Below are 144,179 nucleotides of genomic sequence, written 5' to 3'. Positions count from 1 at the left end.
GTGACCTGGAGAAGGAGAGGGTTATGACCTGGGACAGGGACCTGGGTTGCAGGATCTGGGAGGGGTGTGTGGTTGCAGAGGGTTTGGGTTATGTGTGGTAAAGGGAAGGATATGAGGGGCAGAGCTTTGCAGGAGGGAGGGGCTGGGGTGTCAGAGGTAGGCTGTAGCTGGGAGACACTTACCTGGGTGATTCTCAGCCAGCAGCCCGGCAAGTTCCTTGACCCAGTAGGCAGCTTAATGAGGCCATTCATATCTGTGAACAGCTGTGGGCCCAAGGGAATATGGAAGTGTCCTTCGCGTGCTGCTTGTCCCTCATAAAGGCAGCTCCCATTGGCTGGAAACCAGCCAATGGGAACTGCAAGATGCTGGTGGTAGGGGCAACACACAAAGCCTCTCCCTTTCCTCCCAACTGCCCAGGGCTTACAGCTGTTCAGACAAACATGGCCACACAGACTGCTTTTCTGAGTTGTGTGCAGGGGCAGGGCACTCAGGGAGCCTAACTGAGGCTCCCGCTGTGCCTGCAGGTCGAATCCATTTGCTAGGTGCTCTTGAACCAGCCAATGGTCTGTATTTTGCCTGGCCCTCATTTAAGGGAACCCTACCATTGGTGCTACTAGTGACTGGACACCAAGAGTACAGCTTCACTCTGTTGGGCTTGTTCCCGTTGTATTTGGTCCAGACAGGCTATTTTTACAATTCATCTCCTATGATTCCTATCTCTTGTGGAGAAATGATTCAAATTTAAGAAACTCCTGAAACAAACTTAGCTTTAAGGCAATTCGTTTGCTTTTTCATAACTGACATTTCGATTATGGGTTTTTTTTTAAGTGGCTTTGAATTTGAAACTCTTTTCACCAAGCTTTGTATCCCAGAGAGTTTCATTTCTCCCTAATTTACCACAAGAGTATTGGAAACTCTCTCTGGTTCACAGACTATTGGTGAGTGCTCCCCATCTCTTTCTGAAGAGAATATTCTCCCCTGCCTGGGGTTATTTCCAAACACTCAAACTAATGTCAATGTGGGAGCACGAGCACCTGGTGGCCGGGCCTCACTCGCAAGGCAGAATAACCATACACTCCATCTTGGAACACTATCATACAACGGCGGGCAGGTCTGAAGCCAGGCCAGGAGAAAGAACTCAGAAAGTTGACGAGTAGTTGGAGAGTCCCCAAAGAGAACATCCTGACAAGTAGATAGTAAGTCCCTAAAGAGAACAGCTGGGGCAAGTAGATGGAAGCCCCCCAAAGAGAACATCTTGGTTGTACAATATCAGAGGGTCCTGGGGGGAGGTTCGGAAAATGACCGAGGACAGAGGAAATCTTGTAACATGTTCTGACAGGCCGGGAGGATAGAAAGCCCAAATTAGGTAACAAACGCTTTAATTGGCCAGGTATTGAATCCCCAAGTAAGAAACAGTATAAAAGGTGATTTAGAGGGATAAGGGGGTGGGCTCCTGGACACAAGGCGGAGGCTAGCAACTTCCAGTCCAGACAGCAGACCCCGGCCTGATCACCCGGACGTCACCACCACGAAAGGTCCCAACCAAGCCATATCTCTGACTTGAAGGGCTGCTGTAATATAGTTGTTGGTGAGATGTGGGAGCATTGGATGTTATTGGTAAGTCACATCTAATTATATACAGCTATATGTAACCTAGTGTTTAGCCTATGCCAAATAAATAAATATATATCTATATATATATATATATAAGACAAGTGTTAAGTAATTGTAGTTATGAATAAATAAATCAATCACTATTGGTGAATACCACTAGCTGGACTAGCTGGGGCTGTATAGAGAATTTTTGGGACTGAGAACAGCCACAGGGCATTGTGGTGTTCACAATCAGAGTGTTATTGTTCCTGGTACTCATAATACTGTGGAAACCTAGGTTTTAAAGTAGATACACTGAATCACATATTGCTGCTACACTATATAAGGCTGCTATAAAGGTAGGGTGGTTGGTCCCGGGCCACCCAACTCCCCCTGCTGTATCAAACCCCACGTGCACCCACAGGACCAGGAGTAGGTCGGAACATCATCAGTCAAGTGAAAGATATATATGAATAACTGTGAAATTGTGTGAAATACATGAGCCATCTTTCACCTGCTCAAGACTTTCTTTCAGAATCAGTACACTGTGTCCACAATAAGGGATGTCATAATCACCTCAGCACCCTGTCCACACCTTCTGCCATATAAAGAATAATTGGCATCACCTCCCCATTTACTTTTCTACCTGAGCTTTAAACTTCCTTCCTGGTGACAATAGCTGTGTCTACACGTGCACGCTACTTCGAAGTAGCGGCACTAACTTCGAAATAGCACCCGTCGCGGCTACACGCGTCGGGCACTATTTCGAAGTTAACTTCGACGTTAGGTGGCGAGACGTCGAAGTCGCTAACCTCATGAGGGGATCGGAATAGCGCCCTACTTCGACGTTCAACGTCGAAGTAGGGACCGTGTAGACGATCCGCGTCCTGCAACGTCGAAATTGCCGGGTCCTCCATGGCGGCCATCAGCTGCGGGGTTGAGAGATGCTCTCTCTCCAGCCCCTGCGGGGCTCTATGGTCACCGTGGGCAGCAGCCCTTAGCCCAGGGCTTCTGGCTGCTGCTGCGGCAGCTGGGGATCCATGCTGCAGGCACAGGGTCTGCAGCCAGTTGTCGGCTCTGTGTATCTTGTGTTGTTTAGTGCAACTGTGTCTGGGAGGGGCCCTTTAAGGGAGCGGCTTGCTGTTGAGTCCGCCCTGTGATCCTGTCTGCAGCTGTGCCTGGCACCCTTATTTCGATGTGTGCTACTTTGGCGTGTAGACGTACCCTCGCAGCACCTATTTCGATGTGGTGCCACGCAACGTCGAAGTTGAACATCGACGTTGCCAGCCCTGGAGGACGTGTAGACGTTATTCCGTTGCTACGTCGAAATAAGCTATTTCGATGTAGGCTTCACGTGTAGACGTAGCCAATATGTCTCATTAGTACCAAGATGAGTTTAGGCTTCAAAAAAAGGAAGAGAAGACTACATAGTAAAAGATTAACTTCAAATGATTGTCAGGGTAGTTTCCTATGTGGCATTTTATTTTTTCCTCTAACATCCCCGCAGACTGTTACTTTACCTTGAGAGAACGCTTATGAAAGGAACCTTATGAAAGGAAACAGAAAATGTGACCATTCACTGTAGTTAATTTAATTCATTTATGTCTCAGTCCTAGGAATTGCTAAGTGTCCTCTATTTGAATAAGAATCCTTGGGCATTGATAACACAACATCTGACAGGATCTGGTTGCATAGGGCTAAGTCAAAAAATGTTCATGTTTTTTTCTAGCTCAGCTAGCTCGTTGACTTTTGTATTTTGACTGATTCCTGTGTTTGAGCTCTGGTATTGACCTTCAGAGTATTTTTTTTTAACTTAGGCTTTTCCCCTTTTCATTAACTTTGATTAAGTTCATCTGAGGCTTGAAAGCACAATCTGCTTTAAAAGTGTCACTGTCTCTGAAGGCCACTCTTTCAAATGGAAATAAGCTTGGCGTGAGTCACGCTTGAGCAGCTCAGCCCACCTGTTATAACTTTATGACGTTAGCTCAGGTATCACTTGTTTCGTTTTCCAAAGAATACTCAGAAATGGCCTATACATATGTTTCTACCTCAGGAGAATCTTCCACTCAGAAAGGTTTGAGTGACCTCATGCCCCTTCGGTTAAGTTTGTAGAACATGCCAGATGTCTTTGGCAAAAGATGTGTTCAACATAATATTCTCTGGAATGTGCCTATTAAACCTCACATCCCCCCCCAGTGCCTCTCAAAAATCTTGCAAACTGGCAAAGGCTATTTGCAATGAGGAATCGATATACTGAAATAATCATGGAAAGGAAATGAGTTGCCTTTTTTCGGTGCTAGGCCAAAAAACGTTCTGCACTAACTGAATTCTGAGACAAGCCTTCAGCTGATGTTAATCTCAGACAGCAGTTGAGGAAGTGGGCTGAAGTCTATTGGCTCATGTGCTGTGTGATGCCATGCATAAACCCCACACTGGTAAAGAATTAAAGAGATAAAGTGTTAACAAGTGCTTCAGGCCTGAAAGTCTTGGACTAAGGTGACCTTGGGGGTGGAGGGGTCAGAGGAAATGGCCCAAAGAGAGCAGACTTGGTTGCCAGATTACTGGCAGCCCAAAGGGCCCTGTATTAGAACTCAGTGGAGAGGGAGCGGGAGCGGGAGCGGGAGCGGGAGCGGGAGCGGGAGCATCCAGACATAGAAAAGGGCAAGCCATACAGTAAAATCAAGCTACAGACACATGATTTTGTTCCCTTTGCCCTTCTGAAGTCTAGGATCTCTAATAAACCCTCTTTCTGAGGAGGATATTAATCTCCCATCTTACTACAGAGCAGTAGTCTAATATATAGTCCAAAGTTATTTCTCATGATCATTATCTTAAAAAATCCTTCTCCTGAAACTGTAAACTATAGGGGGTACACATTTTGCTGCTACACAAGCCATTCAGACTTCATAACCTTATAGCTCCGATTGGGCCTGTGACCTAAAGAAAAAAAAATACATTTCCTTTATCTTTTATTTTTCTCCCCAAAACTCCTGTCTGTATCAAAAAGTAAAGCTCAGTAACCATGATTGTGCCACAACTTTCTTTAGCAACTTTACCCGTTCCAGTGATATGAAAGACTCTGAAAACTTGGTGATGGGCAGGTAGACAATACATCAACTCACATTTTATTTCTAAAACTGTTCAACAAAACAGTATATCCTTTTTGCTGTCCTACGTTGGCTTTTCCTTTAATTCCTTTATGCTGATAAGCTTTTTGGTTTTACTCTGTTTACCTTACCAGATATTTTTAGCACTTTCTTTTATCTACAAATGGAAGAATTTTCCTTAATCATCTTTGAAATAATTTAAACATATAGTTTGGCTTTAAAGTACATCTTACAAGTGTGAACACTTGGTTACCCCATGGTGCAAAAGCCTCATGTTTCTGCTCATGCCATTTCTCCATTACATTAACGTTTTCAGAAATGGTTTTCAATGTGCTCTCTGGTGTGTTGGTGCTCACTGTATTCATAGCCTTTTGTTTTTGTTTGAAAGGCCAGGAGAGCTCACTGGGTCATCTAATCTGACTACCATATAACACAGGCCATAGAATTTCATCCATTTACTTCTGTACTAAGGACAGCTATTGGTGGGGCTCCTGTACTGAGCCCATTTCTGACTTCCACCTGAGGGAACAGAGAGATAGCTGTGCTAATCTATATACTATCAAAACAAAAAAGCAGTCCAGTGGCACTACAAAGACTACAGAATAATTTATTAGATGATGAGCTTTCGTGGGACAGGCCCACTTCTTCAGATCATAGCCATGATATATATATCATGGCTATATATATATATCTCTCTCTATATATATATATCATGGCTATGGTCTGAAGAAGTGGGTCTATCCCGCGAAAGCTCATCATCTAATAAATTATTTTGTTAGTCTTTAAAGTGCTACTGGACTGGTTTTTTGTTCTGAGGGAACAGTGTGACCTGTTTCTTGGACAGAAAGTGGCTAATGTTTTGTGCATCTGGTGGAAGTACAGCATACAAACCAGGATCATCCTGCTTTTCAGTTTCTGTCTCGGGGCAGTGCTCATTTTCAAAATCCTTTCCTCAGACAGCAAATTCTGGGAGGCATATTGTTCCATCACGGAAGGAGGCAGTGCTTTTTTTTCCAAGATAAAAGGGCTAGAACTGAAGTCTGATGGTTTCTCAAAAGAGTTAGGGTGTTCAATTTTAATGCCCCAGTCCCTGCGCTGCTTTGGGACCAGCAGAGGTTCCTGTTCCAGTCCTTGCACTGCTGCGGGACCGATAGTGAAAATTTTTTTGCCTTCTAATGGAAAAAAAGGTGCCAGAACTCCATTCCAGAGCATTCTGCCAGAAAAATAAAAAGCCCTGGAAGGAGGGTTAAAATGACTTGTAGAGTATCACTTTGCACGGGAGCATCCGTCTTTTCAAGATGAGCAGCAGCCCACCCACGTGGGTCCATTAAGAAAAGAATTTCCGTATAAGGAGGAAGCAATCTTTAGCAAGTGTTTGGAAGCATGGCATGCAAATACATGCATTAACCTGTGAATCAACATGTAGGACACGTCTATTACTAAACATCATCTCAATCCAGTCTGACAGAGACCTGGTTTGCTAAACACAGTGGATAGTACAAGATTCTAGTGGTTTCACTGAACATTTGTGGTACTTAGGAACTACTATATTTGCCTTAATGGTAATATTGTAGTCTAACATTGCTAGCTATGCTTGGAAATCAATAGCCTGATTATATTAAGAAATAGACCTAAGGGTCGAGGTTCTCATCTGGTGGACTTGAGTCCACTGGAATCAATAGAAACATGGTAATACATGCTTAGGACCTGTCCCACTGATTCTACTGGTTCAATTGGCACATGTAAGGTGTGTCTACACGTGCACAGTATTTTGAAAAGACCGGCCCTCTTTCGAAAGGATGAAGGGAGCATCTACACGTACCATGCACTCTTTTGATTTGAAATCGAAGGAACGCAGCCCAGACATCGAAAGCTGGACCCTGATCCCTCATGGGAAAAGTGCCACCCATTGAAAAACAACGTGGAAAGAAGGCACGTGTAGACGCGCCACGGCCCGCTCTTTCGAAAGAGGAGTCCTCCACGACAGCGACCAGCCCGAGAGCGGAAACGCCCTGCCCCACCAAGCGGAGCTCTATGACCCGGGCATTCAGCCACTCTTAAAGCCACACGGGCCCAGAAACCCTGTGGCAGGAAGCTGAGAGCGGGCAAGCTGGGAAAGCACGAGCTCCAGGCAGCACGCCCTCTCAGCCACACCCGACAACAGCAACAGGCACATGGGCAGCGCCCGGCAGTCCCCTGAGCCCCGGGGTCCCCCCTCAGAGCCCCCACTGGGCTCCCAGGGGTCTGTCCCCGAAAAAAAGAAATGGGCCCCCTCCTGGATGGACCATGAACTGAGAAACCTCCTGGGCCTCTGGAGGGAAGAGGAGGTCCTCTGGGAGATGGGGGTAAAGCAGAGGAATGCTTCTGCCTTTGCCGGCCTTGCCTGGGGACTGAGCAACGAAGGCCACCCGGAGCAGACCCTGGAGCAAAGTTAAAGAGCTCCAGCAGGGCTATGCCTGGGTCCGGGATGAGGCCGGTCACTCAGAGGCAGGCCCCTCCACCTGCCCCTATGATAGGGAGCTCCATAGCATCCTGGGGCCCTGGGACAGCTCCCCACTAAAAGCGGTCCTGGACAGCTTGGCAGACCAGCCCGAGCCGGAGGAGCTGCAGGAGCCAGGACCAGCCAGCCTGAGCCAGGGGGTGGACACCACCAGGGACTGGTCCAGCGAGGAGGGCGACCTTGTCATTGATGTCCCCTTGCAGTCGTCCAGCCGGGCCACAGGGAGCCAGGCATCCCCGGAGATCCTCGAGGTCCCCCCCAGTAAGTGCACAGCAGGGCCAGCACCCTTGTGGGCAGGGCAGGGGTGGCACCCCTGACAGTGGCCTGGGCACAGGCCTGGAGGCCCAGGGCCACACACCCCGTCTGGCCACAGCCTGGAACACGCCCTCCGCACCTGCCAGCGCCACTCAGCACCTGGACCCATGGACAGTTCCAGGCACCCAGTTGCCCAGTGCGATGCCCGCGAGCCAGCCCACACCTGGGGATGGTTCCACTCGGGGGGAAGCCTGTGTGCACTTGACGCCACAGGGGTGCCATGTCCACCATGGCCAGGCCCTGGGAGGATCAGGGGAGGCGGGGCCCCAGGGGGACAGGGTCCCGGGGGGAACAGGGACGAGGTCCTGCTTGGAGACTGACATGCTATCCATCACCTCTTGCAGGTACAGCAAGTGAAGGCCCACACATTCCATCAGCATCGGTGGTCCTCAAGAGCCCCCCAGAGGCATTGGACAGAGGCTGGGCACCCCCAGCAGCATCGTTACACTGGGTGTGCAGCTGGAGGTCACAGTGTCAGCTGGTGGATGACCCCGCCAACCTCCGCCAGGCAGAGCTTATGGAGCACCGGCTCTGGCTGGAGGAGTCTGACCTGGCGTGGTGGAGGGAGGCCTGGTACAGGCTCATGTCCCGCCTGGACGCCATCCATGGCACTTTGCAGGAGCAAGTGGGCAATGTGTCCCAGCTCCTGGCCCTCTGCACCCACCTGCAGCTGCCCAATCCCCTGAGTCCCCCACAGGGTCCCCCCCAGAAAGGTCCTACCCAGGGTCCCCTGGCCACCCCCAAACCCCACAGAGTCCTCCACCCCACCCCACACAGATGCCCCCCCCCGCCATCCCACCACGCCCGTACCTTCCGGTGCTCCCCGCCCCGTCCCGACCCCACCATGGCACCCACTCCCCGGGCGGGGGGAAGGGGATCTTGGGGCTGGCGTAGCTCTCGGCCCACAACCCCCTTGCCCGAGTGACTTCCCAGTTCTAGCCCCCTCCCCAACCCCCTCCGTGTTCTGGCCCCCTGCCTGCTGTCCCAGTTCTAGCCCCTGCCCTATACCCCGCCACACACATTGTACATAGTTGAACTTTTACACCACAGTTTTTTACAGTTTATTATTGATAAAGGTTTATATTGTGCACCACTACCCGTGTCCCGTGGTCCCATGGGGGGGGAGGCATGGCACAGTGGTGGTGGCGGTGCATGTGGTGGGGGGTGGATGTATGGGGGGAGCGGGAGGGGGAGGTGTAGGCATCGAGGTGCTCAGTGTGGCCCGGGGGCAAGACTTGCATGAAGGGCCTCCTGGATCTGGACACCATTATGGTTCGCCTGGCGGCTGGTGACAGCAACCGGCTGCTCAAACCCCATGGTGGCCTCAGCTGCCCACACCTGGATTTAGGCATCCCCCTTGGCCTCCACAATGTTGTGGAGGATGCAGCAGGCGCCCACCACTTGTGGGACATTGTGCATCCCCACCTCAAGGCAGGCAAGAAGGCACTGCCACCACCCCTTGAGGCGCCCAGAGGCCCAATCGACCACATGCTGGGCCTGGTTGAGGTGGGCGTTGAAGGCCTCCCTGCTGGGGTTCAGGTGGCCAGTATAGGGCCGCATCAACCATGGCAGTAGGGGGTATGCTGCATCTTCAACTATGCATAGCGGCATGGTGGTGTCCCCAGCTGGCATTTCCCGCTGTGGGATGAAGGTGCCAGCCTCCATACGCTGGCACAGGCCAGAATTGTGGAAGACCCTGGTGTTGTGGGTTTGCCCCGACCAGCCCACGTAGATGTCCACGAACCAGCCTTTGTGGTCCACCAGGGCCTGGAGGACCACTGAGTGGTAGCCTTTCGGTTGATATAGCGGCCAGTGCTGTGTGGTGGGGTGCGGATATGGATATGTGTCCCGTCCAGGGCACCAAAGCAGTTCAGGAACACCAACGAAGAGAAACCCTCAATGATGGAGTTCAGATCCCCGATGCAGATGACCTGGTGCAGAAGCATGGTGTTCAGGGCACGGACAACCTGCAGGGAGGGAGGCCGCGCACTCTCGTGAGGTTGTGGCAGGGTGTTCCCAGCTGGTGACCTCTCCTGCTCCCCCCAGCCAGCGACCCCCCTCCCACCACCCCTACTTCTAGACAGAATAGCTGATTATATTTGTGGGATGAGATGATAGGATCTTTACTGAATATTAAATATTAAATACTCTTGTGTGCTAACTAACAGTAACAGAAGTGTGTTATAAATCTGTTGTAGTCATGTCGCCTGCCAATTCTGGACTGGTGTTCTCATTTATGTATGTTACTAGACCCAGTGTGTCTAGCATAAATGCAAAGGAACAGAGACAACTTGCATATCCATCTAGCCATTTCAGATGGATCCATTGAACAGGGTTCAGTCAGTTCCCCCCACTCCTGCTACACAAAACAGTGCCAATGAGCTCCACTTAGTGGAGCATAAATTCATGATGACATCAATAACTCAAAAATCATGTCAGCATGTTGCTAAAATTTATATTGTCCCCCCACCCTTTGAGAACTGACCACAGAACACTGTCAATATAGATCGCAGTCTCATGTCCAACAGCAGCTCCGACCTGCCTGTGGCTGCTTTAAGTGGCATGCGGTTTGTTCCTAGTTTCTGCAATGTTCTTGGAAGGGAACATACCATTATTAGCGTGCCATCCTTCTGACCGGAAGGCCCCTCCCGCTGTGCTCGTAAGAGGCAGGCAAACTGCACATCACGTATTTCTCCTGCCTATTATAACAGAAATATGGTAACATTTATTTCACTATCTTATGCTTTACTGGGGAGGATTGAGTGTAACCTGCTCCCAGGTGTCCAAGTACACTTATTTTTTCTGTTCTGTGGAAATATTACAGCAGTGGGTAATATACCTTTTCCTGCAGATTATTAGTGCCCTGGCTAGGTGCAATTATGGTAGCTTTTACAGAGTAGATATGTAACTTCTCTGACACACGATAGCCCCGTCTACACGTGCCGGCTACTTTGAAGTAGCAGCGCCAACTTCAAAATAGTGCCCGCCACGTCTACATGTGGCAAGAGCTATTTCGAAGTTGACATCGACGTAAGGCGGCGAGACGTCAAAGTCGCTATCCTCATGAGCAGATGGGAATAACGCCCTACTTCGACGTTGAACGTCAAAGTAGGGCACGTGTAGCTGATCCGCGTCCCGCAACATCGAAATAGTGGGGTCTGCCATGGCGGCCATCAGCTGAGGGGTTGAGAGACGCTCTCTCCAGCCCCTGAGCTCTATGGTCGCCGCGTGCAGCGGCCCCTTAAAGCTCCCCGCCCCCTGTCTTCCTATGCAGGAAGCTGAGAGAGCGTGCAAGCGGCAGCACAGCCACGCGGCCAGCCTGCACGCCTCCCTGCAGCCCAGAGACACCCCCCCGCTGCAATGGCCACCCGCCAGCCCCCCAAGCACCCCCAGGGCACCCCCCCAAGGGAAGCCAGGGCTCCCAGGCTGGCAGCCAGCTGGGGAAGAGGCAGCGGGGCCCCTCCTGGACAGAGGCCGAGATCCGGGACCTGCTGGGGCTCTGGGGCGAGGAGGAGGTGCTCCAGGTAATGGTGAGCAAAAGGTGGAACGCAGATGTGTTCGCTCGGCTGGCCGAGGGCCTGGCCACCCGGGGTCACCCTGCCCGCACTCCTGACCATGTCAGAAGTAAGGTCAAGGAGCTGCGGCAGGGTTACGCCCGGGCCCGGGATGCGGCCAGCCAATCTGGGGCTGCCCCCGCCACTTGCCCCTTTTACAGGGAGCTCAGGGAAATCCTGGGCCCCCGGCACACCTCCTCCCCGCCGGCCACTCTTGACACCTCGGCCGACGAGCCCCAGCAGGCCCCGGAGGTGGAGTCCGCCCTGGAGGCAAGCTCCACATCCCAGGGGCCCCCCCAGGAGCCCACCCCTGGGATGCCGGAGGAGGAGGAGGAAGGGGAATCCTCCTCCAGCGACAGGGGGCTCCACATCGCACTGCCGTCCCAGAGCTCCAGCAGGGCATCCACCCACAGGGTGTCCCCCGACCGTGGGAGCGGACCATCAGGTATGTACCCCCCCCCCAGTGCACACCCCTGGGGTTGAGGGGTGGGGACAACAGACATGACCAGGGCCCTCCACATGCCCAGATGACCATGGCCCCAAGGACAGCAGTGGCACGTCCCTCAGAAGAGTGCATCAGCCCTTGCCCCTGCAGCAGGACAGTGCCATGCCCCATCCCTGGGGATGGGGGAAGCGGAACCTAGGGTCCCCCGAGGGGGGGGATTGGACACCCATCATCATCATCAGCATCTCCGGGAGACGGGGATGGGGAACCAGCAGCAGAGGGGTGGGGGGACAAGGGCCACAGGTCAGGGCCCAGACTAACGGCTGTCTCCACTCTTCTTCCCCCCTCTGTTCCGCAGCTGCACCATCGGAGGGCCCGGAGAGCACCGGCAAGGTGTCAGTGGTCCCGGAGAGCTCACCGGGGCCGTCACTGCAGGCCAGCCCCTCGGCGGAGCACCGACCAGCCCCAGGGCGGGGCCAACAGCAGACCCAGCACCACCACCGGACGGCGACGGACTCCCAGCTGCTGGCGACCCTCCGGCAGCAGCTAGAGGTCTTGGAGCAGCGCCTGCAGGTGGATGAGCGGTGCCTCCACCTGCAGGAGCGGGCACTGGCCTGGCGCCAGGAGGCATGGGGGGCCTTTATGTGTACTTTTGAGCGCATCGCAGGCTACCTGGCCCCCCCATGCCGCGCTGGCCGCAGCTCTGCCCGCCCTGCCTGCTCCACCCGCCATCCCACCGCCGGCCGCCACCGAGGGGTCTTCTGCCAAGGGGGACCTGGGGCCGGCTGACACCCGCCGGCCGTATCTGCCGGTTCGCCCGGCCCCCAGCCAGCCTCGGGCAGGGCTGAGGCCGAGGCAAGGGTCGCGCCCGCCAACCCCAAGCGCTGGACAGTAGGGGGTGCGGGGCCCAGGACATGCCCCCCCCCCTTTGTACATATCCCCATTATGTTGTATATAGTTTGTATTAGACCCCTGTTATTTTATGATACCTGCCCCCCCATGTAAATAGTTCTCCCCTTCCTTGTGTTCTACTGTTTGTTTATCATAGAATACATAATATATTTGTAGTAATAATATAATAAGAGAATTCACCGTTTTGCGGTTTCAAGAACAACAGGTCTATGTTTATTTGCAAGAAAAGTGGGGGGGCGTGTGCTCTTGGGTGCTCTGTGGTGTGCGCGTAGGGTCAGGGAGTGTTGTGGAGGATGGGGGGCGTGCAGTGGGGGGCCTGCCAGTGTTCACCCCATGGCCTGGTCGAAATGGGCCTGGAGGGCCTCCCGGACCTGGGTCCCCTCGGGGTCCACCTGGCGACTGGGGGCAGCGGGTGGCTGCACGTCAGCCCTGCCAGCCTCCACAGCCCAGCCCTGAAAGAATGCCTCCCCCTTGCTCTCCACCAGGTTGTGGAGTGCGCTGCACACGCCCACAATCCGGGGGATGTTGGTGGGGCCTGCATCAAGTCGGGTGAGGAGACACCTCCAGCGCCCTTTAAGGTGGCCAAATGTGCGCTCCACCACCTGGCGCGCATGGTTCAGGTGCGTGTTGAAGCGCTCCTGGCTGGCTGTGAGATGGCCTGTGTAAGGGTGCATGAGCCAGGGCCGGAGGGGGTACGCCGCGTCTGCGAGGACGCAGAGGGGCATGGTGGTGTCCCCCACAAAGATCTCCCGCTGGGGGATGTAGGTCCCTGCCTCCAGCTGGCGGCACAGGCCCGAATTCCTGAATACCCGGGTGTCGTGGGTGCTGCCAGGCCAGCCAACATAAATGTCCAGGAATCGGCCCCGGCTGTCCACCAAGGCCTGGAGAATCACTGAATGGTAGCCCTTCCTGTTCAGGAAGCGTCGTCCGCTGTGCTCCAGAGCTCAGATGGTGATATGGGTCCCATCCAGAGCCCCAAAGCAATTTGGGAAGCCCAGGGTGGCAACCCCACGATGGTGGCATCCGGGTCCCCAAGCCACACGAGCCTGTGGAGGAGCAGGGAGTTGATGGTGTGGACGACCTGCAGGGGAAGGACATGGGAGAGCACCAGTGAGGGGTGTGCAGGGTGTGTCTGGCCCTCCACCCCCAGGGCTCCCCTCCACCCCCAGGGCTGCCTCCCCCTCCCCCGGGTCCTCTTACCTCCATGAGGACAGCCCCGATGGTGGCCTTGCCGACGCCAAACTGCTGCCCCACGGATCGGTAGCTGTCTGGAGTGGCCAGCTTCCAGACAGCGATACCAACCCATTTCTCCACGCTGAAGGCACGCCGCATGGCGGTGTCCTGGTGCCTCAGTGGGGGGGTGAGCCACTGGCAGAGCTCCAGGAATGTCTGCCGGCTCATACGAAAGTTCTGGAGCCAGCGGTCGTCGTCCCACTCACCGAGCACCAGCCGCTCCCACCAGTCGGTGCTCATGGGGTAGCTCCACAGCCGGCGGCATGTGCGGCAGGGGGGTGGGGGCGGAGGACAGCAGGGTCTGGGGTTGCTTCCTCCTCCCCTGGGGGCAGCTCCTCTTCTGTGACTAAAAGGTGATCAGCTGCCTCCTGCATGGCATTAAGCAGGGCGAGCACTGCTCCTGCAGGGGCAGCTGGGTGGACCTCTAGCTGCTGCTGCTGCTGCTGCTGGGGGTCCATAACTGCTTCGCCAAGGTGTGCATGCCTATGGCTCTGCAGACCGCGTGCTGTGCAGGCTGAATGTGTCTGGGAGGGGCCCTTTAAGGGAGCGGCTAGCTGTTGCCTTGGAAATGCTAGTCCGCCCTGTGACCCTGTCTGCAGCTGTTCCTGGCACCCTTATTTCGATGTGTGCTACTTTGGCGTGTAGACGCTCCCCTGCAGCGCCTACTTCGATGTGGTGCTGCCCAACGTCGACGTTGAACGTCAACGGCACCAGCCCTGGAGGAGGTGTAGACGTTATTCATCGAAATAGCTTATTTTGATGTTGCTACATCAAAATAAGTTATTTCGATGTAGCATTCACATGTAGACGTAGCTGATAAGTAACAATAGGCAGGATATGCAACTTCATCTAATGGCTTCCCTTCCTCACTGTAAATATATACTGCTGCTTTTAGTTGCTTATCACAAAAGGATGGATTTTCTCCCATTATGTAGACTTTTAACAGATAGTGTAGATGTAGTTTCACTGTTTGAAACGTTGAGTAATTTGAGTAAGGCCTGATAAAGCAAAACACATGGGCTTATACGAGGGGAAAAAAACCCTATAAAGAATGGGGTGTCTTGCTTCAGTCTTTGGGTTCTGTTCTGCTACAACATGGAGCACCAGTCCTGACAGAAAGCACTTGGCTCAACCCCATATTCCTGACCTATCTGGCCAGTAGATCAGGGTGGGCAACAGACTGGTAACTATAACATCAGCAGGATGTGTGAGTATGTGTGAGTGTGTGTGTGTCTGAAAGCGTATGCTACTTTGCTTGTATTGTTTAAGAATCGTGGCATGGTGCCTTATCCCCCTGAAAAAGATCCCATGTGTTTCTTTTAAGCACAAATAGTTACTCCTCCAGATTGAATTTCTTTCACAAATTACAATGAGGAATTGGAATCTTTTATCACATCTTCACACTCCTGGAAGCTGATGAAGTTGAAGACAAAGGATTCTGACTGACTGTCTACAAGAACATACACTTGTTTTACAAAGGAAGAGTAGATGCTGCCATACTTTCATAGCAGAGATGAGGGATAGCTTATGCTCTGCTGTTGACATACACATACTAAGACAATCCCTACCCCAAAGAGCTCACTGACCAAATAAAATAACACTTCCTTCCTCCCACTCCTCATTTTGTCAATCTCACTTTGTCATATGGGGTGCGTCTACACTAGCCAGCTACTTCGAAGTAGCCAGCACAATGTCGAAATAGCATGCGTCACGTCTACATGCACCACGTGCTATTTCAACGTTGAAATCGATGTTAGGTGGTGAGACGTCGAAATCGCTGTTCGGGAATAGCGCCATACTTCGACATTCAACGTTGAAGTAGGGTGTGTGTAGATGATCTGCATTCTGCTACCTCAAAATAGCAGGGTCCTCCATTGCTGCCATCAGCTGAGGGGTTGAGAGACACTCTGTCCAGCCCCTGTGGTGCTCTATGGTCCCCATGCGCAGCAGCCCTTAAAGCACCATGGACCCAGATTTCCTGTGGCAGGAAGCTGAGAGTGTGCAGGCAGCAGCACAAGCACGTGCTAGCCCTGCACGCTTTCCAGAGGCCCCAGTCTGCACTGCCACCAGCTATGGCATTGAGCCAGCCCCCAGAGTGCCCCCAGGGCTCCACTCCTGGGGTACTCAGGCACCCCTGGCAGCCAAGTGGGGGGGGGGGGGGCGGCGAAAAAGTGGTGGAACGTGGAAGTGTTCACCCAACTGGCTGAGGGCCTGGCCACCTGGGGTCACCCTGCCTGCACTCTGGATCATGTCTGGAGCAAGGTGAAGGAGTTGCGGCAGGGTTACGCCTGGGCCTTGGCCAGCCGGTCTGGGGCTGCCCCCTGCCACTCACCCCTATTACAGGGAGCTCAGGGCCACCCTGGGCCCTCGGGACACCTCCTTCCCCCCGGCCACCCTTGACACCATGGCCGATGAGCCCCAGAAGGCCTTAGAGCTGAAGTCCAGCTTGGAAGACAGCCCCGCACCCTGGGGCCCACCCAAGGACCCCCCTCTTGGGACAGTGGAGGAGGGGTCCAGCAGCAAGGAGGGGGGGCTCCTCATAGACCTCCCCTTCTGGAGCACCAGCTGGATGTCCGCCCACCGGGGTTCCACTGACTGCAGCAGTGGATGGTCAGGTACGTACCCCACTGGCCACACACTCCCGGCCCATGGGGCGGGGGCACCAGACATGATTGGGAGACTCATACATCCCCAGCGGACCCCGACGCAGAGCCACCCAGCCACAGCACAGTCCCAGGATGGTGGCATGGCCATCAGCGCCCATCAGCACCCACACCCATGGACAGCACTGTGCCCTAACCCCAGGGGCGGAGGGACCATGCAATGGGGACAGCCAACGGATATCACACCCACCTACAGGGACAGAGACCCAGCACCCAAGGGGGGCGGGGAGAATGGGCCAAGGGCCAGGGCACTGTACTAACAGCCTTCCCCTCCCTCTCTCCCTCTCTGCAGCTGCACCATCCAATGCCCCAGACAGCCAGGCACCCTTCATTGTCCTCGACAGCCCACCGGAGGTCAGCCACCACCACCGCCCGGAGACACCCCCTAGGCCAGTGGGATGGTCCCGCCACCACCGGACCCCGGAGATGGCCCCTGTGGACCCCCAGCTCCTGGTGGCAGACGGAGGTGGCCGAGGAGACATTCCAGTTTGACCAGGAGGAGTCCACCCGGCGCTGGGTGGTGTGGGAGGATTTCATGGGGGTCCTCCGGGACATAGCCGGGTCGATCCAGGAGGCCATCACCCGGCTCCTGACCCCAGGGCCGCCCTCCGTGCTGCTCCACCTGATGCCCCCCTGCTGCACCGCCTGCCGCCCCACCTGCCTCACCGCCTGCCAGCCCCCCCAGGACTGGATCCCACTGGGGCTGAAGACCGGCTGGTGGAGGCATCCTGGCTGTACTGGCTGGTCCTCCCAGCCCCCAGCTGGCTGCGCCGGGGACCGTGGATGGGGGGGTTCGTGAACTGTACCTGCCAGGGGTCGCGCTCCTTTACCCCCACCCCAGACTGATGGGCCGACGGCTGAGCCATCTGCCTGTCCCCCATTTGTATATAGTTGTCCCCCTTTGTATATTGGTTGTAGTTTTTATTGTGAACATAAGACAGTTAGCAGTTTTCCAAAAATCAGTTTTATTTTCCAAAGAACTGGAGATGTGTGCTTTTTGGGGGATGGCGTGCAGCTGTTGGGGGCGGTGTGCGGGCAGTGTGGGCGGTGTGTGTGGGGGTCCTCCGGAGAAGGCCAGGGAGGAGCTCAGGGGTCTGCCTGATTGAAATGGGCCCAGAGAGCCTTGTGGACCCTTACCGCCTCATGGTGGGCCTGGCGGCTGGGTGTAGCAGCTGGCTGGGGGAAGCCCATGCTGGCGTTGACCGCCCACCCCTGGATGAAGGCCTCCCCCTTGCTCTCCACAATGTTGTGGAGTGTGCAGCATGCGCCCACAGCCTGGGGGATGTTCTGGAGGCTGAAGTCCAGGTGGGCAAAGAGGCACTGCCAATGGCCCTTCAGGCAGCTGAAGGTCCTCTCCACCACCTGGCGGGCATGGTTCAGGTGGGTGTTGAACTGCTCCTGGCTGGCATTGAGGTGGCTGGTGTATGGGCGCATGAGCCAAGGCTGAAGGGGGTAGGCTGCATCCACCACGAGGCAGAGGGGCACGGTGGTGTCCCCCAGAAGGCACTCTCTCTGCGGGACGTAGATCCCTGCCTCCAGTCAGCGGCACAGGCCCATGTTCCTAAAAACATGGGCGTTGTGTGTGCAGCCGGGCCAGCCAATGTATGCATCCTGGAAGCGGCCTTGGCTGTCCACCATGGCCTGCAGGATCACGGAGTGGTATCTTCCTCCACTGTGGTCTGGGGTGCAGATGGGGATGTGGGTCCCGTCCAGGGCCCCGAAGCTGTTCGGGAACCCCATGGCGGCGAATCTGGAGACGGCTGCCTCCAGGTCCCCGAGTCGGATGACCCTCTGGAGAGGCATGGCATTGAGCGCATGGACCACCTGTGGGGATGGAACACAGGTGCCCATGAGGGTATGCAGTGTGCCGCAGGGCCCTCCCCCCACACCCCCCTCCTGGGCACCTCCCCGGGTATCCCCCCACCCAGCCCCTCCTTCCCCAGCACCCCTCCCTCCCCAGCCCCACACCCAGTCCCTCCATCCCCAGCCCCACACCTAGCTCCTCTGCCCCCCCAGTGGGTGCATGCCAGGCCTCCTTACCTCCATGACGATGGCCCCGATCGTGGCCTTTCCCACTTCAAACTGGTGTCCCACGGAGCGGTAGCTGTCTGGAGTGGCCAGCTTCCAGATGGCTATTGCGACCCTCTTCTCAAAGGGGAGGGTGCGCCGCATCCAGGTGTCCTGGTGCCTCAGTGCGGGGGTGAGCCACTGGCAGAGCTCCAGGAAGGTCTCCCGGTGCATGCGGAAGTTCCGCAGCCACTGGTCATCATCCCACTCCCGCATGACCAGCTGCTCCCACAACTCAGAGCTGGTGGGGTAGCTCCAGAGGCGGGGAAGCAGCTGGCAGGGGAGGAAGAGGGGAGCCTTGTGGTCAGGGGTGTCCCCATCTGCCCCCTGGGAGGGCTCTTCTGGCAGGAACCATTGAGCGGCCTCCCGGCCAGCACCTACCAGGGCACTTGCCCCCTGGATGACTACCTGGAGGACCTCCTCCTCCTGCTGCTGCTGCTGCTGCTGCTGCTGCTGCTGCTGCTGCTGCTGCTGCTGCTGGGGGTCCAGAGCTGCTGTGCCTTGGTCTGTGAGAGTGTGGAGAGTACTCTGCGGACCTCGTGCTGTGGAGGCCGGGTGTGTCTGGGAGGGGCCCTTTAAAGGAGTGACTTGCTGTTGACCCGGAAGGGCTAGTCCAGCCTGTGACCCGGTCCGCAGGCTTTCCTGGCCCCTTATTTCGACCGAGAGCACTTGTGTGTGTGGACACTCTGCATTTCCTTCCAGGGCGTCTCCTTTCGACATTCCCCGTCGCTACTTCGACACTGAATGTTGATAGCACCAGCCCTGGAGGACGTGTAGACGATATGCTTTGAAGTAGCCTATTTCGATGTTCTTACTTCGAAATAGGCTACTTCGACGTAGTGTGTTAGTGTAGATGTAGCTATGGAGAACTAAGTTGCTGACTTACCCAAGATCAGAAAGGAAGGCTGTGTCAGAGCCAGGAACTCGACAGATCCTTCCTGAATTCCAGTCTGCTGCTTAACCACAAAGCCATTTTCCCTCTTTCCCCTTTCCGCTGGAGAGTCCACCCACTCCAGTGAGAGCCCCTGCTCAAAGTACAGATGCTAGCTGTCAACTCAGTCAAATCTCTCATAATGACACAACCCTTTAAGTGCAACCACTATACGATGGAGGAGGGGAGCCAAAGCATCTCCATCTCCCCCTGCAGCATAGACATGTCGTGCTTAAAACATCTTTGTGGACATAATCGCCCCCACGAGTCAGGGCCAGCATGCTTTTGGCGGGAAAGATCTCTGTGAGGAAAAATCTCCTCAGACACATGGAGTTTCAAATTGTCACAGACTGCCAGCTGGCAGTGTTCCGACGGTCACTTTTTGACCGTTAGCTTCCCCGGCAACTTGAAATCATACATATTCATGAATCATGATTTGCATGCGGTGCCCTGATTGGCTGGCTCTGGAGTCTTTCCAGAACCTTCTACGAAAGAGAGGACCTAACAGAGAACTGTGCCTGTATGCTAATTCCCTCATAAATATGCATGAGAACATTCTATATAAGCGGGGCTCACAGCTCACTCCGCGGCCCTTGATGGGGAGGCGTGGCTCGGACGAGCGTCCACCAGTCCCCCAGGCTAGCCTGAAACGGCAAAGAACATCTGAAGCGCAAGATTGCCCATTGTTCGCGCTCCTGGCAAGCGGCAAGTGGGGTCTCTGGAGATAAGCTGCCAGCTGTCGAACTGGCCTGCCTTTGGCAGGTACTGCGCGGTTGGCAGTGACTCCCAGAGCCCGCCATCTTACCAGACGTGACCAGCTCATCGGACGTGACCTTTTCAACCGGACGTGACACACTTACCAGGACAAGTATCTCCATTCACAGGCCTGTTCTTGCCACAGAGCCACACCTATCACACCTCACGCCAGTCAGTGGCATCGGGACCCTCCGTGAGGGAGCGAGGCTGATCCCCTCGCTGTGTCCCTGCTTGGTAGGGTAGGGGCGGTACCTGGGGGCCTGACCCCAAGGCCGGGCCTTACAGGCCTCTGGCTGGACCTTGATCCAGAAACAGGACATTTATAAGCTTGTCTAATTTGCAGTTGTCATTGTTATTCTATTTAGTTGTTAGTTATAGAGACATTTAGGAGATATTCTTAAACAGGGCATTTTAATGTCATTTAATTAGTTAACTCATTAGAAATGTTAGTATTATTAGAATTGCTATTGTTAGTTGTTAATGATATTTGCCTACAAAGGGATTAGTAGCCATTTACCAGCCACATATATCTATATGCACTAAGGTGAAGGCGTGGCCTCCCTTTTCCTTGTTATACTTTTGGGCCTGATAGAGAGGAAAATCCTCCGTCAGGACCATAACCAATATATGGACCAGGCTAGCAACCTGATCCCGGCAAGGGTGGGAGGGATAGCATCCTCCCCCCTCCTCAAGAGTACACACATATTTATATTTACATATTTAATATTTATCTACTTGTTATATTTCTTCAACTTCCTTCAACTATCACGCCACTTTAGTGTCACCATGAATACTGTGGCTGCCATCCAAGTAAGTGGGTACTGTTGTTGAGTAAACCCGTGCAATACTCTTCTATTCGTCTTTTAACAACCAATAAATTTATTGTGAGTGTTTTCACAGAAAAAGTCTGCTCATCTGTGTCTTTGTTCCTCCTAACTCCCGCTTGTCCAGGGGGGGTTCGGTGGGGCAGTGTCAACCGAGTGTGCACCCTGTCATAGGTCTGCGGAGGTGGGTCTTGGGACCTTCGGTGAGGAAGGCCTAGCACTGCAGTAACAGTTGCGGTCTTGCTAGTGTACCTCCCTCTGAACTGTCAAGACAGACTGCAAATTATGCTCTTGCTTCATGACATTTAAGTATTTTGTGCCCTGTTGAGTGGGAGTTATCACCTGGGATGCTGAACTACTCATTAAACATAAACATTGGAAGGGCAATTCATTTCAGCAGCAACATAAAACTAAAATTCCAAATCACAAAGCTATTTATGGGCTAACGGAGAGGCTTTCTCAAATTAACATTGGTTTGGACACGGAGAGAGAGAGAGAGAGAGATCGGAAAATGGGCGTACTAATTGCAGCTGTTTGCCCCTCACCCATGGGCCACACCCTAGCCTCTTTTAGGGACTACTGAAACCACTTAACTTGTAAGTTTCATAAACCAGCTTTGCTTGTTCCTTAACAGACCCTTGGGCTTAATTTAAAGCACTTGGGCTGGAGACCTATGGCTCTCACCTGCACAGGGAGTTCTGAACAGAGCTCTCACACAGCTGAGGATTATGGTCCCTAGATACAAGACAAAAAGGTCATTTCTATCTCTTCAAGTGAAAGTAAATGAAGTGGTATCTCGCTCTTCCTCCAACTCTCAGGGCTTTCTTGGTTTGGGGTAACTGGGCATTAGAAGAAAGAAATTATATCAAGAGACTGGACTCTGTTCGCGCCAGCCTCCAGGGCAGTCTCACTTAAGAAAATAAGGTTTGTCACATTATTCTGTGAGACAGTCTGATCTTTGCTGTTCACAACAGAAAAGAGAAAAGGTTATCTGAAGCTGTTTTCCATTTGGGAAGTCATAACTGTGATAATTTCCATTCTGGTTGAGCCACATAATAAAACAGTATCAAATAATATCTGTGAAACAGAGCATACAGAATCATTAAAGAAAATATTTCTTGATAACATGTCAGATTTACATGACCTTATTCTATTATTGACATGGGCATATATAGACACCTGTCAAGCTCACGTATTTTATCCAGGAGGCATATAACACAATGGCTACGTCTACAGTGGGACGCTACATCGACATAGCTTATTTCGACATAGCAAAATCGAAATAAACTATTTCAACACGTAGGGTCCACACATCCTCCACGGCTGGCGCCATCAACATTCAACATTGACGTAGGACAGGACTAAATTGAAATAGGCCCCGCAGGGGAGCGTCTTCACACAAAAGAAACCCCATTCAGAATAAGGGGGCTAGGAAAGCCTGCAGACAGGGTCACAGGGTGGATTAGCCCTTCCAGGGCAACAGCAAGCTGCTCCCTTAAAGGGTCCTCCCAGGCAGACTGCACAGCACAGGTCTAGAGAGCCCACAACCCTTTGCACCCCGTGCATGCAGCATGGACCCCCAGCAGCAGCAGCAGCAGCAGCCAGAAGCCCACACAGCCGCCCCCAGAGCAGTGGCCGCCTTGCTCGGTGCCATAGAGGAGGCTGCCCAGCATCTCCCAGAAGAAGATGAGCTGTCCTCCTCGGGGGATGAAGAAGCTGCCCCAGACCATGTAGCCCTCCCGGCCTCCCCCCGCTGGATGCGCTGCTGGCTATGGAGGTACCCCACCAGCACAGACTGGTGGGAGTGGCTGGTGCTTGGGGAGTGGGACAATGACCGCTGGCTCTGGGATTTCCGGATGAGCAGGCAGATGTTCCTCGAGCTCTGCCAGTGGCTCACCCCTGCCCTGCAGCACCAGGACACCCCCATGTGATGTGCTCTCACCGTCGAGAAACGGGTCAGCATTGCTGTCTGGAAGCTGGCCACTCCAGACAGCTACTGATCCACAGGACAGCAGTTTGGTGTGGGCAAGGCTACCTTCAGGGCTGTCGTCATGGAGTAAGGGGACCCCAGGAGGAGGGGTAGAGACCAGAGGGAGGAGGGAGCCGGGGGGGGGAACTTGGGGGGGAGCCTGGTGGGAGCCGGGGGGAGGGGAGAGCTGGGGGGAGCTTGGGGGAAGCCAGGGGGAGGGGAGAGCTGGGGGGAGCCTGGGGGAAGCCAGGGGGAGAGCCAGGCACACGCTGCACACCCCTCACAGGTGCTCATATCCTTCCCCTGCAGATGGTACACACACTGAATGCCCTGCTGCTCCACAGGCTCATGCAGCTTGGGGACCTGGATGTGTCCATCGCACGGTTTGCGAGCATGGGGTTCCCTAATTGCTTAGGGGCACTGGAAGGGACCCACATCCCCATCCGTGCCCTGGAGCACAGAGGAGGACGCTTCCTGAATAGGAAGGGCTACCATTCGGTGGTCCTCCAGGCCTTGGTGGACAGCTGGAGCCGCTTCTTGGACATATATGTTGGCTGGCCTGGCAGCACCCATGATGCCTGGGTGTTTAGGAACTCGGGCCTGTGCCACTGGCTGGAGGCGGGGACCTACATCCCCCAGAGGGAGATCCCTCTGGGGGACACCACCGTGCCCCTCTGCCTTGTCGCAGATGCGGCGTACCTCCTCCGGCCCTGGCTCATGAGCCCCTACACGGGCCACCTCAGTGCCAGCCAGGAGCAGTTCACCACCCACCTAAATCATGCACGCCAGCTGGTTGAGAGGACTTTCGGCCGCCTCAAAGGCTGCTGGAGGTGCCTCCTCACCTGCCTGGATGCAGGACTCCCCAACATCCCCCAGGTTGTGGGCGCATGCTGCGCACTCCACAACCTGGTGGAGAGCAAGGGGGAGGCATTTGGGCAGGGCTGGGCTGTGTAGGCTGGCATGGCCTACACCCAGCCACCCACCGCCCCCAGTCGCCAAGCCGACCATGAGGGGATCCGGGTCTGGGGGGCCCTGAGGGCCTATTTTGACCAGGCTGTGGTGTGAACACTGGCAGGGCCAGCTGGTGAGCCACCCACCCCCACTGCCCACAACACTACCTGCCCCCACGCCACACCACTGCGCACCAGAGAGCACACACCACCACGTTTGTTTTGTTTTAAATAAACGAAACCTTCTTGAAACAAAACGATGAACTTTTACATTAATGGGGAACTATGTACATTGGGGGGGAGACAGCTACTAAAGAGGGGTGGGACAAGGCAACTATGTACAATTAATGGGGGGGAATAAGTACAAAGGGGGGCATGGGGGGGCTCAGTCCTTGGCCCCCTTTGCCCCTATTGTCCAGCACCCGGCTTGGAGGGGCGTGACCCAAGTCTGGGCTGGAAGCCCCATTGAGGCTGGGTGGGGTTGGGAAAACTGACAGGTATGGCTGGGCTGGCTCCTGAGCCCTGCGGTCCCCCTCCTCGGCAGGCTCCAGGACAGGTGGAGGGTGGCTGAGAGGGACAGCGGCTGGAACAGTGGGGGGGTTCCATATGCTTGGCGATCCACTCAAAAGTCCTCATGAAGGACCCCCAAGCCCCCTGGTGCCAGGCCAGCGCTCTCTCCTGCAAGTGGAGCCGGCGCTCCTCCACTTGCAGTGGTGCTCTAAAACCTCCACCTGACTCCGGAGGGTGGTGAGGAGCTGGGGGACAGAGGTCGCCCATGGCTGGCTCTGGCGGTGGCGGGCTCATCCTGGGGCCGGTCCCTGCTCTGGCGCTGGGCTGCCCCGATGTGATGGCTCTGGTGGGCTGTCCGGCACAACAGATGCAGAGCCCGTGCTGTCAAGGCCTTCAGATAGTGCGGCTGTGGAATGGAGGGAGGAAGAGCGGAGACAGCCGTTAGTCTGGGCCCTGACCCAAGGCCCACATCCCCCCACCCCTCCACTGCTGGTTCCCCATCCCCCGTTCCCCAAACATGATGATGATGGGTGTGGTATTCCCCCCCCAGGGGGGGACCCCCTTCTGGGGTTCTGCTCCCCCCATCCCCAGGGATGGGGCATGGTGCTGTCCTGGGGGGGCAGGTGCTGACGGGCTCTGAGGGACGTGCCACTGCTGTCCTCGGGGCCGTGGTCTGGCTGGGCCATGGTGACCCATGGTCAGCTGGGTGTGTGGAGGGCCCTGGTTGTGTCCCTTGTCCCCACCCCTTAACCCGGGAGTGTGCACCTGGGGTACATACCTGACGGTCCGCTGCCACCGTCAGGGGACACCCATTGGGCGGACGCCCTGCTGGAGCTGTGGGAGGGGAGGTCAATGGGGAGCCCCCCATCACTGGAGCCCTCCTCCTCTGCTGTCCCAGGGGTGGGCTCCTCTGAGGGCCCCTGGGGTGCAGGGCTGGCCTCTGGGCTGCACTCTAGCTCTGGGGCCTGCCGGGGCTTGTCAGCCAAGGTGTCAAGGGTGGCCAGGGGGGAGGTGGTGTACTGGGGGCCCAGGATCTCTCTGAGCTCCCTGTAAAAGGGGCAAGCGGCAGGGGTGGCCCCAAACCATCTGGCCGTGTCCCGGGCGTAACCCTGCCGCAGCTCCTTGACCTTACTCCTGACACGGTCAGGAGTGCAGACAGGGTGACCCCAGGCAGCCAGGCCCTCGGCCAGCCGGGTGAACGCATCTGCATTCTGCAGCTTGCTCCCCATTACCTGGAGCACCTCCTCCTCACCCCTAAGCCCCAACAGGTCCCAGATCTCGGTGTCTGACCAGAAGGGGCCCCGCTGCCTCTTCCCCCCCTGGATGGATGGCTGGGATCCCTGGGTCCCCTTGGGGGGGTGCCCTGTGGGTGCTTGGGGGGCTGGCTGGCTGCCATGTGTGCTGGGTGGTGGATCGGGGCGTCTGGAGGGTGTGCAGGCTGTGCACATGTCTGTGCTGCTGCCTGCATGCTCTCAGCTTCCTGCCACAGGAAAGAAGGGGTGGGGAGCTTTAAGGGGCTGCTGTATGTGGCAACCATAGAGCTGAGGGGCTGGACAGAGTGTCTCTCAACCCCTCAGCTGATGGCCGCCATGGAAGACCCTGCTATTTCAACGTAGTGGGATGTGGATCGTCTACACATGCCCTACTTTGATGTTGGACTTCAAAGTAGGGTGCTATTTCCATCTTCTGATGGGGATAGCGATTTTGATGTCTTGCCGCCTTATGTCAATTTCAACTTTGAAATAGCGCTCGGCACGTGTAGATGCGGAGGGTGCTATTTTGAAGTCGGCCTGGCTATTTCAAAATAGCTGGCTAGCGTAGATGCGGTTAATTTGTCCAAACTGGCTGCTGAGTGAGATTATAATGCTCAGATATCTGAAAAGCATGAATATTCCAAAAAAATTTGACATGTTCCTCTGTTCCCTGTGGGCTATCTTGGTTTTGATTTTTCACTTCAGAGGATCTGTTTCCTCTCTACTTTATGCTGGTAACGCCATGCACTTAGTGTGAATTATGCTTGATTTGCCCCAGTGTAGGCCTCTGAGCTTTAGAAGAGCTCTTTATTACTTTTAAATATGGGGAAACTGTTAGTTCAAGATCTGATGGGTGATAACAAAAAGCCATCAGCATGTAATGAATGTTGCTATTTATCGTCCCTTTTGATCATAGGGGCTGGATTTAGGGGTGCTGCTGCACCCCCTGGTTTGATGTGGTTTCTTGCAATGTATCTAGTTTAGAGCTTGGTTTGATGGCTCTCAGTAACCCCACTACACAAATTGTTCCAGTGCCACAGGTATAGATTGCTTCTATCCAAGGATGTTTCCATATTTTTCTGCAAGCAACTCTAGAGCTAATATAAATGGAGGAAAATGGTCCTGTGCTCAACATGAACTGGATCTGTGGCTTGGCTGTTTCCAAAGGAAAATGTTTCTTTTGCGGTCACTGGGTGTCGGAAAAAATGGCTAATGTCTTGCATACTTCTGTTATTCTAGAAATTCTTTTGTTTTATTTGGTATATTGAGGGAGGGGAGTATATTATTATCTCCACATAGATTGTTGGTAGGTATTGCAGTATACGAACAACCATACTGTGTCAGCCCAAAGGTCCATCTAGCCCAGTATCCTATCTTCTGACAGTGGCCAATGCCAAGTGCTGCAGAGGGAATGAACAGGGCAGGAAATCAAGTGATCCTTTCCCCTGTCACCCATTCCCAGCCTCGGGCAAACAGATGCTATGGATGCCATCCCTGCCCACCTAGCTAATAGCCATTGATGGCTCTATCCTCTAAGAATTAATCTAGATTTTTTTTTTGAACCTAGTTATAACTTTTGGCCTTCACAACAGCCCCGACAATATTGTGTGAATAAATACTGCATTTTGTTTCCTTAAACCTTGTGCATGTTACTTTTATTTGGTGACTCCCTAGTTCTTGTGGTGTTAGAAGGAGCAAACGAGATGTCCTTATTTATCTTCTCCACAAGAGTCATTATTTTAGAGAACTCTGTCAGATCCCCACTTAGTTGTCTCCTTTCTAAGTTGGAAAGTCCCAGTCTTAAAATGTTCCTCATTAGAAGCTGTTCTTTACCTCTAATAATTTTCGTTGCCCTTTCCAGTACACGGGTGCCCCTTCAGATTTTGGTTGGGGCTTGGCAACTTTAACTCTGACTCCAAGGGCTACTTAGGCATTTGAAAAATCTCAGGTTTTGGTAGCTAATTTAGCAGTTAGCTGACAGGTTTAGAATTTTAATATATATTCTTACTTTTATTACTAGCTCCATGGAGAGAAAGAGACTCCATCAGACATCCTGGGAATTATCTCAGCTCTAGGAGATGAGTGGGGTCTAGTGGGTTACAGCAGGGAGGACACATCTGGGTTCTACGTAAGAACATCAAAATGGCTATAATGGGTCAGACCAAAAGTCCATCTAGCTCAGTATCCTGTCTTCTGAGAGTGGTCAATGCCTGGTGCCCCAGAAGGAAGGAACAGAACAGTCAGTAATCGAGTGAGTCATCTTATCACCCATTCCCAGCTTGTGCAAAATAGACGTGAGGGATATGAAGAACTTGCTGTTGGATTTCTGCCCTTGATGACTAATAGCTATTGAGGGACCTATTCTCCATGAACTTTTCTCAGTTATAGTCTTGACCTTCACAACATTCTCTGGCAAGAAGCTCCACAGGTTGACTGTGAAAAAATACTGTCTTTCATTTGTTTTTAAGTCTGTTGCATATTAATTTAATTAAGTAGTTCTTCAATCTTGTGCTATTAGAAGTAAATTACATTTCCTTATTCAATTTTTCCACATCATTCATGATTCTGTAGACCTCTGTTATAGCTGCTCCTTAATTACTGTATCTCTTTTCCAAAATGTTAAGTCACAGTCTTTTAATGTCTGCTCACATGGGATGTGTTCATTACTCCCAATACTTCTGTTGACTTTCTTTGTATCTTTTCCAAATTCAGTATATATTATAGATGGGGTGACCACATTTGCACACAGTCTTCAATATGTGGGCATACCCTGGATTTATATAGAAACAAATATGATGTTTTGTCTTATTATCTATCCCTTTCCAATTTTCAGACAACTGTCCACTGTGAATCCAAAAGCTCTTTACTGATAGATTGAATTAACTTAGACCCCATCAGTTTGTATGCATATTTGGGATTGTGATTTCCCCACATTCATTACTTTGCATTTATCAATAGCAAATTTAATCTGCCGTTGTGTTGCCCAGTCACCCATTTGATTGAAATCCCTTTGGCTCTGTCTACACTTGCATTCCTATTTTAAAAGAGGCATGCAAATGAGGGTAAATGAAAATGCAAATGAGGTGCATATTTAGCTATGTGATGGCTCATTTGCATAGTCTTTTGACAGAGCTTCTTTCGAAAGAAGAAAAGCAGTGTAGGCATGGCTCTTTCTAAAGTAAACCCCATCTTCGAAAGAACCCTTCTTCATTTCTGTTGATTGGAAGAAGGGTTCTTTCGAAGATGGGGTTTACTTTCAAAGAAGCTGCATCTACATTGCTTTTCTTCTTTTGAAAGATGATCTTTTGAAAGAATATGCAAATGAGGCACCAGATATGTTAACCTGCATCACATTTGCATTTGATTTCCCTCATTTGCATGCCTCTTTTGAAAGAGGAATGCAAGTGTAGATGCAGCCTTTGTAAGTCTTGCAGTCTGTTTTGGACTTAGAAACTTTATTAAAGATATTTTTTGGCAATTTTTGCCAACTCATTGTTTACCCTTTTTTCTAGATCATTTATGAATGCATTGAACAACACTGGTCCAAGTGCAGACCCGCTGGGGAACACCACTATTTACTTCTGTCCATTTTCACCATTTACTCTGACCTGTTGGTTTCCTTTATTTTATGGTGCCTGACAGTGCTTTATGGTGCCTAATGGTCCTGAATTTACTTTAGTGACAAGCCTTTTGTTGTCTCAGCCACCCTGCCCCTGTTTATAAATTAACTCCCTTCCACAAAGGCTGTGTTGCTACCAACTTCTGAATTCATCATGGCATGCTCAGATTGTGTTGCAGTTAGGGGTTCTGCCTTGGGCTGCAGTGAGAAGACCTCTGGTACAAAATTCATACGGGGGCTACACTGCCCCAAACTCCCTTATATCGTATCCCTGTTTCTGTACCTTTCTCCATTCCAATATGTGTCCTTAATCACCCTCCCTGGGGGTGTACCATGAATTTACATAGGGGAAATATGATATTTTCTGTCTTATTTTCTATCCATTTCCTAATGATTCCTAACATTGTGTTTGCTTTTTTTAATTCAACTGCACATTGAGTGGATATTTTGAGTGAACTATCCACAAGTACCCCAACATCTCTTTCTTGAGTGCTAATTTAGACCCCATCTTTTCATATGTATAGTTGGGATTATGTTTTCTGATATGCATTACTTTGTACCAATATTAACGAGCTAATTAGCTAGCTAATTTTTAAAAACACTTCAGCTGTGCCTACACATGCCCCCTCCATTCAGAAGGGGCATGTTGATGAGGCAGTCTGGAAGATGCTAATGAGGCGCTGACATGAATATGTAGCACCTCATTAGCATAATGGTGGCTGCACACAATTTCTAAAGGGCTGCTTTTGGAATGTACACCACCCGTGTAGATGGTGACCTTTTGAAAGGACCCCCTCCGACTTTGAAAGCCCCTGCTTCCTACTTGGTTTATGGAGGAAGGGGCTTTTGAAGACGGGTGGGGGTCCTTTCGAAAGGCCCCCGGCTACATGGGTGGTGTACGTTCTGGAAGTGGCACTTTCAAAGCACATGCAGCTGCAACTATGCTAATAAGGCACTGCATATTCATGTCAGTGTCTCATTAGAATCTTCTGAACTGCCTCATTAACATGCCCCTTCCAAAAGGAGGGAGCATGTGTGGGCACAGCCAAAGCGTTTTTAAAAATTAGCTATCTTCCAGTCATGTGGTTCAGAAGACGATTTCCGTGTTAGGTTGCATACCAGAGTTAGAGGTTCTGAACTTTCACATTTGCCTTTCTTCAGAACTCTTGGGTAAATACCATCAGATTCTGCTGATTTATTTTTCTTTCATTTATCAGTTTATTCCAAAACCTTCTCTACTGACACCTCAATCTGGGCCAGTTACTCTTATATGTCACCTGAAAAGAATGGCTCAGCTGGGGAATCTTGTGCTCACCCTCGGCTGTGAAGACCAATAAAAAGAATCTATTTAGTATCTTGCCAGTGGTCTGATTGTCCTTGTGTGCTCCTTTAGCATTTCAATCACCCAGTGGCCCCAGTGGGTGTTTAGTAGGCTTCCTTTTTCTGACATACTTAAAAAAAACGTTTTTACTGTTTTTGTGCCTTTGCTTAGCTGTTCCTCAAATTTTTTTGACCTTCCTAACTATGCTTTTATACTTCACTTCAGAGTGTTCTTATACTTCACTTGCCCCTTTCTATTTTCCCAGTAAAATTTACTTCTATCTTTAAAGTCAGCCTTTTTGCCTCTTTTACTCTGAGTCACATTGACACTTTTTAGTCCTCTTACAATTTTTTTAAAATTTGACGTACACATTGATTTTGAGCCCCTGTTATGGCATATGTAAAAAGTTGTCATGCAGCTTGCAGTGCTTTCCCTTTTGGCACAGCACCTTTTCATTTCTGTTGAGCTAGTTCCTCACTTATGTGCAATTCCTCTTTCTGAACCTAAACGCTACCATGGTGAGCTTCTTTGGTGTCTATCCCACCATAGGGATTTAAAATTTTATGTTATCACTAGACCAAGTATTTCAGTGGTATTCACCTGTTGGACCAGATTCTGTGCTCCACTAAGAACTAAAGCGAGAACTGCCTCTCCTCTTGTGGATTTCAGAATGAGTTATCTCAAGAAGCAGTCATTTAAAGGGTCACAAAACTTTTTGCATCCCATTCTGAAGTGACATGTACACAGTCAATATGGGGACGGGATAGGTGATGAATAACCTGTTATGCATCAGAAGATAAAAGTCAAGATCAGGGAAGTTGGCAAATTTATAAAACACTCAAAAGATGGTTGACATTAACCTGCATAGGAGCTATAAGAAGGTGATGTATGTCTCTTGGGTGCGGGATGCTACTTCAGTTTTGAAACCTGCATAGAAAATACTTCCCCTTTTCCTTGGAGCCAAAAGCTCTGTTCAGTTTCTAATTCTGCTGTACTGGTCACTTCTTAGTTACATGGCTACCATAGGACCAAAGATACAATGGGCTGGGACCTTCTGGATGCTCATTATCAGCCATATAGCAGTTGATTAAAGTCTTGATTGCTAATAAAGGAGAGAATTACTGCTAGAGTGTGACCAGATACTTCTTACTGCTGACTGGCAGAGGAAACGGGGGTCTAAAAGAGTTATAGGAGTCGCCACTGTAGTATTTACACATTAGTTCACCAAAAAGTTTCAGATAAAACGTTACACTGGTCATAGGCATTGCGAAATGCATGCACAGATAATATGCAAAGTACGAAGCGCATAACATCAGATCTGTGACCTGGGGCTAATGGCTAAAAAGGGGAGAAGCACACGTTTGTCCATCTGTCTACTGTAGCTGTGCCTCTGATGCTCCTGGGCCCCCGGCTCCTGTTCTGTCCACAAACTCAGTAGGGACCACCCCAGTTCCAGGCACCTGTGTTCTCATAAAGTGTGAAAGTCCCATAACCGCCTATGTACAGTGATCACAGCAATCTCTCCAGTCACTTAGCTACTGAAAAGCAGAGACTTCCACACCCTGGCTCCGCCCATTCCTGTCTCTGTCTCTTCCCTTTCCTGCACTTCCAGATGCCATATATAACCCTCTGCTCCAGGACTCACAGCTATTTGCTCAGCTGGCTCTTATAACCAGCCCTCTTAGAGTGGGCTGCTGTGACAGACCTCTGGGTCAGGCTATCTGACCAGTAGTCTGTCATATTACATGTAAATTGGTATTGTATGGGTCTAAATGGGTGCCCATTTACAATGTGAGTGGAATGCCGACAATGGGATTGTGATATCTGCCAGACAGGGAATTTACAGGAAGAAATAAACCAGCAGGAGAGACTCCTCTTCATAAGTGAAAATATGGGCTCTTTGGAGCAACCCAGAGGCGCACAGATCTACACTGAAGCCTTGAGATGGGACAAGTTGTGAGTGTGGCTTGTTTCTTGAAGAAAAAAAAAATCACACCCTAACCGGCTGACAAATGTTGTGAGCAATACCAGCCTGTAGAACAAGTGTTTTGAATTTGTACATAAGCCTTTGTTTCCAATGCTTCCATCTATTTGCTGCTCTATTAGTTTAAACTTGTCTAACTAGACTGTTGCTTCTGAGCCGGTCTGTATTTTCCGTAGTTTCTTTTGAGACGGAAATTGCAGGGAACTCCAAATATTGTAAATTTACTATCTTATATTTATGCAGTGGGGTGAGCAAGCAATGGTATAGAGGCTTTTTTCTCCTGTGAGAGTAGATGAGCTGAATATAATCATATTACATGAAAGAGGAAAATAATCCTATTAAAGAATAAAGAGATTTGGCTTGCTTTAAAGAGAATGAAATACTAGTGCACAGTTCTTCAGGAAATACTCTCCTCCTAATCACAAATGAAAGGACTGGTTGGCCTGTTCTTCTCTACTTTGCAGCCACAGTCATGAATGAGTGCCCATACTACTACATGAAAGCTTACGATACATTGAGCTAGGATATGACAGACGATAATTGGTTAGTGGAGAGCTTTAGCCCGGATCATTTGCCTAGTAATTCAGTTTTGTGTGTCCATGTCTGGGTCTGACTGCGGATACCTGTATTCCTCAATATCGCAAGGAGTCAGGGAGGTCCACAGGAGAGTTTCTCCCATTGACCTCCCTCTGTGAGGTTGGCCAGGTAAGTTGATTGTAGATAAGCTGACTCTAGATGTGCAATTCCTATAACTAGAAGTGTGTATCAATAATTGACTTTAATGTCTAGTATAGACCTGGCCTAAAAGTCATCAAATTAGCAAGGGAGCCACCTAAATTAGCAATAGGAGGTGCTGATGAGACTAGAGATGTCCTAGACCTGCCCTTCTTGTGGAGATAGCCAACTAAGTCTGGGCTGCAGAGAGGAACCTATTTTTGCTAGCAATTCACAGTTAGAAACTCCTGCCCCAGAATGAGACCATTTAGATGCCTCGGTCATGTCTTATGGTGACGAGTTAGGGTTCTGAGTTACATAACGCAAAATGGCCTGAGGCTGTGGTATGGCCAGGTAAATCAATTGTAGATAAGTCGATTCTAGCTACACAACACATTACAGCCCTATGGTTAAAGCATTCGCTTGGGCCTTGGGAGAGCCCTGGCTGATCTTCTACCCCACCCTCCATCTGATGATGTAAGAGCTATGGGATAATATGAAGTGGGGCTCCCTCAGTGTCCCCTGCTATAGCTGTTCCTCTGTGTATACATAGGTCATTGAAGCAGGAAATGGGATCTTGGGTCTCCCACTTGCCAGGTGAGTGTTTTGGTTATAGTCATTGTTAACCCACAGTCGAACAGCTTCAAGAGGGCCTGAGAGACCCTCCATATCAGAGTATCTGCTGGCCCAGTGGTTAGAGCACTCGCCTGAGAGGTGGGAGATGGGGTATAAACAACAATCTTCCCCCATCAAATAAGTGTGGAAGTGAGCCCAGATCTCCCTCATTCTGGGTGAATCCACTAATGCTATGGTTCAGAAGCCAAATTAGCTATCAACATTACCTCAAAGAGCCACAGTAATGAACAGTCATTGTTTCATTTGCTATAATGCTGTATTTATATTTAGTTTTTTTTATATATAAAATTATTCTTACAGCAAAAGGACTAAGAGTTACTACTTTTGTCACCTATAGCTGGGTGATAACATTGTAAAAACATCCTGACTGGTTAACCAGTTAATCATTGACTCACAGCATTTTTTTAAAGACCAGCAGGACAAACATAAGAGCCACCTCCTGAGCCCCAGTCTGAGTGTCTCTGTTCTAACTGCTGAACTCTGTGTTATAAAGTGAGTGGTAGCAGCACCACCTCCCTCCTACCCCCAGCTCTGGGTAGAATCTGCTGCCACAGGTGCCCTAGAAGCATACCTACCTGATCGGGCTTCTGCTCATCTTCCTTTGGTTCATGGATTGCCCTGGGGCTGAGGCAAGAAACCATTGCCAGGTGACCTAGAGTGAGTCAGCAGTGCACATACCCAGGGGCAGAAACTTAGGTGTCTAGGGAATGCCAAGATCAGAAATGTAGGTGCCAAGTGAGTTAAGCACTTATCAGATTACGTGGCAGCTGAGCAGGAGTGCATTTGTCTCTAGGCACCTTTGGCTGGAATTTGAGTATCTAAGTGGGTCAAGGACCTCCTCTCCATGGTGGGTGAAATGCTAAGGTCTGTTTTTTTTTAAATCTACTTTGCCTTGTTAACTACCCTTAATGGCTACGCCTATATAGGCATCTTCTGTTGACAGCGGTCGCTGTCAACAGAGAAACCCTGGCAAAACCTCTGTCTCCAGATAGGCTGTGTCTACACTACAGAGTTTTGTTGACAAAACTCATGGCGCGTCCACACTACAAATGCGTTCTGTCAAGAAATTGTCAACATAATGCAGCAATTTTCTTGGAAGAGTTAAGTCACTCCTATGCAAGGCATAATGCCTCTGTCAACAGATTCTGTTGACAAAAAAATAGTGTAATAATTCTTGTCTTGTTCCAAAGAGCCTGTCAATATAAGCATGTTTTCCTCTAGCCAACCTCATGCAGACTCATTCATCCCCACTCTGCAACTTTCTCATTCCTTCCTTTCTAGTCTGAATGACAGAATACTTATTTCCTTCCTGCGCTATTCTCATCTCATTTCCCCTCACAACAATCAATTATAAGTGCTACACTGTGTTCCTGTCGTGTTTCAAATTGTATCTGCCACATGCTCAAATCTCTGTGCTGGCTCTGTATTCTTCTTTTTCTTTTTTTTTTTCCCATAAAATTCATGCTTCGCTGTCCAAGTGCTCCATCCTCCTGCTTTCATCTTCGCCGACATCCTTCTCCTTTTACAGCACTTTGCTATCCAAGCATCTCCACGTCCAAGTGGCCAATCTCTGGGTATTTTTTTACCCACTTCCGGCCCTTTTGCAGCTGCTCCTTATTTTAGGAAAAGCTTTCTAGTGGGAGAGCACAACTCTCCATTCTCTGCATCTAGCAGAAGGATGTGGAGAGCTCCTCTCTTCTTGTTTACCCTGGGAAGTACTATTTCTTCTCCACAGCCCACCCCCTTCCATGGCTGCTGGTTGTGTGAGAGCTCTCTCTCCTGTGAAGTGGTGGTTGTTGTTTTTGTTCTATTTTTAGCCACGGGAAAACGCCTGTTTCTATTACACAGAGGCCATGTCTACACTAGCCCCAAACTTCGAAATGGCCACGTAAATGGCCATTTTGAAGTTTACTAATGAAGCGCTGAAATACATAGTCAGCGCCTCATTAGCATGCAGGCAGCTGCGGCACTTCGAAATTGACACGGCTCGCCGCCGAGCGGCTCATCCCGACGGGGCTCCTTTTTGAAAGGACCCCACCTACTTCAAAGTCCCCTTATTCCTATGAGCAGATGGGAATAAGGGGACTTCGAAGTAGGCGGGGGTCTGTTCAAAAAGGAACCCCGTCGGGACAAGCCACACGGTGGCGAGCCATGTCAATTTCAAAGTGCGGTGGCTGTCCGCATGCTAATAAGGCGCTGACTATGTATTTCAGTGCTTCATTAGTAAACTTCAAAATGGCCATTTACATGGCCATTTCAAAGTATGGGGCTATTGTAGACATGGCCAGAGATAACTATTATACTGTTATGAGCAGGGTGAAACTTGCTTAGGACCTGAAGCCCCCCGCAGACTGGTAGGGGTGAACCAGGAGCACTGGACCAGGGTTGGGGGTGCATGCCCCCTCACTGTTTACCGTTTTAGCTCACATTTTAGCTGTAAGGACAAGTGAAAGGTGGCAGAGAGGAGCAAGCAGGAATTGAGGTCTTTTAGGGGAGAAGCAACCTGGAGGTCAGGGTCACAGTTCTGGCACCTATGTACCCCCCACCACTCTCAGGGATGTTCTGCCGCTCCTGGTATGAATTCACTCTTAAGCTGACCTAAATATAAGTACAAGCCCAAGCTAAGACAAGAAGGGTGAGTGCATTGACCTTGGAGCTTTTGGGTGTGTGTGGTTTCGGGTGTGTGCAGGAAGAGGGCTCACACAGTGAGCCCAGATAAAACGAGCTTGGAGGAGCAACTGAAGCATAATGGATGAGATCAGAGGGAACCTGGGAAGAGAGTTTCAGGGTCAGGAGGGTGGGCTTAAAGAGTGTTCAAAAGGCTGTGAGCTAAAGAAGCTGGTTTGTGCCATTTGTAACCAGTCTAATGCCTCTGAATGCACAGTGACTAACTGAAGCTGGAGAATTGGTATTAATTATTGTATCTACACAAAGGCAAGTTTTAACACTGTGGAAGCAAACTATGTGTTTTCTTGATATGGCCTGAATGGGAGGGATGTCTGTGTGACTCCTAAGTCCTACAGGAACAGCTACAGCTCTCCCCCACCACGTGCTTACATTCCACTATCTCTAGATCTGAGGAAGTGGGTCTGCCCCATGAAAGCTCATCTCCTAATAAATCATTTTGTTAGACTTTAAAGTGCTACAGGACTGCTTTTTTCTTTTGTTAGGATACAAACTAACATGGCTGCCTCTCAGTTACTATTTCCTGTACTGTGTGGCATTATGCAAAGTCCTAACTGGCAGAGCATGGATGAGGTACAAATTACTATGTGTTGGATTTTAACACAACCTGGCAGGGCTCAGGGGACAGGAATGGGGTCATTTTCCTGAAGGGACTTAGCTTTCAAACACTGGGGAAAGACTGCCTCATTCAGATCTGATGATTGCTGCCACTGGAGTACAGAAGGAGTAAGATGCTGTCCAAGATAAGTTTTCCTTCAGGCTATAGTCTGGCATCTTTATTTTTACTGGACTGTACAGCAGAACCTCAGTCGCAAACATCTCGGGGATGGTGGTTGTTCATAATTCTGAATAAAATATTATGGTGGTGCTTTTTAAAAGTGCACATGGACTTGATGTAGCTTTGAAATTTTACTCTGCAGTAGAAAAATGCTGCTTTTAACCATCCTTAATTTAAATGAAACTATTACCAAAACAGCTTCCTAATCATTTCAAATATTTTCAGATCTTTCCTTTATATTGTTAGTACGGTGCTGTAGTTGCTTTTTCCCCCCTTTGTGTCTCTGCTGCCTGACTGCATACTTCTGCTTCCAAATGATGTGAGGGTGTGACTCGTCAGCAGTTCTTAATTCTGGTGTTCAGATCGCTGAGATTCTACTGTACCTATGGATGGTTCCCTGGCTGGCCTGGAAGGTGACTTGAGGGGCGAGCATGGGGCAACAGCAGAGGTTGCCCTGACCACCCACTGCAGTGGTAGGAGCTGTAGCAACCTAACAGACTGCTCCACTGCTCTCTCCCATGAGGCTGAGCTCAGCTTCACCACAACAGTGGGAATCTGAGTGCCATGACCTAGGGCATCTGCTTCCCACTGCCACAGAGCAGGGTTGGGTGGGGCTTGGAGAAAAGGATGGGATGGAGCCTTCAGTTGGGAGTGCCGCCTTGGGCCCTGGGCTCAGTATACTGAGGAGGTGGGTTGACTTGATCCCTACATCCTGTGTACCATTTATTCCAATGATACCACTGCTGAGTAAAGGACTACTGGACCAGCATAAAGATAGCAGAATCTAGTGCCTTTTGTATTCAATGCACTTTAGAGATCAGGTGCATAAGGCTGGTCTGTGCCTCAGCACTTACAGAAAAGGGGCTGAATTCTGGAGTGCTTTCTACCTTGTTGTACGTTTCTTTGGATTATCCCACTGAAGTGAATACAACTACTTCTGCAAGGAACCACTCCTCAGTGAGAGTGAAATGTAAATAAGCTGGCCCTTAAAAAAAACCCTAGGAGAAACAACCAATCTCACATTCTATACAAGTGGGCGTAAGAGATGGTGATGTGCCACCTGGGCTTTTAGACCTTGCTAGTAGTCCCCAGTCTCTTGCTATTTCACTTATGTGTGTTCTCAAACTCTTTTTTCCCCCTTTCTCTCTCATCTTCATTTTTCTCTTGCTTTATGGATGTCACCTGCCTATGCATTGTCAGGTTGGTGGAAAGGAACATTGTTGCTAAAATAATGTCAAACTTCACCTGGTGCTTCTCCCAGGGACTGGGGGCTGAAAGGCATGGATGGAATTATCACCCATGCAGCCCCTTTGACACACTGCCGACAGTGTTACTGCTGCATTGTGACCAGTCTCTCTCACCCAGTTGCTGTATGAGTCTATTCACACATCCACCTTCCATTTGAATCATTTCCATTTCCTTCCTGTTATTCCAAAAATCTTGTCTCTCTGGAATCTCTGCAGTGATGGAATTTTGTTTTTAACTACTTTATTCCTCTAACTCCTAATACATGTCACCTCACTTCTCAGCTAAATATTTTCTCCCTCTGGCTAGAGGACATTGGTTGTTTACTGCATTGCTCTCTGATCTGTAAACAATCCCCTTTATTTTTTGTATTGTTACCTGGTGCTTGCTTATCATGAGTGGTCATGTCACACCACTGCATGGGTCATGGGCCCTGCTAAATGATAGCAATTTCATATCTCATTTTTTACTAACTGCCTTACTTCAGTCTACGAAGCATGTTAGCTAGAGCTGGGCCTGAATCCAAGTCCTGAATCCAAAGGCTCTTCCACATTTCCAGTCACTGTGGATGCTTGAAATGGTGGACCATCACCTGAATTTTAGGCCTGTTCTAGAGCCCTAGAATGGGCCAGTCCAAACCTCTGGGTCCAGACACACTCCAACTTTGGGGTTTTTGAAATCTGGAGCAGAATCTTGCAACTCAGTGCTATGCTTCTCCACATCCTCTGGTCTTACTGCTCAACATGAGCTCAGGAAGATGCTGAAGTTTTCTCTTTCTCTCACACCATGGATGGCTAGATTTCCATTTCCTTACTCCATACTCCTTAGACTTATCTGCAGGGTAATATGGGCTTTGGTGTTCATTCCTCTGCTCTATTACAATTATGAGGTCAAATACAGTGAGGTGTTGAACAAGAGCCCAGATACGTACATCTTCAATTCTGGAGATATATAAAATCTCCTGACTGGTTAAAGCCCTGGCTCCATGAAGAAACAAATAATTAGCTGCTCCTTTCCTGCCACACACTGACACTCGGCGGTGTGGGGGGAGGGTGTTAGGAAATCAGTCATGATGGAGTACACTGGTGTGATGAGGTCAGTGTGGTGCTTGTTTGCTGACACCTTCTCTGAATTGCTGTTGGCTAATGAGAGCAAAATCTAAACACAGTAAGCAGAGTCTTAATGCTACTGGAATAAGGCTATTGAAAAGCCAACCCAAACTCCATTTTCCCCAAAGGAGAAGTGGGTAAACTCCATTTACCTTCAGCCATGCTACTACTACTCTGGTTTCATTGTAATGGGAATCATTCTCTCCTGTTTGTCTAAGTTCTTGGTTTCTACACAGATAATTTAGTTTCTTACAAGAAAAGCCTGTACTTTCTACTCCCTTCATCCGCTAGCTCCGAATGAGCTAGGTTAATTGATTGCTAACTGGGGCACGTGTTTATGATCTGGAAGATGCAAGAACTAGGGATTGGTGCATGTGAGAAGGACTTTCCCCTGACCTTAAATCCCTTTCTCAGTGGTCTGAGTTTCTCTGTACCAGACATACTCCATGGCATTCATGATAGGGGATTCATGCTATACCCAACTGCTGATAAGGTTGGTTTCACGAGTGTGGCTTTTGTAAGAAACTTCATTCTTTTCCTGTGGAAGAAGCCATACTGAAATGTCTATGTGAATATCATCTTGGATGGTGTCAGGACTGCATACCAAAGCCCTTGCATGAGTAAATTAATGGAACAGAGTACTCACAAGACTAGGAATTGTCACTCCATGTTTAAGAGCAAGGTGGCAAAAAAAAAACCCAGTATATTGAAAACAAAACAAAAATGAAATTTTATAGCACCTACCTACAGGAAATCTCAACCTTATAAAGGTTACTTAATTGAGTATCACAGCACTTATTTGCGGGAGAAATAGGTAATATTTCTTTATGGAAGAAACTCAAGCAATTGGAGTTAAGGACCAGAGTTGCCTGCCCTTGTGTACTCTAATAGTATCTTGCTCTTCAAATGGCCCTGCTAAAAATGGACTACTAGCCAAGGACCTGACCCAAAGCCGAATACAGTTAAAGAGAGGGGTTTTTTTTCATTGATTTAATGAACTTTAGCTCAGGGCCTATCAGTAGGGACCTACACAAAGTACATAAAGGTATTGGAATCTATCCTGAAGTGTCTGGCTTGAGGTCACATTGGAAATCCATGGCAGTGCTGGAAGTAGAATCTTGTTACCATGGGAAAACTAAGGGACTCAATCTGAGACTGAACAGAAATAGATGGATGGTAGCATTTTTTTCTCTTTTGCTAGTTTATGAAACCAGCTGGAAATCTAGGGTTGGAGTCAGATTATGCAGCAAAAGGGAATTACATATTAATATGTGAGTGTTTGATTCTGAAATAAGCCAAATTCTACTCTCAATTACATCAGTGTGAGGGCAATGCCACTGAAGCAGGTATTTACTCTGAATTTATTTTGTTATAAATGAGATGACATTTTAGTTCAAGTATGAAGAAGGGTGCAGAATATCCTCAGTTAGGGTGTGTCTACACAGCAAAATTATTTTGGAATAACTGTCGCTGTTCCGAAATAACTTTGTGAGCATCTACACAGCAAAACTGCTATTTGGAAATAATTTCAAAATAGTGGACAGCTTATTTTGAATTCTGTAAACCTCACTCTACAGCTACATCTACACTGGGATGCTACATCGACATAGCTTATTTCGATATAGCGACATCGAAATAAGCTATTTCGACGAATAGCATCTACACATCCTCCAGGGCTGGTGCCATTGACGTTCAACGTCGACGTTGGGCAGCACTACATTGAAGTAGGCGCTGCAGGGGAGCGCCTACACACCAAAGCAGCACACATCGACATAAGGGTGCCAGGAACAGCTACAGACAGGGTCACAGGGCAGACTAGCACTTCCGGGGCAACAGCTAGCCGCTCCCTTAAAGGGCCCCTCCCAGACACACTCAGCCTGCACAGCACGCAGTCTGCAGAGCCACAAACACGCACACCCTGTGTAAGCAGCATGGACCCCCAGCAGCAGCAGCAGCAGCCAGAGGCCCACACACTTGCCCCTGGAGGAGCAGTGGTTGCCCTGCTCAGTGTCATGCAGGAGGCAGCTGACCATCTTTTATTTCAGGAAGATGAGCTGTCCTCGGGGGATGAGGAAGCAGCCCCAGACCTTGCTGCCCTCTCAGTCCTCCCCCTCCCCTCACCGCACACGCCGCTGGCTGTGGAGATACCCCACGAGCATGGACTGGTGGGAGCGGCTGGTGCTCGGCGAGTGGGACAATGACCGCTGGCTCCGGAACCTCTGAATGAGCTGGCAGACATTCCTGGAGCTCTGCCAGTGGCTCACCCCTGCCTAACGGCACCAGGACACCCCCATGTGACGTGCCCTCACCATAGAGAAATGGCTCGGCATCGCTGTCTGGAAGCTGGCCACTCCAGACAGCTACCGATCCGTAGGCAGCAGTTCAGTGTGGGCAAGGCCACTGTCGGGGCTGTCCTCATGGAGGTAAGAGGACCCAGGGGAAGAGGGGGGAGCCCGGGAGGGAGCCTGGGGGAGAACCCGGGGGAGGATGGGGGGAGCCTGGGGGAGAGGGCCAGACACACCCTGCACACCCCTCACCGGTGCTCTCTCATGTCCTTCCCCTGCAGGTCGTCCGCGCAATCAATGCCCTGCTCCTCCACAGGCTCGTGCGGCTTGGGGACCCGGATGCTGCCATTGTGGGGTTTGCCAGCCTGGGCTTCCCAAATTGCTTTGGGGCTCTGGATGGGACCCATATCCCCATCCGTGCCCCGGAGCACAGTGGACGACGCTTCCTCAATAGGAAGGGATACCACTCCGTGGTCCTCCAGGCCATGGTGGACAGCCGGGGCCACCTCTTGGACATTTATGTTGGCTGGCCTGTCAGCACTCACTACACCCGGGTGTTCAGAAATTCGGGCCTGTGCCGCCGGCTGGAGGCGGGAACCTACATCCCCCAGAGGGAGGTCCCTGTGGGGGACACCACCATGCCCCTCTGCGTCGTCGCAGACGCGGCGTACCCCCTCCAGCCCTGGCTCATGCACCCTTACATGGGCCATCTCACAGCCAGCCAGGAGCGGTTCAACACGCGCTTGAACCATGCACGCCAGGTGGTCGAGTGCACTTTCAGCCGCCTCAAAGGGCGCTGGAGGTGTCTCCTCACCCGCCTGGATGCAGGCCTCACCAACATCCCCCAGGTTGTGGGCACGTGCAGCGTACTCCACAACCTGGTGGAGAGCAAGGGAGAGGCCTTCTCCCAGGGCTGGGCCGTGGAGGCTGGCAGGGCCGACGTCCAGCCACCCACTGCCCCCAGTCGCCAGGTCGACCCTGAGGTGATCTGGGTCTGGGAGGCCCTGCGGGCCCATTTTGACCAGGCTGGGGGGTGAATACTGGCAGGGCCAGCTGCGGGTGAGCCACCCACTGCACGCCCCCCATCCTCCACAACAGTCCCTGCCCACACGCCCACACCACAGAGAGCCCAAGAGCACCCCCCCCAACTTCTGTGCAATAAAATGGAATTTTTTTAAACAAAACCCTGCAACCTTTTTATAATTATTAACACAGAAGAAGAAGGGGGGAAACTATGTACATGGGGGGGCAGGTACAAAACAGGGGTAGAACAAAAACTATTTACACAAACATGGGGGGAATGAGTCCAAAGGAGGGGGCCTTGGGGGGCAACGTCCTCGGCCACGCACCCACTATTGTCCTGCGCCTGGTGTTGGGGGTGCGACCCACGTCTCGGCCGGAGGCCAAGTTGAGGCTGGGGGGGAGGCCGGGAGAACCGGCAGATAGGGCTGGGCAAAGGCCGGAGGCCCATGGTCCCCCTCGGTGGCAGGCCCCAGGATGGCTGATGGTGGAGGGATGGCAGGCGGAGCGGTGGGCGGAGAGGCAGGCAGAGCAGCAGGGGTGGCCAAGTGCCGCACGATGGCATCGAAGGTGCACATGAAGGCCGCCCAAGCCTCCTGGCGCCAGGCCAGCGCTTGCTCTTGGAGATGGAGCTGCAGCTCCTCCACCTGCAGGTCGCACTCAGACACCTCCAGCTGACGCTGGAGGGTGGCGAGCAGCTGGGGGTCCGTGGATGCCTGCAGATGGCTCCACTGCTGTCGGGCTCATCCTGGGGCTGGTCTGTGCTCCGCCAAGGGGTTGGCCTGGTGGGGTGGCCCCGGTGGGCTGTCCGGGACCACTGATGCCGCGCCGGTGCTCTCTGGGCCGTCCGATGGTGCAGCTGCGGAACAGAGGGGGGAAGAAGAGTGGAGACAGCCGTTAGTCTGGGCCCTGACCTGTGGCCCTTGTCCCCCCACCCCTCTGCTGCTGGTTCCCCATCCCCGTCCCCCGGAGATGCTGATGATGATGATGGGTGTCCAATCCCCCCCCTCGGGGGACCCTAGATTCTGCTCCCCCCCATCCCCGGGGATGGGGCATGGCACTGTCCTGCTGGGGGCAGGGGCTGATGGACTCTTCTGAGGGACATGCCACTGCTGTCCTCAGGTCCATGGTCATCTGGGTGTGTGGAGGGCCCTGGTCATGTCTCTTGTCCCTGCCCCTTAACCTCCGGGGTGTGCACCAGGGGGGTACACACCTGATGCTCTGCTCCCACGGTCGGGGGACACCCATCGGGCGGACGCCCTGCTGGAGCTGCAGGAGGGGAGGTCGATCTGGAGCCCCCTGTCTCTGGAGGCCCCCTCCTCCTCCTCCTCCTCTGGTGTCCCAGGGGTGGGCTCCTGGGGGGGCCCCTGGGGTGCACAGTTGGCCCCCCGGGCGGACTCTGTCTCTGGGGCCTGCTGAGGCTTGTCGGCTGATGTGTCAAGGCTGGCTGGGGGGGAGGAGGTGTGCCGGGGGCCCAGGATGGCCCTGAGCTCCCTGTAAAAGGGGCAAGCGGCGGGGGCGGCCCCAGATCGGCTGGCCGTGTCCCAGACCCGGGCGTAAACCTGCCGCAGCTCCTTTACCTTACTCCTGATGTGGTCGTTCTGTGTTCCGCCTCTTGCTCCCCATTACCTGGAGCACCTCCTCCTCACCCCAGAGCCCCAGCAGGTCCCGGATCTCGGCCTCCATCCAGGAGGGGCCCCGCTGCCTCTTCCCCGGGTGGCTGCCAGCCTGGGAGCCCTGGGTCCCCTTGGGGGGTGTCCTGTGGGCGCTTGGGGGGCTGGCTGGATGCCATGGGGTGCAGGGTGGTGGGTTGGGGCTGCCGAGGGACGTGCAGGCTGGGCACGTGGCTGTGCTGCTGCCTGCATGAGCTCTCAGCTTCCTGCACAGGAAATAAGGGGGTGGGGAGCTTTAAGGGGCTGCTGCACGTGGCAACCATAGAGCTCAGGGGCTGGAGAGAGCATCTCTCAAACCCTCAGCTGATGGCCGCCATGGAGGACCCCGCTATTTCGATGTTGCGGGATGCAGCTCGTCTACACGTGCCCTACTTCGACGTTCAACATCGAAGTAGGGTGCTATTCCCATCGCCTGATGAGGATAGCGACTTCGACGTCTCTCCGCTTTATGTCGATTTCAACTTTGAAATAGCGCTCGGCGCATGTAGACGCGGCGGGCGCTATTTCGAAGTTGGCACGGCTACTTCAAAACAGCCGGCTAGTGTAGACGCGGCTTATGAGGAATAAAACCTATTCCTAAATAGATATTTCAGAATAGGGTTTCTATAGACAGGAAATAGGAGCTATTTCAAAATAAAATATTCTGGAATAGCTTATTCTGAAATAATGCTGCTGTGTAGACATAGCCTATTTTGGATTAGAGTGCTTCCAGGAGCTCTAATCTGAAATAGGTTCTACTATGTGTGGACACCCTATTTTGGTTACTTTTGCTTACTTTGAGGCTTCTCTGTACTGTAGACATGTTATTCTGGAATAGTTTATTTTGGAATAATAACTCTGGAATAAACTATTCTGGAATAACTCTGTAGTGTAGACATACCCTTAAAACTGCTGTAACTCTGGAGTAACACCAGTGACTACAGTGACATTTAACCCGAAGTAACACCAATTTAAAATGAGAAACTCATCCTACAGTCTAAATTGGTCAATTTTAAATGTCCTTTGACTCACTGCTGATTTCGCCATCAGTCTTCACTTTCATTTCATGCACTAAATTTTTAACTATCCACATGTCAGTTATCAGTGCCGTCATTCCTCAGCCTTCGTACTATCGAAATGTAAAGCCCTCTCCAATATAGTCCAAGAAGGGGTGATTAAAATAAAACAAAGCCATGGAAAGAAACTGACTGGGCTGTGCTAAAGATTAGAAGCTAAGATACAGAGTGGACTAACTAGTGAGCTGGATTATAATATAAGGGTTTTATCTTTTTTTATAGGTAACCCTGACACCTGGAGTTAGAAACTCTGGATGTGGAGCAAGACTTAGCAAGGCTTTGGGACCACGGCATAAGCACTAGGTACATTCCTGGCTTCTGCTACTGAAGAGGAGTGTGTGGCTAGCTGTCATTCAAATTCTGTCAGGTACGGACAGTTTGGGGGAAGGAGTCCAGCTTGGATTAGAATCACTCAGTTGCACAGAAGCCTCATGCCTCTGGTAACCAGTAGTGGAGCAGTGAAGCTGTATTTTCTGCTCTGCTCTTCTGAGGAGAGCTTGGCTGTGTCTAACTCTCTGTTACAGCAGCAGCACCAACTTAACCAGAGCAAAACCTAGCAATGCAGGTTGGTTTCACAGAAGCCAGCAGCAGTTTAAATGGAAGCAGAGAGGGGCTGGATTTTACGCTTGTAACTTGCACAGAAATAATGACTTTCACTGAAGTGGTGAAGGAAGAGGAATGGGGATCCTTCTACTATTCCTTTAAGGTACAGATAACCTGTTTTCCTGTTCTCACCTGCTTGCAGCTCTCTGCATTCTCAGTGGCATGGCATTGGGGCATGTGGGGGAACTCAGATTATGTAATACTTCATACTATGAGTTTTTGCCTCAGATTTGTGATTGGCTTTGTAAGGACTATTTTCTGTCTCAGGCAGATAACGAGCAGCCTCTGAAAATCCAAACCCTAAATGATCTGTTGTAGTGTATGATCGCATGTTGCTGCATTCTTATGAATGTCATTGTCATTATGCAGATTTTTTTCATATTGGTAGTTTTATTATTTGAAGTCTCTTAGCTGTACTGCTTATTATAACCCTCAACTGACTATGCAGAGTTTGGTATCTGTCCCAGCTACATGTTGTACACAGATAAGAAAAGTTGTTGTTAATCATAAATGTGGTGCTGATTGGATTTTACGTTTTTGTGGGCTGTGACAGGTAGGGAAAGCTTGTTTTTAAGGCTGTGGCAAGCACGGCAGTGAAAGGGATATTGCGAATGAAGCTGATACGAATAAATACATTTTGTCAAGTGCAGATATAAAAACAAATACATTTTGGCAAGTTCAGATCTTTGGTGGGGGGGTGGGACAGGGGAATCCCAGTGCTGTACCATGTGAGTGTGGGGAACAGGCTGTGGGACATATGCGTGAGCTAATGAATGACATCCTTAACTGAGACAGCTTTGCTTGCTGTCATCTTTTCCATAGCACTCAAGTTCAGGCTGAATACATGCCGTGCATCTATTACTGTAGATATGTGGTACCATTTCAAGTTCTCATTATGAAATACGTGAGCAGAATTATATGCAGAGCTTGGGTGCCAGTGTACTTCTACCTTGTGAAAGAGACCTCATCGTGAATTCAAGCTAGTACATTGAGGTGTTTTTTAGACGATTATGATGAGTCAGATGTAGATGGATATGATCAGGGACCCAGTCTGATCGCTGACAGAACAGTGTAGAAATGATGTAACTCCAATGAAGTTGGTAGAATTATTCTAAATTTCCACTTGGCTACAAGAGATTGGACTGTGCCCCTTTATGTAAATACAGGGGGACTGCCCAGCAGCCCAGGCTCACAATCAAACTTAATGCTCCAAGATAGGCTGCTCCAAAATCAGGCTGGCAAGTGGGCAGGAAACCAGGCAGATTTCCACTGGAACTTCATCAAAACAAGCACATTTGCAGAAAAGCCCTTTGTTGGAAAACTTCAAAACCACCCCTAGTCATTTGATCTCTCATTTTACTTTGCTGGAAGTGGGAATATTAAATATTGATGTCAGGGGAATGGAGACATAGTTGTTTGGAAAGTTGAGATTGCTGGCCATACAGTGTTGTGAAAGGATTCAGGACATATTGTCTCATGGTTAGAGCAGTGGATGGAGAGTCAAGAGGCTGACATTCTAGTACTTATTGGTAACTGCCTGCTCCTGTCACCCATGCCAGGTCGTTCTGTACGTTAGCCTGCCCACTAAGTGAGACACAGAAGAAAGACCCTGGTTAAGTGCAAAGTATTCTTGCACACCTGTTCCTGCAGCTATTATATCCAGGGCCAATCTGTCATACTGTTGTCCAGAGTGCTGCATCCAGAAGTAGTAAAAGTAAGGACGCTGCTATCAGAACTATACAGAAGAGCCACTGAATACCTCGCTGCTCCCTTGATCAGCAGTATTTGAATTTCTTCTGCATGAGACAACTATATTTCAGACTTCATAGGGAAAAATCCCAGCCTCATTGAATTCAAGCTGCGTTTTGCCATTGATGTCAGTAGGACAAGGATCTCACCCTAATTCTCCTTCTTCATTTTCCCTGGTAGACAGACCATCTCTTCTACTCAAAGAAACAATCATCTTCCTTTATGGTCCTCAAGCCTGTAGCTACTTGGCCAGCCCTAGCAGTGAATATCAGGAGAGAATTTGCCTATTAAACTCCCTTTGTAGAATACAGATCATGGATACAGACATCATGACCCTTGTCTTTGTTTTTCTGAATGGTGTTGAACCCACCTGCTCATTCAACGTGGAAGATCAAACAGTGAAGTCTGTGAGTAATGTGGGTCACTACATCTCAAGGTACACGTGGAGGCCCACTCTCAGCATGGGCACATGACAGCTACACTTAAGTCTTGCAGTTGTACCCATAAAACTCCAATTTTGACATCTACTCAGGTTCTTTTCTTCTGTGTCAGCCTACTTCTTTCCCAGAGCCTGGCCATTCACTTTTTAGTGTGAATTTAATTAATAATTCAACAGTATCAAGCCCTGGTTAAACTTTAACACGCTGGTATGGTCAGTGCAGGGGAAGATGCAGGGACAGCATCCCCTGGCTCACGCCCCTTGTAGTCCCTTCTCTGCTTTATTCCCACTCTTTATATTTCAGGAAGTCTCAAGTTGAACTTAACATGCAATACAGAGATACATTTCTTGGACTCTACAGTACCAATCAAGGATGGCCTGATCAGTATCACACTGTACCAAAAACCCACTGATCACTATACTTACCTACACCCTTCTAGCTTCCATCCTGCACACATAACTAGATCCATTGTTTACAGTCAAGCTCTTAGATACAATCGCATTTGCTCTGATCCAACTGACAGAGACCAAAAACTACAAGATCTTTACCAAATATTCATAAACCTGAATTACCCACCAGGAGAAGTAAAAAAACAAATCGACAGGGCCAGACGCCTACCCAGAGACCAGCTACTCCAAGATTGGCCCAAAAAAGCCAAGAACAGAACACCACCTACAGCCCCCAACTCAAACCACTGCAACCAATTATTAAAGAACTTCAACCTATCCTTAATCAGGATGCCACACTCCAGAAGGCCCTGGGTGACATGTCTGTTCTCTCCTACAGAGAACCTCCCAACCTCATGAGGATCCTCACCAACAGCCACAGTCTATACCCCAGGAATACCAGTCCTGGAACCTTTCCTTGCAACAAAGCCCGCTGCCAGCTTTGTCCACATATTTTCTCTGGAAGTACCATCACTGGACCTAACCAGTTTATTCACAGAATCACGGGCACTTTCTCTGCTCCTCTACTAACATCATATAATGCCATCATGTGCCAACAATGCCCAGATGCTTTGTATATTGGACAGACTTCTAACTCCCTTAGACAAAGGGTTAATGGGCACAAAACAGACATCAAAACACTCGAGATCCACAAACCAGTTAGTCAACATTTTAACGGAGTGGACCATTCTGTTAATGACTTAAGAGTATGCGTTACTGAAAAAAAGTTTTCGCACCACTATTCAAAGGGAAGCAGCCGAGCTGTCTTTTATGTTCAAATTCGACACATTAACACGTGGTTTGAACTGGGATGGGAATTTTCTGAGTCACTGTAGGGGCTCATCTGCAGACTTGGCTTAATCTAATTCTTGACCTTCCCCCACCTCCACTCTCCGATTTGCTCACCTTGATCATTTTTTTCTGATTTGTCCTCCTTGCTTACTGTTTTTGGTTCTCTGTGCATTAAATATTGAGTCTGTTCTGGTCTGGCTGTGGTCTGAAGACGTGGGTCTGTCCCACGAAAGCTCACCTAATAAACTATTTTGCTAGTCTTTAAAGTGCTACTTGACTGCTTTTTGTTTTAACACACAAAGTTTGAAATGGCTGCTACATGTCAAACTATCTGGGTATTCCGTCTGGATATCACATAGAATTGTTGTGGGGCAGGGAACATGGAGCAGTGGGACTTGCCCTGGGCTATGTAAACCATCCTGACTTTTCTTCATCCAGGTTACCAATTACAGATGGTAAGCTGGGGACCACCCTGACTTTCCCCTGAACAAGCTACTAGAAGAGGACAGATCTTTAGTGGACAAACCACTCTCTTTCCAACATCTTTGAACCATTACAAGAGCATTTAGGCCTAGATCAAAGACATTTAACTGTCTATTTCCCATTGATTAAAATGGCTCTTGCTTAGGTACCTAAATAAATTATGAGAATATAGGCTTCACCTCTTGGCAGTTGGTCTAATATATTGGCCTTCTGTAACCATGCCTTCATGGGTCACAACTGAGAGCACCAAACTCAGTCACACTACTGAGAAATACAGCAAAATACACCCTAAAATGCTGCTGGCTATTCTCCCAGAAGATATACAAACCAGCCACGAAAGTACGTCTGTCTCACTACACTGGCTAACAAGAAGTTATAAAAGCAGGTTCCTGAGGCATTCCAGTCTTTGTATCACTCCCCGAAACACTAGTGTCGAAAGATGAGTGGTTCTTAAAACTGGGCTCATCAAATAATACGTTCTTCTGATTCCAAAGGACCAGCTGCACATCCAGGTCAATATGGAGCTTGGGTCTTATCCCAAAAACATGCTGTCATTTCTTTAATATCTAAAATCTAAGGTTTATTTAATAAAAGAACCAAAGATAGATGAGAGGTAGAATTGATTAAAGGAATCAAATACAGTCATACCCCGAGATACTCCCATTCGAGTTACGAGAATTCGACTTTATGAGGCGTTTCATTTAATACCCCTACTTCAGCTTACGAGGCATTTCTTCGCATTTACAAGGACCGATTTGGAGGCTGGTGGCTCTGGCAGGCAAGCACCGAGGGGATGGAGTCGGCTGCTTTGGTCTTGATGAAGAGGCCGTGTAGGGGAGCAGCAGCGCCCTGAGAGAGGGCGGCAGTCTCGTGCAGGGAGGTAGACTCGTCTGAGTCCTGGCAATAGATCACGCTGATCTGCGAGACGTGGATGCTGGCCACGCAGCCCATCCCAGCCCCGCTGCTGCCGCTCACCCCCTCGGCAGCTAGGGGGGCCACTGCCTCCCTCCCTGCGCAGCTGTGCCTCAGGCACCACTCACCATCTGCGGCGCTCCCTCCCATTTTGGGCCTGGCTCACCTGCCGCTGCTGCCTCGGCTGCCGCCAGTGGGGCCTCTCTGCTGTGCAGCTCTGCACGAGAGGAATCTCCCCTCACCAGCCAGGGGCCCCCTGAGCCTGCCTAGCTCTCCACGTGGCCAGCTCCTGGCAGTGCCTCCTCCTCGCTTAACCTAAGCTGCGCTCAGGCCGGGCTGCCTCCCCGTGCCCTACCCTGCCCTGCCCTGCCCACCCCCTTGTACCAGATTTAATGGGATTTGGTGTTGTTTTAGCATAAGTGGGTGTGAATTTTGGGGCTCAGGAACGCATAATTTTTTTTCCCATTGAAATTAATGGTAATTACATTTTCGACTTATGAGAATTTGCCCTAAGAGGGGTTTTTCAGGACCGAATTACTCTTGTAAGGCGGGGGGAAGACTGTATATACAATCAGTGCTTTTTTGTGTGCCAGTACTTGCCCACACTGAGTACAAATACCAGCCCCTAAGCAGCCGCAGCTGTGGGATTGGCTGTGGGAGGGGAAAGCAGCCGGCTGAGTACTGGCTCCTCTTTTTCTTTTTTAAACAAAAAAAGAAAAAACCCTGCATACAATAGTTGCAAAGTTCTTAGGTCAGGCTTGTAGCAATGATGGAATAAACTGCTGGCTTAAGTCAAGTCTCTGGTCACTTCCAAATCATTGGAAGCACCTCAGTCCCTTTCAAAAGTAATCCCCGTCTTCGAAAGACCATTTCTTCCTTAAAAAAAAATAGGAAGGGTTCTTTTGAAGGTGGAGATTACTTTTGAAAGAGCTGCGTCTACACGGCTTTTCTTCCTTCAAAAGTAGCTCTTTCGAAAGAATATGCAAATGAGGTGCCAGATATGTAAATCTGTGCCTCATTTGCATTTGATTCCCTTTATTTGCATGACTCTTTCAAAAGAGGAATGCAAGTGTAGACATAGCCATGGAGTTTTGCCTGAGTAGAAAATGCAGGACAAGGCCAACTGCAGTGTTTCTCTTGTCCGAATGTGTGGAAATGTATACAAAGGGCCTCTGCTGCCTCGTCGATGCTGATCTAAATATAGGCCCAGCAGAGTTAGACACAGACATGCTGGCACAACTTGAGCAAACATGGGCTAGGAACAAGCACTGATGAGTAAGCATGTGAAGGCAGTAAACAATTTCTTGAGAGACCATTTACTTAAGAACAGCCGTGGTGAGTCAGGCCAAAGGTCCATCTAGCCCAGTATAATGCCTTCTGATGATGACCAGTGCCAGCTGCCCCAGAGGGAATGAACAGAACAGGTAATCCTCCAGTGAGCCATTCCCAGCCTCTGGCCAACATAGGCCGGGGCCACCATCCCTGCTCATTCTGTCTAATAGCCATTCATGGACTTGCCTTCAGGAATTTACCAAGTTCTTTTTTGAACCCTGTTATATTCTTGGCCTTCACAACTTCTTCTGGCAAGGAGATGTACAGGTTGACTGGGCATTATGTGAAGAAATACTTCCTTTTGTTTGTCTCAAAGTGACTACCTATTAATTTCATATGGTGGCCCCTCGTTCTTGTGTTAAGAGAGTCTAAATAGCACTTCCTTCTCTGCTTTCTCTACACCAGTTACAGTTTTTATCAACTTCAATCATATCTCCACTTAGTTATCTCTTTTCCAAGCTGAAGCATCCCTGTCTTATGAGTCTCTCCTCATATGGAAGCCATTCCACACTCCTAATCGGTTTTGTTGCCCTCATCTGAACCTTCCAAATTCCAATATTTCTTTTTTGAGATGGAGCAACCATGTCTACATGCAGCATTCAAGATGCGCACATACCATGGATTTATTGGAGGTAATAAAATAGTTTCTGTCATAGCTATCCTTTCCTTAACCTTACTTAACATTCTGTTCACTTTTTGACTGCCACTGCACCTTAAGTGGATGTTTTCAGAGAACTATTCACAATGACTCCAAGATCATTCTTGAGTGGTAAAAGCTAACTTAGACCCTGTCATTTTATGTGTAGTGTTAGGGTGATATTTTTCCAATTTGCTTTACTTTGCATTTATCAACATTTGAGTTACTCGTGCCATTTTGTTGCAGTCACATAGCTTCGAGAGGTCCTTTTGCAGCTCTTGCAGTCTATTTGGGATTTACCTACCTTGAGTAATCATGAAAATTTACATCTGCAAATTTTGCCACCTCACTGTTTATCTTTCTTTCAGAGGTGAAAGTGGTCCAGTGCAGTGCTCTGGTAAGAACCAGCTGCCAGATGGCTCCCCACTCTTAGCGACCTGCTGAGGGGATCTGAGTGTGGAATGCTGCCAGACCCCAATGACAGGACTGCCCATGGGGGAGCAAAAAGGAGAGTTGCCTCAGGGCCATAGCCATCCCCGCCATTGGACAAGCTCATCTAACCATCCTGGATTCCGTGCTTTAGAGGGTCCCAGGAGGGCCAGAGCAGACCAGGGGACCTGGCCCCGGCAGTATGAGTTACACTTGCCCCTGCCCTCACTGGCAGCAATGGAAAGTGGAGTGACCTGGTCCCAGACTGCTTCTCTCTTCCGACTCCCAGCTGCGTTGCTTGGGGGAAGAGGTGAAACTGCTCTCCTCATTCACTGGCAGTGGCAGCAGAGCAATGTGACTGGGGAACTGGGGGAACAGAGCAGGATGGGGCCTATTTGCTTGGCCTCCCACTGCCACTGGTGAGTGAGGAGGCAGTCCCAACTCCGGCTGCCAGTGCCAGGCCCCCTGCTAATTGCCCAGGCCATGTCATTCAGGGCAGAATGTTTAGCAGGGAGGCAAGGAACAGCCCCTGCACTGACCAGTGGCAATGGCCAGAAGCAGAGAGACCTGTCTGCGATCCAGGGGGGCAGAGTGGTCTGAGAACAGGTTGCTACACTTACCTCTACTGCTGATGAATGCAGGGGCGGGCCTGAGCTGTGCTGTCAGTGCCAGTCTCCCAGGCTGCATCATGCAGGAAAGGGGACTTGGGGAAAGGGGAACAAAGGGGATTGGGTGGGGGTGGGAGAAGGTGGGAGCTGGGCATGGGGCAGACTGGGGAGTGTCCTGGATCCTACACCCTCATAGGGATGGCCCTACAGATGATTTAAAATGGTCTGGGACTCCTGGCTGCCAGCCATGAAGGACTGCCTGCTGGAGGGGCCTTGCCCGAGTCTCTGTCTCTTCTGGGTCTATAGTTTCATTCTCTTTGCATGGTACTGAGGTCAGGCTTACAAGACTGTAATTGCCAGGATTTCTTCTGAAGCCCTTTTCAAAAACCAGTGTCACATGCATTGTCTTCCAGTCATTTGGTAATGAAGCTGATTTAGACAAACTACTTTTAATAGTTCTGCAATTTGACCTTTGAGTTCCTTTAGAATGCTCAGGTGAATGCCATCTGGTCTTGGAGACTTATTACTGTTTAGTTTATCTATTTGTTCCAAACTTCTTCTAAAGACACCTCAGTCTCAGAAAGTTCCTCAGATTGGTCATCCAAAAAGAATGGCTCAGGTTGGGAATCTCCCTTACAACGTCTGCCAAGAAGACTGATGAAAAGCGTACATGTAGTTTCTCTGCAATGGCCTTGCTCTCCTTGAGCGCACCTTTATCATCTTGATTGTTCAGCGGCTCTGCTAGTTATTTATCAGGCATTTTTCTTCCCATGTACTTAAAAATAAATTACTACAGGTTGAACCTCTCTAGCTCAGTACCCTTTGTACCTGACCTGCGTTGAACAAGAGAATTTGCCAGACCACAGGGGGGTGCGTGTGTGTGTGTGTGAATATTGTCTAGCAGCATTACCAACACTTCCACTGCTTACTGGCTCTTAGAAGACATTTAGGGGTAAATTACAGCTAAACAACAGCACAGAACACAGAACCCAGACTGGTGGTTGTAAACAAGCTTCAAGGGACCCCAGGAAACTTGGCCACACCCATGATAAGCAGCTATCTGGCTAACTAAACTCATCCCAGATTGCAGCTGTTGCTGGATGGAGTGTGCCGGATAAGAAAGGTTCAACTTGTAGTACTTTTTGTGCCTTTCGGTAGCTGTTAAAATTCATTTTTGGCCTTCCTAATTATATTTTTACAGTTCCACAGTTGTCAGAATTTATGCTTCTATTTTCCTCACTGGGATTAAACTTCTGCTTTCTAAACAATGCAGTTTTTGCTTCTCGATTTTTTTTTACTTTGTTTACCCATAGTGACACTTTTTGGGTTCTCTTTTTATGTTTTTGAACATTATAAAACAGCATACTTCTCTCACCCACCCCTTTGTAACACCCACCAAGAGTTCTCTCTCATTGAGTAGAATTGGAGATAAGAACATACCTGATTTAAATTGAAGTGTATTACAGCTTTGCTGCAGCAATAAGACTGTTTTTGGGGGGATATCAGCTCCTGGAAAAAATGCCATTGTATTAATAGCCTATATACAGAATGGTCACATTATCCTGGGAAGTACTGTGGGTAAGTAGTAGCACAGATGGTAAAACACTTGCTCTGTTACTGTTATTTTGCTCCTGTTAGGAAGTACTGTGGTCTCTCACACATGTCTCTACTTCTTTGGGTACACAAGGCTAAATTATAATCTCCATAAAGGATCATTGGCATTAGTCCTGTGGCACCTTATAGACTAACAGATATTTTGGCGCATAAGTGGGTCTTTGCCCACAAAAACTTATGCTCCAAAATATCTGTTAGTCTATAAGGCGCCTCAGGACTTCTGGCTGTTTTTGAAGATAGACTAACTTGGCTACCCCTCTGACAATTGGTATTAGTATGGATGTACATATGTGAACAGTAGCATTTAGCTAATGACCTGATTAAATGTCACCTTGATACTTTCTCCCCCTTCCCCACAGCTTGCATGCCTTCTCCAACTTATTGGTCTGTGAGCTCATTGACACGAGTGCGTAAATTGGGAGTAACTCCATTACAGCCTACAGCCCTAAATGAGAGGGAGAACAGTATCACCCAATACTATTAGACAGGTCAAAGCACTTTGAACTTCATTAATGGTACTAAGCTAAAATCTTCCATTATCATAGAACATTATGCAAACAACAACCAAAAACCCTTAGAGGTGGTCTGTGAAGCAATTTTTGCCATTAATTAGGTACAGTCAAATGATGTTAAAATATAGCTACGGTCTAGAAAGACTTCAGTCTAGAGATGGTTTGTAAACTTGTTCTTAGTGGTATACTGACTTACAGGAAAAATCTTTTCCTCAAGCATTATTAGGGCCCTACTAAATTCACTGTCCATTTTAGTCAATTTCAGTTATTTTTTAAAAATAAATGTTATCCTTTCAGCTATTTAAATCTGAAATTTCACAGTGTTGTGATTGTCAGCTCCCTAACTCAGAAAGAAGTTGTGGGGGAAGTCGGAAGGGTATGAGGGATAGTAGTACCACAATGCCCCTGCTCCCCACCACTGCTCTGCTGCTGGTGGCAGCATTGTCTTTAGAGCTGGCAGCCAGAGAGTAGCAGCAGTGTGGTATCCCAGCTCTGAAGGCAAAGCCACCACTAGTAGCAGCACAGAAGTAAGGAAAGCAATGTATGGCATTGCCACCCGTACTTCTGTGCCGCTGGCTGCTGGGTTCAGCCCTCAGACAGCAGCTGCCGCTCTCCAGCCACCCAGCTCTGAAGGCAGCAGTGCAGAATTAAACGGGAAATGATATGGGGTTGGCACTCTTTCCTCTGTGATGCTGCACACGGGGCACTGTCTTCAGAGCTGGGTGCCTGGCCACCAGCCACCTCTCTCTGACCATCCAGTTCTGATGACAATACAGAAATAAGGGTGGCAAGGCCACAACCCCCTCCCCACATAACCTTATGAACCCCCCCCCCCACATCTCACTTTTGGGTCAGGACACCCAGATTGAGAAATGCTGTCCTTCTCTGTGAAATGCAGACAGCACAAGATAAATGCACCTAAAAGACCAGATTGCATGACCGAAGGCCAGAGTTCCCCATTTGATTTTTGTGGCGTTAAATGTGGTAGGGCCATAAATCTAATTTGTCTAGTTTTCATGGTTTCTTGTCACTACATCATCTGAATTCAGAAGTTCATCTTAGAGATAAAATATTTCACAAGTGAAGGAAAATCTACATGTTTTCAGACTTTTTTCTCCCCTACAGAAGATTTGTTTCAGATACCATTTTCTAACTTGCTTCATGGGCAACGGTTGTTCTTGATCAGGAAGTAAATGAGCACAATATTCATATCAACTTCAGTGATCTTGTGAAGTTGTAGTGGTTATAATAGATTAGAAATTGGTGTGAAAGCCTGACTTCTATGCTCAGCTCTGCCACTGATTGGGTTTGTGACCCTGCCCAAGTCACTTAAGCTGTAGTTCAGTGTACTCATCTGTAAGCAGTGGCTGATAATACTTGTGCAGATTAATTATAGCTGCCACCATTTACAAAGTCACCATTTGCTAAGAGCTGTGCTGTGGTGCAGGGAACAATATGCCCCCTCTGCCCCCCACCTTTTTTAAAAAAATTGGCATATGTTGGGAAATGATAACTTTTTGATTGAGACTATTTTAAGTGATGTGTTAATAACATAGCAGGAAGTTTCTGTGAAGGATATTTTTTGTTAAACAAGTAAATGGAATGAAATGAAAACTGCCATGTTAATACACCATTAGCATGGCAAAGACAGAGCTAGATGCTGCCCCTGGTCACACGGATGTCAATGCAATGCAGTTTTGAATGCAGGCTTAAAGAAACCTGTAAAGGCTATGATAATTAAAAATGGTCTTTGATGATCCTTAATTCATATCGCTGCATCTCTTCTGTTTTCTCTAAGTGGTGTATATCCTGCTGGACTGAAGAATAGAAGAATTATTTCTTGATTTGAGTCCTTTGCATAATCTTCCTGTCAGTCAAATATTCCCTTTTGCATTCACTTTTATTTATCTGAGTTCTTAGCTGTGTGCAGGTATTTCCATTATCCATTTCCTCAGAACACTGAATCACATACAGTCAGGTATAGCTCCTTAATTAGGCAGGGTAGGCGTTAATGTGGAATTTTATTCTTTTTAAAGTGAATGTGTTTTGTAGCCCTGATGAATGGTTCAGTCTACCGCTATCTTCAATCCATGTGCACTTCTTCCGGCAAAACCTCAGGAGGTGTCTGCAACAAAAGCCCAGGATAACTTCATGGATTTCTGAGGCAATGTTGCTGATTTGCCCACTACTGGAGGCGAGAAGGCAGACTGTCTCATTTGGAGTTCACATCCAGTCTCAGCAAGAGTCACTTAGTCCTTGTCTCAAGTTTCTGTCCCCAGTGACAGATGTGAGCTCATGTGCAAAGGTTGTTTTTCAGCAACTGTCACCATAGCGAGCTGTAAAGAAAACAAATTAGAACTAGGGAATACAAAAAGCAGGGGACTGGATGCAGGGGCACTGGAGCTTTGCCGAGGGAGACGGCAGGGAGCAGGGAGCTCCTGACAGTATCATAACCCCCAGCCAAGCTGAAATTGGGAGCAGGGCCGGGGAGCCCACCCCCACACCACTTGGTGTGGGGGGCTGAGAGCAGCCACTGGCCCATGTGCCCACACCTGGGCTCCCAGCTCCAGTGAAAGGTCCACGACTCTCCACAGCTCCCTGCAGCGTAGTTCTTACCATGGCCTGATTGCGACTCCAAGCACTCCCCCGCAACTGGAGCAGGGTCAGGGAGAGCCGTGTGCACAACTGTGGGCAGCCAGCAGAGAGGTGTGAACGCTTCTCTCCCCACTACTCCTGCATCACAACCACCTTCATCTGCCCTGAGCCAGCTGGAGAGCTTGAGGGTCACTAATATGAGCCAGGGACTGCATTCACCTGTGGGCAGGTGACGGGTCTGTTTGCCTGGCTCCCCTAATTGCCCAGACTTTCCTCCCTGGCTGGCCTCCATTCTGGCCTGAGGGGAAAGTAGAGCAGAAGGGAGCAGGGTCTGCCCTGTCAGAAAGCCCTGACCTTACTGATTCGGAGGCCACTGCCTGGATTAGAAGACTTACTAAGATCCCTTCCGGCCGTACGATTATTGCGTCCCATCTAGTGACTAGTGAACTAGGTCAGGCACGGAAGATGCAAGCCAACCACCACAATGTAAGTTGAGAAGGACCAAACCGTCCCTTCCAGAGGAGGTTGTTGTGTGGCCCTGCTCAGAGGAGTGCAGTGCTTGTACCTGGCCCTGCTCCTTTCTGAACTTCTCTCTCTCGACTTCCTTGACTATTTCCTGGCCATTGCCCTCACAGCTTGGCTTCCCACTTTGCTTCACCACAACCTTACTGAGCAGGGAGGAGCATGTCAGAGAGACACTTTCCCTCTGATCTGTGCTGCTCAAGGAGCATGTTCTTCTGCAGTCCACATCCTCACCAACAACTAAGGCAAGCCCCCAACACTAACAGCAGCCCTGAATATCCCCATCTCCACCCAGCAGCCCAGGCAAAGAGCAGACTTTCCCCTCTAGTGGCTCCAAAATGTCTCCAGAAGGGGGAGATGGCTACATGTGCAGCTCTCCATTCATTCACATTTCACCACCACTTTATCAGCTATCAGTGTATTTTACCAGTCACCTACTTTATGAGGTTTCAGCTTGTGAGTTGGAGACCTTCAATTTCTTTCCCTTGTCTTGATTAAACAGCAAATCTCAAGTTATCTTACCACCTTGGACCTTCCTGAATTTTCACATTATCTTGAGGAACGAGCTACAACTTTGAAACCATCGGAGTTTTGAGAGTAGACAACTGGGGAAGAGCTGATTACTGTATTTTGTTATTACCCCATTTTAATACCTTGGTTCATTAAGAGCCAGCAGTACATCCCTATAGGATATGTAATATAACATGCAAAGCTCACTCTCGTATAAAAGGGACTGCAGCTAATCGATGGCATTGAGCGAAGCAGTCAAAGAAGAATGCAGTCCTCCTTGGGAGTATAATCTGCTTGTTATGGGCAGTGTCATACCCAGCAAGGTTTTTGTGACCGAACTGTTTGTATAAATGCTTCCTCTGCTCTCCATTTTTATCTAACTGTACACCAGGTTCAGCATTTCTTAAAACTGAGAACTGAGCAGGATGGTCATTAAACAAAGAAAATGGTTTTGTGCTCCCTAATGGATGGAAGATGTTTTACTAAAAAAGTGCATGGGAGGGGGCAACAACAGTATAAATATCTGAGCATGAGCAAAAATCATATTACATACACTGGTGTCTCCCCTGCTTCCTTTATTTTAACTACTCAATCTTTGAGCTATTGAAAGACTTGAGTAACCTTTCCTTCAGTTCTATTATTTTCACACATACTACCCATAGGGGGCATTCTGCCATAATGTGCTTCTCTGAACAGCAACATTCCACCAGTACCACAGGGCGGTATTCATTTTAGGGTTAGAGTCATTCACTTATATAAGGAGTTGATTATTATAATGTACTTGCAGGACTTTCTTGGTTCAGAAACCAAAGCATTTTGAGTCCCTCCTTTTTCTGAAGGCACCCACCTGGAAGTTTCTTTTCTCCAGTGTGACAGACTTAATGGTTCACTAGCGCAACACAAGAAAACTGAAGGTTGTGTCAGTGATAGCTGATGGCAAGTTTTGGATGGCGTGGTGATGTTAGAGGATGAACCTCTCTTGTCCAGCACCCTCAGTACCTGACCCAGGCTGAATGAGAGAATTTGCTGGACCACAAGGGGCTAATATTGTTTAGCAGCATTACCAACGCTTCCACCACTTACTGGGCTTTTAGAAAATATTTAGGGATAAATTGCAGCTAAGTAACAGCACAGAACACAGAACCAGAACTGGTGGCTGTAAACACACTTTATGGGACCCCAGGAAACTTGGCCACACTTATGTTAAATTAAAGCTGTGCTACACCACCTCCCTACTTCTAAGGGACGATGGTAAATAGGATGTTGGGAGTTTATTAATGAAGTACTATGGTGCATGCATACGCAGCACTTCGTTAAGCAAATTCTTCCCTGTGGCAACTTCGAAGTGTTAAACTTCGAAGTGCCAGCTCGTGTCTGGCCACGGCTAACCTGCTGGTACTTCCAAATGCTTGGGTAACTTTGAAATCCCTTTACTTCAAAGCATCGGCAGGATAGCTCTGGCTAGACACGAGCCAGCACGTCGAAGTTTAACACTTCGAAGTTGCCACAGGGTGGAATTTGCTTAATGAAGTGCTGCATATACACCACAGCACTTCATTAATAAACTCCAACACCCTACTTACCATCCTCCCTTTGAAGTAGGGAGCTAGTGTAGACAAGCCTGTAACAAAAAACAGCAATCATGTAGCACTTTAAAGACTGAGAAAATAATTTATTAGTTGGTGAGCTTTCACGGGACAGACCTACTTGTTCAGATCTGAAAACAGTCATAATAAAAGAAATAATGCTAAGTGGTCATCCAGCTAACTAAAATCACATCGTATTACAGATGTTGCTGGATGATAGATTCAATCTCTGGATTACAGAGATTCAACCTGTATTACCACACCACACACATTTAGCCACTATCAAATTAAAACCAGGATTTCACTGTTCCATTTAAAAATAAAATCGCTGCTGCGTTTTAATTTTCTGATGAAACAGACTTTGTGGATTAAATTAAAAAGAAATTGTCAACTCAAATCTAAACCCCATTGTATTAATTCCCATTTTACTTGTCTTCATCACCTTCTTTAACCCACACCCCTTTCACCCACTGATCCATTTACTTTGTTTCTTTTTTTTTACTCCCATGCAGACAGAGCAGCTGGTTACGCTTTGGATTCTCTTTGTTGCCACAGTTGCTGGAAACTCCATGGTGCTGCTCTCTACCTGGAAAAGGAAGAAGAAATCCCGAATGACCTTTTTTGTAACACAGTTAGCCATTACAGGTACTGTCTGGGGAGGGGGATATGGAATGGGGTGAGATGTAGGATTGAAGCATGCAGTGTATATTATACTGATATGCAAATGCAAGATGAAAGGAAAAGAATTTGGTTTCCATTTAAAATAAAGATTTCTCTTGAGGGCAAATTCAGCCTTGGAATAAGCAGGTGCAACTGAATTCAATGCAACATCTGTTTGAACTCTACTTGCATTTGTTCCTTGATCTATAAATATACTCCACTAACTGTGATGGACACAGGTGCCAATGTGACAGCTTAATGGAAGCTTATCTGGGATTCTGAATTTGTGCCACTTTCCTGTTCCCAGCTGCCATCACCGACCAGTTTATAATAAACTGGATTAGAATGAGCCACAAGTATTCACCTGCTAAAACCTCTTTAAAGATTTTAATAAACTAATATGCCAAAATGTGTGCATGTGCAGCTGCAAGGAAAGTGCTTCCTATCTGCACAATCAGGGGGTCTAGTTTGTCACAAAAAGCTGATATGTAGAAGTGCATATGGGAGGCAGCACTGTTTTGTTTTTGTTTTTAATTCTAGTTCAGGAGAATAGAGGTTGCATCAAAATCTCAGTAGAAAAAGACTCCAATGACTGCAGTGGACTTTGCATCATGCCCTAAACATACAAAGAAAGTTGATAGGGAATCAATATTTGGTAAAGTAGAAATCATGCCATAAAGGAATGATAATCAGCCCCCACAATGTGAAGTGCTCACACGGTCTAAACCTGTGTCTAATCAGCACTCTTCTGTGGCCTTTGGGGTGACTAGCTTGCAGGTATTTAAAAAAAAAAATGATCCAGGGAGAACACAACCTATAATAAAGCCTTCCCCATAATCACTTCTGCAAAATGATACAAGTGTAACTATGTGCTATATATTTTATCACATGCAGCACATATTTCAGGAACAATAAAACATTCCCAAAAAGAACAGCCTCATGTGTTCAACTTTCCTAGTGACTTTGCACCCTTCATTAGTTAGGATTCTGAGAAGTTTTTGTTGAGGAAGCTATTTTCCAAGTTCAATCTCCAATCCCCACACTTTACAAGAAAAATGAATTCCTGCTAAATGGGGTAGTAGCAAGGGCTAGAGTCTTTCTAGTGCCAGAGCTCTTCTTGGGGCATAAGTGAGCACGAAATCAAAGGGCTTGTTATTGCTCCGTGATTCAGAGGGACAGCCCTTCTCGCATGGAACTTAGAGCAGCCCATCAGCAGCTCTAAAATGTATCACTTGTGCAACCTTCTCAATGGACTTTATGCCGTGAAGGACTACTGTAGCATAGCTCTGTTCCACCCTGCTATGCCTCCAACAAACAACCTTTCTTCCAGGAACCCTTCAGATTTGGAAACGTGAATATTTGTACCAGAAGGGAGTTCACTTTCTCTTGAGGGAGCAGTTAAAGGCACACTTGCAGGTAGATTACAAATAGCTGAGTGGCCGAAAGGGGCTAGCTTGTAATTCAGTAGACAATCTGAGTCAAGATTTTTACAAGCTAAGGAAACAAACATCTGTGGTAGTTGCTTTGCATAATACTGCCAGGTTGCTACTGGTGTTAGTTTCATAATGAGGCATTCATTATGAAAGGTTTTCCTTATCGCTTTTGTTAATGGTATGTGTCAGCAGCATTCTTCACTTAGAAACACTCTCCTTTCAGAGCAATAAAAACATGGGTGTTGTGGGATTCTTGCTCTAGGGGAGCAGGCACTGTAAGCGCCCTGGAAGTGGGTGATCTTGTCTCCTGTTCTGCCTCAGGCTCACCCCTGCTTCACTTCCTGCCCCTGAAGCCCCCTCCATCCCCTCTTCTAAAGGCCCACCTACCATTGGTTGTACCTCTACACCAGTGGTTCCCAACCTGTGCAGTAACACTTCAATGACACAAACAATTCCATGGCACGCCCACTGTTTTCAGCTGCGTCAGTTGCTCATCAATGTCCGTTTCTTACATTTACTCTGATGATGGTCTTACTTGAGAGGTTTGCAACACAGTAGTGCATACAAGCTCAATAAGGATTAAATGCCATTAATGTTTCAAATCCACCACAGAAAATGCTGTCTTAGGTCAAAAAAAGGCAGGTGAGTGAATGTGCGCCATGCTGGAGATGTTGAGTAATTGAGTAACCACTGCAAATTTCAGTGGTTACTTGATCACTCAGGGTGGTGGGGAAAGGGAGACGAAGTGGCTCCAGAAAGCAGGCTCCCCTATCTGTCAGTTCATTGCAGCCAGGATGAGGCAGTCAAATGATGTCCCAGCTCTAACAGGCTCCCAGCCTTTCTGTTTGCCACAGCTGGTGAGGAGGCACCAGCCCATTCAGGCACCTCCTGGCGCAAATGGTCTCTTGCGGGGTCAGGATTTCCCCTCTCAGAGGCTCTGCAAAGAGCCACCGGGGGCGGGGGGAAATTGACTGACCTTGCAGCAGCTGGGGCTCAGGCAGTCTTTCTGCTTGAGCCCCACGTGGCGTGGGGTCAGTAATCCCCCCACCCCCTCCTGTGGCTCTGCAAAGAGCCACAGTCAAGGGAAATTGATGAAATTTCATGGCACAGTTGGACATTTCTCGAAGCACACCAGTGTGCCACTGGCTGAAACCCAGTGTTGAAAACCAGTGCTCCATACCCGAGAGACCTCCTGCTGCTGCTGGGGAAGAGGATGAGTGGGGATGGGAAGAGTGGGAGTGGTGTCTTGTGGGAAAGAGGCAAGGCAGGCAGAGGAGCAGCAGCATAGTTGGGGAGACAGCCTCCCCTGGCATTTCACACTTGGCGTCCCAGATAAGAGGATACCATACTTATGATAGTGCAGAGTCAGTGCTACATTTGTAACGAAAGCAATGCTGGGACTACAAACTACCAAGCCCTGGCACAAACTGGGACATCCCAGCCTGTACGTAAACAAGGATGGAGACCTGTCATGCTAGGCATTGTGCTAACAAGCAAGAGTTCCTCCCCCACAGAGCTGACGCACAATCCATAGGACAGATTGGGGTGGCCGCCCCTTGCGGAGGGTTGTGGGGGGTGTGGTGGCCATCAACTGTGCTATGGGCTGGACCCTTGGGGCCAAGGGTGGCCTGGGAGATTATTTGGAGAAGACTGGTATGGCATTTAACTTTGAAGATGGTGTGTGGGTGGGGGTGTGTGTGTGTGGGTGGGTGGGTGTGTTTAAAAGAAGCTATAAAGTTGCCATCAGCGTGAGTGGACAAAGAAAGCCCGCTGAAGTCAGCATTCTTTCATACCAGGCAATTAATTTTACTCAGTGTATTACAAAAACAATGTCACACCTGTTGGATTTGCCAACAGATAGTATACATTCAAATCCTATAAAACAAAAACCAAATCACTAATCTAGCAGAAATTGTTTCTGCTTATTCAACCTTGTTACTTCACTTTGTTTCTAGATTCTTAAAATCAGTGTATTTTTGGTTTAAAAAAAAAAACTCTACCACTGATGAGGTAGAAAATGGATTTTACTGTAGTATTGTTGTTATTTCCAAAATGTATTTTTTTTTATCCTCAATTGTGGCTTGCTCTATGGTTGGAAGAATGTGACCTTTAATTAAACAAAAAGGAACACAGAAAACAGAACTCAGTTTCTTCAGAATGTCATCCTTCATACACGGCTAGAGAGAGAGCCCTGCTGTGTCTGTGAACAAGCTGCTATACCAGATATAAGATTAATTAAATCACTCCTCTGAATATCCCTAAAATATTTTAATCTAGGTGGCTTGAGGAACTTGCAAATTCACAGAGATGTGACTCAAACTCGACCTCTCCTTGGCCTCACTTCAGGATGTTCCTTCCTATCTTTAGGGATGTCTGAGTTCTTGTTGATTTAAAATGGAACTACAGTACTCAGATGAGTATTGACTCAGCAAAACACATACCTTTAAAAGCGTGCTTGAGCCCATTCCTATTAACCTTTAAACTCCTCCGAAGTTTTCTTAGAGTTAAGGCTGTATTTCAGTGCTGTGCTAAACGGAGGTATTAATCCTTAGGCAGCCACTGACTGAACAAGGAGAAGCTGTACTAAGCTTGTCTCACTCATGACTTACTCAATTGGACCTTGTTCATTATATATGCTGTAGAGCAAGGGTGAGCAAACAGGGGCTGGCCCCGTCAGGGGCAGAGGGGCATGAAATTTTGGAAGTGGGGCACAGCACGATTTGCTGCTGGGTCTCAGGCTCATCCATCTCACTAAAAATGTTGAAATAGGTGACTGGTTTTATGTATGTGTATTCACAGTTATAGACCAATTAATAAAGCTTTCACATTCTACAGATTTATTTTTTCACGTGCCAAAGTTTCTTTTTTCATATGACCATAACCAAAATTTCTGTCAGTTTGGATTATGGTAGACAGGTTGGGGTGGGAGGATCTGCTAAGTGCAGGGATGAAAAGTGGGGCCAGGTGTAAAAAATTTGCTCACCCCTGAAGTAGGGCATGATTCTGCCCTCACGCTCAAAACTCTGGAGTGCTGCCATTGACATCAACACATTTACATGAGGGTAAACGAATGAGAGGAGCGAGTGAAGGCTATAGCGTGATTACCTTATAAAATATATTACTGTTTTCCTCCCCCTGGAAGCTGACTGGCAATATATTGTACAGGTATCTTCAGACTAAGACTTGCATTCTAACAGAAAATCCAGAGTTCACCTAGCAAAGGCAAAGCTGTTTTTAAATATTAGCATTTTTCCGTAACTGGGCAGTAGCTGTTAGCTCTTAGGCAGTACAGCTGAAAATGTACTTTCAGTGGGGGTGCTATCGATTTGTATCTGAGCAGAAGACAAGAAGAAGCACTTGGTAAAGCAGTCTTGGGAGCTGTACTTCCACAAAACGTTAGAGCAGCAGTATAAGTGTGCATTTGTATTTGGGTCAGTAATGGAGCTGGACGATGATGCTATTGGTTAGCAAAATTATTCATCTAATTTCCCATTGTTTGATCAACTCCATGACTGGCTGAATTATATATGGTGACTAACAGAGCTGAGAAATAGTACATTTGTCTATCATTCAACCAGCTGTACAGACTAGTGATAATAGAACCTCTTAAAGGGTAAGTGTCTGCAGATTCAGAAGCACATAAAATCTGTGTATCGTTCAAAACTTACTCCTGGAAAGCTGAACTGGAACCATTGTGGACAATGGCTTTATCGCGATGCTTTTGTGAAGCCAGAAATGCCATCAGAGCAGCTTTAAGAACTTCTGTTATAAGCCACATTTCAGACAGGCACATCTGTACAAGGTTAACTTTGGGCATAGAACTTGTCTACACGACCTTTACTGGGTATGCCTGCAGCCTCATGTAGCCTTACTGGAGCAAGCTTTAATTTAGCTAGCTGTCGTACCCGTGCCAAACCACAGCAGCATGTGGTTCAGGGCAGGCTGTGCAAGCCCACCCAGAAGCCTGGGTAATTACTCTGGTGTCCAGCCTGCATTGAACTACACGCTCAGAGATGCCAGAAAATTTTTGAAGTGGTGGGGGAGGTACTGATGAAAGCCCAGCTCCTGTTCCTTCTCACCAAACTTTGTCTCCTTACTTGTGCCTGAGTAGCATTCCCCTCTCCCCAGAGCTGGCGCCAGGAGCAGAGCTGTGGCCAGGGGACAGAGGGAGGTAGATGGGGTAACAGGGCTGAGGCTGGGTCCTGGGTCCGGGACCAGCAGGGAATGCCAGTGTTACAAATGACATGGATTCATGCAGCAACTTACGAGCATTCCATAAAGTCTAAACACTAAGTAATGTTCTCATAGGACTCATACCTGTTTTGAGCAAAACTAGCATGCAAATAAACTGATCTCGTCTCTGGCTAGGAGTTTGTCAGTTCTTAGCTAATGCTCATAACCTGGGCAACAGCTGGCATCTAGCCTGTTGGCACCTCTCCCCCTTTACATTTGACAGGGGAGAATGGATGCATGAATAACACCTTGTTCCCCAAAACAATTATCCTGCTTTGAGTCTTGAGATATTGCTACTGAACATGACTAAAACTTTTGGACATACACTATGGCTGTGTCTACACTAGGAACTAACTTTGAAGTTAACTTCAAAGTTAGGCACTACATCGAAGTAGCCAGCAGAAAGTCTAGACATTTTCCCTTACTTGGAAGTTAACTTTGAAGTAGGAATCCCAACTTCGAAGTCCTTACTCCATTCCTGGGAATGAAGTAATGCCTTACTTCCAAGTATAACTTCAAAGTAAGGTGTGTAGACACTCAACTTCGAAGTTGCATACTTTGAAGTGCAACTTTGAAGTTATTTTTGTAGTGTAGGCACAGCCTGAGTCTTGGCGTTGGAGAGGTGTTAGCAATTTTCATTGTGCCTTGTCAGTCAATTTTATTTGACTTGTCAAATGCAAACTATGGGCCTCAAAGGCTGACTTTGAGGCTCACAGTGTGCAAAAGTCAGTCATCCAGTATTGAGGACTAACTGCACTGGGCATAGATTGTAACTGTCCTGAAAATCCTGCAAAAACCTCCATCAGACACAGGAATGATTACGATGAAAAGGGTAAGAGGGAAGGGGAGATTTTTATGCCTGCGACTATTGTTACATGTGAACATGTCCCTTTTCCAAGGGTTCACACAAAGCTTAGGAATCTAGTTACTAGCAAAACCGCACACACACACACACACACACACACACACACACACACACACACACAGTAAAAGCTCAAATCACGCTCCAGTTCTCTCAACGGTTCTGTGATTTGCCATCAGTGCCTCCCAATCACAAGTTTTGTGCAGTTGATCATACAGTACTTTGCCTCTCCTTTTGTTGCACCTGTTTTGTAGTACACAGACGTATGCTTGCACAGCAGGTCACATTGAAAGACTGCTAACAGACTGAAGGTGCAGTCAGCTGGCATAAAAGGTGCCACAAGGACTCTTGGGACTGGTGTCCCATCACTCCGCAGCAGACAGCAAGCCACCTGTTAGCTTCCTACACACAGCTGTATGAGTGTGTCCAAGTAACGGAAGATGGGGGGGGTTATATCAGGAAGAAATGCTTACAATACTAGCTTGGTTAATGTACAAGCCCCCATGCAGCCCCCAAACTAACTCAGTGGTTCTCAAAGTTCGTTGCACTGTGACCCTGTTCTGGCAAGAAGTCCCTATGTGAACCTAGAGGGACCAAAGCCTGACCCCTCCCCAAGTCCTGCCACCCCACGCTGGGAGGCCAAAGTCAAACTTTAGCCCCACAACCTTGGATGGGAGATCCAAAGTCCCAGGGGTTCAGCCGCAAGGAGTGGGGCTATATCCTGAGCCCTGTCATCCAGCACTGGGGAGGGCTTCAGCTTTGGCCCTGGGTGGTGAAGCTCAGGCTTCAGAGACAAACGTGGGTGGTGGGTCTTGGGTTCAGTACCAGACTCCATAAAGTCTAACACCAGCCCAGGCAACCATATGAAAGGGGTGCTGGCCTACTCTGGGGTCCCAACCCACAGCTTGCAAACTCCTGTGCTAAGTCATATGTTTGTCTTGTCCCTACACATTAAAACCCCTCCTTTATGGCAGCGAGACTTGGACCCTGTATGCCCGCCAGGAAAAGAGGCTGAATGTCTTCCACTTGCGCTGCCTCAGGCGCATCCTTGGAATATCATGGAAGGACAGAGTGACCAACACCGCCGTCCTCGAGCAAGCTGGAATCCCAACCATGCACACCCTCCTCAGGCAGCGTCGGCTCCGCTGGCTTGGCCACGTCCACAGGATGAATGATGGAAGGATTCCAAAAGACATCCTGTATGGTGAGCTAGCCTCTGGCAAAAGACCTCCCGGACACCCCCAGTTGCACTACAAAGATGTCTGCAAGAGAGACCTCAGAGAGGTAGACATTGAGCTGGACAACTGGGAAGAACTAGCAGACGACCACTGCAGATGGAGGCAGGGGTTACACAAGGGCCTTCAGAAGGGCGAGATGAGGATCACACAGCTAGCAGAGGAGAAGAAAGCGCACAGAAAGCACACTAAGGACTTGCCAGACATCCACCACATCTGCAAGAGATGCAGCAAGGACTGTCACTCTCGTGTGGGTCTTCATAGTCACAGTAGACGCTGTAAATGAAGCCCTCAGTTGAAACTATAAAGGGCGCGATCCATAGTCTATGCAGACTGAAGGATGCCTACTACACATTAAAAGTTAAGAGCTTACATTCAGTTATTGTACCCACACCCCACTCACTCAAGGTGTAACTTCTCTCTTTATACATTATACTTCCTTGGGCCAGATGTTAGGTAAATATTTCTCAGAACCATGAACTGACAAGTGCATATCACTAAGACTGACAGTTGCAACTTTCAGGGGTAGGGTGGCAGGAGGATGGAGTCTTAATAATAAGACAACCAAACAGAAGAAGAAAGTCTTCATTATTCCACCAGGATACACTTTCCATTGTCTTCCTGCCTCACTGATCATGGGAGGTGGTATTTGTAGCTTTGTAAGTTAATACAGACATAGCTATTCTACCCCCGTGAACAGGCTGTTTTGTTTAGCTCTCCTGCTACTATCTTTGCTTTCCAAATAGTAGAACAACAAAATTCAGTTGTTTATTAAAAAGCTGAACAGACACCTGGTGTGCTGTGACTGCTGCAATTACCCTTATCACTGCTATCTTGTGTGTACCTCACCTGTTCATTGCATCTACCTCTTACACTCAAATGGGAAGCTTTTTAGATTAGAAACAGCATCTTTTCTTATGTCAACACCTAGGACAGAGACCTGACCCAGTGCTACAATAGGGCAAACAAAACACAGCAAGGAAATGATCTTCCAGGTTTTATACTCTTCACTGGCCCATACAAATGGGAAAGCTGCTAAAAGTGACCAAGAAAGTAGTTTGTACCAATTAGGTTTCCTGAACAAGTTGGCAGTGTCAGTTACATCATTAAAAGGAAAAACATAGAAGTATGCTCCGACAAGATGGACACTTGCTCTGTTTTCCAGACCCAGGAGACCATTGTTCAGGAACAGACCAATCACATCAATACTTCTGAATACAGAGCAGGAGGCAGCAAAGTGCATGCCTATGGACAGGAAATTATGCTTCGGAAGCTAATGGAGAGATTCCCAATGCTTTTATTTCCCAAAGTAGCAAGAAAGACTCTGTATGAATGTCTGACAGCAGATCCTCCGAGAATACATGGAAGTAAAATATTACCAGTTTCTCTGGGGTTTCTTCTTTGTGCAAGACATTTTCCGTAGATGTTTCTGCAGATTGAGGTTGTAGATGGTGCTGCATTTGAAATCCTTGTAGTGTTTAGACACAGACTTGGAGGATCACTGGGCATCTGAACCACAGTGATTTCAAATGTGGGTGCTGGAAAGAGGCACCTAACTAACCGTCTGGTTTTTTACAGTGTGGTGAATGTCCACAGCTTGCTTTGATTTTAATAGGAAGTGTTCTACCAAACTGGATAGTTAGCATTTTCAGAAGGTATCTAAGTAACCACACAGGGGGCAGTAAAAAAAAACCCTTTTGAAATTCAGCAGCTCGAATGATTCTCCACTGCCTTGAAACTTAAAGAGTCATTTATACACATGCAGAATGAATGCAGAGCTCATCTGGTGGCGCTGTGCACCTTGTTTGTATGGCACAAGGAGCAAAGCAGGATAAATAGAGTTCCCTGCTTTCTCTGTGCTTATGTAAACAGAATGAGCTCTAACTAGACTAGACCCATTTTGCAATGTCTTTGCCTTGATTTTATGTAAACACATTTTAAGTTCTATGTTTTGTCTTTTTAAATAATGAATTTTGGGCACTATAATTTGTTGCCTCTAGCATGTCACATGGAGCTACACATCTCCCATAGAGCTGGAAAGGACCTCAGGAAGTCAAGTCCAGTCCCCCGCCCTCTTGGCAGGACCAAATAACCTCCTGCCCTGCTTTCCCCCCGCCTAAACAGCCTCCTCAAGCATTAAACTCACAACGCTGGATTTAGCAGGCCAATGCTCAAACCACTTGGCTACTTTTTCCCCTAATTCAGTCTGGTAGGGAAACTGGCTGACTAATTTCTACTCTGGTTGTTTAATGCTGACTTATTCTGTAATAAAAGCTGATTAAGTATTTAAAAATAGCCTGGGCATTCCTCAAAAACCAGCCTCTCATGTGCTAGGCTCTTATGAATACCCACAGAACTCATCTTTGTAGTAAAATGCAGGAGCGAGATGATGTTGGCTGCTTATTGCTGCACAAACACTCAATTTTCAAGCTATCATTCTCTGTGCCTTAGGTGAGAGCAAATCAATGAGGAAGGCAGGGGATTATGTTTGTATGTGACCAAAACATAAATCTTTGATTCCCCTATTGATGGCTGGATCCACGAATGACCTCCCTGAAATCAGAGGGCACTCACTTAAGTTCCTTTCTCTTCTGGATCTGGCAAAAGCCCTGTGGCCAAATCCTCATGAGGGCCTTCCCCAGTCCTGAGTTGGAAGCACTTTCACTTAAAGCAGGTATTTTTTGGGAGACTGGAGCTGGTGGAAAATCTGCCAGAGCAGTTAGAAATCGCTGACAAAGCAGCCACAGTGGATAGTGCTGGTTGGAAAGTAGGCATGACTAGAGCGGCTGTAATATGCACTAATTCAGAGTATTCCCTGAGTGACTTACACCGGGGGGTACTTTTGGAATCATAGCTAGATCTTTTAACCTTGCCTGTAGTTTCTTAAGAGAATGAGGATCAACCTCAGGGCAGACGGCTAGGAAACAGGGTACAAATCTCAAAGTACTAGGCAGTTATGGACTCAGAGTTCATCTACCAATTATGAAGTATAAACTCTTCAGGGTCTATAGCAGCCTTGACATCAGGTCACACGGTTTTCCTAGACTATGCCATTCTATCTCACCACCCATGTGAGAATACTTTTATAGTAGAGGTCTCTTTCACTGAGAATCACAGCAATATTTAGGTTATTCCCAGTCCCAAAGGGCTGCATACCCCTGGCTAACTGTACCTTGGATCTTGCTTCAAAGATAATACTTAAAACAAATCCTGCAATAAACTAAAATCTTTATGTAAATAGGAAAAACAAAACAAGGTAATTACTTACAAGGTTAAAGCATATAAATATACTCACGCAAATGAGTTACAATCTTAAGTTAATAACCACTGTCTATACCACAGGAATACCAATCCTGGAACTTCTCTTTGCAAAAAGGCCTGTTGCCAACTTTGTCCACAGATCTATTCTGGACATACCATCACTGGACGTAACCAGGTTATTCACAGAATCACGGGCTCATTCTCATGTTCCTCAATTAACATCATATATGCCATCATGTGCCAACAATGCCCAAATGCTATATATATATATATATATATATTGGACAGACTTCAAACTCTCTTAGACAAAGAATTAATGGGCATAAAAACAGACATAAAAACACTCCTGATTCACAGATCTGTCAGCCAGCACTTTAAGGGAGTGGACTGTTCTGTTAATGACATGAAAGTTTGTGTTTTACTGAAAAGGAACTTTCACAGCTGTTTGGAGAGAGAGGCTGCTGAACTCTCTTTTATATTCAAATTTGACACATTAACATGTGGTTCGAACCTGGATGACAATTTTCTAGATCATTATGTAAAAGAGTCCCTAGACTTTGCTTTATCTAATTCTGGACCTTCCACCCCCTTCTGCCCCTCTGCTCTCTGATTAGCTTTCCTTGATAATGATTTTTCTGATTGGTCAGCCTTGATTACCACTTTTGGTTCTCTGTGCCTTAAATAGTGCTGGTCTGGCTATGGTCTGAAGAAGTGGGTCTGTCCCATGAAAGCTCATCACCTAATAAATTATTTTGTTATTCTTTAAAGTGCTACTGGACTGTTTTTTTGTTTTGATAGTATATAGACCAGCACAGCTCCCTCTCTGTTACTATTAATCTTCTCTAGAGTTTGATTATATGTACTTTAGGGCTACCAAGGCTAAATGCGGCTGGAGACCCTTGATTATACCTAGAAAACACATTCCTCCCTGGCACAGTCCAAGCAACATAGAGAGAATCAGTTGCTACCTGTTAGAGATTTTTATCCTCCCTCCTGCCTTGTGCTCTGAGCTGAAAGCTCAACTGACAGGAGAAACCCACTTGCAGGGCTTCTCTTCATATGGCGGGGGAAGGGTGCAGAACAACAAACATCTTTTGTGTCCTTTAATATCCCACAGTATTCTGCGTAGTGTCAGTGGACCTTGCCTGATGGGAAGCAAACATCTTCTGCTGCAGATCAGCGCCTCACATGAAGTCATGCCTCTATCATATCTGGTGGTTTACATAGTCACAGAGACAAACAGTACAGCTGCTCCAGTGTTACCTTACAATAGGGAATACAGCCTAATACATGCAGTGCTCATAAGCATTCAAGAAAGTCTAAACACTAACATTTCATTCTTAGCCTTACTTTAATAGTACTTACACAGAGATGAGCCAGACTGATTCTAGTGATGTATTTGTCAGCGTTCCATTGAGACACGGGGACTTCGGCACCAGCTGGCCACAGATAGAACATGTACAGTGGACTTCCCCCGCTCTGCCTGAGTCACACAGTAAAGCAGTACCCATAGTAATGGAGCTCCTTATTAAGCATCGGGTACCCTATGAGCTATGCATGTGATAAAACGCCCTGTGTTTAAAGTTGCACAGCAAAGTGGTTGAGAGAGGGGAAAAAAACCCACTTAAAAATGACTCTCTCATTTGAGCCATACAAAGTTCAGGGGAATTTAGAACAGGGCTCTTGAAGCGCATCTCCTGTTCTAGAACTCTGTCTGACAAGTGTTAAGATATGACGATGCCAGTTTAAGAACCGTATTTCCACCGCACCTTGTGGGGAAAGGTACCTTTGCAGCTTGTATGCATGCTTGGATAGTTGCCTCTCTGACAGCTTTACATCTTATTTACTAGGTTTATCATGGTAAGTACCTAAGTAGTAGTTGAGAGCAGGAGCCCATGATGCCAGACAGTCGACAAGCCAGCTGATCAATGGGAGGTAGCCTATCATCATTTTGGTTCTACGCTTGCAGTTCAAACGCTGACTTAGGACTCACCTGAAATTTGGATGTAGATTTGCCTGAGGTTCTACAATGCCTGAAGCATGGAACACCCTGCTGTAGGCTCCTGGTAGAGAAGAATCTCCTATGGAAGGTGAAAAGGAGAAAGTCTGTCACAAGTTGGCAGGAAATCAACCCCAAATCCCACTCTGCTTGTGTGAGGCCAGTGTGGCCCTCAAACTGCATGGTGCTGACCAGAGAAGGGGTGTAGACAGACTGACTTGGGTAGGCACTGAATCCAGGGGGTCCAACAGAATTGCCAGGCATCTGGGCAAGATGGGGGCTGGCTTGTGCTCCCACAAAAGGCAGTCCTCTAGCAAAAGTGGCAAGGCCAGAACACCCAGCCCTCAGCAGTGCCGTTAATGAGAGGGGATACACTGATAATTTCCTTTGCCATCACCACACTGACTTTGTATACTATAGCCATTTGTCTGGAAAAAAAAAAATCCCAGTGTTTTGAACCCTGATATAGTACTACTATTGTTAGTTACAGTGAGAATACACTGTGTCAGGTTTCAGACAATCACCCATCACTGTAGCCATGGTGTTACCAACCCCAACACAGAGCTGAACTATGTGACAGTATCTACAGCATAAGGTTGCTCAGAATGAACTACATGTTCCAATATTAGCAGCCTGTAGTCTTGTTTGAAGTCCTTTCTTTCTCCACAGACTAGATTCAACATAGGCAGTGGAGGTGTAATTTGCCTGCCACTGTAACTAACTTCAATCTGGTCTAGAGAAAAAACTCGTAGTAATTAGCTGATAACCAGTGGCTACTGTTTCGCTGTCCTGCAAACTTTCCAAAACCTTTGTTTAAGCGAGGCTACATGTACAAACTTTGAACTCACCAGGCTCGACTAAGCAACCAGAGATATACATGTCACAGACCTAGCCAAACTTCACCCTCTGGACACTCCACAGGCTGCTGTGTACTGATTCAAATATTGTACACCTATGTGCTTCTTAGCTCATTAAGTTTTTGCAGCATCTAGGCACTGTCTATGTGCCCTGGGCTCGTGCCTGGGTTGTGGACATCCTGTCTAGCACCCGGGAACCAGCTCCTCAGTGCTGAAATCCACTGTCCCACCAAGTCATCCCAGAAGCTTAAATACACCCTTTCCACAGAGCTCCATCCTGAGAGCATTCCAGTTTACAGTCTAAGCCTTAGAGGACACATGACAGTTGAAGCAAGGAGGCTTTGCAAAGTAACTTCTAAAAATGCACATGCATTATTCCTAGAGGAAGCCTGGAGACTTACAATTCTGTCCATTAGAATCTGAATGCAGAACATGCATTCCAGTGCCCTCACCACCCCAAGAGACCTTTGGGTTTTGGTCAGTCCTAGCCAGGATCCCAAACCCTCCTCAACTCCCTACAAACTCTTCTTAGCTGTTCAGGCCCAGCAATCAACAGGCTCCTCAGTAGGTCAGCACCTTCCAACACCTCCTCCTTGGTTTTTCTGTTCTACTGGAGAATTTTCATTGTCCAACCACCTTCCCCTAAAGGCAACCTGGCATAACCAATTTCCATTAGCTTGATCAATCTCTTTAGCATGTGCATTCTTCTCCCAGAGAAGTCAAACAGAGCTAATTGATTTTTGATGCTTTGTATCAGTTTTCAGGCTGGGTTTGTAGGACATCTGATTGGTCTTCTCCAGCAAATGACTAATTCATACTGAAAACTAGCGTTATACGCAGAGCTCATGCAATGAGTCAGAATGCATAAATTGTGCATAAATTCCCCAAACTAGTAGTATCTGATGGAAACTATAGGCATCTATGGTGCTATTAACTCTGGGTGAAATAGCCCCTTTCCACTGAATAATCCACAATTAGGAAACAGGGAGAAGAAAATAATATGGTCCAAGAAACTAGCCATATGTCATTCCAGAGCAGTGTTCTATACACATATGTGCAGGAAGAAGCAAATGGATTTCTGCCTGCCAAACCTGGATCTGGTTCCCCCAGATCTTTTCCACGGGATCTGTGAAATGCTCTGCACTCTCTCTGGAACCTCTATCTCCCATTGATGTTCTCTGGAACTATTCCACCCACCTACTGAAGCTGTTGGAACTCTCCATTCGAGGAAAATGTTCCATATACATATAGTGTGATGGCTATTGAAGAGACAACTTCAGGTGGTATTGACTTTTCTATGGACCCTCTACTGTGTTAAGCCGGGGGGGGGGGGGCGGGGAAATGTTAGTTTTCCAAACACACTAATATCTGAGTTTTCCAGGGTTTCCCATTGCTGCAGGGACAGAGGAAAAGTATAAATCTTTCCTGTCTGTGGAGAAAAAGAGTGGCCTGTGTTGGGATCACAAGCAGGGGCTGGGGAAAAACAGGAACTGAGAAATTCAAAACCTAGTGATATTTCAATATTTGGCAATGACCAGGCTTGAGGGAAGGGGAAGGATTAACTCCAACTTTAAATTAAATCGTACCATGGCCAGATCATTAACCTTCAGCAGATCTTTGAAAATATTGCCAGTAAACCAGTTTGCTTCCATTCCCACGAACTCTATGAATGCTAGTTGTTCTGTAGCTTTCTTTACCTCAGTCTCCGAAACACGATAGAAATAGCAGCATAACTAAAATAAGCATAAGGTGTAGATAAGGTGTCCAATACTCTGCTGTGGGGAAATTTCCCTTGACGTGATTTGCCAAAGGAAAAATGCAGCTTCTGCAAAATTGAAATTTCGTGCCAAGAAAATCAAAGTGAATTTTTTTATTCTGGAGAGACAAGGTGGGAAAGGTAATATATATTTTTGGACCAACTTTGGGAGGACCTGAAGAAGTCCTGTAAAATATATTTCTTCATCCACCCTGTCTTGCTAATGACCCGAGACCAATACTGTTGCAAACACCACAGCATATTTTATTTTGGGTCAGTTTGATCTGACTGGAAATTTCATTTTATTGACTTTACCCCAAGTGCTTAATTTTGAATCATTTAAAAAATAAAAGCATTTCTCTAGCACATTGCCTTATGGGGGGTTGTAGTTCAAGCCCTCATTGTCTTATATTGGCTCGTCCCCCTGAAAAGTAAAATGGCTAACTGAGCTGCCTGGTGTATTAGGGAAGATGTGTCTGTGTGGGTTGTGGAAGAGAGAGTCTTGAGTGGCTTATGTCCTATTCTTCTCCATAGACCAGTATCCCTGGAACGTAACTCCGCTAAGACATGAAGTCATGTGGCCTTGCAAGGTGCAATAGAAATATTATACCATGGCAACTGGTAATACAACCCACAGGCTTGTTTACAGGGTATGAATATACCCCACCCAAGCTCTGTTATTCCTTCTATTAGTACTAACCTTTGTTTTGATTTTCCCCTGCTATGTTAGAAACATTTTGTTAGTGGGAATAAAACCAATAATGGCTGAATTGGAGGAAGGAATTAGAGGGGACAGGGAAGTAGACTTACTATGACCATTATAGATCACACCAGCTTTTAAGGCCAGAGGGGACCAGCAGATTATGTCGTCTGACCTCCTGAACAATACATAGAGATAATCATTCCCCATTACAAGTTCGCTATTTTAGACCTCATTATACTGAACAGGTATTAAATGATCACTGGAATGGCAGTTGGGAGGGAAAATATTTAGCTAACATTTAGCTGACCTCCAGATATAGTTTCAAATTAAAATAAGTTTGTAGCTACTTTTAAATTCTTTTGTGCCAACACTTACGTAAGTGAATTTTTGTTCACACTGATATTTTTAGAAAATAATTTGATCTTCATATAAGAAATGGAAACTAGGACAAATTACAAAGGATGAGTATAGGCAAACAACACGAGCTTGCAAGGAGCAAGATTAGAAAGGCTAAGGCACAAAATGAGCTCAAGCTAGCTACAAGCATAAAGGGAAACAAGGCGGCTTTTACCAAATATATTGGTAAGAAGAGGAAGACCAAGGAGAGGGTAGGGCCATTGGTCAGTGACGAGGGAGGAACAGTAACAGGGAATTTGGAAATGGCAGAGATGTTTAATGATTTCTTTGTTTCGGTTTTCACTGAGAAATCTGAAGGAATGCCTGACATAAGCTACGTCTACACGTGCCCCAAACTTCGACATGGCCATGCAAATGGCCATTTGGAAGTTTACTAATGAAGCGCTGAAATGCATATTCAGCGCTTCATTAGCATGTGGGCTGCCACGGTGCTTCGAAATTGATGCACCTCGCCGCCGCGCAGCGCATCCAGACAGGGCTCCTTTTCGAAAGGATGCCGTCTACTTCGAAGTCCCCTTATTCCCATGAGCTCATGGGAATAAGGGGACTTCGAAGTAGGCGGCGTCCTTTCGAAAAGGAGCCCCGTCTGGACTTGCTGCGCGGTGGCAAGGCGCGTCAATTTTGAAGCGCCGCGGCAGCCCGCATGCTAATGAAGCGCTGAATATGCATTTCAGCGCTTCATTAGTAAACTTCCAAATGGCCATTTGCATGGCCATTTCGAAGTTTGGGGCACGTGTAGACACGGCCATCGAGCATGCTAGTGAAAAAGGGGTAGGTTTAGAAGATGAAATAAAAAAAGAACAAATCAAAATTTACTTAGAAAAATTAGATGTCTGCAAATCACCAGGGCCTGATGAAATGCATCCTAGAATCCTCAAGGAGCTGATAGAAGAGGTATCTGAGCCTTTAGCAATCATTTTTGGAAAATCATGGGAGACGAGAGAGATTCCAGAAGACTGGAAAAGGGCAAATATAGTACCCATTTATAAAATGGGGAACAAGAATAACCCAGGAAACTACAGGCCAGTCAGCTTAACTTTTGTGCCAGGAAAGATAATGGAGCAGGTCGTTAAAGAAATCATCTGCAAGCAATTGGAAGGTGGTAAGGTGATAGGGAACAGCCAGCATGGTTTTGTTAAAAACAGATCATGTCAAACCAATCTAATAGCTTTCTTTGATAGAATAACGAGCCTTGTGGGTAAGAGAGAAGTGGTGGATGTGATATACCTAGACTTCAGTAAAGCATTTGACACAGTCTCACATAATATACTTATCAATAAACTACTCAAATACAACTTAGATGGGGCTACTATAAGGTGGGTGAACGACTGGCTGAATAACCGTACCCAGAGAGTAGTTATTAATGGCTTTCAATCCTGCTGGAAAAGTATAACTAGTAGGGTTCCACAGGGGTCTGTTTTAGGACCGGTTCTGTTCAATATCTTCATTAACGATTTAGATATTGACATAGAAAGTACACTTATTAAGTTTGCAGATGATACCAAGCTGGGAGGGGTTGCAACTTCTTTGGAGGATAGGGTCATAATTCAAAGGATCTGGATAAACTGGAGAAATGGGCTGTGGTAAACAGGATGAAGTTTAATAAGGACAAACGCAAAGTGCTCCACTTAGGAAGGAACAATCAGTGTCACACATACAGAATGGGAAAGGACTGCCTAGGAATGAGTACAGCAGAAAGGGATCTAGGGGTTATAGTGGACCACAAGTTAAATATGAGTCAACAGCGTGATGCTGTTGCAAAAAAAGCAAACATGATTGTAGGATGCATTAACAGGTATGTTGTGAACAAAACACAAGAAGTCATTCTCCCGCTCTACTCTACGCTGGTTAGACCTCAGCTGGAGTATTGTGTCCAGTTCTGGGCACCGCAGTTCAGGAAGGATGTGGAGAAATTGGAGAGAGTCCAGAGGAGAGCAACGAGAATGATCAAAGGTCTAGAGAACATGACCTATGAAGAAAGGCTGAAAGAATTGGGCTTGTTTAGTTTGGAAAAGAGAAGATTGAGGGAGGACATGATAGCAGTTTTCAGGTATCTAAAAGGGTGTCATAAGGCAGAGGGAGGGAACTTGTTCTTCCTTGCCTCTGAGGATAGAACAAGAGGCAATGGACTTAAATTGCAGCAGGGGAGGTTCAGGTTGGACATTAGGAAAAAGTTCCTAACTGTCAGGGTGATCAAACACTGGAACGAATTGCCAAGGGAGGTGGTAGAATCTCCATCGCTGGAGATATTTAAGAAGAGGTTAGATAGATGGCTTTCAGGGATGGTCTAGAAAGTGCTTGGTCCTGCCATGAGGGCAGGGGGCTGGGCTCGATGGCCTCTCAAGGTCCCTTCCAGTCCTACTCTTCTATGATTCTATGATTCATTAAAAGTTCATCTAGAGACAAAAACACCCCTTCTTTTGTAAAGAAAACTTGTTTTCAGGAAGAATTGGAAGTTAGTTAGAAGAACTTCGTCACTGAATCAGGAGTATAGAAACAATATCATGTTATTTCTTGCCTAGTCACAGCTCAAGTATCAGATTACCAGTATGGAATACTCAACTAAATATTCACAACAAGCATTCTGATAGCCGTCGGTTGGTTTGAAAGCTAACCACTTTTACAGGTCACTGAGAAATAGGGCCCACAAACTCATGCTTTGCTGCAGCAGGGTTGACAGATTTTGAATTATTACTTTGGCTGCAGCAGCATCTAGAGGCCTCTTTGAAGTTCAAGGCTCCATTGCACAGATGCACCGTAAAATACAGTGCTTGCAATGTAAATAGATGAGAAATCAAAGTGAGAAGTCAGTGCTACCTGCATTTTACAAATGGAGAATTGAGAGATTAAGAGATTTGCCCAAGGCCACCAAGGAAGCTTATAACAGAGCTGGAAATTGCACCTAATTTCCCAAACCTCAGTAGAGCAATTTAAAGATCAGATTATTTTACTTTAACCCTGGGACCAAGTGAATTATATCGGTGTGAAAGAAACTATTTACAGATTACCTTCGGTTTGGCCAGACTACCACACATGAACTACGTCTACACGGGGATGCTACATTGAAATAGCTTATTTCGATGTAGCGAAATTGAAATAAGCTATTTCGATGAATAGCATCTACACATCCTCCAGGGCTGGTGCCGTTGACGTTCAACGTCGACGTTGGGCAGCACTACATCGAAGTAGGCGCTGCAGGGGAGCGTCTACACACCACAGTGGCACACATCGAAATAAGGGTGCCAGGAACAGCTGCAGACAGGGTCACAGGGCGGACTAGCACTTCCAGGGCAACAGCTAGCCGCTGCCTTAAAGGGCCCCTCCCAGACACACTCAGCCTGCACAGCATGCGGTCTGCAGAGCCACAGGCACGCACACCCCGTGGAAGCAGCATGGACCCCCAGCAGCAGCAGCAGCACAGCCAGAGGTCCACACAGCCGCCCCTCCAGGAGCAGTGGTTGCCCTGCTCAATGCTATGCAGGAGGCAGCTGACCACCTTCTATTCGCGGAAGAGGAGCTACCCCCAGGGGATGAGGAAGCAGCCCCAGACCTTGCTGCCCTCCGACCCCCTCCCCCCGCCGCACATGCCACCAGGTGTGGAGCTACCCCACGAGCACCGACTGGTGGGAGCGGCTGGTGCTCGGCGAGTGGGACAACGAGCGCTGGCTCCAGAATTTCCGCATGAGCCGGCAGACATTCCTGGAGCTCTGCCAGTGGCTCACCCCTGCCTTACAGCACCAGGACACCTCCATGCGACGTGCCCTCACTGTAGAGAAACGGGTCGGCATCGCTGTCTGGAAGCTGGCCACTCCACACAGCTACTGATCCGTAGGACAGCAGTTTGGCTTGGGCAAGGCCACCGTCGGGGCTGTCCTCATGGAGGTCAGAGGACCCAGGGAGGGGGGGAGCCCTGGGGTGGAGGGCCAGACACACCCTGCACACCCCTCACCGGTGCTCTCTCATGTCCTTCCCCTGCAGGTTGTCCGCGCAATCAACGCCCTGCTCCTCCACAGGCTTGTGCGGCTTGGGGACCCAGATGCTGCCATCGCGGGGTTTGTCAGCCTGGGCTTCCCAAATTGCTTTGGGGCTCTGGATGGGACCCATATCCCCATCCGTGCCCTGTAGCACAGCGGAGGACGCTTCCTCAACAGGAAGGGCTACCACTCGGTAGTCCTCCAGGCCTTGGTGGACAGCCGGGGCTGCTTCCTGGACATTTATGTTGGCTGGCCTGGCAGCACCCACGACGCCCGGGTGTTCAGGAATTCGGGCCTGTGCTGCCGGCTGGAGGCGGGGACCTACATCCCCCAGCGGGAGATCCCTGTGGGGGACACCACCTTGCCTCTCTGCATCGTCGCAGACACAGCGTACCCCCTCTGGCCCTAGCTCATGCACCCTTACATGGGCCATCTCACAGCCAGCCAGGAGTGGTTCAACATGCGCTTGAACCATGTGCACCAGGTGGTCGAGCACACTTTTGGCTGCCTCAAAGGGCACTGAAGGTGTCTCCTCACCCACCTGGATGCAGGCCCCACCAACATCCCCCAGGTTGTGGGCATGTTCAGCGCACTCCACAACCTGGTGGAGAGCAAGGGAGAGGCCTTCTTCCAGGGCTGGGCTGTGGAGGCCGGCAGGGCCAACGTGCAGCCACCCACTGCCCCCAGTTGCCAGGTGGACGCCGAGGGGCTCCGGGTCCGGGAGGCCCTGCGGGCCCATTTCGACCAGGCCGCGGGGTGAATGCTGGCAGGCCACCCACTGCACCCCCCGCATCCTCCACAACACTCCCTGCCCCCACGCCCACACCACAGAGCACCCAAGAGCACACCCCCCCGACTTTTCTTGCAAATAAATGGACCTGTTTTTTGAAACCCAAAACAGTGAAATGTCTTATTAATACAATATATATATATATATATATATATATATATATATATATATATATATATATATATATATATATAGAAAAAAAGGGGGGAACTATTTACATGGGGGGGCGGGTACCACAACCGAACAGGGGTCCAACACAAAATATATACAAATAGTAACAGAGAGGAAGCCGTGCAAGTCTATACACTATCAAAACAAAAAAACAGTCAAGTAGCACTCTAAAGACTAGCAAAATAGTTTATTAGGTGAGCTTTCGTGGGACAGACCCACTTCTTCAGACCATAGCCAGACCAGAACAGACTCAATATTTAAGGCACAGAGAACCAAAAACAGTAAGCAAGGAGGACAAATCAGAAAAAGATAATCAAGGTGAGCAAATCAGAGAGTGGAGGGGTGGGGGGGAAGGTCAAGAATTAGATTGAGCCAAGTACGCAGACGAGCCCCTAGAGTGACTCAGAAAGTTCCCATCACGATTTAAACCATGTGTTAATGTGCCGAATTTGAATATAAACGTCAGCTCGTCCACTTCTCTTTCTAAAACGGAGCGATAATTTCTCTTCAGTAAATGACCTCAAGGTATGTGTGTTACTGAAGAGAAATTATCGCTCCATTTTAGAAAGAGAAGTGGACGAGCTGACGCTTATATTCAAATTCGGCACATTAACACATGGTTTAAATCGGGATGTGAACTTTCTGAGTCACTATAGGGGCTCGTCTGCGTACTTGACTCAGTCTAATTCTTGACCTTCCCCCCCACCCCTCCACTCTCTGATTTGCTCACCTCGATTATCTTTCTCTGATTTGTCCTCCTTGCTTACTGTTTTTGGTTCTCTGTGTCTAAATATTGAGTCTGTTCTGGTCTGGCTATGGTCTGAAGAAGTGGGTCTGTCCCACGAAAGCTCACCTAATAAACTATTTTGCTAGTCTCTAAAGTGCTACTTGACTGTTTTTTGCTTTTATATACAAATAATGGGGGATATGTACAAAGGGGGAGGGGGGCCACGTCCTTGGCCTCACACGCCTACTGTCTGGCACCCGGGGTTGGAGGCCACAACCCTCGCCTCAGCCAGAGCCCTGGCTGAGGCTGGGTGGGGGCCGGGCGAACCGGCAGATATGGCCGGCGGGGTGTCTACAGGCCCCAGGTCGGCGGACGGCAGGTGGAGCGGCGGACGGCGCGGCATGGGCGGCCAGGTACTCCGCTATGCGCTCAAATGTGCGCATGAAGGCCCCCCATGCCTCCTGGCGCCAGGCCAGCTCTCGCTCTTGGAGCTCCAACCGCCACTCCTCCACCCGCAGGCGCCGCTCCGACACCTCTAGCTGACACTGGAGGGTCGCGAGCAGCTGGGGGTCCGTGGCCATCCTCTGGTGGCCATGCCGTCAGCCCCGTCCTGGGGCTGGTCGGTGCTCTGCCGAGGGGCTGGCCTGCTGGGATGGCCCTGGTGGGCTCTCCGGGACCACGGACACCTCGCCGACGCTCTCCAGGCCCTCCGATGGTGCAGCTGCGGAACATGCGGGGGGAAGAAGAGTGGAGACAGCTGTTAGTGTGGGCCCCGAGCTGTGGCCCTTGTCCCCCCACCCCTCTGCTGCTGGTTCCCCATCCCCGTCCCCGGGCGATGCTGCTGCTGCTGATGGGTGTCCTACCCCTCCCGGGGGACCCTAGGTTCTGCTCCCCCCATCCCCAGGGATGGGGCATGGTGCTGTCCTGCTGGGGGGCAGGGGATGATGCACTTTTCTGAGGGACATGCCACTGCTGTCCTTGGGGCCATGGTCATCTGGGCATGTGGAGGGCCCTGGTCATGTCTCTTGTCCCCACCCCTCAACCCCGGGGGTGTGCACCAGGGGGGTACATACCTGACGGTCCGCTCCCATGGTCAGGGGACACCCTCTGGGTGGACGCCCTGCTGGAGCTCCGGGACAGGATGGCGATCCGGAGCCCCCCATCACTGGAGGAGGAGTCCCCCTCCTCCTCCTCCAGCATCGCAGGGGTGGGCTCCTGGTGGGGCCCCTGGGGTGCAGGGCTTGCCTCTGGGGTGGACTCCATCTCCGGGGCCTGCTGGGACTCGTCGGGCGAGGTGTCAAGGGTGGCCGGGGGGGGAGGTGGTGTACTGGGGGCCCAGGATGGCCCTGAGCTCCCTGTAAAAGGGGCAAGTGGCGGGGGCTGCCCCACATCGGCTGGCCACATCCCGGGACTGGGCGTAACCCTGCCGCAGCTCCTTAATCTTACTCCTGAAGTGGTCAGGAGTGCAGGCAGGGTGACCCCGGGCAGCCAGGCCCTCGGCCCGCCAAGCGAACTCATCCGCGTTCCGCCTCTTGCTCCCCATTACCTGGAGCACCTCCTCCTCACCCCAGAGCCCCAGCAGGTCCCGGATCTCGGCCTCCGTCCAGGAGGGGCCCCACTGCCTCTTCCCTGGCTGGCTGGGAGCCCTGGCTCCCCTTGGGGGGGGTGCCCTGGGGGCGCTTGGGGGGCTGGCGAGCGGCCATCTCTGCGGGGGTGGTGGGTTGGGGCTGCAGAGAGACATGCAGGTTGGCCGCATGGCAGTGCTGCCGCCTGCATGCGCTCTCAGCTTCCTGCACAGGAACGCAGGGGGTGGGGAGCTTTAAGGGGCTGCTGCACGCGGTGACCATAGAGCTCAGGGGCTGGAGAGAGCATCTCTCAACCCCTCAGCTGATGGCCGCCATGGCGGACCCCGCTCTTTCGATGTTGCAGGACGCGGATCGGCTACACGTGCCCTACTTCGACGTTCAACGTTCGACGTTCGACGTTCAACGTTCGACGTTCACCTCAGGACGGGATTCAGAGATTAAATTTCTTGATGCCTTAAATGACTGCTTCTTGGAGCAGCTAGTACAGGAACCCACAAGGGGAGAGTCAATTCTCGATCTAGTCTTGACTGGAACGCAGGATCTGGTCCAAGAGGTAACTGTTACTGGACCGCTTGGAAATAGTGACCACAATATAATAACTTTTAATACTCCTGTGTTGGGAAGAACACCGCAGCGGTCAAACACTCTGGCATTTAATTTCAAAAAGGGGAATTACACTAAAATGAGGAAGCTAGTTAAACAGAAACTAAAAGGTAGAGTAACTAAACTAAAATCCCTGGAAGCTGCATGGAAACTGTTTAAAGACACCATACTAGAGGCCCAACTTAAATGTATACCCCAAATAAAAAAACACAGTAAGAGACCTAACAAAGAACCACCATGGCTAAACAGCCATGTTAAAAAGGCAGTGAGAGAGAAAAGGGCAGCTTTTAAAAAGTGGAAGTCAAATCCTAGTGAGGAAAATAGGAAGGAACATAAACACTCCCAAATTAACTGTCATAATGTAGTAAGAAAAGCCAAAAAAGATTTTGAGGAACAGCTAGCCAAAAATTCAAAAAACGATAGTAAAATGTTTTTTAAATACATTAGAAGCAGGAAGCCCGCTAAAAAAGCAGTGGGGCCCTTGGACGATAAAGATATAAAAGGAGCGATCAAGGAAGACAGTGCCATTGCGGAGCGATTAAATGATTTCTTTGCTTTAGTCTTCACGGCTGAGGATGTTACAGAGGTTCCTAAATTTGAGCCAGCCTTTTTAGGTGACAAATCTGAGGAACTCACTCAGATTGAAGTGACATTAGAGGAGGTTTTGGAGTTAATTGATAAGCTGAATAGTAACAAGTCTCCAGGACCAGACGGCATTCACCCAAGGGTTCTGAAAGAACTCAAATGTGAAATCGCGGAGTTATTAACAGTGGTTTGTAACCTATCCTTTAAATCCACTTTGGTACCAAATGACTGGAAGACGGCCAATATAACGCCAATATTTAAAAAAGGCTCTAGAGGAGACCCTGGCAATTATAGACCGATAAGTTTAACATCAGTACCAGGCAAATTAGTAGAAACACTAGTAAAGAAGAAAATTGCAAGGCACGTAGAAGAGCACGAATTGTTGGGCAAAAGTCAGCATGGTTTCTGCAGAGGGAAGTCGTGTCTAACTAATCTATTAGAATTCTTTGAAGGGGTTAATAAACATGCGGACAAGGGGCACCCAGTGGACATAATATACCTAGATTTCCAGAAAGCCTTTGACATGGTCCCACACCAAAGGCTTTTATGTAAATTAGGTGGTCATGGGATAGGAGGAAAGATCCTTCCATGGATTGGGAATTGGTTAAAAGACAGAAAACAAAGGGTGGGAATAAATGGTAAATTTTCACAATAGAGGAGGGTAACTAGTGGTGTTCCCCAGGGGTCAGTCCTGGGACCGATCCTGTTCAACTTGTTCATCAATGATCTAGAAAATGAGGTAAGCAGTGAGGTGGCCAAGTTTGCAGATGACACCAAGTTGTTCAGGACAGTCAAAACCAAAAGGGATTGTGAAGAACTACAAAAAGATCTCAGCAAACTGAGTGATTGGGCAGCAAAATGGCAAATGAAATTTAATGTGGGTAAGTGTAAGGTAATGCATGTTGGAAAAAATAACCCAAATTACACGTACTACATGATGGGGTCAAATTTAGCTACGACAGATCAGGAAAGGGATCTTGGAGTTATAGTGGATAGTTCTCTGAAGACATCCACGCAGTGTGCAGTGGCAGTTAGTAAGGCAAATAGGAAGTTAGGAATTATTAAAAAAGGGATCGATAATAAGACAAAAGATATCATACTTCCCCTATATAAAACTATGGTACGCCCACATCTTGAGTACTGCGTGCAGATGTGGTCTCCTCACCTCAAAAAAAGATATATTGGCATTAGAAAAGGTTCAGAAAAGGGCAACTAAGATGATTAGGGGCTTGGAACGGCTCCCATATGGGGAGAGGCTAGAGAGACTGGGACTTTTCAGTTTGGAAAAGAGGCGATTGAGGGGCGATATGATAGAGGTATATAAAATCATGAATGGTGTGGAGAAAGTGAATATAGAAGAATTATTTACCTTTTCCCATAATACAAGAACTAGGGGACACCAAATGAAATTGATGGGTAGTAGGTTCAAAACTAATAAAAGGAAATTTTTCTTCACACAGCGCACAGTCAACCTGTGGAACTCCTTGCCTGAGGAGGCTGTGAGGGCCAGGACTCTATTAGGGTTTAAAAAAGAGCTTGATAAATTTTTGCAGGTTAGGTCCATAAATGGCTATTAGCCAGGGATAAAGTATGGTGCCCCTAGCCTTCAGAACAAGGGCAAGAGATGGATGGCAGGAGATAAATCACTTGATCATTGTCTTCTGTTCTCCTTCTCTGGGGCACCTGGCATTGGCCACCGTCGGCAGATGGGATGCTGGGCTGGATGGACCTTTGGTCTGACCCAGTATGGCCATTCTTATGTTCTTATGTTCTTATGTTCTTATTCCCATCTCCTGATGGGGATAGCGACTTTGACATCTCGCCGCCTTACGTCGATTTCAACTTTGAAATAGCGCTCGCCACGTGTAGATGTGGCGGGAGCTATTTCGAAGATGGCGCGGCTACTTTGAAGTAGCCGGCACGTGTAGACGCGGCTATAGTACGTCAGAAGTTTCAGTGAGCTATCCCAGCATTCCCTGAACATTATATAAAACATTTATGCTCAGCTATGTGTTTTTGATCATGTATGCTCTGGGAATGGAATGCAACGTGTGATTTCTCAGTGTACTGGTGCAACTCCCTCCTCTGGCACCCTCAGGACCTGACCAGTCCAGAACAAGTGAATGTGCCAGATGAAGGGAGGTCCCCTACCTCCAGCCATCCAGTCTGCTGCCCACCTGTACTGCTGGCTCTACTTTCCACAGCAGCCCATCCCCCTACCTCCAGCCCTGAGACCCCCTCACCTCCACCCCAGACCTCAGCCCCTGCTGGGCTGACACTAGCCTGGCCACACTTGGGCTGCCAGCCACAGAAGCCAGATCCAGCCCCTGCTGGGCTGCTGGCACAACCCCACTCTAGCCCCAACCCTGGCCCCAGGAGTGCTGGGTTCAGCTCCAGCCTGGCTGCTGGTATGGCCCAGCCCCGGACACAAGACCCACTAAGCTCCCCTGCCCAGTGAAGCCAGGCTCCCCTATCACTGGACTCTGCCTGGCCTTCCCCCTACTAACCTCCCAATCTGGGGTTTCTGGTCTGGTCACGTCCATGGTCCTGCTGGATCATGGATTTTGCCAGACCAGAGAATCCCAGTTTTGGGAGGTTCAACCTATAGTAAAGATTTAAGATTCACTCCCTGCAAGCAACCAGTCTAAAATGGAGTAAGAGTTCCAGGTCCTCAAACGAGTCCATCTGTGCAGAGAGGACTATATTGCTGGAAATGAACATAAAGCTTTTCATTGAATGAAACAAGGCCACTTTGCTTTACGGGGTAGCTGTCGGCTAGCAGAGTGAGTGCTCGCAGCTGCTTCTGCACGCTAAGTGCTCGAGTCAAAATGTGCCTTTTTTTTCTCTTTTGAACTTCAACATGTTCAGTGAGAACAAACTTCATTAATGGAAGAGAGAAGCTAGGTTTTGTTTTGGCTATCCAAAGGCCACATCAGACCTGGTAGTTAGTTTGATCAGTGGGCATACTGGCTCCTAAACTGTTGGCAACTATGGATTGTGCTACACAATTCTGCCCAGACAAGCTACTCACTGCCCAGCTAAGGCCTGGTTTTCAGAGATATTGAATAACAAAAGCTCACAAAGACTTCAGCTGGAGTCAAGAATGGCCAGCATGCTTGAGCATCACACCTATGATGAAAAATCCAGCAAAGTAGGACCAGACTGAAATTTTTCCTTTAGTTTATTAACAAGGAAGCTTGCTGTTCCTGCATTCAGCAGTGTATTTTCCTTTTAAGTAAATCTATTATTGTTTTATGTAGGGGAAACTGTACAGGTCAGTTGACACAAATAGATACCGCACTTATTCACCTTCTTCGGAAGGGACAGCCAGAGAACTTTTTTTCCATTCTGGAATGGAAGTTCTTCACAGTCATCCCAATTAGCTCCTGTCTTTAACAACAGCGTCTGAACACAGATCAGTCTGAGCTGCTTCATTTCAGTGGGGAGCCCATCAGTGCCTGGAGATCTGGGAGGATTACATTTATCAAAGAGAGACAGACTGTTTGGTCCTCTCTTAATGTACAAGATGGTGGTGGCAGTTATAGGAAACATACCACCTGCTTTTCATCATGCTCCCTTTCAAGCTACCATGCAAACAGCTGTTTCCCGGAATTAGCCTGTGAAAGACAGTCAAACCACTGTGATTGGCAGGGCAGAAAAAGCTTCTTGCTTGAAAATTACAGGACTGATTCAATAGCAGCGTCTCTCAGCATGTTACCTTCTGAAATAAGCATTAAACACACTTTAGACTGTGTATTTATAAAAATTAGGGACACTAATGGCATTTGCCCTTAATAATGTTGCAGATGCACTGTCTGAGTTGCATTCAGTTCAACGTCTACTGCTGCCACAACATTAATGTAACTTTGGGGCAGAGGTTGTTGCATAAACACAGGTAGAAAATTACTACAATCAAAATATTAGAATACATAACTTTACATTTCTGTGTACATTTTGTACAGCTAATGTGACTTGAATAACTAATTCAAGTGGCTCTGGTGCATTAAAAACAGAAGCAATCTAATTCATAGGCCTTATTGATATTCTTATAATTAAATAAACCTGCATGTAAAAATGGTTTACACTACAAGTCAAGAATACTTCAGGGGAAAATGATTTTAATCTCTCCTATTGGACTAGTGCATATAGACATTGTCACAAAAAATAAATAATTCTTTGCTCTTGTTAACCATGTCAAGTACCTTTACGAATGCAAAGTTAATCATAAATCCCTGCAAGACAGGCTTTAGCCCCATTTTACAAACAACAAAACTGAAGTACTAAGAGGTAAAGTGAGTTGCAGATCCTGAAACAGAACCCAGAACACCCTTCTCTCAGTAAAACAAAATCCTTTAATTTAGTGCTATGTAGGTTAATTATTTGCAGCAAATGGATCCAGGAATAGGTGATTTCAGCAAATTTATTCATTGATTGAAGTTATTCAATTTATGTTCCATCTAAAAATTTAGAGGCTCAGCTGTTCATTTACAGTATTGTCCTGAATGTTTTTTTATTCAAAGAGATTCAAGCTTTTTTGATAGGATGAGCTTAGCTGTTAGAATCAGGTCACCAGTATAAATTCAATATAGATTTAAAATTCTCTTAACTATGAATATTCAGCATTCATTTAAAAGTTAGTATTTCATCAAACATTCAGTCCAGTTTAAATTTGTGCTATTGATTAAAATATTGATGGGAAGAATGCAAGAAAAGCACTAACAAGGAGTTCATTTTTTAAAATGAGACTATTTACACCTCAACTTGTAGCTTTAACTTGGCTCAAGTGCGCACCCACAGTTTGGGATAGTCATCCAAAGTGCATCCTGTTAGTTTAGAAAGGATACTCCGAACCCTGAAGCCACATTGCTTCTTGCAACATTGTCAGCTCCACTGTGGTTTCATTTTGGCTGAAAATACAACAGAATGAAAAAGGCCATTTACACAGTATTTTAGTATTTCTGCTTTGGGGCCTGGCCTCAAAAACAAGAGTAGTACCTGATCTGCACCCTGTTGAATTCAGTGAGAAACACTTCATTAATTTCAATGGGCTTTGGATCACGTATATGAGGTTAATCAAATTCTTTAGAACCTCCCAGTTCCAACTGGGTTTGGTTCTTCGTTCATATTAATAACAGGCTTTGAAAATGTGAAATCCTATGTATTCTTATGATCCCTGGATACCAAATGCACTGCATCACGTTACAGGTAGTGCTCTTCACAACAAGCCAATTTTTCTGAAGCCCCAGGGTGCAAAACCAGCAGCTATTTTTACCCTTGTTACGTTCCCTGTTTTATGCATTTGCATGAAAGCCCAGAGTGCCAGAAGCTTCCCTTTGATTCCCAGCTGTAACAACAGATGCCATAATGTATTATAACAGCCTTTTCTGCCTCCTGTTTGAATTTGCTGGCCTTTGTACTGTGCAGGTACACATGACACCCGGTAACATGGATTGTGTGCTTCTAAATTAAGACTTTTTTTCTGGCATGTTAGAGCAAGACACCACTCTTGTTCTAACGGTTACAGCACTGGGCTATTGTTTCCTTGCTTTGAAGGCTTGCCTTTGCCTTTCCTACAGCTTCAGTCATTTTTGGATTTTTGAAATTAATCTGATTTTCACATCCTTGATTAGAGGAACTACAACCATGTTATCTGTTCTGGCCCTGAGGGCCACCATCTCCACCGCTGATTTCAGAGGCACTACACCCATAAATATAGCTGAGAAGTAATTTGTAAGGAGCTGGATAATTTCCCTGATGCTTGTGAAGCATTTGATGTTTGGAAAGAGATTTTGCACCTCATTTGCTAACAACCAGCATTAAATGACTGGTTTCCAACAGAGAGAGGAATCAAATAAACAAACATTTTAAAATCTTAGCAATGTTATGTCCAAACAGCTCAGAAGGCTACTAATGGGTAAAGAGTCTTTCATCTTAGGCCACCAATTCAAACCCAAAGTGACCAAATTGTTTTGATAGCTGTAGGGAGAGACTTCCAAGTGGATGCGAGTCCACATTGCAAAGGCACTTCCCAACTGGGAATACTAAGTCCCTTATTAAAAGGGATAGTGAATAAGACAGTCCAATAAATGGATAAGCCTGGAAACCTTTCAACTCACTGGAGGCTCTTCTAGTTCTGTGGGCTACAACAGCTGGCAATGCACATAGATGAAAGGTGGGAATATGGAAGCCTGCATTGCTACTATTTTATATTATATTCATTCTATGGATAAACAAATCTGATCTCCAGATCTGATTACCTAGCACCTTCAGAGCGCTCAGTTCATTTTATTTTAAGTTCATCCGTGTCTCTTGGGTTATAAAGAAACCAGCTGTTTTAACAAGTTGGATGACAGCTCTGCATCAAACTGCCATGAAATATGAATCAAGAGAATCTAAAACAACATAACTGTGTAAAACATATAAACAGCTAACTGGCAGGACAGCATCCTGGGAAACACTGCCAAGCTCTTTCAAAAGCTCAGTATTTATCGATGTAGAGCCCTATCAGTTCAATAGAGCCGTCACTGAGTACTTTAAAAGTAGGATCCCTTCTTTACATTCTAATCCCAACAAACTTGATTGCTATATCCAAGAAAGGATTTTCCTTTAGGCAGAGGTCAGTGAAGAACATATATATGCAAGAAAACCCGCAGAAGACTCAGCTAAGAGAAATCCTGCTTCATTACAGGGAAATGCCCTCTGCTGTGCATTGCAAAAGGTGTTGCTGTTTTAACAGAAGTAATCGGATGTGGTAAATAAAACCTCTATGTTCTCTTTATTGTATTTTCACTTCCTGCAGCTCGCACTGGCCAGAAACAGTGAATCACAGCCACTGAAAGCTGCAGAAAACCAGGACATGGATAAACAAACAATGTAAACATGCTGTTTCAGCCTACTAGCAGATTACTCTGACAGGCCAGTCTATGCAGACTGAAGGATGCCTACTCATGAGCCAAAAGTTGCCAACCACTGATCTACTAGGTCACCATGTCTGGCTCAACAGCAGAAAAAAAAATCAGAACTACACTTGCAACTGATAACTGTGTGCTGTGTATGACAAAGTGATGGCTTCATCGAAATCCACTTCCCACAGCCAAGTCCTGCAAAGCCCTCAGGGGAAGTGACTCCACAAAGCAATGCCCTTACAGATAGGTCATTGACCTGTTCGGAGAGAGAGAGAGAGAGAGAGAGCGCACCCGCCACCACTCCATGCCAAAATGGAATGCTGAGTTAGTTTCAGAATGAGCTATCCACTTGTGTCAAGCCATTTTCTCTTTGACTATTCTTTTTTCTAACCATCCTTCATATTGAAGCAAATATATCACGTGGGGTAAATTCCATCGACACAGAAGGTTAGATATGACCCATGAAGAATGGCCATGCATAAGTGTATTCCCATGTTAGATTGTTCATTACCTTAATTTGTCCTGGGTAATGGAATGCTCTCTATTTTGTTTAGTATGAATGGCATGTCTGCTTTCAGAAGTTCACAGTCCTTTTGTTTTTATATTATCTTTAAATCATTTCACAAAGTAGTTCTACATGAGCCTCCAAACTCATTTGGAAGATGGTGATCAATTGTTGCTTTGTATGTTCATCTTCCATGGGAGATGTGAGACCTCAGGTGGCTGATAAGACTTATCCTTTAACCACACAGTCTATTACAGTGAGAACAGGTGTTTTAAGATCCAGGAGGAAGCTGTTGACCATGACTGAAAGTCAGTCTTTCCTTTCTCCTGCACTTCTTGTCCTCCTCAGCTTGTCAGTGGGAAAGTTCAAAATGCAGGGGACCATCGCGTAGGATCTCTCTCCATTTGGAGTGATCCTGGGTGGGTGTCTTCAAGTGTCAGTGTCAATGCTGCTCTTCTTTAGGTTACCATTCAGCAAGTCCTTATAATACTTATCTTGGCCTCCTACAATTTGGTACCCTTTTTTCAGCATAGAGAACAGGGCATGGTCGGGCATCCAGACAATGTGGCCATCCATCAGCAACTCTGCTGGACTGATCATTGCCTCAGTAGTGATAGTCTTTATCTCTTCCATGACACGAATGTTGCTTGTCTGTAATTTTACGCATTTAGTGGCTCCATTGGTCACAACTCTGTAGGGCCAAATTCTGCTCAGTTACACCAGTGATTATGAAAATAAATTCCACAGAACACAATATGTAACAGAGTAGAAATAGTGTCGAAAGTTTTTAGGTTTTTGCCTCACCCCTTGCAATCTTTTCCAGACCTAAAAGTTCTAGAAGTATTTTCAGTGCTTTGGTTCATGTCTCCTCAAAATGACAAGATCTCTCCCACCCTTACTCTCCACCGATTCTCTCCCCCCACCTTTTTTTTTTTGTGAAAACAAGGTTGCATGTTGAAAAGTGTACGTTTTCTTAAACCAATTAAGCTCTCAGATGCTCAGTGGGCTTTGAGTCAGGTCTTTAAAGAACAAGCAGCTGCATACACAGGCCAAATTTATCTGCTTAAGTCAGAGCAGAACATAGGATTTGGTACTTACAGCATGTGGTAGTTCACCCATACCATTACATATTTTTAAAATTCATATCCCACTGAATTTAAAAAAATAAAAAAATGTTATTTTTAATACAGAACTACTAATCTCTTCCCCCCACATCACTGTAATTATAGTTTCTTTGAAAAGGAATCATTTTGCATATCTTTGTGAATATGCAGTGATCTTATTGTCATGAGTCATGGAACACTGAAATTCACCAGTTGCAAATGGAGTTATTTTTCCCATCAAAAAGGGAGAAGAAAAGAATTAGTGTGTGGCACTTTCCCCTGTGCTTTGAGGGGAAAAGAAGAACTCATGCTATTTACTGTGTTTGTGATTGCCTAGCAACATAGGCAAAGAAGGGTTATGATAGACAAGATCCTTCAGAGAAGAGAAAGTAAGATAATATCTCCATAAAAAACTCACATGGATGTCAGTAAAAGCTATCTGAAGAGCTTCATTGTTTTGGGGATGGGGAGATTAGTTACCGTTTGAATTTATAATTAAGAAGACTATTTAATGGAAGGAAGCCAATTGTTTAAATGGTGTGTACTCTGGTACTATGGTGATGAGAACCTTGAAGATCAAATAGATAAATCAGATGTACACACTCCTAGAGCCACACTTACTGAGGACAGTACACTGTGCAATCTAGCTATACACGTAATAAAAAAAAAAGGCTTTCAAAATGCAAACAGTGCAGACTCTCACTATCTTATGATAGAAAGCAGCTGACTTCCAAGTCCTAGGAACACAAAATCCTCACTTTTCAAGGAGTCACTCCAATAGTTGCAATAATCCAGAATTCTATTCATTTAGTCAGTAACCAGGAACTTTTGTAGGAGTAATTCAGCTCTGGCTTTGTGTTCAGGATCTGTCTCAGCTCTGGTATGTTCACTATGTTTAGGTTTGTTTGCGAGAAGCAGCAGTAGGAAAGGAGCTGATCACTTGTGAACTCTAGTAGAAAAGCAGACAGAAGTGGTCCTGAAATTTATTCCCCAGAAAACAATTAAATGAGTTTTAAACGAGTTTGTTTCTACAGTAGGAGGGGAAGAAATTTAGAAGTGACATTGCTCCTTGTTTGGTTACAGGTACTTTGAACTGAACCCTATGTAATGTACTGTTTAGGCTCATGCATTTAGACTCTATGAAATACGCTGTACTGCATAAAAGATTCAACCTAAACAGTTTGAGGTGCTAAAAAGATATGTGATGAGCTCAAAGGGTTCATCCACTCTCTTAGCTGTCAGAAGAGGCCAAATACACTACCAACTGGCAAATATCAATGCTTCTGGAAGCCTGAATCTACTCCAGAAAACACCCAAAATTTTGTATACTCATTTGGAGATTATCTAAATAAGTCCAAAACCATTGCATACTCACCGTCCCAAACATCCCAGGCAAGTGTTCTTGCAGTAAACCATCTACTGGTGTCTGAACTGAGTAGGCCAAACACATCCAGAGGCAGGAAGTTACATAGCTCCTACATGGCAAGTAAAACATAGTGGTTCAGTCCCACCTGCTTCTCTACCAGATAAAGGCGATGGGGGTTTCTTCACAAGGACCATCTGCACTTTACCATGGGATATGTCAGCAGACTGGACCAATTTAAAGTGTCAGGGCAAATGCTTCACATTATGAAAATATGATGCTTCCACTAATTTAAGGAGCAGCGTTCGACATAAAGGCTCCAAAAGAGAATCCTAGCTAGACCGGAGGAAGATAGCAAGCATCAAGAAATAAGCTCAGACAAAAGGGGAAAATGGAAGTGGCATATGAAGGACAGTTATGGAAGGGATAGAAATTACAAAGATTAACCAAGCCACAAATACAGTCTATTATCTTTGCAACAATAAATTTCCTAGGGAGGTTGTGGAATTTCCATCATTGGAGATATTTAAGAGCAGGTTAGATAAAGACCTAGAAGGTGACCGGTCCTGGTAAGAGTGCAGGGAAATGGACTCAAAGACCGTGAGGTTCCTTCTAGTTCTAGGATTCTATGGTTCTATGAATGTTTGTATTTTATTTTCATACTTGTTGTGTGCAGAGAAGTCAAACAGTAGGTAGATCCAGCAATTTCTGCAGAGAAATCTGCCCATAGCATCCTTTTTGCATGCTGGAAAGCTGCAGGTGTGATGTGTCATTTTCCTTTGAAGGGCAGCTTTTATGTACGCAGTCATAGCTCTTTAAATTTAATCCTGTTCTCCAGGCAGGAACATTTAAAAAAAATAAAATACAGGAACTCAATACTGTTCAATGGATCTGAAGAGTAACAGTTTTGTTGACTCTCAGTATAAAGACATAAAACACTGAACTGCTTAGAATGTTGATTTGTTCAGCCTATAACGGAGAAGCTACAGGACTGTTTTATGTTTCCATCCAGCCTTTCTGAGCAGTGTTTTTGGGTTACTCCAGACACAGGGCTTGGGGCGTAAATCTGTGACAGTGAACTACATGACTAGACACAGGCATAAGGAGGCTAGCTTTAAGGTAACAGAGTTGGTTGCAAAATATTTAGTCCAGGAGTGAAATCCTGGCCACATCAAAGTCAATGGCAAAACTCCCATTGGCGTCAATGGGGAGGAGGGACATGATTTTTCGATATTTTCTGTCAGAGAAAGGTGTTTTTCTTTTACAGGAAAAATGACAATGAAAGGTAATGATGGATGAACCTCACTGAAATGATGAGCTACTTGGTTCAGTTGAGATAAGCGCTTGAACACCTGGATGCTAACCCAAGGTGAATTAGTATTGATAAAGTGATAAATAAAAGCTGTGGGTCTGCAGCAAGAAGGCTGGGAACCTAATGACAAAAGGTTTCCAGTCCAGGTTGCACTTCTCTAGTCCAACACTCTCTTGTCCTGCAACACCTGTAATCCAGCATGATTTTAGTTCGCTGGTCAACCACTTATGTGTATGGTCAAATTTCTTGTGGTGACCTGAAGTTTGGTTACAGCCACCAGTCCTGGCTCTCAGTGTTCTGTGCTGTTATTTAGCTCTAATGTCTAATTTATTTAGCTGTAATTTACCCATAAATGTTTTCTAAGAGCCCAGAAGGCAGGTGAAGAGTTAGTGGTGATGCTAGACAATACTGACCTCCCATGGTCTGGCAAATACTCTTGTTTGGCTCTGGTCAGGTCCCAAGGGTACAGGATCAGAGAGCTTCAACTTGTTTTTCCAGTATGGATGGAAATTAGAGATGGATCACGTCCAGATACATATGGCTGAAATAAAACAATTAGGAAAATCCCAGTTTTGATTATAACAAACTTTGCTTTCACAAAATCAAAACCAAATACAATTTTGCTCATTTCTGTTTGAAAACTAAGCAAATACAATACAAAGCCATGAAGTTGCACAGACTTTTGACTTATGTGGGCCGATACACAGGAATACTTCACAAAATTTTAGGCTAGATTAGGCTTGCTCTGGAATTTGTAATAAAACCAGAACATCCTGGTCTCAATACTACAAAGTGCAAAGCACTGTCCAGAACCCATCAAAACTTTAAGCATGTGAGTAGTTGTACTGAGGGTCAAGCTGTATAAATAATCCATTAACACTTGCTCATGTGAAAATAATGCATATGTTCATTACAGTCTTCCCCCGCCTTATGAGGGTAGTTCATTACTGAAAAACCCCTCTTAGGGCGAATTCTCCTAAGTTGAAAACGTAATTACCATTAATTTCAACATGAAAAGATTTTGTGTGTTCCTGAGCCCCAAAATTTACACCCATTTATGCTAAAACAACACCAAATGCCATTAAAATGAACACAGTTACTTCAATAGTTAATATTAGTTATCATAAACACAACCTAACAAGGCATTTTCCCTTCATTAATTACTCTATAATATGGCTGTTTACCTGCTTTCGAGGGGCTGTCTCAGGTGCAGAGAGAGGGCTGTGAGGGGAATGGAAATCAGAGTGCCTGAGAGGGGGGCACAAAGCCAGGTAGCTGCCCATGACTGCAGAAGCCAGGCCAGTGCAAAGGGGTGGGCAGGGCAGAGCAGGGCATGGGGAGGCAGCCCAGGCTGAGCACAGCTTAGGTTAAGCGGGGAGGGGGCAGTGCCAGGGGCTGGCTGCTCAGGGAGCTAGGCAGGCACATGGGGCCCCTGGCTGGCGAGGGGGCGATGCCTCTCTCATATGGGGCTCTGCGGTGGAGAGGCCCCACCGGCGGTGGCCGAGGTGGCAGCAGCAGGAGAGCCAGGTGCTAAATAGGAGGGAGCGCCACAGACTGTGAGCGGTGCCCAAGGCACAGCTGCCCAGGGCGGGCGGCGGTGGCGGCGAGCAGCAGTGGCCAGGATGGGTTGTGTGCCCAGCATCCACATCTCGCAGAGCGGCGTGATCTTCTGCTGGGACTCGGACAAATCTATCTCCCTGCACCGCGCCACTGCCAATGCCCCCTGCATGGCCTCTTCATTGAGACCGACGTGGCCGACTCCATCCCCTCGGTGCTCACCTACCAGAGCTGCCAGCCTCCACCTGGCCCCTGCCTGCACCACCAGGAGCGCAGGGAGCCCGCGTCTGCCGGCCAGGCCAGGGCATGCTGCTGCTGCAGCACCAAGGCAGAGACCCAGACCAGCCACAGCAGTGTCAAGGTAAAGGTGGGGGTGGCCCAAGGTGCCCGGGTTGGCGGCTCCGCAGATGGGCACTGTCCCCTCCTCTCCCTGCTCCAGAGGTGGGCGCCTGCTGTGGTCAGCCGGGGGCTCCAGGAAACTGCTGCTGGGCACAGCAGAGAGATGCGCTGGGTGGGCAGCAGCTGCGGGCAGCCGTTGCCTGGAGCCATGGCCTTTCTCCTGCTGCAGGGTGGCCGCATCCCACTGAGGCGCGCAAAATCCAAATCAGTCCTCGTAAATGCAAAGAAATGCCTCATAAGCTGAAGTAGGGGTATTAAACGAAACTCCTTGTAAAGTCGAATTCTTGTAACCCGAATGGGTGTATCTCGGGGTATGACTGTAATAGGTTTCTATGTATGCATATAGCAAATTGGTTTGGATGGGGTTCATGAAAGGATCTGAGTGTGCAATGGTGAACATCACTATGCCTAAGGGGGGAAATACAGGAACAACACTGCAATCCACGAATCCTGAGTTTGGCACTGGGCTCCTGTATGATGACTGGCAGCCAGCGTGCTGGGCAGGGAGCCTCTTAAATTAGAGTGAGAGATGCTGATGAGTGTGTGTGTGGAGGGGGGTTCTCTAAACTCTGCCTTTCTTGGAAATAGACACCTACCTCTGCAAGTGATCCACAGTCTGGAGCCCTACCATGAGCTGAGAGCAGACAGGCATTCAGCTGCATAAGTTATCAATGTGACATGAAATAAAATAGCGCAGGAGGTGCTCATCTTATAACCTCTGGGCTAGTGGGCTGGTTACACCCAGGATATAAGAAACCCGTGGTTCAAATTCACTCTTTTCTTGGGGGTGGGGTGAAGACTGGTAGAGCCTCATTCACATCCTCTCTCATTCGTGTCTTATCCATAAAGTTACTGGATATTTTGATGTGTCTCTCCTTTAGTCTCTCCCGTTGACAGTGTTCCACATTAAATACCTGAATAATTAAATATTAATTGGGCCAGAGTTTTAGCTACAGGTAGAATCTGTATTGTGTGAATTCAATGGGGGGCTTAATCTCGTGGGCACACTCTGAACATTGCTACCAGATGAGGGTCTCACACATAACTCAGGGAATTAAAACACATATCTTCTGCCATGTTAGGAATCATGCTGGGGCTTGGGTGCCTACAGTGAGGTTGCAGGCATGTCCCCAGAGGCAGAAACACACACCAAAGGAATTTTTAGTGCAAAAACTTAAGCACCAATAAAAGATAGGTGCCTTGGGGTTAGGTGACAGCTGAATGGGAGTTTTGTGGATCTCAGTGATGCCTTGGGGGGAAAAGAAAAAAAATTTCTGTTCCAAGTACTGTTGTAGAGTGAATGGATTTTACTTTAGCGTACGAGAACAAGATAAAAGAATGAAGGGAAAGTTTCCATGTGGTGTATTTCCAGACTAACAAGCCACATTGAACTGTTCACAAAATGGCTGCTTTGTTTCACTAGACAAATGAATTGGAGATTAAAGGGGGCAGTACACAATAAGTGATGGGACAGGAAGTAACTAAACTAACTTCTGCCATATATTGTTTGCCATTCATCTGTCTGTTTCTTTGCAGATTGTTTTACAGGATGCATAAATATACTGACTGATATAATCTGGCGCTTCACAGGAGATTTCATGGCCCCTGACCTTGTGTGCAGAGTTGTGCGCTACCTGCAGGTACAGAAACTATTCAATATCTAATACCTAGTGCTGCGCACCCAAACTAAGATAAGAGCTCATTGTCTTGTATCCCATGTACAGCAAGTGCTTATTGAATGGTTAAATAAGAGCCCTCAATCAAAGAAATTAACAAAACCAGCATTTAAATACTATGGCATGAAAGTTTAATGGCAGATATGAGAATGGAAAAAAGTCAGAAAATTGTAAGCAGGTAAAAACCTAATGCCCTTTGATCAATGGGGCTTAAGCCACGTCCCTCTTTCTCAGCATTTCCTATCGACAGCTTAGGTATCTCTGCACTCAGTGCAATGGCTTTTGTGAAACTTCTTTTAGGCACCTGACTCTTCCCATGCACTACATAAGGGAGGCTGGGCATCCAACTCCAGGCTGTCCATTTCACACAAGATACCTAAAAGTTAGACACCACAATGGCCAACCTAAGTTCCCTGCTGAATTCTACCCAATATCATTTAAGTCACTCTCTACAAATAACGCTTGTAACTAACTGTGTCTTCTTTCCCTCTGTTTTGCCTCAGGTTGTGCTTCTGTATGCTTCGACTTATGTTCTGGTTTCCCTCAGCATAGACCGATACCACGCCATCGTTTATCCAATGAAGTTCCTTCAAGGAGGTAAGAGAAAATTTACACCTTGCTACTGCTCTAGCTCTTGTTGTTAGCATCTTTATGTTGCTAAAGAACTTCTCAATGAAAGCAGTGGCATCATCATTAGTGTACTAAGTTCCTTCACAACTATAATATTACCAAGACTACAAATTAATATGGCTTTAAAACTATTTTTAAAAGTGTAAAAGGTTTTCCATTATCTCCCTGAATTTTGAGAAATGAATTATTGCACAAACAGACAAAAACTCTATTTACTGCAGGAATCATAACGGGGAATTAATCTGCACCATTTAGTATAATATGTAGTGTTTGAATGAACTTCTCCCGGTACAATTAGGTAAAACTGAAGGAAAAACGTATAGTATTAAATACAACGTGAATTCCTCCAGGCTATTTTCTCATTATGTGTAATTATTGGAGGTAGAGGTTGCATTTTAAATATCTCAGCTTGTAGCTCCGTTCCATGTTAAGGGAAATTCAGAAGGCAGCTGTCATTTTTACGACATTCAAAATCAGGCTGGCTGCTGGGCAATACAGAAGGATGTTTCCATACCCAAAGAATTTGCAATATTAATTATGTATTGGGGGAAAAGAAGTAGGAAGGGGGATGAGGTGACAAGAGTTACAGCAGTGGTTGCTTCCTATAAAATATACTTTAACCGAAAGAAATTATTGTACTCACCACAGGTGCAATAGTGAAGTTCTATGGCTTGTCTTATGCAGGAAGTCAAAGTCCATGAACTAACAGTCCTTTCTGGTCTGATGAAAATATTTCCATGAGATCAGACAGTTGTATAATTCAGGCACATGGATAAGTTCCAAAGCCTTCAAATACGAATCTGAAATTTATCCTAAAATTTGCCATGTTTAGGCAACATTTTCAGAATTGAGGTGTGTGGAAGTAATAGTAAATTCTGTTAGGCAGATTTCCAGAACTGCTGTACTGCCAGCCCTTCCTGGTGAATTCAAGAGAGTGATTGGGTGCTCATAATATTTGTGAAATTTTGATCATCTATTTGAGTGCTCAACCACGGAGCAGGTGAACCTCACTGGTGCACTAACTTCACGTGTGACATTGAAAGAGCAGTAGTTATTAAGAACATACATAAGAATGGACGTACTGGGTTGGACCAAAAGTCCATCCAGCCCAGTATCCTGTCTGCTGACAGCAGCCAATGCCAGGTGCCCCAGAAGGGGGGGACTGAATAGATAACAATCAAGCGATCGGTCCATCTCCAGCCTCTGACAAACAGAGACTAGGGACGCCATTCCTTACCCATCATGGCTAATAGCCATTAATGAACCTAACCTTCATAAATTTATCTAGCTCTTTTATAAATATTATAGTCCTAGCCTTCATAGCCTCCTCTGACAAGCAGCTCTGCAGGTTGACTGTGTTACACTTTCTAAGCTTAAGGATATAACCATGAGGAATTAGTAAGTTACTCTTTGTAGAGCACTTTGAGGGCATAATCAGCCACAATATATGGCTCATTTTACAGTAAACTGTTTACATTAATGAAGCAATCCTATGCTGTAGCTGCCTTTTCCTTTCTTTTGAGGGAGAGAGGGTTATATCTTCGCCCTATGTAGCGTGTCTGACAGGGCTCAATCATGTTCTCTCTGCGGTTTATAGAACACACTTGAGGCCAAGAGTCACAGATCAATTTGTCATACTGAAAAGTGGCAACAAGTGTAAAAAACCGGGCTTGCTTATGACTGTTGAGGTCTGAATTTTGCATCCTGCCTTACTATGGCCTCTGAGAGTGTCTCTGCTGCCATTTAAACCCACATTCAGACTCAGGCTTGGGCACAAGCCCCTCTGTCTACGCACACATTTCTCACACTCGGGCTTGGACCAAGTGGCACACAAGGGTAGGGGGCTAGCCAGAGTGCAGCCTACATTCAGCATTCAAGCCCTATTGCTCTGCAATGTAGATGCAGCCTCCCAGACTTAGGTCTTGAGAATTCGCTCAAAGCATCTCATAACCCCATGAGCCAATTTCCCTAGTCCTGCCTGTCTCCCAAAAGCAGCCAATTGACTCCAGAAAAAGGGAAGCCCCTCCCCACCCCTCTTGTGGTGCAGTAGTTCAGGGACTCAACATTTAACCCTTTAATTTTATTCAGGCTAAGCTGCAAATGCCTTTGGAGAAATTTTGCATGTATAATGGACACCAGCAATGTCCTTCACAAAACTGGCTGCTTCATGGTCACAGGTGCGTAGCCTAGCCAGGTTTTAGTGAGCCAGCAGTGTGGTACCAGCCCAACAGTGAATTTTAGCGAGTATCAGGAGCAGTCATACAGATCAGCAAACAGCAAAGATGCTGGCAGCGCTGGGCATTTACCAGGCTGGTGATCACTGGAGGGAAGCAGATAAAGCAGCTCAGGACTGTAACAGAGAACCAGGGAGTAGAACTGCACCTCTGCTAACCCACTGACACCAGGCCTTTGTGATGAGGTTAAGCAGGTGCTGGGCTGTGTGCAGAGCATGGAGCTAGCAGTGCACAATGGATCTGGTCTTCTGCCATTGTGACCTGCTGTGGCCCAGGGGCCAGCATCAGAACCTGAGGGGGCCAGCAGCAGCTACCAAATGAGGCCAGTGAAATGACTCTGCTCCTGACACTGGTCCCAGAGCCCAGGCTTCAGCCTGAACATCTACTCAGCAATTTGAAGCCCTGTTGGCCACCCCCTTCACCCGCTGCAGGGAAGCTAGCCTGTGGGCCTCACCCCTTCTGCCCGAGGCCCTACCCATTACAATCCCCCTCTGCCGAAACTCTCCCCCTGAACAGTAGGAGCACTGGCCTGCCCACCCCAGTCACACCACACCAAGCCACTGGGTGAGCATCCTCTCCTGCTGGATGATCCTGGCCTCTCTCACTCCTGGAGCTCCCCCCATGCCCAGCTGAGCTAGGTGAGGTTAAGTGGGGTTTTGAGATTATTTAGCGGGGTGGAAGTTCAAGTGTTGCCGACACTGGAGCTAGCATTGCTGTGTAAATGCAGCTACTCTGTGCTGCTGATTTAAACACCGGGAAACACCTCCTGAGCTGCATACCATGACTGCTCTCACTAGAGCGTGGCTACCTTAAGAATTAACTTCAGGGTGGATCCTTCAAGCTCCAGTGAAGACAAGATCTCAGAGAAAGGCTGTGTGACTGGGTCCTGCTGTGTACTCCTAAAAGTGTTGGATGCAGGAACAAGGGAGAAAATTCCAAAACCTCTTAATAGAAATTTTCATTAACAGTAAAGGAAAAAAAAACAAAAACCAAGAGCCACAAATTGCTTAGAATGTGACTTTTTTTAAAAAAAATTAGAAAGTTTTTAAAAGGAAAAATATCAGTGATGTGCATTGAACATTCCACATTGGAATTGTGAATACAAACACCTGGTTTAGATAATCACCTTTCATTCCTCAATTTCTAAGCTCTTGAGAGAGACAGCATTTCAGAATTTGACATATCCCCTGCATGGGTGTTTCCATTGACTTCAGAGGGACTATTTGAGTAAGATACTGCTTAAGATAGTTACAGGCCTCAGAATCTGGCCATAATCAACACATGCATTCACACCCCCCAACTTAATGGGGACAATGATAAAGTATTACAGGTTGAATCTCCCTGGTCCTGTGTGGTTGGGACCTGACAGGTCCCAAACAGAATTTGCTGGAACAGGGGACATCCAGGGCTTTCTTCCCCAGGTTGCCCCATCCTCCTGCTTCCTGAGAACTCCAGACTTCCCACGGCTGTCAGGGTTTCTGGCAGGATGGGCCTTCGTCCCCGGCCTCACACTTCTGTGGGGGCTTTGCCCACCTTCTCTCTCTGCTTCCTCCATGATGCAGCAGGACTGGCAGGGGTTCCAGCTCAGGCCCAGGCCAGGCTGACAACCATTGCCTTGGCCTCAGTCCCTGTCATGCTGATCGGGTCTGGCACCAGCCCCAGGACTCTCTGGTCTTGCAACATATATGATTAAAAAGTACTGGATTTAAGTTCAACCTGTATCATACTCATTTTACAGGTGGAGATACTGAGAAAAACTGTTGTACAGGCTGCACAGCATCAGTAAGAAAAGCTATGGGAGAACCAAAAATTAGAGCCTCAGATTCGAGGCTCCTTAATCTAATACTTTAGCCACTAGACAGCCTTGTTACCTCAGTTCTTTACTGCAAATATGTAGTTCCTGTAAAAATCTGAACTAAGACCGTACAAGTTATCTAGCCTATTTTTCTGGCAATTTGGGTTTCTTTCTACAATATTTTCTAGCACTTTGCCAAGTGGAGTTGCAAATAATTGGCCTTTCAACCCTATTCCTTGGTTAACTGAAAAATCTGTCAATAAATGATTCCCAATGTCCCCTCATTTTTTTAATTCATTAAATTCTGTTATCCCTTAGTATTTCTTTACATAGTCCTTCTCCCACCGTAATGGTTACTATTTAATCCAACTCCCTTGTTTATTTAAAATCATTTGTTTTCAACTTGGGTACACAAGCTCCCAGCAGGGGATACAAAAGAAAAAATTCTACAATGGCAGACTACACATTTTATTTAGTAAGACTTGGCAGTCTAAGGATAGGTACATTATGAACCTCTCCCAGATGGGGGTACACAGCTGACTACATTTGGAAAGGAATATGAAACCTAAAAGTTTGAAAAGCACTGATCTAAATGTTACAGATGTCCTCAACTCTTTAGATAATCAGACTTCTATTGTGCTGATCACATGTAATATTTAAAAATAAGAGCAAATGTTATAGCTGATATTGGATGAAGAAAAAAATAAGCTCTTCTGATTACTTTTGTAATGCTTTTTTAAAAGTTATTTACCATCAAGAAGTATAGATATTAAGTCCAGCCTCCTGCTGTGCACAATTTAACATAATTTTCTACTTCAGCATAAAAAAAGAACAGTCTGGAAATATCTGAGTGCACAGGCAGTATGGGATATTTTTCTATAGATTTTTCTACCTGCAATCCTCTGGCACTCTAAGTATGTGAGATACGTGACTGTTGGAAATCTGTGCAGCTATATTGATCAGTGGACCTACCCTCTCAAAATTAACTTCAATAATGCACCTTGCAGTGCTGTTGAAGATGCAATACCAGCTTTCCTCTGTCAGCTGTAGGGTGAAGGCTTCTCTTGTTTTGGACATGCCATCCTGTTGCTTTGCCCAGACAAGTGTGCACTTCTGCCCAACCACATACCACCCTTATATGAAGAAACTTTTGTCTGGGGAGCCTCTCTCAAAGCTTATATTTCATTACTGAATGGTGACCCGAGTCTTGACATAGTGTAACTGCCCACAGGCAGACCTGAACCTGGGACCTCCGGAGCTTAATGCAGACACCTCTGCCACTTGAGATAAAAGCTAGCTGGCTCTTAGCTTAAGCTGTAGAGGACACTTATTCTTGTTCTTTGACACCGTCAAGGTACCACTGCATGGGACACTTAACCACACATAGGTGTGTGGGCTACAATAGCACTTGACTTCTTTGTCAACTAACTTTTGTCACAAATTACAAAGGAATTAAAATTTTAGTCACAAAATTAGCTGACAAGTTCTTTTCATTTTCAGCATCAGATTGCAAATTAGAATCCTCCCCCACCCCCTGTCCTCCCTTTAGGCCAAGGTATATGTCCAAAGAAACATTGCAGAATTGCCAGGACCCACGCTAACAAAAATCTGCTTGGATTTGTTGAACAGAAAGGCAGGCGAAAGTTCTCATCATTGTGGCATGGAGTCTCTCATTCCTGTTTTCAATTCCAACTCTGATTATATTTGGGAAACGGCAGCTATCCAATGGGGAAGTGCAATGCTGGGCCCACTGGCCGGATGACTCCTACTGGATACCTTATATGACGGTGGTTGCTTTCCTGGTATATTTCATTCCTTTGATCATCATCAGGTAAGAATCCAGCAGGGATACTATACACAATGAATGCGTGCTGAAAACATTTAGCTGGCAGGCGTGCAGGTAGCCTTAAAAACTAATTTGGCATTTGTTTACATCAATGTTGCAGCCTTAAGTGCGTTGGTATAACTGATCCATAGAAGAACTCAATACTTCTCCAGTTTATTAACTGGACTGACTTACTGGATGAGCCACTGCAGTTACATAGAAGTTGCCAAAAGTAATAGTTAAAAACACATATGAACAAGAATAAAATCCACAAGCGGATATCTCATCCTTATAGTTAATATTAGAGCTGGAGGCTCCTTGATGGTAATGGCCAGGAACTCCATTTTATCTTCATTAGCATCCAGACTAACACACCCTGCTTCTTGTCCAACCAGAGCCAATATCAGCAACAATTTACCAGATGAGCCAACTAGACGATATCAGTGTAATGAGGATCTCAAAGGAAAATAGTTGTCGGCTCAGTGCCAAAAGCCACCTCCTCAAAACTTAGTCAATGCAGATATTGAAGAACTGCAACAAAACACATTCTTGTCAAATTTCCACAGAGACAGGTGGTGTATCTGTCACTGTCTCAAACACAGCCTTCCGTTTCATTAGGGAGCTCTGCCAATTGCCAACATTGTGGAGCTCTGCCAACAATCTCCCACTGTTTCAAAGGATGCAGAGTGGTCTCTACAGATCCCATACTCACCCCACTGAAGCAACGGCCCAACCAAAGTCTAAAAAAAGAGGACAGCAATGTCAACAAGAGACAACTTTCTGAGAAGTGAATGAATGGGTCCTTCGATGATTAAATATTGTCCAGCACATCAGGATGGACATTTATCAACATGGCAAATTGATGCATTTGTTCTTCAAATGGTTTCAGGGCAAAAGTGCATGGTAAGGATCTGTTCTCGCATTCCCAGGGCATAAAATGACACCCTACATGTATTTGATATTTACAGAATTAAATACCAGTTGTGGAACCTTTCCCTGCAACAAAGCCCGCTGCCAGCTTTGTCCACATATCTGCTCTGGAAATACTATCACTGGACCTAACCAGGTTACTCACAGAATCACGGGCACTTTCTCATGCTCCTCTACTAACATCATATATGCCATCATGTGCCAACAATGCCCAGATGCTTTGTACATTGGACAGACTTCTAACTCCCTTAGACAAAGGGTCAATGGGCACAAAACAGACATCAAAACACTCCAGATCCACAAACCAGTTAGTCAACATTTTAATGGAATGGGGCATTCTGTCAATGACCTAAAGGTATGTGTGTTACTGAAAAGGAATTATCGCACCGTTCTGGAAAGGGAAACGGTCGAGCTGACTTTTATATTCAAATTCGGCACATTAACACATGGTTTAAATCGTGATGGGAACTTTCTGAGTCACTATAGGAGCTCGTCTGCATACTTGGCTCAATCTAATTCTTGATCTTCCCCCGCAACCCTCCACTCTCTGATTTGCTCCCCTTGATTAGCTTTTTCTGATTTGTCCTCCTTGCTTACTGTTTTTGGTTCTCTGTGCCTTAAATATTGAGTCTGTTCTGGTCTGGCTATGGTCTGAAGAAGTGGGTCTGTCCCACAAAAGCTCACGTAATAAACTATTTTGCTAGTCTTTAAAGTGCTACTTGACTGCTTTTTGTTTTGATAATTTCTTTGCTTTGTATACCGTATTCATCACTATGGTATTAATGCACCCTTAGCTATTGTATTTGTAGGGCACCCAGGAGCGTAAAAGCTAATCCATCTAACCTAAATGCAATGTACACAGTTTGATATCCAAAATAGCTAGTGGTCATTGTAAAATAACCTATTTACTTATCTATTTTGAAAAGGAGAAAAGTGGCTTTGTAGGTGGAGGTGGCCAGCAAAAGTTTTATTTGGTATTTTATTTTATTACTCTATTACCTACCTGTTGTGAAGGCATCTTCCACTTCACAACCAGAGAATTTTTACGAAGGAAAATGTTTGCATTGCAGTATATTGCCTTACTAGTTCAAATGTGCTTCTGTGTGGTATGAATGATCAGAGGGATAGCCGTGTTAGTCTATATCCACAAAAACAATGAGAAGTCCTGTGGCACCTTATAGATTAGTGGATATTTTGGAGCATAAGCTTTTGTGAGCAAGACCTGCTTCACCTGATGGAAACTGATCTGCATCAGATGCAAAGGCCTGGATGCTGGACTCATACAACATTTCTGGTTTCCTGTTGTAGATCTTCTAGACAGAGTTTTGCCCTTTCTGATTTGAGGACCCCAAAGTCAGCTATGGTCAATGTGATGTTTAGAATCAGCTGAACACAAAGGTGGGGACAACTGCTATGTCCCAAGCTGTCACAAATACAACACACACCAGGTATACGAATGCTGCATGGCATTATAGGTGTAATCCTATTTCATACACACGTCCCCACTCCTCCCCAAAACCCCACAACAACAACAGTCATTGAATGCGGCAGAGCTGGTCTTCAGTTCTGCAAAGGGCTGTAATATGGTATGGCCAGACAGCAGTGGCACAATGCTAGAAGGGAGCTGTATAAGTAGGGTCACTCTCTGTCCCATTTTGCTGGGAATCAGGAGGTGTCCCAATTTATGCTAACTAAAAGGCTGAGCTGAGCTGCCATTACCCCCGGCAGGCACAGTTGCAGCTGCAAGTACCAGGTGCTGGCCAGAGATCATGTGTAGCACGTACTGACCGGGCAGGTGTGTTGGCAGCAACAGGAGAGGGGCCAGCAGGAGCCATTCCATAGGCTAAGTCAGGTACGCTGGGGCAGCAGGCAGATATCAGGTAGTGTGTGTCCTCCACAATCTCTTTACTGCCCTTCCAGCCAGGGAGACCTCCTCCCTAAGGCAGGGTTTGCAGTCCTGTTCCCAGCTCCTGTGGCTCCATGAAGCTGGGAGCCACGCCCATGGGACTGCAGCCACCTTCTTGGCACCCTGCTGCCTGGGGCAGCCGGGAGCCATTCCCACAGGGCTGCAACCCCGTTCCCGGTGCCTTGTGGAGCGGAGAAGCCGGGGAGCACCGTGCATGAAGCGTGGGAGCTCCCACAGGGCAAAGACTTCTGGAGCTTGGGAGCTCCCCTGCAGAATGGCAACCCCAGTTGTCAGCAGCACAGGGCAGCCAGTTTCCAGCATCCTGCAGCATGGAACATCCAGGGCACTCTTCAGCATGGGGCAGCTGTGGAGGAGCCCTTGTCCTTCCCAGGGCAGCAGCCCTACTGCTTGGGGGCAAACAGGGAGCCCCCATTGCTTGAGGCAACCCTCCCTACCCCCAGGGGCAGCCCCTTGCTCTGCCAGGCTGCATTCCTGGTGCCCCATGGCTGGGCAGCCACCCCACAGCCAGCAAGGCCCCCCAACAGGCCTGCATCCCCAGCGTCCCCTGCCCCAACTGGGCATCTGCAGCCCGTATGCCCAGGGCCACCCCTGCAAGGCAGGGGCACCCCTGTCCAGTGCCCCACCAAGGGGCAACAGCTGGGAGTGGCAGGGCTTAATCCTGCATTCTCTGTGTGCTCCCTGTGGAGGGAAGCCCATGGGGCAGAGTCAGGGTCAGATTAATTTACTATGGGCCTGGAGCCCAAACATTTATGTGGGCCTGCAGGGGGGCAATGGCACTAGACTGAGACAGGCCCCGCTGAAGAGCAGTAACCCTTCACTTGCAAATATATATTTTTAATTTTTACCTATTGTTAGCTATAAAAAGGTAGTACTGTGTGTCTTTTTAATGGGTGTGCAAAAAACAATGTTCTTTGTTATAACTATTAGTTATTTGTTCATTTGTGCAGCATAGGTCTGATTGAGTTCCACTGAACTCCCTCAAGTCGGAGCAATTTTACCAAGTGTCCCATATTTGGCCTAGAGAAATACGGTCACCCTAGGAAGGTGGTGAAGACAGGGGAAGCAGGAAAGGGGTCTGGGTCTGAGCCTTAGGCCCCAGGCTAATTATGATATGGTTCTCTGTAGACTAGGAAAGGCTACAAGCTAATTGAAGCACCTACAGCCAGTTAAGCAACCTAATATCCTTACTCCACACTGTCTGCTTGATCGCGGGCAGGGGGAGTAGACAGTAAGAGAACTGGAGTTTGGTGTTTCGCTGCAATTTGGGAAATCGGGAGAATTGGCGGAAGGGAGACTTCCTCCTGCCATGCCAAGGGCCAATGTTACCCTCTTTCCCACGGGGTAGGGTTCAGAAATTGCAGGTGTTGAGAGAGCCCAGGGCTCAGACCCAGATCCCTTCCCTGCTTCCCCTCTCTTGACCACCTTCCTGGGCCACTAGTGGGGCTCTGAGTGCCCCAAGGATCAGGGGTGATGCCTTAGTCCCTCCCCCCCACCAAGAAAAGTGGGGGACCGACCACGCTAACATTGGTCATTTTGTCACAGGCTCCTTCAGGGGAGCCAACAGCCTTGCCAGGCCCCCAGGCAAGATGTGGCGGGGTGGGGGGAGAAGGGAGCTGGCTCCATGCTCTCGCAGAAGGGGCAAGACCAGGGTAGGCAGCCATCAGCGCCGTCTACACTGCAGCTTTCCCCCATCTCCACAGCCCTGCGCTCTAGAAGCAACATAAAGAGCCTGGGTCTCCAGGTACTGCATTAGCAGTGGTAGTGGTCAGGGGCCCTGGGCCATTTGAATCAATGAACCCTGGGACAATTGACCCCTTTGTCCCTCCCCTCTATTGGCAAGCCTGGGCCCATTGTTTTTTTTTGGTTGATAGAGGAGACCTAAGTGGGACCCCAAAACCACCTGTATAGAGTTACCAGTGCAAACACACAAGGCCTATCATTTCTAGGGTGGAACGAAGGGGAAGTCTGGGACAGGGAAGAGGTTAGGCCAGAGCTCAGCAGCTCCAGCCTCTGCTATTCACTGTCTTGTTAGGGGTCATGGAAGTTCTGTGATGCAGACCATCAATTAAATGAGTGTCGAGGCTGCTCTGAAACGAGGGGTTACATTGCCACCTTCCCTCCCACTAACACCTGTATCCAGGGAACTCAAAAGGACTTAGGGCCCCCTGGGTCCACTCTGTGCCTGTGCCTAGGTTTTCTGGGTGCCTGGTTTTCAAACAGGACACCTGGTCAAAAAGGTGACTGCTTGACTGGGCCATTACATTGTCTGGTCACACTATGGGGACAGCAGACTCCCTGTCCAGCTCCTTGGACACAGACAGCATGTCTGGCTTCTAAACGAAGGGGCAGCCAGGGAAGCTCTATGCACTGCCCTTGCCCACAGGGGCTGCCCTGAGGGCTGACTCCGCAGAGCTCATTGGCAGTGCTTGCAGACCAGGGCAATGTGCAGCACTCCCCAGCTGCCCCTCCACCTACAAGCCAGGGGGGCACGTTGCTACTTCCCAGGAGCTGCCTGCGGTCAGAGCTGCCTGCGGTCAAAGCTGCCTGGAATCCTGCACCCTGAAACCTCTCCCATATGCTGAGGGAGGCCCAGACCTGAGTTCCGCTTCCACAAGGAAACTCCCTCCTGGAAGCTGCACCTTCTCCTGCACGCCTGCTGCTCCAGCCTCTCCTGTACCCACAGCTTCCCACCAGGGAGCGCCCTCAGTGCCTCCTCCACCCAATCCCTTTTCCCCAACCCAGTGAAGATTAGAGCACACTGGTGAAGGTGAGTGTGTGTGGAGGGAACAGGGGGTGGGGTCTTGGTGAAGGGGTTGGGCAAGGGTTTCCGCAATTAGGAAGTTTGCAGCTTATCAGTGCCAAGCACATGGATGTACTGACTGAGGAGCCCAACCAATGGGTGCAGGATCTGGGGCCAGTAAAAAAGGGCTTAAATACCTATGTGAGCCAGGCTGTTTATGGAGCCAATCCAGTTGGAGGACTTGCACTTGATAGTTACTTCAGAAATTCTCTTAAGTCTTATATTTCCCACGTGTGTCAGTACTTAACAGCATTTGCCTAATGCTTTAGAGGTATATTGCATTTGATCACAAAAGACGACACCATGTCAAAAGCAGGAGGGAGAGAGGGGTTTGTACTGACCTATATTCTTAAAAGCATGTTACCACATGACAGTATTTATAATAACGAGGTATAGTGGAGTAAATTGAACATGGTTTTTTCTGTGTAACAGAAAAAACCAGTCTTTAAATCAAGATGCTAAACAAAAATCCCTCACACCTGCCATGCCCTTCCCGCTTTCAGGATAACTCAGCCTATTAGGGTTCAAAAAAGTGTTCTGGGAGATACCATTTTACTTGAAACAAAAAGAAAACAGCACAAACAAGCACAGTGTCACAGAAGAAAGGAATACATAGATGGGAAGTCAGACAATTTATTGTATTTTGCTAAAGAGAATTTTTACAACAAAAGTGTGAAAATAAGGAGAACACACTTATGGAATGAACTCCTTTGTGCACCTGCTTCATCTGCACTTCAAACCAACTATGATTTAAACCATTTTTGAAGGCACCATCAGAGACAATTCATTCATAGGCTGCATCTACACTATGAGATAGATTAGAATTTCAAGGCATTAGCTCAATATTAAAACATGACCGTCTTCACACGTAATGCCGTTAACTTGATTTATTGAGCTGTAGTACAGATTACTAAATATCGATATTACGGGACAGGGATAGCATCAATTTTGAATTTAAGATCTCGAATCAAGGCAAGCATGGAAGCACCGTGTCCTTAATTCATATTTGTTAGCCTCCACAAGTGTCCAATATGTATCCCACAAAGCTAGGTGGTGATCCTCCAAGTATGGCTGCTTTATTGTGCACTGCTGTTGGGTGTGCAGGAAGAAGGTCAAAGTGGGCAAAGTTTTGATTGAATTTGAATGAAAATTTGGATTGGAATTTAGCAGCCCAGCCCTGCAAATAACAAGGGCATCCATTAATAAAAAAAAATCCCTTTGCCCGTCACATCAGTAGCCATTGCACTGCATCAGTAGCAATTTTCGGTAGCCCTGTACTGCAGTCATGAGCACTCAGGGTAGCGATCTGACCAGCAAGCCTGAGAAGTGCAAGAGAGCTGCAGCTTGGACCCAACAGGAGATTCTGGATCTCACTGCCATCTGGGGAGACCAAATGGTGGTGAAGAGACTTTGGGTGGCCAAGAGAAATGTAGCCATCTATGATCAGATGGTGCGTGCGAGATGTTCACCTCAGGTTACTCCCAGGACTCTATGCAGTGCTGGGTGAAAGTCAAAGAACTCTGTCAGGCCTATCAAAAAGTTTGGAAAGCCAACCAGCGGTCAGGGGCAGCTCCACAGACCTGCCGCTATCATCAACAGCTGCACTTGCTTATGGGAAACAATCCCACCATGGAGCCCAGACTGAATTACAACACTTGTGGAAAGCCTGTGATATGGAGTTTGGGCCAGATAGACAGGAAAGGCTCCCGCCGTGAATCACATACATTGTACAAAATAGTGCACGCTGTAATAACATTGGGGGCATTAGCTTCAGAAACATCCAAAGGGGTCAATAAACGTCTGAATCTCACTTTTAAACATTCAAAGGTTCATTCCACAATCATTCTGCACCTGCTCAGTCTGATTAAGTTTTCCTTGCTGGGGTCCACGGCTCCTGTGAAGGGTTTCATCAGGCAGGGAAGCAGAGAGTAAGCAGGGTTACCCAGTATGACCGTGGGCATCTCCACATCACCAATCTTGATTTTTCAAATAGGGAAAGAGTCCCATCCAGGAGCTTTCAGTACAGTCCCAAATTTCGGAATATGCACGTGTCATGAACCCTTCCTGACCAGCCAACATTGATGTCAGTAAAACAGCCTTTGTCATCTACCAACCTCTGCATGACCATGGAGAACTACCCCTTTTGATTAATATACTCCAAGGCCATGATGGGGCTGTGTGTGCCACCTATTGTGCCACTGCAGTTAGGAAACCACTGGACAGCAAATCCATCCACTGTGGCCTGTACATCTCCCAGGGTCACAGTCTTCTTGAGGAGATGCCAACAGAATGCATGGGCCACTCCATCACCACAGATCCCACTGTAGATCTGTCCACCCTGAACTGATTTGCCACTGAGTGGCAACAGAATCACAGAATCATAGAATCATAGGGCTGGAAGGGACCTCAGGAGGTCATCTAGTCCAGCCCCCTGCTTCAAGCAGGATCAATCCCCACTAAGTCATCCCAGCCAGGACCTTGTCCAGCCGGGACTTAAAAACCTCAAGGGATGGAGAATCCACCACCCCTCTAGGCAACGCATTCCAATGCTTCACCACCTGCCTGGTGAAGAAGTTTTTCCCAATATCTAACCTACACCTTTCCCTCTTCAACTTCTGAGCATTACTCCTTGTTCTGTCATCTGACACCTCTGAGAACAATTTCTCACCCTCCTCTTTAGAGGTCCCCTTCAGGAAGTTGAAGGCTGCTATTAAATCACCTCTGAGTCTTCTCTTCTGTAAACTAAACAAGCCCAAATCCCTCAGCCTATCCTCATAGGTCTTGTGCTCCAGACCCTTAATCATTTTTGTTGCCCTTCGCTGAACCTGCTCTAGCAAATCCACATCCTTTTTATACTGGGGGGCCCAAAACTGGACACAATATTCCAGATGTGTCCTCACCAGTGCCAAATAAAGAGGAATAACTACTTCCCTAGATCTGCTCGAAATGCTCCTCCTAATGCACCCCAGTACGCCATTAGCTTTCTTGGCTACAAGGGCAGACTGTTTACTCTTATCCCACCTTTCATCCACCATAACCCCTAGGTCCCTTTCCATCATACTGCTGCTGAGCCAGTCGGTCCCCAGCCTGTAACAATGTTTGGGATTCTTCCGCCCCAGGTGCAGGACTCTACACTTCTCCTTACTGAACCGCATCAGATTTCTTTTGGCCCAGTCCTCCAATTTATCCAGGTCCCTCTGGATTCTCTCTCTACCCTCCAATGTATCTACCTCTCCCCCTAGTTTTGTGTCATCCTGTCTGGGTTTGCAAACTTCTACAGTGCAATTGCCACTGGCTTCTGAACCATTAAGGCTGGCCTCATTCTGGTGTTGCTGTGCTTCAGGGAGGGCACCAGCACATCAAAGTTCCATAAAGGTGGACCTGCACATGCAAAAGTTCTGCACCTACTGCTGGTTGTCCCAGGACTCCAACACTATGTGATCCCACCAGTGTGTGCTGGTCTCTCGAGTCCAAAACCACCACTCCACTGTCAGCAATTCAGCCATGAAAACCAGCAGCTCTGAGTTCTTGGACCTCCGTTGGGAGGTTTGCTCTTCCAAACCATCCTCATCCTCCTCAACGTTAGCAGCAGCAGCAGCACCACCACCACCAGTTGGATAGTTGAGCATCATTAAGCTTTGGAATTTAAGGACAAATTGCATGACAGCCACTGTGGTTGCCAAAACGATCAGTGCTATGAGTCGAAGCTTGTGGATCCATGCTTGAGCTGGAATGCTGCAGCAGGAAATGGCGCAATCTCCAGTTCTTTTCTTGCACAGTTAGTGATGCAGTGAATTGTGGGACAGTGCTTGAGGTTCTGGGATTCCAACATGAAACACCCACAATCAACTGGGGCTACAGCACTGTGAGATGAGCACTGCATTGTGGGTACCTATGTTTTTGAACTTGCACAGGGCAATGGGGATGCAGAGATTCAACGCGGAAAAAAGGTGAGTCGAATTTCAACAAGCTCTGTGGACACTATTAAAATTCGTAACATTGAGCTTAAATATTTGAATTTATTAAATATCAAATGTATTTCACAGTGTAGACGCAGCCTAAGTTAGCTCAGTCTGAATCCCTGTAAATACTGCTTGCCCTACAGAAGCGTACTACCTGGAATGATAGTACATTGGATGAACTCTACCATCCAATGATGAACCCTACCAAAGGATATACTTTCACATCTTTGCAGACAAAAAATGAAAGTCACTATAAATATGCAAGTTCAGCTGAACAGTTTTTTTCTCATCATAGTCCAGTTACTGTACGTGCCTTTGAGGTTTCTCTCCTCTAGCCTCATACTGCAGCTGACTTGTTGTAGAACCAGAGAACATTAGAACTGGGAGGGACCTCAAGAGATCATTGAGTCAGGTCCCATGCACTCATGGCAGGGCCAAGCACCATTTAGCACCACCCCTGGCAACTGTTCATCTAACCTGCTCTTAAATGTCTCCACTGAAAGATTCTACAACCTCCCTAGGCAATTTATTCCAGGGCTTATCCACCCTGACAGTTAGGAAGTTTTTTCCTAATGTCCAACCTAAACCTCCCTTGCTGTAATTTAAGCCCACTGCTCCTTGTCCTATCATCAGACGTTAAGGAGAAAAATTTTTCTCCACCTCCTCCTTGTAACAACATTTTTGGTACTTGAAAGTTGTTACGTCCCTTCTTAGTCTTCCCTTTTCCAAACTAAACAAACCTAGTTCTTTCTCTCTTCCCTCATAGGTCATGTTTTCTAGACCTCTACTCATTTTTGTTGCTCTTCTCTGGATCTTCTCCAATTTCTCCACATCTTTCTTGAAGCGTGATGCCCAGAACTGAACACACTACTCCAGCTGAGACCTCATCAGTGCAGAATAGAGAAGAATTCCTTCTCATATCTTGTTTAGAACACTCCTGTTATTGAATCCCAGAATGAAGATTGTTTTCAAATTTAGCACTTAGTCCATTATGACCCTTTCCTAGACAGTCCACTTCCCATTTTGTATGTGAGATATGACTTCTTCCTTCTTAAGTGGAGTACTTTGCATTCGTCCTTTTTGAACTTCATCTTATCCCAGATCATTTCCCCAGTTTGTCCATATCATTTTGAATTATGACCCTGTCCTTCAAAGCACTTCCAACCCCTTGCTGATATATCACTTGCTGTTCTAATGAACTGGGTGAAGCCTTATTCTGGGTTGAATTAGAATCTTGTCAAACTGATGGATGAACAAGACAAGACCTTCATTTAAGACACTTGTGAGACACAATGAAAAGATCGCATCTAAAACAAGGCTAAATTGACTATGTGTTCCTAGTTTCTGTGCAGAGTCTAAGGCTAGGTCTACACTACCACAAAGTCAACTTAAGATACACAACTCCAGCTGCGAGAAGTGTAGCTGAACTGATGGACCTTAGGTCAAATTTCTGTGGCGTCTCCCCTGAGGAGGTCCACAGAAGAAACTCTCCCACCAACTTCCCTTACTCCTTGCAACTTGGTGGAGTACCAGGATTGATGGGGGTGTCATCAGCAGTTATTTTAGGGGGTCCTTATTACACACACTAAATCAACCCATCAGGAGATTGATCTCGAGGTAAGTGAAGACAAGCCCTAAAGGTTTCACTGAGTATTGTGACAAGGCAGGAACAGGAAACGAAGGAACGCAGAAACAGAACAGACAAGAACAGAGGTTTAGAGGCAAGAAAGCTGAGACGTAGCTATGAGCACAGTATGACCCTGGAGAGAGCCTGACAGTGAGTTTAGAGATGTAGTGCCAACAAGGCTTCATGCTGTAAGCTAAGAAATCGCTCCTTTAGCTCTTAGTCCCTTCTGTATTTGGAAAAGCAGCACTTTGGGTACAATCTGGTTTACAAGGAAATGGCAGATTTTATCAATTTCTATCTCCCTAGGGCTCTGAACTGTAACAGGACTGACTCTTACAGTTGCATCACAAGTTTCACAAAAGTTGGTGATTTAGATAATACCTCAGCCTCTAAAGGGAACCTAAAGCTTTTGTTAAAACAAAGTCCATTTATTGCCTTCCTGGTTGCAGAGAAGAGCCCCCGGAAAGTAACGTGAATGTACCCTAAAGACTCAAACCAACACAATATGAATAAAATATACCACTATTACACACAACCACTTTTTTTGGACCTGGATTTGTGACTTCTACACAGTTGTCATGGCAATATTGCAAAGATCCTAAATTACCTAAATCAAGGAAAATCTGTTCCTACACCTAACATCTCATCTTCTCAGAAACTTAGGTGAAGTAAAACTATTTCCTGAAGGAACTACCATTCAATTAGACAACACTTATTACAGTTAATCTAATGATCTAACATTTAAAAATCTAGTGTACCTTGAGATACAAGGACAATTTAGGGTTTGAAAAAGCCTGAACATTCAAAAAGAAAAATAATCTTTGTCAAAAACAGTGATGGTTTTGATGAACACAAGACTAGAGATCAGCCCAGCATTATATTATATATTCACAAGGCCTGGCAAACCTTCCAGCAAAGTGGGCTGAATCTGGAGCTTGCAACATACCGTGAAAATGAGGCTGATGCAGTCTGGTGTTTCGTCATGAATGTTTTCCTCAGCTCCATTAATTATGAACAAGAGCTAATCCAAATATAAAAAGCGGTAATTGGAGCCTTTTTATAAAGCATATGATGAATTGTGTGGAGTTTGTGTATTCTTCCTTACAAGAGCTCCTCCTAAGTTGCTGCTTTTTGTCAGGCAGGAACCAGAAATTTCAGGACAAACCATTTTCCACAGTGGCCCTGTTTCTTTAGTCATTATTCAGGCAAACTTCCCACCTATTCTGGAGATGGTATTTCTCACCTACCTGGAACCAAGACAACCAGGAGTATTGGAAAGCTGCAGCAGTGACATGCCCAGTCATTTTGGGGCTAATCCTAGAGAGTGCCATGAATAGAGATTAAAGTCACCCGACCAGAGTATGAGAAATGCTGGATACCTTCAACTTCAATAGAAGAAGTCAAAGGTGCCTATCACCTCTTAGAAACTGCCTGATATGCACCCTCTTTAATGATGGGCTAATTTCTACTGAAGAGTCTTCACTGGAGTCTGGATATAGACTTTTGTCATGAATGAGTCAAAGATTCATATGAAAGGGGCCAGACAAGGTTTCTTTCTTGCAACACTTATGTCAGAGCCTGACTACAACCAACAGTAGACATATGAGCACTCAATTAACAGAAATAAAAACAAAGCCAATTCATTGATTCTGAATAAGTAATTTCTGCTTCCGAGCCCCTCTAAGAGCCTAGAGGCTAGGTTCTAACAATATTTGTCATGTCAGTCTGACAGTTCACTAACTTCTTATACCTATTATTTTCTGTGGGCAAATTAGTCAATTGATTTACAAACAGTGAGTCATTGCCAACAATTAGGAGGCATAATACAGCCATCCATCTGGCTCCATGGTAAAGCAGAAAATAAGGGGCACTAGACAAATTTAGATAATTGTAAGCAATTCTACAGAAAATGAATTTAAGTCTTTATCAAACATACTTATGATGAGAGCATCTAAATATTGAGCCTGGATGAGCTGCTACCCAAGTTCATTTATCAAATTCAAAATAAAATGGGTTTAAAAGTTAAAGTAGGAGATGTAATTTCACTAATGTTTTCTTATCAGATTCTGAGGATCATTTCTACCTGTATGGGATAAAATGTCTGCTGGCTAAGATACAAAGAAAAGTGTTACAAGGATTAGAAGTGAAAGACGAGGGGGCCAATCCTATAAATGGATAATGCCAGCCATTAATCAATAGGAATACAACCAGGTCTTTTACACAGTGGTATTTCTCTCCCTAAGTTGACAGTGGTAAAGTCACCACTCCCAGTTCCCTCAAACTCTGCTGAGACTTGCACCACACTAAGCCTTTTCTGGTACTTCCAGAAGATTGATTTAGAGAATGTGCAATTTATTTTTGGTCAGTGCTGTACTTGTGCATTCCAACTGTTACATTGTTTGGAGTCACTGAGCTTAGAAAGAAATCACTTGAACAGAGAGCTCCATTTTCCCATTTATTACATCTCACACTACAAACTAGAACCAACCAAAACCAGCTGGGCTATCTCCTTAAGGCTGTAACTCAGTTACCATGACAATTAGCTTTGTCACTAGGACAATCCAATACACAACACCAACACCACATGAAGTCACTGTTTCTTACCAACAGCTGTGCATGCACAGTCCCCACAGCCTGGATCTTTGTTGTTTAAGTGGACTCATTTGGAAATTGTCTAGATTTTTGTTTCACACCAGACTTGTGTGGCTCCTCCCCTCCCACCTCCTGGGTCTCCTTTTGTTTAGAAGGTAACGTTAATTTAAAATGACCACTGCTGATCAAAGTAGTTTTAGTAGACCCCCAAGATACTATCATAGTCTCACCACCCGTGAGCATCCCCGCATGGTACAACACAGCATGTTGGCAGCTCTGCCTTGTTCTCCACCTTGGAGGGCAGTGCAGAGGCGATTTCTCTTCCCTGCTTAGTTACACCACAGTTCTATTCTTTCTAGTACAGCGGCGTCCCAAATGCCTGAACTGTGACAAAGTTGTGGGAATTAGCCTGGGAGACCTTGTGCTTTTGGGGCCTCTCTTCAGCCTGACTCTCCTTCCAGAGCAGCTGCTTCCCTCTGGAATCCCTCAGAGGATTTAAAAAAACAGACCAAAAATAAGAACTAAGCAAGTTCCCCCAAGCCTCATCTTTTAGTCCACCTAAGATTCTCTCTCTTGCAGCTTGCCATCACATCCTTCCCACTGAGTAAAAACTCCACATCACCTCTCTCAAGTGTCCACCCACCTGCATTTTAAACTCCATCCTGAGGCTGCTGTTCCCTCCAGATGTAACAAGTCAGGGGTTAGAAGTCTCAGTCTCTATTAAAGCTTCTCAGCCAGTCTGGGATTTATAATCCACCTCCTAAACCCCTCAATCAGCATTAGGCAGATGCTTAACACTGAACAGACAGGGACAGCCCCAAGCCCTAGTCACAGTGAAATCTATGTCAGTAGAAGTCTCTCCATAGTTTCAAGTATCGGAGGGGTAGCCGTGTTAGTCTGGATCTGTAATGGCAACGAAGGGTCCTGTGGCACCTTATAGACTAACAGAAAAGTTTTGAGCATGAGCTTTCATGAGCACAGACTCACTTCTTTAGATACTGGTCTTGGAAATTTCTGAAGAAGTGAGTCTGTGCTCACGAAAGCTCATGCTCAAAATTTTTCTGTTAGTCTATAAGGTGCCACAGGACCCTTCGTTGCTGTTTCCATAGTTTGTCACCCTGGTTCTTACTAAAGGTGCTTGTCACAGCTATATCAGGAAGCTTGTAGATAAAAACTGTTCTGCTGCTAAGTGAGTTCTGCAGAGACTACAAGGTTAAGTGACCATCTACAAAGTCTGTAGATATCTTGACCATGAATGCTGACACAAAGGGAAGATAAACAAGGCTGAGAGATGCCTGGAATTGTGGACACAGTTTGCTGTATTTTTGTACACCATTCTCTGTTTGTCTGATTTCCCTTGTCTGCTACCTCAACTCTCTCCCCTCCCATTTGCACTTCTATGGGACTTTCCTTTTAAGAGGGAAGGATAGCACCCTAAAAACATTTGCATTCTGCTATGGCTTTGGACACCTAAGCAGGAACCTTCAGTTAACGTACACTAGAATCAACCCTCCCCACCCCACCCCGCCATCATTTAAGCTGATAGATAAAAAAAAGTTCCAGGTGCTGTTTTGTTTTAAAGTACACAACTTTACCACAATGCACAGGTGACTTGTGGTAGCACTTGGGAGGTGCTCTGCTCCTCATGCCTCTACCAAAATTTTAGTTGCTACATGGGGTGCCCCTGCATGTCCCTTTCCTGTCCCTCTGGATTTTGTCCGCTATGCTTCTTCTCCACCCCACCCCCATAGGCACCAGTCACTACTGCAACAAGGGAACAGCTCACTGTACTTAATTTGTATGACAATAACCAGGGGTGAAAGTAACATGCAATTTCTTACAGGTACTGTCCTATTGCAACCCAAGTCCCCACCAGCACTTCATATTATGTAACCCACACACTTCAGGGTGTGGGTCATTGTCACATGTATTGGCACCTAGACCACTTAGGGAAAGAAAGAGTCTCCCCTACAGCCTTAGCTGAGCACCAGCTGGTTTTTACCTTAAACTTTAGAGGCTCCTGCACTAAGCTCCAGAGGTCCCAGGTTTGAGTCCACCTGTGTGCAGTTATGATAGCTCCCTGCTGGCTTTTGCCACAACTCGGCCAGCTCTTACTAGAGTGGTGCACCTTCTTACTTTCACCTCTGACAACAGCACTTATAGTTCTAACTGAGATCACGATGCCACTGTGCTCCACAAAAGCATCCATAAGAAAGCAGTCATAGTAATGTGCCTCTTCTTTATTGGGTAGGAACCCAAACTTGGCAGTATTATAACCAATCAAGGCAGCCAACACCCCCAAATACAGCCTGCCAGGTGAGTTGAGAAAAATAAAAGTATCCAAAAGAAAATCACTCACATTATAACTCATGGTATATTAGAACAGGTGCCTGCAATGAACTGTGTTCTTTGATAAAAATAGTATCCACATCACGTATGTTATCAAGTAGCTCCAGGCTTTCAGTGACATTGTTTGAAGCCACCACCTTTCAGTGGTTTACCCTTTTTTCATATTTTGCAATGGTGTCATTTATTTCAACATCAGTGAGATACACAGGGAAGAATCCAGGACTGCATTAACAAGCACAACTGAATAATAGTCACCATGATAGGAATGACACTAATTGATATACAGGGTACTAATTGGACATGGTAAGCATCAGGTCTTACATACCTCACACAACTACATATTCAAATCCTGGTGGCATCTATTCACTGTTTAGTTCTGCATCCCATAGGCAGACTACCAGTCAATTTATTTTGGGCTGAAATCTTCTACTGAGGTTAATCTTTTCTGCAGTAAAGTATGAGATCTCATCTTCAGTCTGCATTAGATCTTCCTACTCCTACAGTTCTTCCTACTTCTTACAGTGGAAATCAGCTTTGACCAAATAGGGTCCCATGAATTAAACGCAGTGCAGAGGGACATCTCTTAGCTAAGGAGGAGTCCTGTGACACTTAAAGACTAATGGGGACATAAGACTCCATGGGCAAAGACCCAATTCAAGAGATGCATGCAAGGTACTTCACCTTCGGCATGCATAATTAAAGGAGAGTATGCTGCCTGGATTTGACTAAATAACTGCATGAAGTATACAGGATCTGATGCTTACCACATCCAATTAGAACAATGAATATCAATTAGCGTAGTTCCTATCATGGCTGCTATTATTCAGTTGTGCTTGCTAATGCATCTGTCAAAGTGGGTCTTTGCCCACAAAAGCTTACGCCCAAATAAATGCGTTAGGCTACGTCTACACAGCAAAGTTATTTCGAAATAACAGCTGTTATTTTGCAATAGCCATCTTAGCATCTACACAATGCAACCGCCATTTTGAAATAATTTGGAAATAGTGGTTAGCTTATTGTGAAATTGGCAAACCTCACTGTGCGAGGAATAGCCCCTATTTTGAAATAGGAGCAGTTAAGACAGGGATAAGAGCCTATTTCAAAATAAGCTGCAGTGGCCATGTCTACACTAGTCTCCTCCTTTTGGAGGGGGCATGGTAATGAGGGATTTCGGCAGATGCTAATGAGGCGCTGCCATCAGTATGCAGTACCTCATTAGCATAATGGTAGCCACATGTGATTCGTGTAGCTGGGGACCTTTTGAAAGGACCCCTTGATTTCGAAAGCTCCTTTTTTCCCCCCGTAACCAAATGGGAAGAAGAGGCTTTTGGAAGGCCCCTGGCTACACGGATAGTGTGTGTTTAGAAAGCAGCACTTCCGAAGCACACGCAGCCGCCATTATGCTAATGAGGTGCTGTATATTCATGGCGGTGCCTCTTTAGCATCTGCCAAAATCCCTCATTGGTGTGCCTCTTCCGAAAGGAGGGGGCTAGTGTGGCCACAGCCAGTGGGTCCAATGGATCTATTTTGAAATAGGGTCTGTGAGCGTAGACGCTCTATTTCAAAATAGCTAAGTGCCATTTTGAAATACGTTTTTATGGGAGCTGTGTTATTTCATAATAAACTATTTATGACTAGCTCTTTCAGAATAGCTTGTTTTGAAATAGGGCTGCTGTGTAGACGTACCCTTAAGTCTTTGAGGTAGCACAAGACGACTCCTTTTTTGTGGATACAGACTAAAATAGCTACCCCCTCTGGCACTTATCCTAAACAAGATTACAGAAGAGCATCTTGGACACTGGGATCTAAGCATTCTGTCTTTTAGACGGAATAACTTAGTCCAAATAACCGTCTACAAACAGAGCCAAAATATTTAGTTTTGTGTGTTTCAGAATGTGCGCACACAAGAATGCTCTGGAAACTGTTCCCTGATAATGTGATGGGATGTATTTGATGACCTACAAAAAAAATCACCCTTTTCCATAAAGTGAGGAAGCATAGGTGTCAAAAATGGGACAAGTAGGACGTGCTCAGTGGCCAGCGTTTACCAGTAACAGCGCTGATATGCATGTCTGTACATTCTAAGTATGGGCAGTCACAATACTCTGCCCTGGGATGGAAGGATGTTCTTTATTCCATACATCTAACTACTCAACTCCCACTGTGCCAGCTGCACATCTCTTCACCAGTTAAGGCAGGATTTGTTCCTATGTTTTATTACTTTCCATAGACACTCTGAAAACCTCGTAACAAAATTACTAATCTTATGGAACGTGCCATTTTTCCTGCACAGGACTCCATCCCAGAGGTGGCTTTATTTCAATGTTCTTGTGCCTATATTGTTTTTGAAACAGCGATCTTTCATCATGCAAAGTGTTACTTTGTTGACTATGGCAAAACTTCAATATCTTATATAACCCTTAAATAAGTTGAAGTCTGGTAGCGATCAAATGTGCAGAGGGGAAACAGAAATAAAGAACATCAGGATTTGGCTTTTATCACCATTTTGGTATGGAGAAAAAAAACAATGAAGAAGTCAAAAAAAGCAACAATTGAAATGGTTTCATTTTAGTATTAAGTGCTGTTTAGGTCTCATCTGATGATATTGGATGTCCTCAGAATGAATCAAGGCCTGTGTGACTATGAAGATAAGAATGAAAAACACAGTCTAATAATGAAATGTTAAGGACCACCATGACCAAAGGGCTAACTTGCACATGAATCACATATTGTTCTGGCCCATAAAGAGAAAGAGGTCAGGTAAATAAAATAAAAGCAGGATCTTTATGAGCTGGCAAGATAATTCTTTTCAGAAGAGATAGGCTTTGCTAGAAAGTGAATGTATTGCGTAAGAGTAATAAAAGGACGAATGTCAATGACAGAAATAGACTTTTCAAAGATTGCAAAGAGATGGGAAGGAAATCTCACCCATGCCAAAAGAGATGTTCCAGCAACTGAAAACCTCTAAAGGATAAAAAGGAAAATTCCAAGGTCAGCCAGAAGTTAGCTTAGTGTTCTGATGACAGAAGCAAATAAATCAGGCTGGAATCTTTAGCTGATTTAAATGAATCTCTTATTGGCTGAACATTCAAGAGCTTCTGGTTCAGCTAATGAAATTCCATTTTCATAAATTTTGTGCCTGGAAACCAGATGACTAATTTCTGTGGAAAAGAAGAGAACCCAAAAGGGATGGAAGCACAGTTTCATTTTGACTCTTGCAGTGATGGTGTACAGAAAAGCTTCTTGCTCTATATTCTCCAAGCTCTACCTGAAAGAATGAAAAGCAACCATTGTCGTCTTGTTTGTTATTAATGAAGCCATATGATAGAAAGATAGGAGTGTAAGATACTTCCCGATTTCTAAAGCTATTAAAAACTGTCCCATGTGCCAGCATAGTTCCCTGTGGAGCTGCTAGATCCAGATCCTATGCTATGAGTTATAGTCTAAATTTGGAAGAGGACAGACAAGTACGTATGTCTTGGCTGGCATCAGGGACAGCTGCTACAAGGGCTTCTGGAGCTGTGTAGTTGTCCGATGCATGCAGGATCAGGCCCTAAAATGGAAACCACAATGGGCCTGCCTTTCTTCTCTCTCATGTCCTTTCAACTCAGGACCTGTCCTAAGAAAGAGTTACAGTTCTCATTTCTCCATTTAAAAGAAGCACAGAAGGGATATTTCCTATATTACCATAGCCGTGTCTACACGTGCACGCTACTTCGAAGTAGCGGCACTAACTTCGAAATAGCGCCCGTCACGGCTACACGTGTTGGGCGCTATTTCGACATTAACATCGACGTTAGGTGGCGAGACGTCGAAGCCGCTAACCCCATGAGGGGATGGGAATAGCGCCCTACTTCGAAGTTGAACGTCGAAGTAGGGCACGTGTAGCCGATCCGCGTCCCGCAACATCGAAATAGCGGGGTCCACCATGGTGGCCATCAGCTGAGGGGTTGAGAGACACTCTCTCGCCAGCCCCAGCGGGGCTCTATGGTCACCGTGTGCAGCAGCCCTTAGCCCAGGGCTTCTGGCTGCTGCTGCTGCAGCTGGGGATCCATGCTGCATGCACAGGGTCTGCAACCAGTTGTCGGCTCTGTGGATCTTGTGTTGTTTAGTGCAACTGTGTCTGGGAGGGGCCCTTTAAGGGAGCAGCTTGCTGTTGAGTCCGCCCTGTGACCCTGTCTGCAGCTGTGCCTGGAACCCTTATTTCGATGTGTGCTACTGTGGCGTGTAGACATTCCCTCGCAGCGCCTATTTCGATGTGGTGCTGCGCAACGTTGACATTGAACATCGACATTGCCAGCCCTGGAGGACGTGTAGACGTTATTCATCGAAATAGCCTATTTCGATGTCTCCACATTGAAATAGGCTACTTTGAAGTAGGCTTCACGTGTAGACGTAGCTCATGTAAGTTATTCAGTGGGTGGGCGCCTCACACACATACACCTTCCAGGCCCCTTTTATAATGGATAAGAAAGTACAAAAGCCCTAAAAAACTGATTCCCTCGATTCTCCCCTCCCCTCTCCCACATCTATAAAGTGGGGGACACTGCTATTTACATCTTTGGTAAGGCACTTGGAGACCTCCTGATAATAAGAGCTTGGTATTCAATTTTGATCCTGCAATTAGCTTTAAACAGTCAGATCTCTGCACCTACAAAGAGCCCAGGGCAGGACCTTAGTTAAGTTCATTGCACCTCAGTCTCAAAAGATTATTTTATTTTCCTCTTCTCGTCCCAACTCCAGTGTCATTTACGTCATTGTGATTCGGACCATATGGATGAAGAGTAAAGCTCATGCTGCGATTGTTTCCAACTGTTCTGGTGAGTCCAGATTTTTGAGAGGTGGGCCAAAGCCATAGCATTCTCATGTAGATCTTCAAGCTTTTGGTCCCTTTAAAGTTTGAGAACAGCTGAACCCAGACTCTTGATATGAGCCAATGTGTAAACATTTATTATAGAAATTTTCTTTTAACGGTCGATTGTTCACAGCCTATTTCTAACTTATGTGTACAATTTCCTCTTTCCTTGGACAGAGAGACCACTTTCACTGGGGAAAGATGAGAAAGGAGGAGATCCCCTGTGCCTTTTACAACTTCCATGCATTTGGATTACACTTTTGTTACATTGACAGGCTCTTGCACTTCTGGATTTCAGTCGGTATCAAAAATATTCAAATGCAAAAAATGAAAGGATATGTCTACACTACAGAATTATTCTGGAATAGTTTATTCCAAAATTAGATATTCTGGAACAACATGTTGACTGTACAGGGAAGCCCCCAAAGAAGCAAAACTTGTTCCAAAATAGTATGTCCACACACAATAGAGCCTATTTAGGAAGATACTATGTCTACACAGCAGCTTTATTCTCAAATAAGCTATTCCACAATAGCTTATTTCAAAATAGCCCCTATTCCTTATCTATTTTGGAATAGGCGCTATTCCTCACAGAATGAGGTTTACCAAATTAGAAATAAGCAATCCCACTATTTCAAAATTATTTCAAAACAGCAGGTGCCTTATGTAGACACTCACAAAGTTATTTCAGAACAGCGGCTGTTCTTCCAAAATCTCTTTGTTGTGTAGACACATCCACAGAGATCTGTTCTATTGATGTTTCCATCCCTATTCTGTGGGGTAGAGAGGCTCAGGAAGTTCTGAGATGATTTGGGGAAATGTAGGTGTTTTCTTTTATAGCTATAGACTCTGAGCTGAAACTGAATTACACTGGGGCTGCATCTACATGGGCACAAATCTTCGAAAGAGCTATGCTAATGGCCATTTTGAAGATCACTAATGAGGAGCTGAATTGAATATTCAGCACCTCATTAGCATTAGGACGCTTCTGTCCATGGTGCTTCGAAAGCGCTGCTTTAGAAAACACGCGGCTTGGTGCAGCTACGCGGGGCTCCTTTTCGAAAGGACCCGCACCTTTCAAAATCCCCTTATTCCAATCAGTGAGCGGGATAAGGGGATTTCGAAAGGTGCGGGGTCCTTTTGAAAAGGACCCCTGTGTATCCGCGCTGAGCCACGCGCTTTTGAAGTGCCGGGGCCGGAAGCATCCTAATGCTAATGAGGTGCTGAATATTCAGTTCAGCGCCTCATTAGTAATCTTGGAAATGGCCATTAATATGGCTATTTTGAAGATTTGTGCCTGTGTAGACACAGCCTGGATGTTTCCCACTCACTAGCTCTTGTCATCTTACTCATTCAACAGTATGCACTATGACTATGAAATAATTAACCCTGAAAATTAAGTGTAGCCAAGGTACTGAGGTAAGAAGGAGAGCTGTGATTTAATAAAAACTAAAAATGTCTAACCAATGACCCCTGCTGAATTGAGGTCCCAGTTACACACACCACCCTTATTTTAAGCCAGAGATTCACCTTCAACCCATATTTTCAAATGCAAGTATGTTTTATTACAAATTGTTACTTAATGTGCCCCTCTCATCCAGATATTTAGATTATTATACCAGCCTGATGTGCATACTCTAGTTATCAGTAAGAAAGTTATGCATCCAAAATTTGCATACATTTCTGTAATACTGGCATATGTCACATTAGCTTGCATAAATCTTGTAAATTTAGGTATGCAAGCTTGTTTATGTACGCCTATTTATACATAAGCAACAAGTGCTGATGGCGTAACTTTACCACATGAAGATGCTTCCATAGAACCAGCTTTGCATAAACATATTCAGCCTATCCAATCACAAAACTTACAAAGATTTGCCTCCCCTCAGCAAGTGTGAACAGAGCTGGTGTAGGTTTCCAGCCCCCCCAAATTCATGATGCAGTGGTGCTCAGCCAGCCTAGAAAGAGATATCCATCTTATCTTCTTTTTGGATCAGTGCTTAACAGATATTAACATTAAATATGATCTCATTCAGCAGATGAAAATTCCAATCTGGAAGCTAAAAAGCCATCTTGACGCCTTCTATCAGTTACACCAATTATATGGTCTCAACAAGAAATGCAGCAGATATTAATATAGACCTTGAAAAACGGTGTGACTTTACCAGAGATCCTTAAAGTTTTAATCTAATCTGGAGCTGCACAAGACAATGGATACAATCCCAACATGTATTTACAATACTGAAAGCAATTAGTCTTACCTTATAGTTGTAATGGAGCAGGACATAAGTGGTCTGACCAGAGCAGGCACCCAGGTTTGGGAATGAAGCCAAGGGTCTGCACCAGAGTCAACTGTCAATCACCAGAACCAGGGACAAGCCATAATCAGAACCAGGAGTGAAAGCAGAATGTCAGAGCTGAGATATTAAGCACCAGAACCGAAATCAGGCAGCTGGTTGTAGGAAGGGTAACTGGTGATTAGAGACCATACATAAAGGCAGGAACAAGAGGAGAGATAAAGAGCAAGCACACCAGGAGAATAGAACCACAGGAAGGGCAGGTGTTCACTACAACAAGAAAGCACCTTACTGATGAGACAAACATCCAGGCCCTCCTGGCTTAACTAGCTTGCTTGGACCAATCTGTGGAAATCTGCAATCCACCAATCAGGGCTCTTGTGGATGGACTCTTAGTTGAGGCTATATAGCCTTTCACTAGCCACCAGCTGCAGGCCTGGTTTTAGTAGTTACCTAGGGCATCCCTAGGTTAGGTTCAAGGCCTACAAAAGGGAACTAGAGAATTACAGCGAAATCATGTATGTTACATAAATTGCTTGGGTGTTGTTATTCAATTACAGTGCTTAATTTTCATCTCAGTTATAGCAGCATGTCTTTCAGTGTTGCGCCCTATTTACACCAGTATTAACGAAGAACCGAGTCAGGTTCATGACTTCTACATTCAAGGCACATTTTATTTCTGAGGAAGCAGTTCAAGAAAAGTCTTTTTTTAATTATTATCAAATTTACATGAATGGGGGACAGTATGATTGACTACCTGAGGTATCAAAAAGAGAAAAGGATTATTTAAGGGAACCGAGAACATAGCTTTTAAAAATTCTTCTTAATACAAAGCATTTAAGAAATTAAGCATAACTGTGTTTCTTAAGGTCTTTTTTGTGACGATTTCTAACACCTTCTATCATTGTTGCTGCTGGGTATGTAGTTACTTGGGCCAAGACTTTCCAAACGGACAGGTGATTTTTGGTGGATCAGTTTTTGGATGCCCAATCTGTGATGCTTAAATGAGCCTGATTATCAAAATGTGCCGCACAGAGGTGGACAGGGAACTCTCTCCCCACTCTGGCGCTATGTTCACACCACTGCAATGTGTTTACAGAAGTCACTGTTGGATGAGATCTTCCAACAAAACCTCTGTTGACATTTCACGTCCACACAGCAGAGCAACTCGCTCTGTCAAGCCTCTCTATTGACACAGAGAGTGGCCAGATTGCCCTGCTGCTTCCTCAGCAGAACAGGCCCTGGACCCCCATCACACGGGGTGACATGGCTGGCAATCCCTTCCAGAGCCCCAGTCAGGTGCACCCTTAAAGGCCCCTCCCACTCCCCCATTGCATCTGTCCCTGCTGAGGCTTGCCTACCTTGTTGTGGGAAAGTGTGGCTACTGCAGGGCTCCCATGCTTTCTGTGAGAGTTTGCACTTTCAAGAGAGACATGGTGCCAGAGCCAGCCCCCAGGCTTGCACTGGATCCACTCACATTTGCTTGAGTAGCCGCTTACCCTGATCACAGCTGTCCCCCACCTCCTCTGGGGGCACGCACCTGCCACCAGCTTTGAGAACCACACCCTCAGTACTGTATGGGCCTACCTGCACTTGCCCCGCCTCCCCCGGGTGATCAGGTGGGTCTGGAGGTATCAGACCAGTTCTGACTGGTGGGACGTCTGGACAAAGGGCAGTGGGATGACCAGTAGTGGTGCCAGAATTTCGGAATGAGAAAGGAGACATTTCTGGAGCTTTGCACCTGGCTCGCCAATGCCCCCTGCAGATGGGACACCCTGATGCAGCCCATCACCCCCTGGAGAAGGGGGCTGCCATTGCCATATAGACGCTTGCCACCCCGGACATTGGGAAACAGTCTGGCATGGGGAAGTCCACTGTTGGGGCTGTCCTCATGAAGGTAAGGCACTCCCAGGCTGCAGGCCCTGCAAGGAGAAAGTGGGGGTCCCACCCAAGGGGGACCCTCAGAAGGCAGGATTGGTTGGGAGGGGTCGGTTGGGAGGAAAGTCCCATCCCTGAGAGACTGTGCCATGCCAGCCGTGCACAGCCCTGCTGCCGGGTGGAGTAGTCTCACACGGGGACACCCACAGAGGAGGGAACAGGATGGATGGGGGCAGAGAAGCCGCTTGAGGTCCACTCCCTCACTTCCTGACCTGTGCGTTTGGTCTCCCCGCCTTGCAGGTAGTGACGGCCATCAACACACACCTGCTCCGGAGAGTTGTCTGCCTTGCAGACTTTGATGTGGTCATGGCTGGCTTTGCCACCCTGGTGTTCCCCAGCTGTTTCGGGGTGATTGATGAGATACACATTCCCATCCACTCCCTGGACCTCAGGATGGCCCAGTTCATCCACCACAAGTGATATCACTCCATTATGCTGCAGGCTGTGTCCAACCACCAGGGACAATGCTTATGTCAGGTGGTCGGGCCGGGCACATGACATGAGGGTGTTCCAAAAATCCAGGTTGTGCTTGGAGGATGGAGGCAGGCACCGATGTCCCCCACCAGACGCTGATGATCAGGGACATGGACATGCCATTGTGCATGGTGGGGGACACTGCCTACCCCCTCATGCCTGGCTCATGAGGCCATACACTGGCCATCTGGATCCAAGCCAGGAACTGCTTAATGCCTGTCTAAACCAAGCACAGAACCAGCTGGATGCTGAAGGGGGGGACAATGTCCCCCAAGTACTGACCAAGTGCTGTGCCCTCCACAGCCTTCTGCAGGCAGAAGGGAGAGGCCTTCCTCCTGGGGTGCAGGCAGATGCCAGCTACGAATAACTGGGCATGGCTTTGATCACCAAGCCCCCAGAGACAGGGTGCGGATCCAGGAGACCCTATGGGAGACCTTCTCCTGTGGCTCCCAAGGACCCTCCACAAGGAGCCTCAGGCCTGCAGCCCTACCCCATCCCCAGAATGACCCCTCTCTTCAACCCCCTCACCCCGACCCTTTCCCATTAAAGAGGGATGTGGGGGTGGTGAACCAATGACTCTTTTATTTTAACATATAAAAAGGTGTAAAATAAATGGTGACATCCAAAGCTATTTGCAAAGTGCAATGGTATAGAACTATATACAGTTGCGGGAGCTTGGGGCTTTGGGCATCTGAACTTGGCTGGGAGGCTTGGGACAGGAGGTGGGGGGGGCATCAGTCCAAGGATGGGGTGGGGGTTCTGACTTCATGGGGGGAGGGGGACACAGAGCAGCATCCACCTTGGCCTCGGGATCCCTTCCTACTGTGGATTCGGGGGTCCCCATTGGGGCAGTGTTAGGGTCAGGAACATGGAGAGATATAGAGGCAGAGGGGCTACTGTGGGATCAGACTCAGCAGGGGGAAATGGGGCAGCAGAGAGGGCAGGCATGGTGGGGGGGCGGGCATGGAATGGGGGCTTAGGCAGCAGGGGGACCAGCCATGGCCATTGCTCACTGCAGCAGTTGCAGCATGCCTGGGAGCAGAGCAGCAGGGACAGAGGGGCAGAAATGGGGGAAGCAGGGTTGGTGAGGAAAAAGGGGGTGGCAGCCGTGGGTGCCGGGTCCAACAGGTCCCACCAGACACCAGTGGCAGCATCAAAGTGGGACATCAGTTGGTCCTAAGCCAGTATCTGCCACTCCTGGTCATCCCAAAGCTGCCACTCCAGGAGGTCTGTGAGCCTCCAGAGGGCAGCAGTGTGAGCACACAGGAGGTCTTCGTCTGGCCAGTGACAGCTCCTCTGGCTGCCCTCACAGTGGTGGGATGCTGGCTCACCCTGGTCCCAGTTCAGGGCTGGCTCACTCCCATGCCAGAGTGGGGTGGCGCTGGTGGGGAGCTAGGGCTGGCCTGGCCCTCAGTTGGTACAGCTGTATGGAAGACAAGGAGGAAAGATGGTGAGCCATTCACACAACACAGCCCCTAAGATCCTGTCCCTCCCCCACCCCCACCAGGAGCAGTGGCCACCCACGCCCCACCATGTGCCAAAGGATGGGGATATCCCAGGAGCACAGGCATATGTGGCCTGCCTGGCAGGCCCTGCGACAAGGGGCCCTTGTGGTGCCTCAGGTCTGCAGCTCACTCAACAGGCTGGCAGCTCAGGGGAAGGGGTGCAGCCACAGAGGGGGTCCCCCCCAGGGGTGGAAGATGAGCAGGGCACAGCCTGGCCCTCCCTGGGGCCCCACACATGCGTGTGGCTCGCAGCACTGTCCATGGGAGCGGGTGCTTACTGTCACCTGAGGGCATGCCCGTGTGCCAGCAGCCGCACTGTCCCATGTGTCTCGTCTGCTTCCAGCCATGGCAGGGGCTGGCAGCACCCCCCCACCCTCAGGGCCTGGGGCTAGTCCAGCCCCCTATGAGGGTGGCAGTGGGCTGGAACCCATGCACAGGGGCTGCCTGCTGGGTCCAGGTGGGACACGCTGCTTTGTACGTGGTTGCATATCCTGGGACCTCAGCGCAAGGTTGCACCTGAGCCAGCCTGGAGACACTCACAGAATGCCTCCTGTGTGCCCACCCCTATGTCCTGGGGTGTGAGGGATGGGTTGCATATGGAGGGTCCCTCAAAGAGGTCCGGTGGTGTCCTGGAGGTGGCCTGATTTGAAGGGCCTGAGTCCAGGGTGATCACAAGTGTGGTCCCACTGGCCTCGGACCCTGTGTCCACCTCTGGCTCCAGTAGGGCCCCATGGAGCTCTTCATCTTCCTCTGGCTCTGGTGGTGTGGCGGGGGCCTACTCAGCAGTGTCCACCAGTGTAGTCAGAGGGGAGGTGTCCTCACCCCTTAGGAACTGGTGGAGCTCATTTGTAGTAGGGATGGGTGGAGGGTCCTGTCCCAACCTCCAGACAGTGTCCTGGGCCTCTACAGGCCTCTGCTGGAGCTCCTTAACCTTGGCTCACACCTGTTCCATAGTGAGAGCAGGGTGGGTCTGTGCCATCAGGGTGGTGACCAGCTGGGTATATGCTGGGGCACTGCGCCTCTTGGCAGAGGGGTCCCATAGCACTGCCTCCTCGGCCCAGAGGCTTAGGAGGTCCTGAAGCTCGGGCCTGATCCATGACAGGGTCAGTCGGGCCTTTTGAGCCCTGGAGGGGGGTGGGGGGTTGGGCGGGCATTCCTAGGTCCCTTCCAGTGGGTCCCTAGAGGGCCCCAGGGGGTTATGGGGTAGCTGGCTTTTGGACGTCATATTGGAATCCAGTGTAGGGAGTGACTGTGGCGTGAGGGGACAAGCAGCATGCTGCTGCCATGCACTCGGCTTCCTACCGCACTGTTTCCAGGGTTCCCTGAAGCTTTAAGAATGGCTGGAGACAGGGAGCATAGAGCTGTGATTGGTGCGGACAAGCCATCCCCCCAGGCCAGCTGTCTGGTGCCATGAAGGACTTTATTTATGGACAGAAGGCCTCCACACTGCTTTTCTGTCACCAGAGTCCGTTGAGAGAGACTTTCTGCCCCATGGGGGAAAGGCAGAATTCTGTCCACAGAAGTGCTGCATTCTGTTGATTTCCTGTTGACCAAATACATTTGTGAAGTGGATGCTCCATGAGTTTTGTTGACAAAATGATGGTTTTGTCAACAAAATTCTCCAGTGTAGATGTAGCCTGGCAGAGCGTTTGCGACTTCAAATGTTGTTCCTGCTCCAAACCGGGACAAAAGTTCAAAAACTAGTACATTTATAGAAGAAAAACTAATTTTAAAAAGCAAAACAAATTGGTACTGGGTCAACTAAAAGGTTTCATTTTGATAATTTTGAAATGTTTTGTTTCCAGTTTGACCTTTTCAATTTTTTCTATAAATTAGCATTTCAAAACGTGAATTGGTGCATTTTGTTCAACATCAGATTACGTTTTGAACAAAATGCAACAATTCACATTTCAAAAACGTCAAAAGGGGATTGATAATTTTGAAAATTTTGCCAAAACAAGTTTCCAAAAGGAAAAATTCATCCCTTCTGACTCCATCTTGTGAAGCTTTGGTTTTAATCAATCAGCATATTTGAACATTAATAACATTTTTCAGTTGCGTCACACCTAGCTCAACTACTAAGCGTCTATTGGACATTAATTTAAATTAAATTAAATTAGTGGAAGGTTGTCCCTAGTGCATTGCCATATGCTATAACTTCATTGACACTTACATTTCCTGCTAGTTTACTGGGAGTCCTGCATTTGACCTTTCCCCTCTTATTTCCCCAGATGGCAAATTCTGTGCCAGCTACACACGTCGAGGGCTCATATCAAAGGCTAAAGTTAAAGCTATCAAGTATAGCGTCGTAATTATTCTTGGTAAGTGAAACCATACAGTTGGTAGCTGTATGAGTAAAAACAGTGGTACAGATAGGAGAGGGATTTGACTGGCTGTAGTCCAGAACTTTGTATTTAGAGGTGTTGTTTTAGCTATAAACAATATTCATTGTTCATCATTAAATGGTAGGGATACTGAGAAAGTATGTTTAATTGCGAATGTCTTCACTTGGAATTGCATTTGTTCTGTGCATGTGTATTACTTCCACAATGGCATATTTCTTCATCATGCCTTACAGACAAACAAAATTCATGTCCCTGGCCCGAAATAATTTCCACCCCAGGTCTAAATCTGCATCCTCTGAAGATGGGCCAGTAGTGCTGGTGCTGGGTTGGTTGTCATGCCCCATGACAAAGTGGTTTTCATTATAGAATCATAGGTCTGGAAGGGACCTCAGGAGGTCATCTAGTCCAGCCCACTGCTTCAAGCAGGATCAACCTCCACTAAGTCATCCCAGCCAGGACCTTGTCAAGCTGGGACTTAAAAACTTCGAGGGATGGAGAATCCACCACCTCCCTAGGCAATGCATTCCAATGCTTCACCAACCTCTTGGTGAAGTAGTTTTTCCTAATATCTAACCTACACCTTGCCCTCTTTAACTTCAGACCATTACTCCTTGTTCTGCCATCTGACACCACTGAGAACAGTTTATCACCATCCTTTTTAGAGCTCCCCTTCAGGAAGTTGAAGGCTGCTATTAAATCACCCCTCAGTCTTTTCTTCTGTCAACAAAACAAGCCCAGATCCCTCAGCCTGTCCTCGTAGGTCTTGTGCTCCAGCCCCTAGATCATTTTTGTTGCCCTCTGCTGAACCTTCTCCAGCACATCCACATCTTTCTTATACTGGGGTCGGGGGGGCAAAACTGGACACAATATTCCAGATATGGCCTCACCAGTGCCAAATAGAGGGGTACAACCACTAACAAACACTTCTCTAGATCTGCTCAAAATGCTCCTCCTAATGCACCCCTTGTATGCCGTTAGCCTTCTTGGCTACAAGGGCACACTGTTTACTCATATCCAGCCTTTCATCCACCATAACCCCTAGGTCCCTTTCCGTCACACTGCTGCTGAGTCAGTCTGTCCCCACCCTATAACAATGCTTGGGATTCTTCCATCCCATGTACAGGTCTCTACACTTCTCGTTGACCCGCATCAGATTTCTTTTGGCCCAATCCTCCAATTTATCCAGGTCACTCTGGATTCTCTCTCTACCAATGTATCTACCTCTCCCCCTAGTTTTGTGTCATCTGCAAACTTGCTAAGGGTCATTAATAAAGATGTTGAACAACACCGGCCCCAGAACCAAGTCTTGCAGCACTCTGCTTGAAACCGACCACCATCCGGATATTGAACCATTGACCACTACCCATTGGGCCCGACCATCAAGCCAGCTTTCTATCCTTCTGATAAGCCAAGGATCCAATCCATATTTTCTTAACTTATGTGCAAGAATGTTGTGGGAGACCGTATCAAAAACTTCGCTGAAGTCAAGGTTTATCACATCTACTGACTTTCCCACGTCCACAGAGTCTGTTACCTCATCATAGAAGCTAATCAGTTTGGTCAGGCAGGACTTGCCCCTGGTGAGTCCATGTTGGCTACTTTTGATCACTTTCCCCTCTTCCAAGTGTTCCAAAATGAATTCCCTGAGGAACCCCTCCATTTTTTTCCCAGGGATTGAGGTAAAGAAGACTGGTCTATAGTATCCTGGATTGCCTTTCTTTCCTTTTTTAAAGATAGGCACTACCTTTGCCTTTTTCCAGTTATCCAGGATCAATCCCAATCTCCAACAGTCTTCAAAAATAATGGCCAAAGGCTCAGCAATGACATCTGCCAATTCCCTCAGTACCCTTGGGTGCATTAAATCCAGACCCATGGATTTGTGTACATCTAGTTTTTCTAGATTGCTCAGAACGTGTTCCTTCCCCACAGATGGCTGCCCCCCACCTTCCCATACTGCATTGTCTGGGAGCATTGTGTGGGAGCTGACTTAGTCCATGAAGACTGAAGCAAAAAAAGCATTGAGTACTTCAGCTTTTCCTGCATCATCTGTCACTAGGTTACCTCCCTCATCCAGTAATGGCCCCAAACCTTCTCTGATAACCCGTTTATTGTTCACATGCCTGTAGAAACCCTTCTTGTTACTCTTCACATCCCTGGCCAGCTGCAGTTCCAGTTGTGCTTTCCCTTTCTTGACTACTTCTGATTATACACAGGGTTAATAGGTTGGTTCAATGGCTCTCGGCACCCTGCACTGTATACTATATACACTGCTCCAGCACCCCAGCGAGGACCAGATCCTCAACTGAAATAATCTCATGTAGCACAGTTGACTTCAGGGGAACAAAACAGCTGTTGATGAGTCCCAAAGCGTCCCTGACTTCAACAAGAGCAATAGCTGTTCCAGTAGTCACTCTTTGGTTGAGCTGATTTGGTCAATAACATTCAGCAAAAAAATCCCAGATACTTTTCCAGGATGACTAATTAGGGTGTCACAGTAGCAACAGCCAGAGATCGACATTTAACTGCTAACCCTCCTTTTCCGTTGTTTACAGCTTTCCTATAAAACCATCTTTTAGGCTGCAATTACTCACCAGCACCAGTTAGCGTCTGCTGTGGATATGGGTGTAGTGTTTTTTTAATTTTTTAGGACCTGCGTATGTCTTCAATACATTCTGAAATAAAAGCAGCAGCTCACCTACCATTGGACTATCCAAGAGCCATCAGATGGTAACAGTTATTGGGCTCAACTGAGCTGAGAATTCGAAATGGCAAAATGACCCATATAAAAGCAAAGTGTTATGAATTATTACATTATATCTCAATAGTTACCTCTCGCCAGTGCTACCCAGAGAGAGCCAAATAATCCTTTGTATGACAACTGCCTTCTCTGTGCCCTGATATCACATCCCTGTCTAGCTTCTCATCCTAGCCTCACAATTATGTAATTATATTTTAAAAGTCATGTATATTTGTATAAACCCGATCAGTAGATATGTTTTAGCTGCATGAACATATCCACTGTGTAGGCCATTTAGATTAAATGAGACAGCTTGTGGTCAGTCTGAGGAAGCAAGCACAATCTGGCCTTTTCTGAGTTCCTGGATAGATTAGGTAAGAAGTATAAAAGTGGACAGTCAGGCTATATCTGCCTGGCCCCCTAACCTCAAAATAAGATATGCAAGTTGCACTACCACAGAGAATGGGTAGATGATATAGTAGATTGGTGCGGAGCTAGTGTACAGAAACCAAGCCACTCCGCAGTGGACAGGGAAAGATATAAGAAAATTCTGAGGACGGCATCGCACACCAATGGGTTGTTAGTCATGATGAAGAATTTGCACTACACAAATTATGTAGCTTATTTTGAGTAGTTTTCAAAATAGGCTATTTTGGCATGTGGCACTGTCTGAACAGTGTAACATACCAACATAAAGCCTTATTTCAAGGCTTCCCTGTACTCCTCCTGCCACGAGGGGTACAGGGATGCCAGAATAGCACTCCCATTATCTCGAAAACTGTTTCAAGACAACAGGTGCGTTTCTTAGACCGGGCAGGATACTGCCGTATCCCAAGATAGCCCCTGCCATGTAGCTATAGCCACAGTGTCCCCTGCTGGTGTGACATTGAGGAAAGAGGGACTTGAGTCTCTTTCTGGAGTTAAACAAGAGCTAAGACTTTTGCAAACATACACACACACGCGCGCATGCACGCACAGAGCTAGATGTGAGACTGAAAGTTCCACATGGGCTCATTTACAGAGGAAGAAGTTTAACTATTATTTAAAGGATCGAGTAGGTGTTGGCAATAAGCAGCTCACGAGCTGGCCGCAGCTCTCCAGGGTTAGCCCCTGGAGAGCTGTTGGCACTTTATTTACCAGTGCATTCACAGGTACGGCTACTTGCAGCTCCAGTTGGCTGTAGATTGCCATTCCCATCACTGGAAGCTAAGCCTGGTGAACTGCCTCTGGCATATTGCCCACCCCTGAGGTAGAGCAAGACTTTACTCGAAAGTGAAGTATTGAAAACACAGAGTTTTGATCTCTCTCATACAAGTTTAACTCCGTTCCAAGATGAGAATTTCCACTTTATCAGTCATCTGACCTCATCGTTTAGGACACCTGAGGCCAAGCCTGGGAGCCTAAGTTTGTAATTTTGCTGAACGCTGAGGCTTTGTCTACACTACACAGCTTTTAGTGGTGAGGCCATGTCAGCACAGCTGTGTCACTAGAAGTCAGGCAGCGTAGCCACTTCTGGTTAGCTCTTTTGCCAGCAAAATACCTTTCCCCTCATGAGCATTGTTCATGTTGTTGGCAGAAGCGTGCTTCTGCCAACCAAACGCTATTCACACTGGTGCTTCTTGTGGCAAAATTTTTGTCTTTCAGGGAACAGGAGAGAGGATAACATGTCCTTCCCCACTGGTTCCCTGGAGCTCTGGGATGACTAAGCCATGCTGCTGGCTCCCAGAGCTCCGTGGGTGCTCCAGTGGCCCACTGGGGGAGGGCGGGGACTCTGTGGCCATGGTGAAAGGTGGGGTCTCAGGCAGAAGGGATGTGGCTTGTGGGATTTTGCCTTCCCAAGCCATGGGATCACCCACCACCCATGTACCCACATGCGCTAAATAATCTGTTCCACCTTGTGACTCTCTACTAAGTTGCCCAGACCTGGAAAAAAGTTCTGTGTAAATTTGACAGCTTCTCTCTCTCTCTCTCTTCCCAGCAGAAGTTCCTTTAATAAAAGATGTTACCTCACCCAACGTGTCTCTCCTTACACTCAGTCTTTTAAAAAGAACTCTGTGGATGTTGAGTAACACTTCCCCACACACAGGGCAGTAGTTGATAGATGTGCATGAGTTTGGCTCTGATGGTTGCAACGCTTCTCATCTGTCTGATCTGCTATTTTTCTCACAATTAATTTTTTTAACTATTTCCATGAGCTAACTGCAATTAATTGTCAGCTCTCACGTACATCTGGGGGACATCTTGGAATACACTTACTGGAACAATCACAATATTTTGTGGTTATTACAATAAAAATAAAGAAGCAGATAGAGAACATTTAATAACTAATTCCTGAACTGGGACTTTCTAATAGGGAGAGAGACTCTGACATCAGCAAACAAGTATGTGGTCCATCTATTTTATGGTACTCACCCCATCTAACTTTAGACATTTTAAAGGACTCTCTCTCTTTTGCAGCATTTATACTCTGCTGGAGCCCTTATTTTCTCTTCGATATCCTGGACAACTTCAGCCTGCTCCCCGAGACAAAAGAACGCTTCTACGCATCTGTGATTATTCAGAATTTACCATCTTTAAACAGTGCCATTAATCCCCTCATCTACTGCATCTTCAGCAACACCCTCTGTCATTCTTATGGGTACTGCTTCTTTACTTCAGGGCCTGCTGGGTGTCACCTATCCTCTCCCCTTTAAAAAATAAAATAAAATAAAAGGGGAGGGGCATGTTATACTTTACCAATTGCGTATACATAATTCTGTTTATTTTGCTAAATATTTTATTTTTTACCTTCTGTTCAGGAAAAGAAAAACAAGAAATTCAGGGGGAATTTTCAGAGACCGAAATGATCATCGGGATATGCAGGCTACATCCAAGCCTGAATACATCTAAAGTGCATGTAACAAGACCCCACAAGTACAACCTGGAGAATGCTGACATCTCAGCCTTGCTCCGCAGCCTATGGATTTTGGAACGGCATTGTAAATTCTTTCAATGTGCACCCTACAGGCCAAATTCAGACCTGGGATTCAGGAAACTGCATGCCCTTATGCCCAGTCTGAGTGTGGCCCTATATTTCCAGAGAAGCTGTTATATGTCTCCAGCTGAATGCCACCCAAGTAGTACAAAATAGCAAAAATGCATTTCTTTGAGGGCAGGTCTACATGTATGGCACTGCAGCAGCATAGCTCACTGCTAAAATCACCGCTGTG

At 47.2% G+C, this 144,179-nt stretch overlaps 1 protein-coding gene across 1 annotated transcript; it reads left to right on the top strand.

Annotated features, from left to right (window-relative positions):
- Nucleotides 1-46,265: 46,265 nt before the first annotated feature.
- NPSR1 (neuropeptide S receptor 1) lies at nucleotides 46,266-143,859 on the top strand. The gene is made up of 9 exons (XM_074986056.1): nucleotides 46,266-46,412; nucleotides 61,989-62,121; nucleotides 102,009-102,112; nucleotides 102,652-102,745; nucleotides 108,437-108,638; nucleotides 129,563-129,639; nucleotides 138,120-138,209; nucleotides 143,428-143,608; nucleotides 143,769-143,859. Exons 1-9 carry the CDS (start codon nucleotides 46,266-46,268, stop codon nucleotides 143,857-143,859), a joined length of 1,119 nt encoding a protein of 372 aa, XP_074842157.1.
- The last annotated feature ends 320 nt before the right edge of the window (nucleotides 143,860-144,179 follow it).

The sequence above is a fragment of the Carettochelys insculpta genome, chromosome 2 (genome assembly GCF_033958435.1).
Source record: "Carettochelys insculpta isolate YL-2023 chromosome 2, ASM3395843v1, whole genome shotgun sequence".
In the NCBI taxonomy this organism is placed as follows: domain Eukaryota; kingdom Metazoa; phylum Chordata; order Testudines; family Carettochelyidae; genus Carettochelys; species Carettochelys insculpta.
This window is presented reverse-complemented; position numbering and strand designations above follow the sequence as displayed.

What these genes read in the sequence shown, in the direction of transcription:
- NPSR1 (XM_074986056.1), top strand. Translation starts at nt 46,266, where the DNA reads ATGCAGGTTGGTTTCACAGAAGCCAGCAGCAGTTTAAATGGAAGCAGA. An exon ending in AACACAGTTAGCCATTACAG is followed by an intron (nt 62,122 to 102,008) that starts GTACTGTCTGGG and finishes GTTTCTTTGCAG; the next exon opens with ATTGTTTTACAGGATGCATA. An exon ending in ATTCCTTTGATCATCATCAG is followed by an intron (nt 108,639 to 129,562) that starts GTAAGAATCCAG and finishes TCCCAACTCCAG; the next exon opens with TGTCATTTACGTCATTGTGA.